Consider the following 144179-nt stretch of genomic DNA (forward strand, 5'->3'; position numbering starts at 1 on the left):
AATGTGAGTGCAGCTGGGTCCCTGAGTGCATATGAGGCAGTGAGCGGGTCGGGGGGCATGGTCAGGTGTGGGGTCAGAGGGCAGAATCGAGGGGGGGGAATCAGGTAGGCTGTAGGGGGCCCCTTGATTACTAACAGCAACACTGTCCCTGAGACTGTATGCTGCTACTATCCCTCCTGTACTACAGTAAGCGTTGCTCAAAGGGGACATGTTCATGGTGCCTCAGTATAGCTCAGCTCAATATTTGCTGCAAGCAAGGACTCTTCTCAGATTCTTAAGAGGAAGATTAGTGTCCTCAAGTTGCTGCTTAGAGTTGTTGGAGTATCCCACACTTACCCTATACCTTTCCAAGTTCAAGTTCTGCAATGAAGCATCAGAAAAGCATACCCCTAGACTGAATACTGAGACAAGAGAGTGATTGTGACTGTGTGCCTGGCTACAGGTGGAACTACTGGAAAAGAGCCTAGGGATGGATGGAAAAGGCAGGCTCCTACAGGGGTGAGCACTACATATGTTTGGCACACTGCATGTGCATCAGGTCTGGTTTATTGTGACTAGGTGACACATTTCTTAAAGAAGATAGGTAAAAAAAAATCACCAATTACTACACCCCCCTACACAAAACACTAAACAGTTATTAACATTTTGAAAATCCTTACCATTTAGGAGAAAAGTCTAACTGAATTCTCATGACCTCATCTCTGTAATTCAAAATATAACAGCATCTGCCCTGCCAATGAGGAGGTGTAATAGCAGGGATTACATCATATCCTCTCCTCTCTCTGCAGTAAAAGGAAACTACAGTTCCCATCAACCACAAGGAATTGTAGTGAATGTGGGATGTGCCAAGATCAGTGGCTGGGGAAATAGGAGGCATAGCAGCCATGGGTCTTACAAAAAGGAAACCAAAGAGAATAAATGGATTGATTTGAAAATGGATAGGCTATTTCAGAGCAACTACTGCACAAACAAGAAGATAGATGACATATTCAGTGAAGGTAGGAAATCAGTAACAAGGACATGTAAATAAGTATAGCACTAACCCCTTAGGAGTTGCTAGATATTTGGGTCCCCCTATAGTTCTGCACAGCCAGGCAACACACATTTTCTTCATACTTGCACTCCAGCTTGCAGAGACAGCAAACAGTCCTTAAACCTGTTTTTTTGGATTTTATTAGGGGATGATAACTTGGATGGGGATGAAGGATGCATGGGATGCCCAAGGAACTGTGAACTGAGCATAACTTCCTGGCAACTATATACAAGACTTTACACTGAAAAAATCTGCTGGTAGAGCTCTCTAGCCTCTCCTGGTGTACCACCCCAAACCCCAGATAGCCGTTCTCTATCCAGCAATCTGGGCAGGGCTTTCCCTGGACAAAGGGATCCGGTATCTGCCACCTTAAGAACACAGTCCAGCTGGGGTTAGTCAGGTTTCCCACCCAAATGCCATCTCCCTCCTTTCCAGGGGGGTGTAGAAGTACTCACTGTTTCTCTCCTGCTAGCTGTAGGTTGGTAGCTTCCTTCAGGTCTTCTGCTAGGCTGACTCCTTTCTTAGCTCCACAGATGGTCCTCTCTCAGGGGATCAGTGAGATTCAGGTCTCCTCCTGTCCATATCCCACCTGGAGGCAGGCCCCTTCCCACTGGACCCGCTCCAAGGTTCCACACTCGCCTCCTGCTCTCACATCTTCCACCTGAACTCTACTTCTATTGAGGCTCATTGACTTTTGAGGGCTGCCCTGACCCCATGCCAAGTCTCCTGCTTGTGGATTGGCCTGGATTCCTTAGGAGTGCAGACCAGCTCCTCCTCACCCCCACCCACTAAGTTCTAGAGATTTCTACAAGTCTCTAGATCAGGGGGAGGTATCAGAGCCTCTCATCCCTGACCCACCTTTGGCCCTCTGACTATTTCTCCCTGGCTGCTACCCGGCCTTCTGAGAAGAAAATCAGCTACCCCCCCCCCCCCTCTAGAAAACTAGGAGAGTGCTACATTCACCCCCCACTGAAGAACAGCCATATCCTCACTGGCTGTCGGACAAAACAGAAAGATCCCTGAGCCCAGGAATGGGACATCCCATACAGAAAAAAGGGAGGGGAAAAGGGAACACAACTGGGAAGGGGATATGTACTAATAAATACAGGTAGAAAAAAATAGAAAATACGTGCAATGTACATATTTACATAGCAAACAGATTCACATCCTGACTAGAGCTGTCTAAAGCTAACAGCAGGAAAGTGAATGAAAACACCACAAACATATTTATAGTTGCACTTAAATGGAGATGAAGCACCTCCTCCTCAAAGGAAGCCCTTCATCAGCAAAGATGGTTCTTCTTGTTCTTCCGCAGGAGGAGACAACTGTCTTTGCATACCTGCAGAACAGTGGAAGAAAGGAACAAACACAGGAACATCACATTCCTAACTCTGACTGGATAACTAGAAAGGCACTTTAACATATTCTCCATTTAATTAGCAAGAAACTTAAGGAGGAGCCCCTCCTGGTAGGATCATGAGGCCAGGCAGTCTCCCTTCAGCTTCCCCAGAACAGCACATCTGAGAAATGAAAAGACTGGAGACCAGTCTAGTCAATAAGAAAGAAGAGAACCTGTTGGGCTGAAATCCTGTGTCAGCCGTTAGGTCAAATGTACATGGCTCCATGTATAAGCAATAGGATAGGGTCCATTTTTCCAGTAACAAAGGTCTGGGGTCAGGGATCCTAACAAAAGTATTGTTTGACCCCAGATGTGGCTCACCACCCTTGTCAGTCCTCACCGGCTCACCTGAAAAGGAAGAGTCATCTAAATCTGGCTCCTCCCAAGTAGGGGTGACAGAGTTGTTTTGAACATCACTTTTTTTGTGAACGGGTAGTGCTACCATGTACCGCATATTCATTCACATAGTGGTGGGGGGGGGGGGGCGGGATCTGGGGGCCCCCTTTTAAAAGGGGCTTCCAGATTCTGATAAGCCCCCCATCCACAGATCCCCACAACCACTGGCCAGGGTTGTGGAGAAGAGGTGCTTCTCCCCTTCAACATGGGGAGTCAGTACTGGAATCATTATACTGACTGTATCAAGGAGGCTGGTAATGTTTCATGTGAGCTAAGAATTCACACGATCAAAGGGAGCTGAACACCTGTACTGTTCCTGCAGCTTGTAAGGTAATTGTTGTACAAGCACCATGTTGTGAGCCCATATCTTGGGCTTGTTCCCATGACTTAAATTGGTTTTAAAGGCTAAACATTTTTTAAATTTTCTGCATTGGGTTAAAAAATGTCTCGGTAATTGCATCCGCCACCTCACTTCCCAAAAATACTTACCTGAGCTCTATCTCAATCCTCCATTGTACCCCTCTGCTTTTTCTTCTCTGTCTGCTCACAAAGGGAGCAGTTGGAACCATTGGCTCCTGCTGCTGTCAATCAAATCCTGTGAGCAGGGGCAGGGCCAAGCTGTACTATGTGTGTCTACTGATGCACACAGCTTGGCTCAGGAGCAAGTCCGTAGGTGTGCCCCAATAGCAAGTGGCTTGCCTTGGGGGCACACAAAGTAAAGGAGAAGCCAAGAGTGTTGGCAGGGGACCCCAGAAGAGAAGGTTCAGGGTCGTTCTGTGTAATACCACTGCATAGAGCAGGTAGGTATAACATGTTATATAACATATGCAGTTCAGTTTTGGGCACCAGGTCACTAAAAGGATATCGGCAAACTAGAGAAAGTGCAGAGAAGGGCAACCAAACTGATAAGAGGCACGGAGGAGCTCAGCTATGAGGAAAGATTAGAGGAACTGAATGTATTCTCTCCTGAAAAGAGAAGATTAAGGGGGGATATGATCAACATGTATAAATACATCAGTGGTTCATATAGTGAACTCGGTGTAGAGTTATTCACCCTGAGGTCATCACAGAGGACAAGGGGGCACTTTTTGTGTCTTGAGAAAAAGAGAGGTAAGAGAAAAAGTTGTGAAAATGTGGAATAGACTCCCTCAAGAGTTGGTTCTGACCAGCTCAGTAGATTGTTTTTAAAAAAGCCTGGATTCTTTCCTAGATACACAAAATACAACTGTACACTAATATTTATAGATAAAGTTGATCCGGGGAATATCTGTTTGCCTCTTCAGGAAGTATTTTCCCCCCTGCAAGTGTTGGGATACTGAGGGTCCCATTCCGAAAGTACTCAGCCGGATTAAAGTGATACTAAAGGATAATTTTTTTTTAAAATAATAAACATGTCTATACTCACCTACTGTGTGTAGTGGTTTTGCACAGAGCAGCCTGGATCCTCCTGTTCTCGGGTCCCCCGCAGGGTCTCCTTGCTCCTCCTTTCTGTCGTGTGCCCCCACAGCAAGCAGCCATTTACACACGGAGCCCCTGCTTTGCTCCACCCCTTCTCTCTCCTGACTGGCTGTGATTGGCAGCAGCAAGAGCCAATGGCTCTCGCTTGCTGTCTCAGCCAATGAGGAGGCAGAGACTTGAGACAGCCAAGGCTGTTGTGCACATCAATGGATTGCGATGAGGCTCAGGTAAGTATTAAGGGGGCTGTGGGGAGCTGCTGTACACAGAAAGTTTTTTTACATTCATGGATAGACTGATTGAAGGTAAAAAACCTTCAGCCTTTACAACCGCTTTAAGGGAGTCCATCGTGGGCCTAGGCCGCAATGGATAAAAGAGCAAATGTGCTCCCCCACTACACAACAATGCTAGTTATTATTATGAATAAACTTAAAATAGGGTGCAGTGCTAGTAACAAATGAATATATAAAAGTGCTAAAATATTAATGAAGAATAATAGCTCATTCAGCTCCTAAACTTATAAAGTGCTGATAGTGAAATAAAATTCCAAATAGTGACATAGCTGTTTAAACATATGTAAATATATTGAATATAAATATAAAGTGCATAACACAGACCACATAAAGTGGTTAAAGTGATAGGTGAAAGTCCAATAGATTGAACGTGGGGATCATGGAGGTGTGACATGGCAAAACAAGCAGTAGTTTCTTCAGAAAGCAGAGAAACCGTCTTATAAAGAATACTTATCTGAAACTTGTAAGGAAGACCAACAATAAGTCAGCTGACCTGACGTTTGCTGGCACTAATTGGAGGACCCTGAAGGGAACAGGAACCTGACTATCACTATAGTGGATGATCTGGCTGACCTGATGAGACAGTTATATGTCAAATGCATGTTTAAATCTCGCATCTGGTGAGTGCGCAATTTACCTATTATCGGTCACACCATCTACCACTTTGGAATAAGCAATTGGAATACCTATTTGAGATCCTCCACGATCCCCACATTCAATCTATTGGACTTTCACCTATCACTTTAACCACTTTATGTGGTCTGTGTTCTGCACTTTATATTTATATTCAATCTATTTACATATGTTTAAACACCTATGTCACTATTTGGAATTTGTTTGCACTATCAACACTTTATAAGTTTAGGAGCTGAATGAGCTATTATTCTTCATTATTATTTTAGCACTTTTATATATTGATTTGTTACTAGCACTGCACCCTATTTTAAGATTATTTATTTCTAGGTGGTTTTTATGGTTACCTTTGGTGTTTCAGCAGCTTTGTGTTTGTAGCGCTCGCTTAGTCCTTTTATACAGTCATGGCCGAAATTGTTGGCACCCTTGATATTTCTCCAGGAAATCATGTATTTCTCACGAAACGTATTGCATTAACACATGTTTTGCTATACACATGTTTATTCCCTTTGTGTGTATTGGGACAAAACAAAAAAAGGGAGGAAAGAAAGCAAATTCGACATAATGTCACACAAACCTCCAAAAATGGGCTGGACAAAAGTATTGGCACCCTTTCACAACTGCGGATAAATAAGAATGTTACAAGCATGTGATGCTCCTGTAAACTCACCTGGGGCAAGTAACAGGTGTGGGCAATATAGAAATCACACCTGAAAGCAGATAAAAAGGAGAGACGTTCACTTAACCTTTGCATTGTGTGTCTGTCTGTGCCACACTAAGCATGGACAACAGAAAGAGGAGACGAGAACTGTCTGAGGACCTGAGAACCAAAATTGTGGCAAAATATCAACAATCTCAAGGTTACAAGTCCATCTCCAGAGAACTAGATTTGCCTTTGTCCACAGTGCGCAACATTATCAAGAAGTTTGCAACCCATGGCACTGTAGCTAATCTCCCTGGTCGTGGACGGATGAGGAAAATTGATGAAAGATTGCAACGCAGAATAGTCCGGATGGTGGATAAGCAGCCCCAAACATGTTCCAAAGACATTCAAGCTGTCCTGCAGGCTCAGGGAGCATCAGTGTCAGCGCGAACTATCCGTCGACATTTAAATGAAATGAAACGCTATGGCAGGAGACCCAGGAGGACCCCACTGCTGACACAGAGACATAAAAAAGCAAGACTACAGTTTGCCAAAATGTACTTGAGTAAGCCAAAAGCCTTCTGGGAAAACGTCTTGTGGACAGATGAGACCAAGATAGAGCTTTTCGGTAAAGCACATCATTCTACTGTTTACCGAAAACGGAATGAGGCCTACAAAGAACAAAACACAGTACCTACGGTAAAATATGGTGGAGGTTCAATGATGTTTTGGGGTTGTTTTGCTGCCTCTGGCACTGGGTGCCTTGACTGTGTGCAAGGCATCATGAAATCTGAGGATTACCAAAGGATTTTGGGTCGCACTGTAGGGCCCAGTGTCAGAAAGCTGGGTTTGCGTCCAAGATCCTGGGTCTTCCAGCAGGACAATGACCCCAAACATACGTCAAAAAGCACTCAGAAATGGATGGCAAAGAAGCGCTGGAGAGTTCTGAAGTGGCCAGCAATGAGCCCAGATCTAAATCCCATTGAACACCTGTGGAGAGATCTTAAAATTGCTGTTGGGAAAAGGTGTCCTTCCAATAAGAGAGACCTGGAGCTGTTTGCAAAGGAAGAGTGGTCCAAAATTCCGGGTGAGAGGTGTCAGAAGCTTATTGATGGTTATAGGAAGCGACTGATTTCAGTTATGTTTTCCAAAGGGTGTGCAACCAAATATTAAGTTAAGGGTGCCAATACTTTTGTCCAGCCCATTTTTGGGGTTTTGTGTGACATTATGTCATATTTGCTTTTCTGCCTCTGTTTTATATTTGTTCCAATACATACAAAGGGAATAAACATGTGTATAGCAAAACATGTGTTAATGCAATACCTTTTTTGTGTGAAATACTTGATTTTCAGGAAAAATATCAAGGGTGCCAACAATTTCGGCCATGACTGTATATAGTTATTATCATGAGTTTTGTTATTATTAGTAGTACACTATCTCTGTGTTCAAAAACAGAGCTTGAAGTACGCAAGAAATACTAAATGGCCATAAAGACAGTGTTTTAAAGAACCACTAGAGGGAGATCATGTAATACAAATATAATTTATCACCGCCCATAACACAAAATCTGAACTTTACAGCAAATTTACTGGAGACTTGTACATATAAAGCATTGAAATGTTTTGTATTGGTACATGGAACTGTATGTGTTCTAAAGCTAAGCTGGACAAACGCATGTCCATAAATTCAAGTAGGCTCTTCCGTTTTGATAGGACTTGTAGATTTTAGAGGGTTTTTTGTTAAGTTTAGGGAGCACTGATAAGTGGCAGCCAGGAGCGGACTGACCATTTGGAAACTCGGGCACTGTAGGGGGACCCATGAGATGCCCCTGGTACCTTTTTCATAGGCTTTTTTGAGTTTGGGCAAGGACACAGGGGCCCCATGATCCACTATTGCCTGGGGGCCCCATGAGTTGTCAGGCCGCCTCTGGTGGCAGCACACTATCACTGGGCGAGCCATCTTCACCATTGTCCTCTGACTCCTTCCTTTGGGCTTGACATATTCAAGCATGATACCTGTGAAGTTTTAGGCAATACCCACATGGAAGAAAATTATATTTGAAATATATATAAAAAATATTCTTCCCAAATATATGGCCATATATTTGAAATGCTACAATTTTGGCCATATTCAATATATTTCAATATATATATATATATATATATATATATATACTCTGTATGTTTAAATGCATTTTTATTACAAAATATATGAAAGATATTTGTAAAAATACATTTGAAATATACTGTATGTCTTTTAAAAATACAAATCTACATTTTTTAAATGCATTTACAAATATATGTAAAAATATGTTAAAATGACTTTTTTATGTGGTAAAAAAAATCTGAAGAATATATTTAAAAAATATATATTTTTAAAAATATATCATTTTAAATATATTCTTCAGATTTTTTTAACATATAAAAAAGTCATTTTAACATATATTTTCCATAGCCACAGCCGCCGCACGCCGCCACCCCTCCCTCTGGCAGACAGTACGGGGAGAAGTCAAATTTGGAAACAGTGCGGCCCTGCCCAAACGGCTGCATCATTCACGGACTTTTGTGAATTTATGAACTGTAAGTCCCGTCAGCTTTGGCAGCTGTGGGCTTGTAGTTTTCAATGAACTACTACGGCACTGTGGAGCACTGTGGTAGTTCATTGAAGCTTCCTATCAGAATATCTGCTTGCCCGTACATTCCATACGGCAAACAGATATTCTGACAGCTCAGCAGGAGACCTGCATGGCATCAGTGATCTACTGATCGCTGGCGCAATGCTTTCCAGGCTCCTGTAGACAAAAATAATAAATACATCTTTTTTTATCTGCGAAAAACATGCATTTATTTTTGTCTAAAAGGTGGACTTATCCTTTAATATATTGTTATAACACCTACAGTAAAGGAGTTATTTTCAAACTGCAACTCCAAAGTTTCTTCTTACTTAGGCTGCAATAACCCTTTGTACTCCAAAGATCCTGCACTGTCTGTAGTGCTGAATACTGAAAGAACATAGAACTGGAAATTGTGACATCAGCAAGTAAAGAACTAAGGTCCTATGCTGCTGCATGACAAACACAACAAAAACGTGGTAAAAAAAAGCGTTCTATCTCACAGGTGTAAATTCCGGCCTAACTACAGTATGAGTTGCTGGGGTGCCCAGATCACAAGACTGGCTTAACAGTTAGAAAGCCTTTGCAAAGTAAAACAGTCCACATATATTGATTTCAATCATGTGTCCAGCTGTTTATGAAGTTCCACTTTCATTTCATGCTATTAGCTTAAAGCAAAACTTCACCCAAATGAGGAAGTTCCACTTTTCAGCCCTTTTAACCTTTGAGAACATTTTTTTTTTAGTGCGGAAGGGTGAGAGGAGGTAACTTATTTTGAAAGGCAATCAGAGCCGAAGTTTGGCTCACCCCCACCCTTGCCTGCAGCCATTATGTGACATGTCACAGGACCGGGAGGCTCTAGGTCCCTTCACAACGCACAGCGGGAAGCTGGCTGTGAAGCCACAAAATGAAGTTTGTATAGCTGGGTCAGGCTGTGTCCTTCTGCAGTTCAAAGACATTTGCTGTACAGAATGAGGCTCCCGTTCTTTCCCTCTAGTGTTCAATGCAGAGTAATCATGTCATTTCCTGCTGACAGAGTGGGTAGAGTGTCTGAGATTAGAGGATATTGGGATTTGTAGTCTTACAGCCTAGTTATACTGTATTCCTCAGGATTATCTGGACTACAACTACAGTGAAGGAAATTCTTCCCTCAGCCAGGGCATTAAAAATGGGTCGTGGATGGGTGTTCCAGCATGACAATGACCCAAAACACACGGCCAAGGCAACAAAGTAGTGGCTGAAGAAGAAGCACATTAAGGTCCTGGAGTGGCCTAGCCAGTCTGCAGACCTTAGTCTGATTGAAAATCTGTGGAGGGAGCTGAAAGTTTGAGTTGCCAAACGTCAGCCACCAAACCTTTTAATGACTTGGAGAGGATCTGCCAAGAGGAGTGGGCCAAAATCCCTTCTGAGATGTGTGCAAACCTGGTGGCCATCTACAGGAAACGTCTGACCTCTGTGATTGCCAACAAGGGATTTGCCACCAAGTACTAATGCAGGCCATAGATGGGGGAAAAACCAGCCGATTTTTCTTTAAAAAAATGAAAAATCGGTCGTTCAAGCGGCCGACGTTACCAGGAATGGTAAAAAAAATCGGCCGATTTTCATCCTGTCTACAGCTGGCAAAAAGTGTCCCTGCAGAGAGCTCTGCTATTTCTTTGACAGTGCTTTGACATTTATAGTGGCTGCAACAATGTATCTATTTGTATCCATTTCGGATACAGATGTTTTTATTCGGAAACAAATAGATACATTGTTGCAACCACTATAAATATCAAAGCACTGTCAAAGAAATAGCGGAGCTCTCTGCAGGGACACTTTTTGCCGCACTGGAATTCTTCTTCTTCATCCTCTTCTTCTTTTTCTTCTTCTTCTTCATCTTCTTCTTCATCCTCTTCTTCTTCTTCTTCATCCTCTTCTTCTTCTTCATCCTCTTCTTCCTCTTCTTTATCCTCTTCTTCTTCCTCTTCTTCATCTTCTTCTTCTTCATCCTCTTCTTCATCCTCTTCTTCCTCTTCTTCATCCTCTTCTTCTTCCTCTTCTTCATCCTCTTCTTCTTCATCATCCTCTTCTTCTTCATCATCCTCTTCTTCATCCTCTTCTTCTTCCTCCTCTTCTTCTTCATCCTCTTCTTCTTCTTTTTCTTCTTCTTTTTGTCTTCCTCTTGCAGGTCACTGCTCATGTGCAGATTTTTTATCGGTAAAAAGATCGGCCGATTTGCCCATAAGTGCCGCGAAAACCGGCCAACTTTATTTTCGGCCGAAAAATCGGCCGATTTTCAACCCATCTATGGCCTGCATAAGTCATGTTTTGTGAAGGGGATCAAACACTTATTTCCCTCATGAACATGCAAATCAGTGCATCATTTCTTAGACATGCATTTCTTTTGAATTGTTTGTTGCTATTCTGTCTCTCAGTGTTACAATACACCTACCATTCGATTTTTAGACTGATCATTTCTTTGTGAGTGGGCAAACATTCAAAATCAGCAGGGGATCAAATACTTATTTCCTTCACTGTACCTGAAGTAAGGAAACCCCAAGGAATTCTGGGCAGAGATATATATATTTCCTTGCTGCGGCCATGTTAACTCTCTTGGGACGGGGACTTGAAGACTGACAGAGGGGAGTGTGAATTATTCCCAGGAGTTTCAGACCATGGTTCAGTGGTGCACCAAGTGAACCCTGCTCAGTCACTCTCTACCACATCAGAGCGGGGCAACCCTTAGAGTTCCAGGGACTGTGGCATTATTTGAAGATTCAATGGGAATTGCGCAGGCCTCTTCACCAGTGGGTTGACCAGTTGCCCAGAGGCCATCAAGCGGCATCCTGTACTGCCAAGAAGCAGACATCACGCAGCAGAGTTCGGTTGTGCCACTCTCCAGAGGTTTGGTGAGCGGTCATATGCCCAACTATCCTCCTTGTATAGACATTGTATGCAGACACCATTAACCTGTCCTATGTCAAATTGGGATCCACTGTGGAGGTGTGCTATCTGCCAGAACACCTGGCAGATAGCACACCTCCACAGTGATAGCACGCAGATAGAAAATTGGGATCCACTGTGGAGGTGTGCTATCTGCCAGAACACCTGTACTGTTCTCATTCTACGGCTGGTTGTTGTTGAACGGTGATAAATCCCAAGCAGACTGGAATTAAGGGGCACACTCACCGTTGGGACTCCCCTGTCCAAAGGGGCTCCATCTGTGTGGAGGCTGCTGACTGTATATTAATATTTTTGGAATACTACTTAGTCATTTAAAAGGGAAAGTCCTACTCAGCGTTAATATATTGTGTTGTTTATTGCCTGTGGCATCAGGGCCTAAAGGGAGGGTCCCCTCTTCTCTCTCTTCCCCTGGGATCATAGATCTACTGAATATTTGATGGTGTCTTGATATATATTTTTATAAAATAAGGTTTGATGGTGCTACTATTTCAGTACATATTGTTATAAATCTGTGGGAGACTGATCTCCGTAGCAAGAGAGTGTACTTGTTAATCCAGGGTCTGTTTCCTTATTGACCTAATATTTCCAGTAATGTATTTCCTAAAATTCTAATATCTGTGTTGGTGTCTGCAGTGATTCATCTAACCTGGTGTGCCACAGGGGTAGAGGTTGTTCTTAGAGTTGAGGCAAAGCAACAGGGGACCCAAATACAGGCCAGAAGGCACATACAATTCGACAGTCCCAGGCCATATGGTAGAATGTGCCACCTTTTCTGATCTTTGGCCCCTTGTGCTTTATATTAACATTTTATTTCTGTCTCTGCTGTAGCTCTGCCCCAGACTTAAGCCCAATTTATGGGTGCTCCTATGGATGAGCTACAGCACAGCACTAGGCATCACCCCCTCTCCATGTCTTTGTATACATTGTCTATTCAGAGCCCCAACAGCACTGTCCAATCATGCTGCTCAAAAACTACAGGGCAGATCGGAATAGGACCAATAGCTACATGCCTTTCTTCCCTCAGGGGATTTAAGGAAGATTTTTGGTGATACTTCTTCTTTAAGGTGGACCTAGCATCAAATATATTGTTTTATGAAATGTGAATCCATGCTTAGTAATTGACAAAATATATATTTTTCTACCCATAAGGACCATGTCATCTTTATTCAGGCATAATCACTTGCTACAGAGTTAAAATGTATATTCTGGTTACTTAGCGAGGAAATACTTTCTCTTACCTGCAGCAGACTGATATCATCATCTCGGCTTAGGCAAAGTAATGGGATTGGAGCTCAAGAGCTGCTTTTTAATAGAAAAAAAATATACTGTTATTCTATTTTGTGACATGGCTGGACATTATTTATGCAGATTTGTAAAGTTACTGAAAGGTGCACTTTAAACTGCAGATTTTTTATTCTCAGAACTGCATATGTAACTGATTTTTATGTTTTAGCTGTGATTCTTTGACACACTCGTCAGACAGGGGAAGGAGGCTTCTTTAATTGAGTGTAGGCAAACCAAATAAAAATGTATACAGAGAATTTATGGGTCATTTTTATCTCCTAAGGTTGTCTTAAGTCCAGGGAGCATGCACCCCAGGTGCTCTTATTCTTGAATTTGCTTCAAAGTGCCCAGTGCGTTCTTTTACGGTTGACCACAGCTTATGTAGGCAGTGCTAGATGACCTTCTGCCACCCCCTGAGCCTTCCTGTTGGTCTACAAATGTGATAGGTGTCCTCAGGAGGTGGAGGCTTTTTGGACCATAACCTGACAGGAGAAGCTGTGGTGGAATTACCTGCAATATAGTGCCTTGGTTTTTGTGAACTCTGGATGATAATCGAGAGATGGAAGCACCTGGAATAGACTCTATGGACCCAGAATCACTTAACAAGTTAAAGGCTCGCTATAAAACAGAACACCAGCTAAACAGTGAAAAGAGTAAATATTAACTGTACCTGCCAAAAATGTTTAATTCTGTTCAGCAAGTCCTGACATTTACACAGCCATACCATACTGACATGGTGCCCAAGCTGCGGCCCTTTTGGTATATGATGTGTGGCTCTCAGACCTCAGCATTCTGTAGTGCGAACATTGATTAGGATAACAGCATTGATCTCTACTAGACTTGTGTAACATGTTCCAAGTTTTGTATTGTCTTCTGCAGCTAATCCCTAACCAAAAATGTAGGTATCTATTTACTCGGCGTAACATCATCTTTTATATTTTAGCAATCTATTGAGTATTATATTGTGTTTTTGCGCATTAAAATTCATTAAAGTGTATTTTTTCCCATAAAAAATTGCGCTTAAAAAACCACTTCGCAAATGTCGTTTGACATAAAAAATTTCAACACCCACCATTTTATTCTCTGCTTACAAAAAAATATAGAATGTTTGTGGGGTTCTAAGTAATTTTCTAGAAAAAAAAACAAAACTGATTTTTACATTTATTTAAGAAGTGCAAGAATAGGCTTGGGAATCAAGTGGTTTTAATTATGACTCCTCATGTTCTTTCAGATCATATGCACCATGGTTTATGTTTCTGAGGAGATACTGCTCATTATCTCACCATGTGACTGCAGTGTACTTTGTGATTGCAGATTCCTAGTTATGCTTGTACAGATCTATGGCTGTATTGTACAATCCTTAAAAAATGTCTTAAAAAAAAATTAAGAGCATATTTATAAAGCAGTAAATGTGACAGTCACCAAAAGATTCACTATAAATGAATTTTAAATTAGAATTGTTTTAAATTAGAATTATTGTTTCAATTGCCATGAATGTCACACTCACTGCTTTATAAAAAATATTTTTTAGTTAATAACTGAATTGTTCTTTTTTCTGTATTTTTTATATTCTTTTAAGTCTTGGATGTATTACTAAGAAAAACCATGTTATTTAGTATAATGCAGCCATCAGTGCCCCGGTTGCTTGTTGCATCACATGACAACATGACCCCTTCTACAAAATTTGTGAGGCTCACTTCCCCAAAACAGGATGTTTCAAATTCCAACAGAAAACATCAAAGCATTGAAGGACCAAAGTTCTGTGACGTATTATTAGTACAATGAGCCACTACATGGTGCAGATCTCTAGTGAGCCTTAAAGTAAAATTAGCAGGTTCTGTATCCTGTAAGGAAGAATAACACAACCCAAAAATTGACACTGTCAAAGGTTTTTTCATCCTAGCAGTCATTGATAGGTCTAGTAATATCTTAGTTAAAAACAGAACTCAGCTTGACATTGACCAAAACAGGAAATTACACATGACGCCTAGTACAAAACATTGAACAGGAAGTGGTCAGCAAGTGCAAAGCAAGAATGAAATCGGAATCTATTTGACCTGTCTCTAAGATAAAGAAGTAAAGTCAATCCTATGAGTTCCCCAAACAACAGAAGATAATGATGGTAAGAAAAGGTGTTGGGCAAGCCACTTTCCTCCAAGGTTTTAGTTTCCCATGAGCATTGTGTGTGCTATTCCCATTAGCGCTACCTCATTACTCACTTTGCCACATTCGGTAGAACCTGCTAAGTGGTCTACTACATCTTTATGTAGTATATATGTATGTACACAGGGGTATGCAAAAGTTTGGTCCCCAATCAAAGCATACTCTCTATTGATGTTTTGTGATACCCACCATCCCCACATTCTACAATCACCATTCGCACTTGTGCAACTCCAGAGTCCTGAGATTTCCATTGGGACTTTGATGCAACTTTGGATGGGTGCAACTTGGATGCGACTTTGGCTTTGACTGTTGCTCAACTGTTGCATTGATAACATTAAGATGCAACTTGTGAGAGTTTACATTTCAGTCTATGGCACTCCAGTCACATCAAAGTAGTGCAGGAACCTATTTTAAAGTCGCTGTGACTTTAATTCGTATAGATTTGAATGGCTTCTATTGAACTACAAGGGCTGTGACTTGTCATGTGATTTTGTGTGTCCAAAGTCACACAAGTGTTACAGATGCCTTAGTCAGTGGGTGCATGTGACCTACTCTTCTTCCTTCCTGGATCAAGTGCTTGGGCCTAAGTGGCCAATAGCCAGGTGTGAACACTCACATGGGGGGGGGGGGGGAGCACATAGAAGGTAAGCTTTCTAGAATAGTGTTTTAGTTTGGATAGAGTGTGGATGGATAAAGAATCCCATCTGGTGTACACTGGCACCAGAACAGAAAAGTGAGGGAAAATCCAAAATTTGGCATGTTACTAGAACAGGAATACAAGGGGAATCTTTCAATGTAGACACTTGTTGCAATGATAACTGTCAGAGAGGATTTATCTAGCTTTGGAGAGATTTCCTCTCACTTTCTCTTGTGTCCATGTTACAGGAGTGATAAGTCTCCCCAATGGGACACATCTCTCCAAACCATTTCCAGGTTTGAGGTGTACTGGCATACACTTCCTGGCCTCATGCAATGTATTGTTATTTGCTTTAATGACCAATTGGCACAGCAGAGCGCTTCAGTGGTGGTTCGAGAAAGTGGGCAGTGCTATCAAAATCAGAGGAGACATCTGTCTGCAGTAGTAATGCTCAGACTATCACATCTACAGATCCTAATCACTGGTCTGCTCATGAAGGTTTTGGCTCCCCAAAAGTATAATAAATATTAATAGCAGTTTCTTCATAATCTAGCCAGCTTGTGATAAGTATTCCTGCAGTATCTTGAATCTCTTTGGTCAATGGGTCTTTGTTGGTTTCTGAACTGCTTCTCTTTCCATATAAGTCAATGAGAATACAAAAATCAATTTAAGCAGGTCAAATACAGGTCCAATTTCCTTGCAATAAATTCTGATCTCAGAAACATCTCAAACTGGCGTTAAAAGAACACTGCATTTGCTCATCGAAGTCCATTGACATGGACCCTCTCATTGTCTCCATAATTTAACACTTCCTCAAAATGTGCTCCATTGCCTTAGCCCTGAATCACACCTGAGCATTTTGTACCGTAAAACTTCAAGTTCCAAAATGCTCATCAACCAAAATCCCAGGATTTCAAATTGCACTTGTTCATATATGACTGCACAGGCACTGGTTGCTCAAAGTCTGAAGTTCAAAAAAGTACATGAGCTACTGTATTTTTAAAGCAGAATGTGGTGTTTTTGGCCATACAGTATATACTTCAGTGGAAATACCTGAAAAAAGCCTGGAAATTAGCATTTTTTTAAGCCACATCAACCATCTCATTCTAGTAACTAGCTTTTCATTGTCCAAAAATAAAAACACTCAAGCCTGAAAAAAAAGCAATAATTCATGGGAAAACATGAACCAGAATTGTATGTTAACTCTCACACGTGGGTAAAAATGCTCCTACCAAGTCACCCTAATGTTGACGTGGCTATCTTGTCTCCAGATTGTCCTGTGTGTAACCGGTCCTCCTCAGCCTCCTCTGCTAATAGCCATGCATTTTCCAAGATGACAGAGACTTCACCCACAAACCAGAGCTTCAGGAGAAGAGGACAACACCAGAGCCTGCTGGAGTGGGGAGTTCGGTAAGTAATGCAACCTCACGCTCTCCTCCTAGCCTAAAAGATTACACAATAGTGAACAGTGACTGTAAATTAGTAATGCCACTATATGGTGGCTCCAGGTGAAGAGAGTGAAAAACAGTCCAGTGAAGGAGTGCTCTTAAGATCCAGGGTGATCTTCAGACGTCCAATATACAGGACCATCAGGTGATAAAATATAAAGACTGCGCACTCACCAGATACGCAATCTTTATGCGCATTTGTGTAAAATTATCACTAGGCCTCCTGTATCATCATCCTGGTCTGGTCAGATCTGGTCAGCATATCCCTCATGGCCCGGTAACCGGATGGATGCAGCTGTTCCGTAGACTTGGCCGGTTCTCACCAGAACTCAAATAAATAGAAAGGGCCACATAGTGTAATATCCTCAGGTATCTTTATTGAAGGCACATGGTAGCAGAAAATCCAACTCACAAAAAATACTGACCCAGGTATAAATCAAAGATGGCCGCCGGGGCCCCTCGTGGCGCCGGCGGTGAAGCGTCCAACCTGCTGTAGCTATCCCTGACGCGTTTCGCTCGAAACGCGTCAGGGATAGCTACAGCAGGTTGGACGCTTCACCGCCGGCGCCACGAGGGGCCCCGGCGGCCATCTTTGATTTATACCTGGGTCAGTATTTTTTGTGAGTTGGATTTTCTGCTACCATGTGCCTTCAATAAAGATACCTGAGGATATTACACTATGTGGCCCTTTCTATTTATTTGAGTTCTGGTGAGAACCGGCCAAGTCTACGGAACAGCTGCATCCATCCGGTTACCGGGCCATGAGGGATATGCTGACCAGATCTGACCAGACCAGGATGATGATACAGGAGGCCTAGTGATAATTTTACACAAATGCGCATAAAGATTGCGTATCTGGTGAGTGCGCAGTCTTTATATTTTATCACCTGATGGTCCTGTATATTGGACGTCTGAAGATCACCCTGGATCTTAAGAGCACTCCTTCACTGGACTGTTTTTCACTCTCTTCACCTGGAGCCACCATATAGTGGCATTACTAATTTACAGTCACTGTTCACTATTGTGTAATTATTATTTGTTTGGTTATACAGCGCTGCACCTCCCTGTTCACATATATGCTATTGAAGGTTTGATACGGTGCCTTTTGGGTGTACAGCTGCTGCTTATTATACATTATATACTATCACATAAGCGCTCACTTATCCTCTGTTTTTCTAGCCTAAAAGATTGTTTAACCCTTGCAGGAATGGGGTCCCACTGTAGGGGTATTTTTTAAAAAAGTGGATGATATATGAAACTGATAGGTGCAGAGGAGAAAAGGGCGGCAGCTTCTTTCTTTCTGAATATTAATCCAGAACAGTTAAGTGAAACGTTCATGCCCACAACTGAGTATGTTGTATACTGTATATACATTACTATGAAAACGTTTTAGGCAGATGTCAAGAAATGCTGTGAGAATGAGAATGCTTCCAAAAAATATATATGTTAAGTGTTTATTTTTATCAACTTTCAAAATACAAAGTGAGCAAACAGAAGAAAAATAATATCAATATTTGGTGTGACTACCCTTGGGATTCAATCCAACATCAATTTTTACACTAGCACAAAGTCAGAGATTTTGTAAATTAGAGTCAGGTTTATGATTAACCAATAATACCAAGTAGGTGCTTGAGTGCTCCTTGAGCGCTTAGTCTACAATCGCCTAAGCTCCCACCTCACTGACAACAACCTCCTCGATCCACTACAGTCTGGCTTCCGTCCCCTACACTCCACCGAAACCGCCCTACTCAAAATCACTAATGACCTACTAACCGCCAAAGCTAATGGCCACTACTCAGTCCTCCTACTCCTCGACCTTTCCGCAGCCTTCGACACAGTTGACCACCCCTTCCTCCTTAATAAACTACACTCCCTTGGCATCAGAGATTCCGCTCTCTCCTGGCTCTCCTCCTATCTATCCCAACACTCCTTCAGTGTTACCTATAACGCTACCACCTCCCCCTCTCTCCCCCTTTCTGTTGGGGTTCCCCAAGGCTCTGTCCTTGGGCCCCTTCTCTTCTCCATCTACACCTCCTCCCTCAGCAAACTGATATACTCCCACCGCTTCAACTATCACCTCTACGCTGATGACACGCAAATTTACCTCTCCACCCCTCACCTCACCCCTTTCATTATCCGCCCGTATCGCCCACCTACTGAACGACATATCAGACTGGATGTCGTTCCATTTTCTCAAATTGAACCTTTCCAAAACCGAGCTCCTAATTTTCCCCCCAGCCCACGGCCCCCCCCCCCATCCTCTCCATCATGACCAACGCCACCATCAGTCCCACCCCACAAGCCCAAGTCCTAGGTGTCATTCTAGACTCAAACCTGTCCTTCCAACCCCATGTCCAATCTCTGGCAAACTCATGCAGGCTCCACCTCCGCAACATCTCCAAGATACATACGTTCCTAACCCCAGACACTACTAAACAACTCGTTCCCTCCCTTATTATCTCACGCCTGGACTACTGCAACTCCCTTCTCACCGGCCTACCCCAACACAGGCTATCCCGCTTCAGTCTATCCTGAACTCAGCGGCTAGACTCATCCACCTTACCAACCACTCCGCTTCTGCCACCCCCCTCTGTCATTCCCTCCACTGGCTTCCGATTGCCCAACGTATAAAATTCAAACTACTAACATTGACATACAAAGCCATTCATAACACTGCCCCAAACTACCTCACCGACCTGATACCCAAATACCACCCAACCCTTACTCTTCGCTCCTCACAAGACCTCCTACTTTCTAGCTCCCTGGTCTCCTCCTCCCACACCCGACTGCAGGACTTCTCCAGGACATCCCCCATCCTCTGGAACTCACCACCCCAATCCATCAGACTGTCACCTACCCTCCTCACCTTTAGGCGCACCCTGAAAACCCATCTCTTCAGGGAAGCCTACCCCACCCTCACCTAACAGCCGATCTCTTCCACTCCTCCTACCACTCCATCCCCCACAGCCACTTCCTCCTGTAACACTATCCCCTCCCTCCTAGATTGTAAGCTTGAAAGAGCAGGGCCCTCGAACCACTCGTGTATTGTTTTGTTACTGTATTGTCTCATGTTCTGTCCCCCACTATAATGTACAGCGCTGAGCAAACCTTCTGGTGCTATATAAATACTGTATAATAATAATAAAAGGTGCTATTGATCATCAATTTCATATGTAGGTTGAGGGTACTGCTTGGACTTTGAAGAAGAGGATACACCCCGAAAGCTTGTCCTGAAAATTTGGATGTTAGTGCAAATAAAAAATGTAGCACAGACAGTATTCAATTGTTCCAAATGTCGGTTGAAACACAGTTATTAACTGAAACAGAAACAGCTGTGTAAGAGGCTTAAAACTGGGTGAGGAATAGCCAAACTCTGCTACTAAGGTGAGGTTATGGAAGACTTGGGTTTCAAGATTTGCTGTTCAAGCTCTTTTGAAGAAGCACATAGAAACATTGAGGACTGTAGATGCAGTGGTCGGTCAGGGAAACTTATTGTAGCAGATGAAAGATACTTCATTCTTACTTCAATTCAACATGGGAAGATGTCCAGCACAGAACTGGCAGAAACCACTGGGACCCAGGTAAACCCATCTACTGACCAGCGCATTCTAGCCAGAAGTAGCCTTCATGCAAGTATTGAGGCAAAAAAAGTCATACCTCCAACGTGGAAACAAAACTAAGCAACTCATCTATGCACAAAAACATAGGAACTGGGGTGCAGAAACATGGCAGCAGGTAATTGGGATAGAGGAGTCAAAATTTGAAATATTTGGCTGTAGCAGGATGCAGTTTGTTCTCCAAAGGGCCAGAGGGTGGTACAATAATGAGTGTCTGCAGGCAACAGTGAAGTATGGTGGTTGCAAATATGAGGCTGCATTTCTGCAAATGGAGTTGGAGATTTCGTCAGGATCAACGGTGTCCTCAATGCTGAGAAATACTGCAGATACATATCCATCATGCCATACCATCAGGGAGGCATGTGACTGGCCCTAATTGTACCTGCAGCAGGACAATGACCCCAAACATACAGCCAATGACATTAAGAACTATCTTTAGAGTAAAGAAGAAACAAGGAGTCCTAGAAGTGGTAGTTTGCCTCCACAGAGCCCTGATCTCAACATCGAGTCTATCTGTGATTACCTGAAGAGACAGAAGGTTGTGAGGCAGCCTACGTCCACAGACTATCTGTGGTTCATTCTCCAAGATGTTTGGAACAACCTACCTGCCAAGTTCCTTCACAATCTGTGTGTAAGTGTACCTAGAAGAATTGTTGTTTTGAAGAAAAAGGGTGGTCACACCAAATATTGATTTAATTTGGATTTCTTTTCTGTTCATCTACTTTCTATATTTTAAAGCTTGTGTACAGTAATATAAACTGTTGGCATTATATAAATCCTGTATAATATATACCTACATACACACACACAGTCATGACCAAAAATATTGACACCCCTGCATCTTTGTCAGAAAATGCACTTCGACCAGAAATTTGTTGCAATTACAAATGTTTAGGCATTGTCATGTTTATTTCTTTTGTTTGTATTGGTATGACCAGGGCCATAGGTAATGATTTTTTCCTGGGTTTCACCGTTTCGCAATCAGAGCAAAATAATTAGGCAGCGTGCCTGCTAAGTTATGATAAATTGTGGGTGTGAAAAAAATCGGAAGGTGCTTAAAACTTGAATCTACTGTGTACACAGAATCATATGCCATAGTCCTTGCAACCCCCCCTTCATAAAAAGCGTGCTACAAGTCAATGTCTAACAGACAAACTTAATAACATGCACAAACCTCAGCAAATTTATTTAAAAATATGATACTCCTACCATTATAAATAGTTTTCTACACAACCTACCTAGAATAGCTTCATTACAGTGACCACTGAGCCACCAGCATCTATCACACAATAAATAATGGCATAAATATTGCAGAGGTTAGGAGTATGTCATATGGAGGGGTTGGAGCCTAACTCCATGTTTATGGTGACTTTACATAGTTTGCTTGGGCCAAATTAACAATATCCTTTGCTAATAGATATGCTGGTTAAATGTTACATATACAGCAGTGTGTTCCAGCAGAGGACAAAGATTTCCCATCTACTCCCAGAACAATATTGCATGCTGAAGTGCGCAGAAGTCGCCAACTGTCTGCAGAGTCAATAGCTAGAGACTTTCCAAACTTGGTGTGCCCTTCAGATTAGCACAACAGTGTGTAGAGAGCTTCATGGAATGGGTTTCCATGGTCCAGCAGCTGCATCCAAGCCTTACATCACCAAGTGCAATGTAAAGCATTGGATGCAGTGGTGTAAAGCACGCCACCACTGGACTCTAGAGCAGTGGAGACGTCTTCTATGGAGTGACACATCATGCTTCTCTGGCTGGCAATCCGATAGACATGTCTGGGTTTGGTGGTTGCCAGGAGAACAGTATTTGCCTAACTGCCAGGTGTAAAGTTTGGTGGAGGGGGGATTATTTTTCAGGGGTTAGGCTTGGCCCCTTAGTTCCAGTGAAGGGAACTCTTAAGGTAACATTTTGGACAATTTCATGCTCCCAACTTTGTGGGAAGAGTTTGGGGAAATCCCCTTCCTGTTCAAACATGACTGCCCATCAGTGCACAAAGCAAGATCCATAAAGACATGGATGAGTGAGTTTGGGGTGGAGGAACTTGACTGACCTGCACTTCAGTCTTGACTTCAACCCAACAGTACACCTTTGGGATGAATTAGTCCAACACCAATACAATTTTTTTTTTAAATCCTGACCTTTGACCCTGACCTAGATCAAACCTTGATCCTGGCATTTTTTATTTTTTAAATATTTTTTATATTTATTTATTCTTTATTATTATTAATGTATTCTTTATTTATGTGTTTTTTTTAACAAACATTTTTTTCCCTTTATGCCAGGAGTTAGAGATACAATGTATCTCTCTCCACCATTCATAGAGAGAAAAAAAAAAAACAAGGCGGCTGGGCTGTACAGTGACTGATCACTGTGATAGCCAATCAGGGGCCATCACCGTGATCATGTGACCCTGAATCTGGAGTCCCAGGTCCCGATCGTTAGAACGGGACCCGGGGCTCTCAGTGACACCCCAGTCTTTGTGCTGGGAGTGCGCTGTGCGGCGCGCTCCCAGCACAAAGACAGGTACACAAATATGCGGCCCCACGGAAAAAAGCCCAGTTCTGTGAGGCTGCATATTTGTGTTACGTCGGCGTCAAGGGGGTTAAGGAGCGACAAGATGCATTTTTAGCACCTTTTTGAGGCTTTATTGGCTTTTGATTAAAGGATAAAAAACTTGCCATGAGAGAAATATGGGGCTCCCGTTGCTGGCCTCTTTGTTAAAAAAAATGTGTTTGATGCCCAGCCTTTAATGCAGACACTATAGGGATGATTTACTAAAACTGGAGACTGCAAAATCTCGTGTAGCTCTGCAGAGACCAATCAGCTTCCAGTTTTTTTTTGTCAAAGATTAATTGAACAAGCTGAAGTTAGAAGCTGGCTGACTACCATGTACAGCTGTACTCTCCAGTTATAATACATCAACCCTGATTACTTCCAGAGTTACAAAAATAAGGAAAAGCCCACGATATGACAAAAAGGTCCTGATCTGCAAACTTGCTCTGGATCAGTGACTCTGTGAGATTGATTTACTACAGCTGGACAGTGCAAAAGCTCTGTGTAGAAACCAATCCGCTTCCAGTTTTTTTTTGTCAAAGCTTAATTGAACAAGCTGAAGTTAGAATCTGATTGGTTACCATGCACAGCTGCACCAGATTTTGCACTCTACAGTTTTAGAAAATCAACCCCAGTAAGAAAGCCCACCTGTCGACTAACATTTTCAGAATTTCGCAATGCAACCCCCACATTTCCTTTATGTATTTGAATTTTGTCAAATACCTCTTTTCACCATTGTTTATCTTTTTAATGCTGATCTCTGGCAGCCAATTTATATCTGCATGCAGTCCAGCAATGGCAGCCTGGCATTTCACAGGGAAGGTTTTCTGATGGTGACAACCATGTCTGCATAATGTGTTTTGAAACAGACATTTGTAGTCTCCCCTAGGAGCCAGTATGTCAGGGTGACAATGAAGGAGCACGATTAGAAGACAAGGACAGAGTGTTCATATCCTACACTCACCGGACATTTTATTAGGTACACCTGCTCAATTGCTTGGTAACACAAATTGCTAATCAGCCAATCACATGGCAGCAACACAATACATTTAGGCAACTGGATGTGTTGAAGACGACTTGTTGAAGTTCAAACCTAGCATCAGAATGGGGAAGAAAGGGGATTTAAGGGACTTTGAACTAGGCATGATTGTTGGTGCCAGACAGGCTGGTCTGAGTATTTAAAAAACTGATCTACTGGGATTTTCACGCACAGCCATCTCTAGGGTTTACAAAGAATGGTCTGAAAAAGAAAAAAATATCCAGTGAGGGGCAGTTATGTGGATGAAAATGACTTGATGTCAGAGGAGAATGGGCAGGTTGCTGAATGGTAGGGTCAGAATTTGGTATAAAGAACATGAAAGCATGGATCGATCCTGCCTTGTATCAGCGGTTCAGGCTGGTGCTGGTGGTGTAATGGTGTGGGGGATATTATCTTGGCCTGTAAGTGTATAACAAAGCAAGGACTCGTAGAAGGACCTTCATGGCAGGATCACTTGGTATAATTTTAATGAAAGCAGATCTAAAAATATCAAAAATGACTTTTCAAATTATATTAATGGATTAAAGATTTTAGTGACGGGGTTTTAAATTATTTTAATCAAAGCCTGTGTAGGCTCAAAAAGTTATTGAGTATGCAATCTATTGAATCAACGTCTTTGAAAATGTTTGAAGATGCACATTTTTTGTGTATTTATGCCTGCTGAGGAAAGGCAATTTTTTTGGTTACTGTTTCAGAGTGCTAACTACTTTTGTTCCATTATTGCACTGTATAGTAAATTCATGGTGAACAGTAAGCCTTTGAATACCTTTTTTGTAAGGCAAAGCTCTGCATACATATCTCTACATTTTGTTTTATATTGTTTTTATTATAACAAACATCCGTTTACAAAGCATATTAAAACAAAATACATTGTATTTGCAAACTACAACTTTGCAGGTAAATACATTTGTTTTTTTCCGCACTACAATCTAGAGTTTTATTTTTTGTCTTTATACAATATGACCCCTGGTCCTCCTGATACTTATCAACATATCACATCAGACGTGTAGAAGAGATCGCCATAGTACAACTGTTGCTAATATTTGCATTTGTACTTGTTGTCCCAAACTGTTCCGGTGTAAAAGACACAACTGAAGGTCTTGTCACAGTTTAAGTCCTAAAAAAGCATTTGCTGAAATTAGCATCTGATGGTTAAAAAGTCTTAGGGCTGGAGTAATGGTTTCAGGCATCCCCCCTTCTATCCAGAGGTGTTGGGCACATCCAACCAGATACGTGATATAAATCAGGACATTCACAAAGATTTTTTAAACAAAATCTAACATAGATATGTACAGAAATTCTCATGCCACAGGCTTGTACCAAAGACCACTTTGTCTTGTGTTTGTATTGCCGAGGCACCAGCCCCAATTGGAGGGACAAGAGCTTCGAGAAAATGATGTCAAACCTTTAGACACCCATCATAAAACAAATCAATGACTCACAAAAGGTGACAAACACAACCTGTTTCAGTCCTTCTTTCAAGTTGTGCTATCTTTGCTCTTTACAATTTACAATAAAATAAAAACAGAAAATGTATTTTGGCCACCAGACAAACTTGTCTGATGCAAATGTTATTTTTTTTTTTTTTTTTTTTACTTGGCAGCATGTCCAAAACGTAATCAGATAATTTTCATTTTTTTTGAGAACAACTTTTTCTGTATTTATAAAAAGGAGAAAAATATTTGAAATACATTCTAGTTTACTTAACAACCTGCCATAATACTGGAAAAGTTGATAAATATTCATAGGTAACACAATAGCCAAAGAAAACATGGTTACATTTTCTACAGTTTATAAACATGTACACTCTTTTCTATTATATATTTATTTATGTATATATGTCCAAGATATTGCTTTGTCATGTTGTGTTCGACTCATGGGAAAAAACACAAAATAAATAGCCATATTTTTATATCAGGAATCTTTGCTAAAATTTCTGCCCAGTAAAAAAAAAATAAAAAAAATCTAATTTCTATTTTTTTTTTTAAAAAACTTTAAGGCAAGTATATAATAAAACCCTAAAAATTGAAATAAAAAAAAAAAAGGTTAATTTTCTTTACAAAATTAAAAAAGAAAAATATATATAAATAAAATAGGGCAGTGTCACAAATAAAAAGAACACAAATAAATAAAAAGAAAAAAAGCTGCGACTGTTCAATTCTTTATATATAAAACTGTATAAAAATGTCCTTCAGTCTATCGCAGTGTCTTAAATTTGCCCAAGTAAAAAAACGAAAAAAACACACCTGTCTTTAAGGTTCTGGTCTATGCAGTTTATTTAAAAGCTTCTGGAATGTGATTATGTTGGGATTGAATATTTGTAGGCGGACTGGATATACCTTCTGACCAATCAGACATATTGGAATGAGGGGAGGAACTTGACCACTGGTCAGGTGATTCAGGAGATGGTGTCAAAAATGGGTGATCGGGCACCTGTAACTGGTGGTTTGGAGTGTTGTCCATTGGGGAGGAGTAACTGTGCTGAGATGGTGGCGTTAAGAACTGAGTGGTTGTCATAGACTGCGTAAGAGGCGCTGGCAGTGAGCCAGTTATTATTTGGGTGTCCTGGGGGATTATAGAATGTAAGCCATTGCCTGTCATCTGCTGCATTTCTGACTGGGCCATATCACCTCCACAAAAAGGAGCACCAATATGACTGCCAGACGCAGAGTTTGGATTGTGTTGCTGTTGTTGCATACTTTGTTGCTGCAGCTGCAAATTCTGTTGCTGAATTTGCTGTATCTGCTGAGCTTGGAGAAGGTGAGGCTGGTTTGTCATCCTTGTGTTCGGCATGGCTTGGTAGGTCAACATCTGCGTCAAAGCTGCCGGCAAACCATTATGTAAAGATGTCATCAGGCCATGCTGAAGAGCTGACGCTTGTTGGTGGCCGCCTTGTTGGAGGTTGCTCCTCATAGCATTGTACTGGTTTGCTACCATCCCATTCTGCAACCTCGTCAGCCAGTCACACTGCCCATTCATGGCAGGTGCACCGCCCACCGTAAACTGCATGGAACCACTGTTTAGAACAGCACTGGGACTGGACACCGAGAGATGCGTAAGACGGGGTGCCATAGCCTCAAAACCCATTCTGTTGGAACCAGCAGCCATTTCTTGCTTGGCAGTCAAATTTAGGTGATTGAGGCCAATATGAGAATCTGGCATGTTGGCGAGGTGGTTAAGAGGCATTGATGGAGACTGCTGAAATGGAGAAGTCATCAGAGGAGGCGAAGAAACATCTGACAAATACCCATGAGGTGACTCCAACGAGTCAACTGGAGATAACACCCCAGAGCTTCCTGAATCCAGAAGTCCATTTTTTCCATCCTGAGACTTTTTCCTCCTGGCCTTCATATCTTTGGAATCTTTGCATCCAGGAGCCTTGGTGCCAGGTTTTCGACTCTTCTTTCCTTGTACTGCTGGTTTCATATTCCCAACATAGCCATTTGGGGAACAGATGGGAGGAGACAAGTTTGGAGCACCCAGTGGACCGTTATGCATTTGAGGACTCCTCACCAGGTTGTGATCATTCAGCAACCGGACAATGTCATGATGCGTGCGTTCCAGTGCGATGTCACGGGGAAGCCTGTCCATATGGTCAGTGATGTCTCTATTCGCAAAGTGATCCAACAACACCTGAGCAGTTTGGTAACTTCCTTCTCTTGCAGCCAGGAACAACGGAGTCTCCTCCTGCAACAATGGAAAGTTCAAGTTAATAACATGGCTGCTGGATAGTTCTTTTCTTTAAATGTACTCAAACTTTTCAGTTTTACTACATAACTTTTTTTTTTTTTTTTGTTAGGCACCACTTTATCACAAGAAAACAAAAACAATTGCAATGTGTTAATAAATTGGATGACAATTAAAGGGCCAGTCCATCCTAAATACCTTATTGTTTTGCATGTCCTTGTTGGCACCGTTTTTCAGCAAGACTGTTGCAGCATCCACATTATTTACGGCTGCGGCCCAGTGCAAAGCAGATTTTCCTGAAACAAAAAATAATCAGATTTTAATATTTCTCAAAACGCACCAAAGCGAGCACTGCAGCATGTAAAGAGGACACAGATCACCAAATCCTTACCTAACTCATCAATTGCATTCACATCAGCATGAGAGTTGATAAGTTCTTCAACCATGCCTTCCACTGCCAGGCGAGCTGCCAGGATCAATGGCGTTGTACCATCACACATACGGGCATCTAGGTCTGTTGCTCTGTTCCGAATAAGAATCTGTTCAACAAAAAGGAAGATTAAAAAAATTAATGACTTGAGCATCAATGATTCCACAAGAGGGGTATGCAAATTGTTTGGCTGTTATGCTGACCTTCAGGCTTTAACACTGTAAGGAATCTGAAACAAGTATGCCCTTTTGGAAGTTCTAACTTCCCTTGCACCAATGCTTGCCCACCCATTCAAGGTATTAAAGTAAAGACAGCCAGGAAATTGGCTTTTCAGAAGGCACTTAGCAATGACAGATTTCATACGGCTCTCTCTACAGGTTTCCTTTAAGAAGAATACTAAACTTTTGAAAACCTATTAGACAAATTAGAAAATGTCTTACTGTAGTGAAAAAAAATTGTTTTCAGTTATTTGTGAACATGAGACAGCCATATTTATGCTTTATATATGCAGGTTCTGTTCCTACACAGAGCTACACAGTGATTTCACTTTACTATTTGTCACCCTGCAGGTCTACCAGTCTGATTAGAGTGACTGATGACAACAGGTCCTCCATATTTATGTTCGTTCATTCCCGATACACAGAGAGACTCTTCAGATCTCAACATGAAAAACATGGCCATGGGAAACAAAAATATCATATTAATGATTACTTTTAAGTAATCACAGTTAATTATGACAATTGCAGCTCAGATCATGTGCTCAGAAAAACACACTTATTTTTTTAAACCACTTTGCCCCTCACACCTGTTCACCTCCTATGGACCAGAGCAATTTTTACATTTCTGTTATGGACTTGTTTATTTAGCAGTATCTCTGTCATTACTAACGATTACAAGGTAATACATATATTGTTTTTAAGGGAAACAAGGCTGTTTTTCATGATATTGTCTTGCAACAATGATTTTTTTCATAATCGGTCAATAAAACACAACAAAACTAAACAAAATGCACTTTTTTGAGCAGTGTTATTTTGAAAATAGTGTTACTATAGATAAAAAGTACACATTTTATTCTCGAATTTGTCCTGTTTAAAATGACACCAAATTTAGGATTTTGGTTATTTACAAATGAAATGTCATGCTTTTTTTAAAATATGAAACAAGTAAATATAAGTTAAATGTGTAAAAATATTAACAAACAAAAAAGTTTAAATAATAATGGTTAATAAAAATAGAAACCAAAAGAATCAGCAGCAAAATATTAAATGGAGAATAAAGAGTTAATTAGGGCTTATTAGCATAAAGCAAGGGTTAATAACAGGTTACACCTCTGCAGATTGAAGTACATCCCTTTGATCTGTAGATGAGCGAACAAAATGATACAGAAGTAACATTATGTTACTTTGTATCTTTCTATATTCTTGTGTAGAGCAGTGTTGTTGAACAGGATGCAGACTGCTTTTTAGACAGCTGCAGCTGCTGACACCTTCTTTGAGTATACAGTGATCCCGACTTTAATGAAACAAAGCTGACAATTGCTGTATACTAGGAGGGGGTGTCTCAGCTACAGGGCAGAGACATTGGACATGCTATACACATCCTGTGTACAATGATAAAGTGTTTCTGGACGTGTGCAGCATGCTCACCTAACATCAATCCTAACATCAAACCTGCCATTATGAAATACAAAATATCATACCTGGAATACACCTTGGGCATCTGCAGCTACAGCGGCATGAAGAGGAGTTCTCCCCATGTAATCCTGGACATTGGCATCTGCACTGGATTCCAGTAATCGTTTGGCAGCGTCAGCTCGAGCATATCGGGCGGCCAGGTGGAGTGCGGTCTCTCCGGTGCGGTCAGTTTGGCTATGTAGGTTGGCACCCTGACCAATGAAGTCTGATATCATTTGACCAGAGGCATCTTCATCCTCCTCACTGTTGCCAGTTTCCAAGCCTCCTCCACTGCATGCTGCTATCATGAGTGGTGTGAAACCATCTGAAATGGGTTAACAAACACAGTTACCTATAGATTGCTGCCAGAGCTTTTATCTTCGCATTTCACCCTAAGATTGTTACATAAACTATATGCCATGCAATGGACCAGTAGGACTAGCCAAAAAACCAAGTGACAACCAAATCCAATAGTTACTTTGGACTGGAATCCCTTATACTATAAAGAGGAAAGACTTCATCTGAATGGTCATCATACCTGGTCCCCGCACATTAACGTCCATACAGTCAGCATCGATTTCTCCCTGTGGTGGTGTGGGTGCCATGGAAGGTGCTCGGAGGTCAGCTGCATCTAAATGTTGTTGGGTCCATTGTCTGTGATCAGTTTGATCACCAAGGTCTGGAAGCATCACCTGATCTTCAAACTTAGCAGAACAAAAACACAGATTAACAGGACATCACATTTCCAGAATGCTAGCATTTATTTAAAAGGCCAACTACACTCAAAACTGGCTTTTTAAGTGGAAACTGCTGTGTTGAAGCTCCAGTTTACTCTGGCTCTTAAGAACTCCAATGACAATATTTCCTTGTGGCAGTTTGTGTCTCTGGCTCTGCCTTAATGGTGAGACTTGAGAATTCCCTACAGTAGTTTGAATCTTTTCCCCTCCCACAATGGTGAGATTTCCCCACAGTATTTTGTGTTTGTGCCACTCTTAAAATGTCAGCATTTCTCTGCAGTAGTTTGTGAGTCTGCCCCTCCAATGATGGTAAGATTCCCCTTTAGTAGTTTGTGTTTGCCCCTCCCACAATGGGGAGATTTTCCTGCAGTAGTTTATGCCTCTGCCCCTCCCATAAGGAAAATATAGCTCTTACACTACTGTATTCCCCACTTATAAGCTTGTTCTATATTTCAGAGAATACTTCAGGAGATGGTGAAACCATAATTTGCATTTGTGATGGCCACGGTGATTGAGAAGATGTATGGCAAGAAAACCTTACCGTGATGATTACAGCCAATATGTGATTTAACTAGCCAGCAATCATGCAAAGACTGAACACACCAGCAAAACAATGCAAAATGAATATAATCAAACACACAAACTTCCTCTAACAAACATCATATTGACTCTGATATCTATATCTGTATATTGTAATGTCCCCGTAAACAAAAATCACTTAGGACCATCTGCAGAGGTCTAAGGAAACACTTACTCTGAACCTCTTGTTGTCCAACGTTTCTTCATCACCCCACTCATTTTGATTGTCATCCATCAGTGAACCATCTGCACCGTTCTTCAAAGGCCTTTAATGTTCAAGGGAACAAAAATTAGACAACATGCTGTAGTCATATTAACAGATTAAAGTGACAAAATAAACAGATTCTAAATGACAAGAAACAATTGTTCCCACCAATATCACCCCTCCCCACCCTTTATTAAAAAAATGTTCTCACTTACTTTAAACCCACAGAATCTTCCCCAAGGGGCTCTCTGCGTTTCTTTGTCTTGTTTGACTCCTTCACTGTGTAACCCTCTGGGAACCAGAGATGTCCGTGCTCTCGCCGTCTCTTCTTGTTCACGATGACCCCAGCCACAAGGAAGATCAGCAGGAGGGCGACGGCTCCAACAACCAAACCAGGATACAGTGGAGAGCTGGGTGGCGGAGGTGCAGTCTCACCTGAAGGAAAACAGGACAAACTTGGTAAGACAGACATTAAAGCTGCATTTCATGCCGCAGACACAAGAAAAATGAAGGGGAATTTGTTAATAAAAGAAAAAAAAAAAAGCAGTACTCTTCAGAAGAAAAAAAAAACCAAAAATAATGTTATTTTCTCTTACTCATCAGAATTGCAAATTACTGTTAAAATTCTCTTTTGCCCCAGCAGGCAGTATCAAGAGACAGGTTTGCTTTACTCCTTTAAGAAAACGGATTAATGAACTTCATATCACTGCGCTCTCATTGAGCTGTTAAGTCGGAGGATTTAAGTGGGATTTTAGAGATACCGTTTCCACCACCTCATGTATGCGATTGATCAATTTTTCTCTTCTCCTCCCCCCCACCCTTAAAGCATTAATGATCCTGATATAAATCTAGGGAAGCCAAAAAAAAAAAAAAAAAAGGAAACATAAAAAGGTATACTATTTACTCAGTTGGGAGAAAGAAAAAGGAAAGTTTTAGTATTTTAGGTCACCAGACTTATACTTAGAGTATGGAATACGTCCTTATCTATTTTGGTATCCCACTTACTTTTTACAGCTTCAATCTTATAAGGGATGTCTAGGTTCCCAAGAGAAGCCAGGGCCCCAAGAAAAGCTGCTACGTCTGTTGCGCTGTTAAAGCACTGAGATGAAGCCTGAAAACATTGCCGATTATCTATTTCCAAGTATACAATTGACCTGTCAGATAAAAGGAAAAATGTTAGTCATACATAGCAGTTTCCAATTCTAAGACATACCTTTCTACATAGTTTTGGATAGAATGTAGAAGGGTAAAAACCTCCATCAGTAATCCCAGTCCTCCCCAACTCCACTGTTATGCTATGAAATTTTAGCATTCTAGGAGGATCAAAGACAAATTGCTGTGAGAAAATCTCTCTATTGTGGGAAGGGCAGAGACAGACTACTGCAGGAGAAGCAGGGAGTCAACTCTGCACAACTATGGCAGGGAAATCTCACCATTGTGGAGGGAGTGGAGCAGACAAGCAGAGAAATCTCATGTTGTAGGAGTAGAGACACAAACTACTGGGAATCTCACCACTGTGTGGGGAGCACAGACCCAAACTACTGCAGGAAAATGTCATTACTGTTGGAGGGTCAGAGGCATGGACTACTGCAGGGACATCCCATACTTTTGAGAGGGGTGGATGCACAAGCTACTGTGGGAGATTCCATAATTGTAGGACAGGTTCTAGTAAACTACTCCACTATGTAGGGGCAGGGACAAATCATTTTAGGGAAATCTCACTACTGTGGAAGTTATTAGTGGATACATCGGTACTGGATATTTGGTTGATAAGTAAATAAAAACTTTGCTTACCCTTTTACTTCTAGCTGGTCCAATTCCCTCCGATACCGTCCAGGGATCAATGAATCCTTCAAACTGCTGAATATGGCACTGGGGGCCTCAGACCACTCTGGCACAGATCGTTTAATATGATGTTTCTTAAGCTCCTCCTTGTTTCCATAGTATGGGAAGATCATATAGTCGCTGTTTTCATTCTTCTTAAAGACAACATTGGTGTGCAGAATCCGACTCAGCTCTCTGAGGAAATTAAAGGAATTGTTTTTCAGCTCCTCTGGAGACATCAGGACCACCACCACCAAGGTGCCATCTGCAAGTTTTTCAGGCATGTTGTTGGCGCAATCCAAACCATCCCATTCACACTCAGCATTGTTGCAGCCTTGATCACAGTGCCCGTCCTGGAAATGGTCTTTGCAGTACTGGTCATAAAGAGGACTGGAAGAGAGAAAAAGGAAACAATAAGAAAGTCTGCAAAATCAAGGGAAATACAAGTTTCCAAAATCAGGACAATTTTTTTTTTTTTTAAATGTGAGATAAATGTTAATCTTTGCTTATCTGAATTTTACCTATGGAGTTCTACTTTAATACATTGTACTATTATCACAATTACTATGTGGCTAGAGCCTGTTTTAAAATTTCTAAGCATAACTTTTTCTTTTACAACAGATTATCATTTATGTTTATAATCAACTTACTTGCACTGGACTTCAATTTTCTGGCAATCAAAGCCATCATAGAGGCAGCCTGCATTGTTGCACTGTGAGTCGCATTTGTCATCGTTGAAGTACTTCCAGCACTGCAGTGCCTGCGAGCAGTTCTTCCATGGGTCATTGAATTCAAGTGAGCAGTCTCCTCCGTCCCATCCACAGGCATTACTGTTGCACTGAGCATTGCAGATCTTGTTCCCAGCTTGTGCAGCACACCAGTCGCTCTCGCACTTCTCATTGATTTTGGGTGGAATAATGTCCTGGCCTGGACCGCCTTCAAATTCGTAGTTCAGGATGTGGCAAAAGAGACCGTTAAAATGCCTGGGACAGATACACTGATAAAACGGCTCCTGGGGAAGGGACTTGCATGTGCCACCGTTATAGCAAGAGTTTGGATTACAAGAACTGCTGACTGCATGTTGGCACCCCAGACCAGTGAATCCATCAGCACACAAACATTTGGGGCTCTTTATAGTAGATATACAGGTGCCACCATTCAGACACTGCAGGTTTCCGCACATGCGAGTATCATATTCACAAGTAGCGCCATCAAATCCCTGCAACAAAGATATTCAATAATTCATTCCATTCATTTAAAAAGGAAGGTGCAGACTACACACACACACACGTGAAAGATATCAGCTTAATGTAAATAATCTTATCACTACCAATATTGTTTCGAAAACCTTGTTTTAACCTATCATATGGAGGATCTGCTTGCAAGGGTATGAATTGGCCAACACCCCAAAAATACTGCGCTCCTAGTTGAGTTATTTGGGGGTTTTTTTAGAATACATTTTTAACATTAAATCTACGTTCACTGTTAAATTGCACAATTATCCACATCATTGAAAAAAATGTAAACAAGATTGACAAATTTAGGTAAAGAGATCAAAACCTTTAAACATAAAGCGAAACTAAAGAATTAAGCCTCAAATTAGAGTGAGGTTAAGGAGGTGTTCTTCATATGCAGTAAACAATTACAAAAGGAGAACCAGCCTTCTCACTTCTACATGAATGCCTTTATGATCTAGCAAAACTCATTTGAGATAGTAAGAATGTTGCGGGCAATGCAGTTTGATTTTAGAGGATGTGGAAGATTGCTCACAAGAACTGAAACATGATACAACCTCTGGCCTCATATGCCAGCTGGGTTAATTTTACCTTTACAGATAAATGACTGCAATTAACATAAGCTGGGTATGCATGCAACGACCGCATGGCTTGTGGTATGTGTGTGCCGCTGCTGAACGACAGCCACTGTCCCCGCTGTCATAATACAAAGACACAGCAGGAGAAATTCCTGTATCCACATCACTTGTGTTGATGTGGGAATCTGAGTTTTTTTTTTTTGTTCAACCCATTGGCTGAATGAGAAAAAAAAAAAAACCAGAGTGTATACCCCACTTTAGATTTAAAACAAATATGTGAAAAAATTAAATAGGGTTTCCCGTTTTGCTTGCTTGACCATGGCAAATGAAACAGTTTGTATACTTTGATGGACAATATTCCCCAAGTAGACAAGGGGTAAAAGAAGAAGAAATGGTTCCTATGTGACTATAAAGTTAGATAATGGGCTACATGATTTAACAAATGATAATTAATTAATCCCCGCACATATTTACCCCGTTTATAGTTTTCACACACTAAACCTATTTATACTTACTGATGGACACTTGCAGATAAAACCACGTTCCGTATTACTGGCGATAGAACAGGTTCCTCCGTTTCTACAAGGTTTCGCTTTGCAACCATCAAGCAGTGACTCACAGCGTCTCCCTGGGAGAAAAGTAACAAAATGTAAGCTCAAAAGCTCAAATAAACTGCACAAAAAAGGGTCACAAACACACAAGGGTTGTGTCTTACCTGTGAACCCCTGCCTGCATTCACATCGGTAATCATTAATGAGCTGCACGCAGTTCTGCGTTCCACGGACATCACAAGGGTTAGACAGACACTCATTTACATCTCCTTCACAGCGTTCTCCAACAAAACCTGGCAGGCAGTTACAGTGGTAGCCACCTACCCGGTCAACGCATTTGCCCCCATTGAAACATTTAGGCTCATGGTTTGGTCCTTCATAAAATGGATTGCAGTCATCTATGTTAATTTCACAATGAACACCTGAAATATGAAAACAATAACAAAAATACTTTATGGATGTGGAAGTACATCTGTGTAGTTTTCATTTTTAATAATTCAGAATGACTGGTCCTCTTTGAAAGCAAACATTTTTTTCTTCTATTAGCAAGACAACACTCCTATATGCAGTTTTCACTAAAGGTATAAGAAAGTAAAAATTCTACTGACATCCAAAAAGAAATATATTAATCAGAGAGAATTTCAAAGGGATCTTTTTCTGACTCACTCTGTGTTCCTCTGGGACAGGAGCACTTGTAAGTGTTGATAAGATCAATACAAGTTCCTCCATTCTGGCAAGGGTGAGAGTGGCATTCATTGATCTCTTCTGAGCAGTTAACGCCATGATATCCAGCTACACACTGGAAGAGGCAAAAAATATGTAATCAGCATCATTCTATACACTCCAATGACCTCTGACTTGTCAGGAACCAAGTTTTGTATCACTGGTAAGATATCAAGGAGATGGCACACCTCGCAAGAGTAGCCTCCTAGGTAGTCCGTACATGTAGCTCCATTCTGGCATGGATTGGGAGAGCATTCGTCCACCTGCTCCTCACAGTAACTTCCTGTATAACCAGGCTGGCACAAACAGTAATGAGTATTCCCAGTGTCCCTACATGACCCCGAATTGCGGCACAGATTGTTAACATCCACATCTAAAAGAAACAAAAATGTTCAAATTAGTGGGAATCCAGCAGAAAAAGGCAGCTTGTACAGAAACCTTCCTGAGCCCAAATTCATTATTAAAGCCCAATTCAAGCCCTAACTTTGTTTTCATTTTTGATAAAGTAGAGAAGAGTCAGAACCTCTCTCAATTTTACTGCTGTGTCCTCACTTGGAGGATTTCCATTTGCTTCTAGTCTGGGTGACACCATTACAAGAAATGAGAAAATGTGGATGTCACCTGAACAGAAAGACACATACAACAAAACAAAAAGATCTTATCCCTGCCCACTCTACTAAATAAATGTTTTTTGTTGCTTTTGATGCTTTATCTAACCCAGCCTTTCTCAACCTTTTCAACACAGTGGTACCCATGCAATGTTCCCACTATATCTACAACTCCGAATAGAGTACATTAGTGGGTTGGTCATTGGGAAGAATGCTCTTTACACTTGTGGTCATTGGAAGGAACTACCCCTTTACAGATAGATAAAAGATAAATGGTGTCAGTGGAAACTTATTTAAGAGGCAGAAATTGCTTACCGCTTAAGGAACCCCCTAACAAACTCTGGAGGAACCTCAGATTCTATGGAACCCTGGTTGAGAAACCCTGATCTAACCCCATCAGCGAGATATCCCATTCAATTCTTTGTGGCATCCCACCACCTGACCCAAACTGAGGAAATATCTCCCCAAAGGAGACACACACCAATACAAACAACAGAGGTTCTATTCTTGCCGCACGCTATAGAAAAATTAACAAAACCAGTTATTCCTGGAGTTGGGCTTTTAATCTTATGCAGAGGTATTGTCCCCATTAGGTTCTTGACTCACTTCGCTGTAGGGCAGCCACCTCACATGAGACATTTGGCACATCGCAATACAGTCCAGTCCAGCCACTGTTGCATTCACATCGATACAGATTATTTGTCTGCCAGCATTTTCCTCCATTTTTACAGGGGGAGGAGTCACACCAACGAACCAAATTCTGTTCAAAGTTAAAATGAAACCTATTACTGTTGGTGCACATAACTGAAAAACTCACAAGTTGATAACTTGTCTGGGTTCAGACTCTTTGTTCATAGAGTTAAACAAGGGATTCCATACGTACCTGACAATTTACTCCAGTATACCCCTGAGGGCAGGTGCACTTGTAGGTGCCATAGCTGTCCTGGCATGTTCCCCCATTCATGCAGGGTTTGGAGTCACACTCATTGATATCATGTTGGCAGTAGCTCCCTGTAAAGCCAGGCGGACAGCGGCAGGTGAATGTGTTGATGCCATCAATGCAAGTCCCACCATTGAAGCAAGAGCTGGAAATAGGAAGCAAAGTTTTATTGCATACTTTTATCAGTAAGTTATTTAAAAGGTTACACCCAACAAATCTGTTATTTCTGTGTTTGGTGGATGATGGGGAGCTAAAACCTTGAAAGCACCTGAGTTCCTGGGTCTGCATAGATGTTGTGACCATTATGGGGGTGTTTCACCATTCCTGATGGATTTGTTAAAATATTTAATATGAAAAATGTAGGAGGATCTGCGACAAACACAGGAAGATGGGAACACCCAAACCTCCAGGAAGACAAAAGTGTTGGGAATTATGGCAGGGAGATCTCATTTCTGGGTATCCATGCCTTATAAGAAGCCAGGAGCTAACTTGGCAAAGCAATCCCTGTCTATAATGAAAATATAAATTTTAGGTGGATTAACCCTATTGAAGGTAAATTTTAGTTTTCTGCCATTTGCAGTTTCTGCAGGCAACAACCATTACCCTTCCTCCTGCTCACACAATTCCTCCTCTCCTACGATGCCCCCGCCCCAAGAACAATTTATTAAATTAGCTGAAATGCTCTCCCTCTGCCTGCCTATCACAGCTCCTGGAGTTAGGGACTGGAACATGTTACAAGCCAAAAACGATTCAATGTTGTAAAATATATATTATATATAAACTAATTGTGCCTGCCAAAACGGAATTTGTGATCTGTTCTCACTCTTACCTGACCACTCAGCTGTTAACCATTATTGTGCTGTAAGCCCACCCACAGGGCAGCACAAGCTAAATACAAGGCCTGTTCATAACTCTTTGAACCTGACTGGCAGATAATAAAAATTCTGGAAATGATGATCCTTCCTGCCTTAGAATAAGCACCCTTTCGCTAGTAGAGTACAAATTATTTATACAATAAAAAAAATAAAAGACAGTTGTGATGCTTATCTTGTTGGCCAAATTTGAAGCATCCTAGAGAATGACCACTAAAATAATTAATTTCTAGTGAAAACTCACAACCAATAATAACGTCAAAGACAGTAGTACCTTTCAGTGCAATCAGGTGTATTGATTTCACAGTGGATGCCACTAAATCCAGATGGACAAGTGCAAGTGTAGCTGTTGACGCAGTCGGTGCAGTTGGCACCATTTTTGCATGGGTTGCTAGCGCATTCATTAATGTCCTCGTTACATTTTGGCCCACGGAAGCCCGGCAAACAGTTGCAGAAAAAATCATTAACACCATCAGTGCAGGAACCTCCGTTGTGGCAGGGATCTAAAAATGGGATAAATAAATAATGACGATGAGACACAAAATGCCACAAAAGCAAATAATTAGTCTGCCAGAGCGCAACAACAAATTCAGATATTTAATACATATCTGCAAAACATGCACACTCCCTCATGCCTCAGTGAAAACACTACAAGTACAGAAAAATATGGCTTGATCTGCCAGAAATTCAGTGTGCTATCAATTTAATGTTTGCACTTACAATACTGTGCACTGTAATCCCAACCAATGCTGTTAGCACTACCTGATGGACTACAGAACTTCATTTATCTCCCACCCCTCATGTCCTTCTCCATATGCATACATTGAATGCTTTGTCAGAAAAAAAACCCCAACCCCCCCCCCCCAAAAAAAAGCAATGCTGCTGTCTTGTCTGCCAAGAGTCTGCCTATGCACTGTGTAGGGAACAAGTTCTTTGGAAATGTAGCTCTCTACTATTAGGGACTGGGCACCCAGCAGATGCCCCAGCCAGGATTTTACAAACCCAGTAATGATGTCACAGGAAGTAATAGGAGCTGTTTCTTCCTAGAGAAACAAGTTAAAAGAAAAAAAAAATAACCCAGGGACATGCTCAAATTTATTTTTGAACTGATCAATTGACACTCACTGGGCAGACAGTCGTTGATATCCGTCTCGCAGTTCCTGCCGGTGTAACCAGGTTTACAGTTGCACTTGTAGCTTCCATTAGTGTTCTGGCACAAAGCACTGTTTCGGCAAGGGTTTTTCACACATTCATTGATGTCAATCTCACAGGTTTGCCCTTTGTGAAAAGATGTACCAATTTACAAAGAGGGGTAAAGTAGTTAAGTACATTTAGATTTTAGCATTCAAGAATTTCTATTTTTTAGAAGAACGTTTGAGTTGCAGGTGGAAGATCAATCATACTTAAAAGAGCTGCAAGACTTTCCATCCAAATATCAAAGCTTATGAACAATAACTATCCTCTAAAGGACAATATGCATACTTTAAGTGATCTCTTGTTGTTGAGGTCAGCCATTTTGCTTTATATTGAGAAGGCATGAGCTTAGGTTGTTTTAATATTTGAACAGTATTGTGACAGATGCAAGTGATTTAGTAGATGGATTTATATACAAACCTTGCCATCCCATAGGACAAATGCAGGAGAAGCTTTCATAGTCTTCAGACTCCTGACATCTGCCTCCATTCTTACATGGGCTGTTACCACATGGTGCCAGAACATCTCCACATGTTTCCCCTGGCAAGAAAGCAAGCTTTAGCTCAGTATGCTGAGAAATTAATGAAAGCTACAGTACATAGCAAACAGAAAAGCAGAACATTAACATAGAGCTTTTTGGGGCCTTGTTTTATGGCGTAAGTAGGGAAAAATATGCATCCCTGTCTAGGTTTTATTGCTGTGTCATTTCCTGTCCTGGTACATGACAGAGGAGATTTTAACAATCACATCTGTCCCAGGAAAGGTGGGAGATTTGCTCCTACTCCCCGTTTCAGTAACAACTGTCATTAAGACAGAAAATTTGTAAAAATCCCTCTAACAAACAAATACAGATAGCAGTAAAGCCAAACAGAAGATAACACTTTTATATCACATTTATATGGGGAAATAAAGTTAGGGTTTAGAGCTCCAGACTGATATTAGTGTTTCAGGCATTCCTGTTACATTCTTCACAATGAAAAATAAATGAAAACCTGAGAGAGCTGGAGGGAGACCATAATAAATTAAAACAGCAGGCATGCATCCCTGAGAACTTAGAATATAGATTTCACCAAAGGAGTCACCAAGAGATTTCCAGGGTGTTGCTCTCTCCAGCAACTTCTATGCTGGAGAGTGATAAGTGTAGTGCTATCAATATACAGATAACAAAGACTGGTAAACATATAACCCCACCAAAAAAGTATGAAAGAGTGCATACCACACAGGTATGAAAAAGTGCAAACACATAGGGACAAATCAATAACATAAGTCCATGAAATTGCTCATAGATCTCATAGATCCGTAGGTGCTAGTGCTTAGAAGTGAGAAAAACCCCCCCGAAGAATCCTCCACCGTCACCCTAACCATACAGCCTCTTACCAAAAGGGATGTGACCACCCTGCAGAATGCTCAAATAGCGACATTTTAAACCTCCAGATAAGAATCAATTCAGTCACTGTATAAGCACTCTCCGAGTCCAGTGTCCGATAATCCAGATCTCTTCTCAAGATGACATACATTTAAGACTCCTGGGTGGAGTCACGGTATGTGACATCATTGCACACTGGCACAGACTGTGGCCATCTTGTTGGTTTGAAACATCTTTGTGAAATGCTGGTTTTTATACTGATTACTGTAAGTGCAATACTTTGAATAAACTACTTTTTTCGGTTTTACTACACTATGAGATGGCCTTGCTCTCTCTTTATTGTATGTTATCTTGAGAAAAGATCTGGTTTATCTGACACCGGACTTGGAAGAAGAGTGCTTATACAGTGAACAGATTGATGATTCTTATCTGGAGGTTTAAAACTGCACTATTTGAGCATTCTGTATGGTGGTCAAATCCCTTTGATAAGAGGATGTATGATTGGGGTGACGGTGGAGGACTTCTGTTTTTTGTCTCACCTTACAAGCACCAGCAACTACAGATCTAAGAGCAATTGTATGGAGTTATGTTATTGATTTGTCCCTATGTGTTTGCACTCTTTTTCATACCTGTGTGGTATGCACTCTTCCATACCTTTGTGGTGGGGTTATATGCTTACCAGTTTTGGTTATCTGTAAATTGATAGCACTGCATGTTTTACTCTAGATTATATCAGGGGTCTCCAAACTCTCTAAACAAAGGACCAATTTACTGTCCTTCGAACTTTAGGGTGGGCAGACTTTGGCTATTTTGAGTAGAATAGGTCCTGACATCAGTGGGAATAGACCGTGCGCCATCTTTGGTGTCAGTGGGAGGAATTGTGACCCATTGTGGTGTCATTGAGGGAAATAGTGCACCATCATTGGTTTCATTGGAAGGAACTGTGCCCCTTCATTGGTGTCAGTGCAGGAATTATTCCCATTGTTGGTATCAGTGGATGATATGGTGCCCCAAGGGCCAGATAAAAGCAAGCAAAGGGCCGCAGTTTGGAGACCACTGGTTTTATATGATGTGTTTATCCACATGTACTAGCTGCTTTTTTTTTATAGGTTTTTAAATTAATCTTTTTGAAGCCAAGCACAAGTGTTTTATTTGTAATTTTTAGTTAACTTCTATGCACTAAAATATAATTTTTGCATGGATTGGCCCATTAACTGTTCCGCCTGCAATAATACATGACACTATAGTAAGGTCTAACTGCAAGCACATGTAGTTATATACATAGCATGTAACTTATTTTTTTGCTAGCTACTCTCTCTATTTGGCAGTGGCCGCTTTCCAAAACCTCCATGATCCCTTTAGTTGCTGTGGAGACCAGGATCAGTCAGGAAATTCACTGCAGCTTCCTGCGATTGTCCATACAGCCATTTTAATGGAAGGGGAAGCAGGAAGCGAACACGCAGGATCTGACTGGGACCAGTTCCCAGCCATTGCATATCTGTCAAAATAACCCTTATCCGCCCCATGGAGGCCAGAATGGGTACTGTGGTTGTTGGCCTCTGTCAAAAGAGCAGAACAAAATATGCGTAGAGGCGATTTTTCCACCCAGAGGCCCCTGAAAGCATCTCGGAAGGATTTCCAGAGAGGATTTCAGCCTGTTTTCATGAAAAACAATGTAAAAAATGTTGCTGGAAAAAGAGCACGAGGCTCGTCGTCTTTTTCCAAGCAAAATATTTTCCTCTTATTTCGTAAGGGCAGAACAATGAACGGTGCCGGAAAAACAAGGCTTGGCTTTTTTTCTTTTAAGGGATGATTTTGTCTCTTTTCATCTCATGGATAAAGCCCATGATCAATGAGATTCAAAGCGGACTTGTTATGGAACTTATTTCACCATCACAATATTGCTGTGACTACATGTCCCACACTTATCCCAGGATGTAAAATCAATACAGTTTTGATAGTAAACAAGGGCATACAATACTGTGAGGCGACAACTGGCTGTTGGGGAAGGAGTCGCACATGAACCATTCTTTTGAACATGGCTTCCCAACTCAAGCTGTGACTTCCTAATATCCTAGTTATTATTGTCTTTTGCAGTAATGTAATAACATAAGCAGCGAATGCCTGATCATAGTTTCTTGTATACAAACAGCATGTAATTACTGGAGGTCAAAACACAGGGAAATCATATTGGCAGGGATGAGGGTACTTTTTCACTGGAGAAAATGCTATCTACTCAGGAAAAGAATAGCATGCCCACAAGTGACAAAGTAAAAGAAGATGGTGTCATCCCAGTTCCAATTTCTGCAACAGGGAGGCAGCAATGAATGACTTTACCATTGCATTTAACATAGCAAGGTTTTTAGTTTCTGCTTTGCTACTTAAGTTTGCTGTAATGTTACTTTAAAAGATGAAGGATCTATCCTGGATTGGTGGCTTACCAGTGTAGGGCAGTGGGCAAATGCACTTGTATCCAGCAACCCCGTCTATGCATGTGCCTTGGTTCAGGCAAGGATTTGATGCACATTCATTAATGTTGGTCTGACAGTTTACTCCTGTGAGAAGACAAAATTGTACATAAATAAATCACTGAAATAAAAAAGGCACCTGTCTGTTGAGTAATTCTGCAAAAAAAATCTAAACCCACAGTTGTTTGCAGAAAATCTAGGAAACACTTATAAAGTGTGTCCAAATTCTCTTAAATTCCTAATGGCCAAAAGATATTTGGATAAATTGTTCTGCAGTGTCATTTCCTTTGCAAATATTAGTAGCCTTTGATATTTTGTGCATTTAGAAACACATCCAAGCCTTTCATGAAGCTACTGAGTTTGCAAGAACCATTTCCAGTGGTAACTATTCTACATTTTCACAGCTGTTACCGTAAAGAACCCTTTCAATATACAACTGCATTCCTTTTGTGAACAATTTTCCACTGAGCTTACTACATGGACCATTATATGCATACACTGCCCACTGATTAATCCAGTAACACAAAATGTATGCATTTCACATGTACATTTCCCTCATGTTTGTACTACAAAACTGCCTTGAGCCATTGGTGACGTTCTCATACCCACCAGTGAATCCTTCTCTACAAGAACAGATGTAGCCACTAGTCATGTCCTTGCAGGTGCCTTGGTTCATACAGGGATTGGAATCACATTCATTGTTGTTAATGTCACAGTTGGTGCCACTCCAACCCGAGCCACAATCACACTTGTACCTAAAAAGCAGACAGTAAAGAGTCACTGCTGAAACCTAAAATACAGTAGAAGACACTGTGCACCTATTTCCAGGTTACCATTCATATATACACTTTAATTGATGAGAGAGAAATCTTTGCTGTAAATGGCTGTCATGGGTCAAAAATTGATTTTCCTGCACCCACTGCTGTGGGTACAGCCACAGGTCAATATTTGTAATGAAAAAAAAAATGAAATTTCACACCAACAAACTGGCTCTACACAGCCGTATAGGATTGTCAAATTACCCGTTGACCCCATCGCGGCATGTCCCGTGGATGCAAGGGTTGCTGCGGCACTCATCTACTTCGGACATACACGTATGTCCCTGGAAGCCCTCAGGACAGGTGCACTTGAAGCCATTGACAAGGTCTTCACAGGTCCCTCCGTGGCTGCACGGGTTGCTGGCACATTCATCGATGTTGATGTTGCACATTTTTCCTGTAGAAGACGTATTGAATTAGACTAAAAAACATTTTAGTGATTAGATAAAGTATAACCTGGAAACTATTTTATATCTATTTGTGAATAAGGGAGGTAATATGCATACTAGCTTGTCAGTTAAACCTGCCAAGCTGAATCATGTCTGTGCCCACCCGCCACAGATGGGCAAGATGTGCTGGGGTGGGGGTGTGGTTCCTATATTCTCGGTTTGTAACTGCTGAAAATTACACAATTCTGCCGCAGGCACATTTTTGTCCCTATGTTGGGGTTATGTCTTGCAGTCATTCAGAAAAGCTAAATTACAAAAGAAGCAATGCAGTATTTCACAGAATGAACTTGTTTTGCATTAGGCTTGTCCTCTCTGTTCCTTGAGTTACCTTTTGCTCCTACTCTCCTGTTACAGAGGCCTTGGATGGGACATACACACCGAAATAAAAGCGTCTATTGATCACGGGACAGATGAGGGACAGTGAGGAGAGTTTTATATATTTAGGCTCTGCACAGGTGATCAGTGAGCCATAGAAAGGGGTCTTGCTTAATTAAGGAATCTTATTAGCTTCCCCTAACTGCACACCAGTCAGACAAGCTTAGAAACCTGATCCTTTAACTGAGCTGAATAGTCTGGAATCACTAATGGCAAACGTTGGTCCCTACAGCGGTCCTCCATCCCACTGGGTTCACACACCACTTCCTGGGACTGAGGCCTCAAAACTAGAAACGAAGCAGAAAAATGATATGAGCTTTCCCCTCTCTGTTTAAATAAGAGAGATAAAGAAAAAAAAAAAAGAAAAACACTTTCTGTCCACCCGCTTTCTCAACGAGACGACACATTACTGGGTAAGATTTACTAATACAGCCTCCTACGCTTACAATCAGATTGTACAATCAGCTTTAGATCTTTAGACTTGGTGCTTACCAGATTACATAAAAATAGGGTGTATAGATATGTCTTCATATTTATGTATTTACATATGGTAAATCTAATATCATGTATGGCCAGGCCAGTTTAAATGCTCAATTTAACATTACCTGTGTATCCAGGTTCACAGGCACACTCATAGCCGTCAATTTTATCAATGCATTTGCCAGAGTCACATGGGTTACTGGCACAGTCGTCCAAATTGATCTCACAGTTTGTACCTTTAAAAAAACAGAAAAAAAAAATCCATTGGTCAGAGGAATCCCATTTTTTTTTTATTTAACAAATTCACTAGTCATCACTGGGACCTAGGGAATATGTGAAGTTTTAGCAAAAACTGCTGTACCCCAAAGCAACCACTTTTCAGTCTCCTGTAGATGCACATTTAAACAATTTTAAGAGGTCGACAAGGAATTCTCCCTGTAAAGAAAACCCTTTCTCGCACCACCAAACTCTGCTGTGTTGAAGGAAGAAGCATACTGAAAAATCTTCTGCATTCATGCTTCTGGGAGTGTCAGATACCTGTGTCACCTACTGTACTCTACTGTGGTTTTATCTTCCAGCCTCTACTTTACAGAATTGACATAAAGACCTGCCAAAGGAAACAACGGGGCACAGGGGAGACAACAGGGATTCAACATTACTGCGAGGGAGGCTGAAGAGTTCAGTGGTGCAGGTAATGGGACAATAATTGTGTGCTTCACAGGGAGCATTTTACAACAGTTACAGAGTCACTTTTGGGTTGCTGTGGGTTACTGAACACTCCTGCTGCATTTGCACTTTACAAAGAAGAAGAATCTGCACCAACTAGATAAGTAAATGGACAACAAATGTTGCAGTTACTAAAAGACAAATGGTCTAAAAGATAAAACATGTAACTGCGTTGTGTGACCTAAAAAAAAATCACAAATTTCATGCAACTGAATAAATAAATATTACGTTCTATGATCAAGGTGTTGTGAACTCAAACATTCGTCAATAATAGTGCATCAATAAATGTGTGAACAAACAATATTTTATTTACTTATTCACACATTTATAGATGTTTGAGTCCACAACACCTTGATCATAGGATGTAATATTTATTTATTCAGTTGCATGAAATTTTGGATTTTTTAGAGATATTTATACGGTCACACATAGCATGGCGGTTACACGTTGTAAATGCATTTGCACCTTGTTGCTTAAAAAAAAAAAAGTCTGGAATTTCTCATATTTGGACAAATGCTACTGATCTATCATATGACATACATGGACAGTTTTGCCCAAAATGTAATTTACTGTTTGCCGCATTTACAGATTGAAGCTCTTCACTGTTGAGATGAAACCTACCATTACCCATGTATCCACACACTTGCTTTATTATGCATCTTCTCATGGTATTCTCTGAATATATGCACAACGCATATGTATAACCTCAGTTGTACAGCTGTCAAGGTAGCTGTGAACCAAACATTAAGAACCCAGAAGGAGAAACAAACCCTACTGGGCTTCACCCACTACGATAGGTTTTTTTTTTTTTTTTTTAAGTGAAGTTGCTTTTCCTTTAAATATTAATATCAGCTAAATTTCAGATTTCACTAGTGCTCTGTCTCTCGGTCTTTATAAGTCAGCCATGATACAATATAATAAATGGAAAAGTGAACAGTGGCAGATAGATGAGGGCACTTACCTGAGGTCCCCTTTAGGCACTGACACATGTAGCCGTTAACCTTATCCACACATTCCCCTCCATTCTGACAAGGCATGCTTTGGCATTCGTAAATATCAGTGTCACACAGCCGCCCGGTAAACCCAGGTCTACACTGGCAGGTGAAAGTGGCAATGCCATCAACGCAGGTACCATAGTGGCAGGGGTCTGGGAGGCAGTCATTTATGTCAGTCTCGCAGTGCGTCCCAGTAAAACCTGGAAACCAGAAGTAGAACACATCAGACATGTATCTCTATGTTACACTTTGTTCCTAGATTTTTTTTTGTTTTACTTCCAAGCACTTGTAATTTCTGCCTAGTGAAGCAAGTATTCCCTGCCTTCTAATGAAGTTTGCTCCTATAGCCTGCCTGGATGACTCCTGAACTCTACAATGGAAAAAAAAAAAAAAAAAAAAATCAACCATTTTTTTTGTAACATAGAAATGAGGATTCTTTAAAACAAAGCAGTCAAGCTAGTATATTCCATAGATACGTTTATACTACAAAAGAAGTAAAATAAATAATCTACATAGTTTCATAGACAGACTGCAGAACTCAGATGTTTCCAAGTTTAACTTTAACTTAAAAAAAAAAAATATGTGAAAGTTAAAAAGTTAGAGCTCATGTGGACAGGTGTCAAACGCTGCACTTGCTTTTCAAAGTCTATAGGATTTTGATAACTTGCATTTGATGTGCGCCACAAACGAACGTCAAACACAGGAAAATAATGCTTATTGTCATGGGCCAAATTGTTGCAGTTACATGTAAACAAGTAAAATGATAAATACATAAATAGAACATTTTGATGGTTTACAAAATACTTTAGAAAGCTTTTTGCACTCACAGAGGACAAGGTAAAATCGTGAGTGGTGTGAGAGGATAGAGCAGCTTTCATAGCTCACTTGCTGGCATTCATATGAGCCTGATTAGAAGTTATTCAGCTGTGAGCCATCTCCAGCATGAGCTGCACAACAAAAGCACCATTATCCCCCTTTCTCGGCTCATGCCATTGAGGCAGCTCCGCCTGCAGCCCTGAAAGGCCCTTGCTGTTTTCTAAAGCTGCCTCAAACTTTTTCCCGCGTCTTTTTTTGTCTGTGCATGGAAAAAGCTCACAGCTCCAGGGAGAAAAAGGATGAGGCACAAAAGCAGAATAGAATAGGAGGCCTCTTTGCTGGCGACACCTTTGCCCTGCACTCCACTTGGAAAGCTGTCTGCTTTGGCTCTAATTGTGACACTAGAGCCGGAGACATCTGCTGCAATAGATCCCTTTCCAAAAGTGCTACTTGGCTTATATTCTCCTGCCTATTACTGCATAGAACAGGGTTTTCTGCAATCTGGCTGTTTAAGGTATCAAACTTGAAACCTCACTTTTTTTTTTGTTAAGAAATGGGTTGTAGATTAAATGATTTATCAATTGCTGATTTATATTGTCATACCCATTTGTCTTTGCCCCCGAGGACTGCCAAGCCAAAACCTTTTTTAATGGACATAAAAGAAAGTGGATTAAACTACTGTCTGTTTCAAGTTGGGGAGATTTTCACTTCCAGAGATCCAACAGGAAGGTAGAGGGTGTCACTCAAAAACAAGGGCAAGTCCTTTTTTTTCTTTTTTCAGATCAATATCACCAGAACAGGTGTCCCCATTGAAAGATTTGCCTTCTCTTCCAGTTCCAATGGCCACTAAAATGTTCACTTTTTATTTAAGTGACAACGGCGACCAGAACAATAGAGACTGAAACCCCATCAGTGACACAGACAGTAATAAAAGCAAATATATCTAACCCTTAAACACATCAACCAAATCTGAAAAGCACAAAAGGATTTGGCTTTAGATGTACTTTAAAAGAAATATACACCCAGGACCAGTGCTACCACTAGGTGAACTAGGCACTGCCACCTAGGGCGCAGCCACAGCCGCTGGTTTTCCTACTCTCCACCATGGCCGGATCTAGGGGAGGTGCTGGGGTGGGTGGGAGGGATTTGGGGGAATTTGTTTTAGGTGGGGGGGACTGAAGAGGATTGGTGCTGGGAGGAGGGATTGGGGGGAATTTGTATTAGGAGAGAGGATGGGGGGGGGGATTTGTGTTAGAAGGGGGGATTTGGGGGAATTTGTTCTAGGAAAGGGGATGAGGGAAATTGTGCTAGGAGGGGGGATTGGGAGGAGTTGTGCTAGGAGGGGGTGATTTGTGCTAGGAGGGGGGAGTTAGGTGGGGAGAAAGGATTGGTGCTGGGAAGGGTAATTTGGAGTGGGTTTTCGCTAGGAGGAGGGATTTAGGGGGATTTGTGTGAGGAGGCAGGACTGGGGGATTTATGCTAGGAGGGGGGATTTGGGGAAGAGGATTTGTGCTAGGGTGGAAAATTTGAGGGGAAAAAGGATGTGTGCTTAGAGGGGTGAAGCAGAAGTACAGGTGAATTTTTTTTTTGGGGGGAGTTGCAAGTAGCTGGTCTCGCCTAGGGCGCAAAATAGTCTAGCACTTTCATAGTTGCCTGGCTGTCATGCTGATCCATATAACCCAGTACCCTCTGAGTTACTGATCTGGAATAATAAGGAAACCAGAATTCCGACTTCACTCTGACTGTTAGCTGTATGCTTGTTTCTGGTCAGTGACACAGTACAACAGATGCATTTCTTTTAAATCCAGCCAGTTAAACAATTAGTGTGATTGAAGGAAGCATCCCACAGAAACACAGGAGAACATACAAACTCCATGCAGACTGCTCAAAGATGGCACCCATAGCTGAAAATGCATATTGATAATTGCCAAGTCATCATAGTAAGACTTTACCTTCGTTAAAAAACCAAAAAAAACAAACCAAAACCAGGAAAAAAAAAAACCCCACACAGAAATTGCTATATTTAAGGGTAGCTGCCAAACTGGTGTGTTACCTTCAGCACACTTGCAGGTGTAGGCATTTGGCCCATCCAAACACTTGGCGCCATTCTTGCATGGTGTACTGGCACATTCGTCTATATCATATTGACACTGGGGCCCATTAAAACCTACAGGAAGAAAGAAATAATTGGTGCAACCTTCCATACAATACTGATCAACAGCTAAAAGCTAGTATAACTGGGGATGACAAGGCTGGAGTAAAGTCTTCCACCTTTTCACTACTTTTTTTTTGTATCATACCACAGTTTGTAAGCCGTTAAACTGCCTCCTGGCCTGGGGTCTGCCTCTCAATAAAAGCTTTGCAACCACAATCCCACTATGAATGCTCTCAATGGCTTCTCTGGGATTTCAGCTTTGCTGATCCTCTCAGACCAGACAGGGCAAAGTGTGCTCTTTATTCAGAAATTTTGAAACTTGCTGTGCGTTACCATGGTGATGACCACGCGGGGAAATGATAGGTATAAACATCTGACCGCACATTCTCAACATCTTATTTAAATCCTTCCTGAAGCATTATCCCTTCCAAAGATTAGCTGGCTATAACATTCCAACCAAGGCAGCAGTTTTGTTCAGGAAAATCCACGGGAAACTGGATGCCTCCTAACTGCAGACCAGTGCCATCTTTCAAGCACATGACTTGAACCAACAATGAGTAATGTGGAGTCAATTTATTCACTGGGAAAAAGCAATGTCAGTAAGACTTAATAATACTATTAAGCAAATGCAAATTATAACTGCATTTGTTGTAACAAAAGACAATTAATGAATAACTGTGATGGGACTGTGGGGTCCATGTCGAAATACATCAATTTATTGCATAAAATCCATGGACTTAATACTAAGGATATGGCACTGCAAACATCTGATGCCAAAAATTAATCCATCACACTTATTTCATGAAAAAAGAAACACTTTAATGGTATAAAACAGGGGTAAGCAAGCTTTGGGAGGTGAAGATCAACCTGAACAACATGGAAGAGATCAAAGATCCCAGGATGTGGGGTAAATTTTTCAAACCACCCAATAAAAAGATGGCATGAAGAACACAGTGTGTCATGATAGTGTCTTCTGGCCCCCTTCCCCACATCACCAACCACAGTAATGTCCTCTGCCCCCTCCCACAATAGTGTCCTCCTCTCCAACATCACCCCCACATTAGAGTCCTCTGCCCCCCTTCACATTGCCCCCCCCCACAGTAGTGTCCTCTGCCCCCAACCCACACAGTAGTGTCCTCTGCCTCCCGCATCATCCCTACAGTAGTGTCCTCTGCCCCCCTTCACATTATCCCCCCCACAGTATTGTCCTCTGTCCCCATTCCTCCCCCCCACAGTAGTGTCCTCTGCCCCCCCCCCAAATCACCCCCCACAGTAGTGTCCTCTGCCCCCCCCCCCCAAATAACCCCCCACAGTAGTGTCCTCTGCCCCTCCCCCCACATCACCTCCTGCTGTAGTGTCCTCTACCCCCCCCCTTCCCAACCAGTAGTGTTCTCTACTCCTCCACAATACTGTCCCCTACGCCCTATAACAGTTTCCTCTGCTCCACCCTTCCTTCTGTCCTTAGCGTCACCCACCCACACAGACACACAACAGTGTCAGGTTCAGGTGTACAGCAGAGCAAGAAGCAGCACCTGTCTGGATAGTGACCAGAAGCAGGAGCTGCTGGAGTTAACTTTTCATATTAACAAGCTGGTGATTGGTTGCTAGGACAGCCTTGCACCCAGCAACCAATCACCTGTTGGTTAACTTGCAAGGGTAACTGGGGCAGCTCCAGCCAATCATCCAGAATGGTGCGGCCTCCCATTCTCTGCTCTGCTGGAAGGATGAAAGTAGCAGAGGCTGGGGAAAAGGAGCGGCACTATGTTGCCACCCGTCTGGACTGATTGCGATCTACCTGTCACCTGCTGGCAGTTGACGGGTATATGAGAGATTGATGGGTTGCCAACGCCTGGTATAAAATGATGACAAGAATAATAATAGTATTAATATGCCTACTCAGATTTCTATAACATGGCTTTGTGTATCTTCTGGTGCCAACCCCGGATAATCCATTGACCTGGCACACCAGGCTGATTCATTCCTAATCATACGATTTCAGAATCATCTTAGTGTTGCGTTAAATAGAAAATGTACTAAAAGTGGTACAGACCCCATCACAAAATTTTCTCAGTACAGATTTCCATTAAATTGTCATGAGATATTAAATGCAAAGAGAAGCAAGATAAAACCCAGAAAGTAATATTTCCCTTTGCAGCCTGACAGAACTCAAAGCAGTTCCAGAATACACTTTACACAGGGAATACAGACCACATGAGGTCCTCAAGCTGGAGGTTAAAAGTAATCATAATGCAATCTGACTTCATGTCAGCCAGCAGAAAAACCCACTATCTTACTAATCAAGCATAAGCAGAACAGAGGGGGGGAAAAAACAGATGAGAAGAGAGATTCTCCTATTGAGAACTGATAAACTGCCCAAGGCTGAAGATTAACTGCAACCTTGCAAAGAAAAGCCACTTTATTGATCTCTTCTCTCACCTGTAGGGCATTCACAGTGAAACTCGTTGATTTTATCGATGCATTTGCCATTGTGTAAGCAGGGGTTGCTAGAGCATTCATCTGTATTGATTTCACAGTATGTGCCTTCATAGCCTGAAAATCAGAAGACATTAAAGACTGAGTACTGAAACACAGAAGCATTACTGCATAGTTAGGACTTCTGACAATTTATTTTTTTAATGCTTTTACCTGGCATACAGATACACTGGAATCCACCAATCTGGTCAAGGCATGTGGCATCATTCTGACAAGGGTTTGAAAGACATTCATTGACATCAATTTCACATCGTGGCCCAGCGTAGCCTGGGAGACAGTTGCATTGGAAAGAACCCTGAGTGTTGATACATTTTCCTGCATGTTCACATGGATTGGCACCTGAACAAGAAAGGTAAATTAATAATATTTTACTGCTTTAGTAAACCAGACAAAAAAAAATAACCAAGCACACGTTAATCTGTTACTTGTATGCCAATGTTGACCAGAACTTCAGATTTGAAGCTTATGCCTTACCTAGCGAGCACTCATCCACATCGTGATTGCAGGCAGGACCGCTGTAGCCAGATGGACAAGTGCAAATAGCTTTGCCATTGACAGGGTTGGTATCACAGTTGGAGCCTTCATTGCATGGGTTGCTGATACAAGCATCTTCAAGGTGACAGAGAAGACCTAAAGGGAGTGGACATTCATTTTTAGATGTAAAATTTAGCCAGTTACTCTCATTTGCTCAGAGCTTTTGCTGAAACAAAAGACTTCTCCTTGGTACTTATTGTAGTAAAATTCTTGTTGATAAAGTAATAGTCAACCAACAATTATAGTGTAGTAATTGCAAACTTTTGGTCAGAAGTTTTTGCAAGTTGGCTACTGCACCTTCCAGTGTATGGGTCACCTCGTGTACTTGCACTACATTCTTGGCCTTTACACACTAGTTTTACTTTGCTATGCGCAATTACTTTTTTTTTTTTTACTTTTGTAAAATTGGTAACTTAGGCTAAATATGAGCACCTTTGTGACACAAATATTAACATTGATTAGGCTGCTAGTCATACATTGTTGATTTAATTTCCTCAATACCAGCAGCCGCAAAGTAGAGATTTCTACACAGTACAACTGAAAATCTTATCTCTGATAAACACTATTTGCCAGTGTAAAGGCAAAGACCAAGAACTTACACAGACCATTATAACAACCATCTGTAGCAACCATCTTTTTCATTAATTAGGATGGTTCTATTTATCTGATCAAACAGAAACATTGTTTATTGGGTGTGATGTGTTCGAGTTCAGTTATGACATGAAAACAAAATAATAAATGTAATAATGAAGCCTCATGTTCTAGGCCTCTGGCATGATACATGACAACTTGTTCTCACCTGTGCGTCCATGTGGACATTCGCAGTAGAAAGATGCAACCCTATCATGACATGTTGCTCCATTGTTGCAAGCAGCATTGGCGCAATCGTCAATGTTTACACTGCAATCCTCTCCTGTCCAGCCGTTGACACAGACGCAGTTATATCCACCATGGGTGTTGTGGCATGTTCCCCCATTCTGACAAGCATTTGGCATCAACTGACATTCATCGACATCTTCAGTGCAGTATTGGCCTTTTTGGAAAAACAATGAAAATTGTTCTTACTACCATTTAGAACATCTCAATTTTACAGTGGCCTAATATGCAGCTATTTGTGATTAATGGCCTATGGAAAGAAGGCATATCAAATTTCTTCTGCGGCTTGTCATTAAAATAATCTGCCCAAAGAAAAAAAAAAAAAAAAAAAAAAAAAAAAAAAACTTTACCAGCAGCAATGAATTTCCTGCCCTGAAAAACGCATACATGTAAAAAAAAAAATGTTACTAAAACTAAGTGTTACATAGTTAGTCTGGCCAAAAAAAGACAAAAGTCCATCCAGTTCAACCATGGAAAAAAAAAAAAAGTTGATCCAGAGGAAGGCAAAAAAACCGAGCAAAGCATGATCCAATTTGCTCCTGCAGGGAAAACAAATTCCTTCCTGATCCCCCAAGAAGCAATCGGATATTCCCTGGATCAACTTTACCTATAAATGTTAGTATCCAGTTATATTCTGTGTATCTAGGAAATAATTCAGGCCTTTTTCTAAAGCAATCCACTGAGCTGGCCAGAACCAACTCTTGAGGGAGTCTATTCCACAATTTCACAGCTCTCACTGTGGAGAAACCTTTCTGTGTTTGGAGATTAAATTTCTTTTCCCCCAGATGTAAAGAGTGCCCCCCTGTCCTCTGTGATGACCTCAGGGTGAATAACTCTACACCAAGTTCACTATATGAACCACTGATGTATTTATACATGTTGATCATATCCCCTCCTTAATTTTCTCTTCTCAAGAGAGAACACATTCAGTTCCTCTAATCTTTCCTCATAGCTGAGCTCCTCCATGCCTCTTATCAGTTTGGTTGCCCTTCTCTGTACTTTCTCCAGTTCCCCAATGTTCTTTTTGTGAATTGGTGCCCAAAACTGAACTGCATATTCTAGATGAGGTCTTACTAATGGATTTGTACAGGGGTAATATGATATCTCCCTCTCTGGAGTCTATACCTCTTTTAATACAAGAGAGGATTTTGCTTGCATTAGAAACTGCAGCTTGGCATTGCATGCCATTATTAAGCTTGTGATCTACCAGAACTCCCAGATCCTTCTCCACCATTGATTCCCCCAGTTGTACCCCCCCTAGTATGTATAATGCATGCATATTTTTAGCCCCCAAGTGCATACCTTACATTTATCAACATTAAACCTCATTTCCCACATAGTTGCCCAATTAAACAGTGCATTGAGGTTGGCTTGTAAATTGGAGACATCCTGTAAGGATGTTATTCCACTGCACAGCTTGGTGTCATCTGCAAAGACTGAAATGGGATTTTTAATCCCAGACCCTATATCGTTTATAAATATACAGATATATAGTTACAGTTTATAGATGACATGTTCAAGGCCTCAATGGAAGTCACATCTGTGTAGCTTTTGTTGAGGCACAATTCCCTGGCAGGTTGGGACAAGTGCAAAATACTTTATAAGGAAAAGACGGTCTGTGATACTTTTTCCTAAAGACAACCGAGTTGCATGATGCTATGCATGAATACTTGGAATCTCACTACACCATGTTGTGTTTGAGGAAAGAACAAACAGAGGGCGCACAGGCCTAGTGCATTACCATAAAAAATGTTTAATAAGAAATGAAGTAGGTGTTGTACTCACAAACGACAATAAAGTCAAGGCACATCATAAAGGAACAGCTGGGTCAACACCGCGCTGAGTAACAGTCCGCAATAGGGAGTGTAGACATCATATAGGCTGATGCGTTTTGAGGACTTGTCTCTTCCTCAGAGCCCTGGCCTCGAAACGCGTCAGCCTATTGGATGTCTACACTCCCTATTGCGGACTGTTACTCAGCGCGGTGTTGACCCAGCTGTTCCTTTATGACGTGCCTTGACTTTATTGTCGTTTGTGAGTACAACACCTACTTCATTTCTTATTAAACATTTTTTATGGTAATGCACTAGGCCTGTGCGCCCTCTCTTTGTTCTTTCCTCATTCAGTATATTTGGATTTCCCCGGTCCATTTGAGGGCAGCAAGGTGTGCATGTTCCAGGACATTCTTAATGTGGTTGTAGCCTGCATCAAGTCCTTCCCCAAGCGCAGGAGCATTTGTGTTTGCTGGTACCAAGTTGTGTTTGATTTGCCTCACTGAAGACCTAACGACCAAGCTGAGTTTTAGGAAAAAAATTGAAAGGATAAAAAGTAACTGTAGCTGAGCTTAGATGTTCCTTTTATGTGACTTACCAGTCCAGTCAGGGGGACACTGGCAATTATAAGTGTTCACGCCATCCACACAGGTGCCTCCATTCTTGCAGCTGTGTCCAGGACAATCGTCAATGTTCTCCTCACAGTTCTGACCTGCAAATCCTATCAAAGCAGAAGATCATAGTCATTTTTAGAATTTGTTCTAGAAGTCTGTTTGCTACAATATGGTTTAATAATGCAATTCACAAGAAAGTCATTTCTTGACAGGGATGAATTTGTGTTTGTGTTTTGTATATGCAGGTTGTAATGGACAGCCCTCTTTATGCTATTAGGGGCAAGGCAATGGAGTCCTATGAAAGAATGGTGTCTCTTGGGGCAGACATAAGCCAAGTTTTTGCTCAATGATTTAGAACTGGTGTGTTTATAAGATGAATGGTTCGTATTTGGCAGCAGTTTTCTGTAAACATTGGAGAAGGAAAGGTTACTTTATACGATGAGGGAAAGGACAGTAACAACAATGGTTAATCCTTCAAAATAGCTGCATTAAGTGGTCAGCTGCATTATCAAAGTTCTGTATTGCCCAACCACTTTGGCTCCTGTTGAGATTAAATTACAACAGAAACACTATTTGTTACTCCAGTTCAGACTGTAACCACCACAGGTAGAGTTCAGGGCTATGTAAGGAAGACACAAGGAGTTGATTCTTTTCTGTTTACAGCAAACATACGAAAGGCAACCTGTTTATGCTATTACATTGCTTGCCCTCGGCAATAGTCCCAATGTAAGGGGAAGAGTGTGCTGGCTCAACCATGGAACCTGCAATCAGATAAAGCCATTAAGCTGCAATCACAGGGAGAGGCCCCATAATATAACTGCAATGATGGCGGTTGTAAAAGGGACTTGTGATAGCTGCCTTCAGTCACTACCGCTGGCCCGATTATGGAAATCTTGTCCACAAGACCAACATGTGGCGGGTTACTGATTAAACACGCTGCTACTACAGGACAGCAGAAGAGTGTGGCCTGTAAAGAAAATCAAGGCCTGGCTCCCCACAGCTTATTATTTCTCATTGAGTGCAGCATAACACTGGACTGATGAATTAAAAGACATCCACACTCTACGTATTGCCTACTTCTGCCAGTAATGCCTGTCTGTGGCCCTTGCTGGGGAAATCTCCCTCTCTCTCTCCCTCCTGTTTGAATCTAATCTCCTACGGTGGCAATTTTCCCCAATCTTTGAGAGATCGCCTCAAACTTCTTGTTGTGTCTCTGGGACAAAAACCAAAAGGGAAATCTCCCCAGTACAACAAGAACAGCAAAAAAAACAAACAAAAACTTGTGTTTTAACCTTTCCCAACTCCATGCAAAACTAAAAAAAAACCCCAAAAAACCTTGTCTCCTCCTCCCATGCTCGTTTCCAGGACTTCTCCAGAGCTTCCCCTATCCTCTGGAACTCTCTATCCCAATTTATCAGACTATGGCCTACTCTACTCACTTTTAGACGATCTCTGAAAACCTCTCTTTATCCTGCCCTCAGCTAATAATGGAATCTTCTATTCCTCCTACCAGTCCATCCCACACAGTTATTACCTTTTGTACCACTAGCCCCTCCCTCTTAGATTGTAAGCTCCAAGGGCCCTCCTATCCCTCTTGTATTGAACTGTGTTGTTGCTGTATTGTCTCCTGTTATATTGTAAAGCTCTGAGCAAACTGTTGGCGCTATATAAATCCTGTTAAATAATAATGTAAAAAATAAAACAAAAACAAACAAAAAAAAGCTATCCCCCAAAAAAAAAAATATTGCAGCTTACCAGCTCTTGTGGTGGATGTTTTAGGGCCCGTTCACACTTGACTTTATTTCTAACTCTTGCCAAACACCCCTATAGCGTGTGACAGGCATTAGGCGTTTGGGAAGCGTTTTAACGCTCCTCCATTGCACCCCAAACGCCGCATGCGCGTTTTTGAGGTGGTTGATAGGAGTTTGCCAAGCGTTAAAACCGCACCACAAACGCCTATAAAAAAGTTAAATTGTATTAACGCTCCGCAATCACCTCGCAACCATGTCGCAACCGCACCGCAAACACCTGCCAGGCGTTTGCAGAGCGGCACCATAGACTTGAATGGGAGGCTTCAACTCCTCCTGACTCGACAGGAGGCGTCAGTTTTACTGCGAGGCTGCTCTCCTGATTTTTCTCTTCATGTCTATTGCCTTACCTTGGGGGTATTTATGGTTTACAGAAGATATTTTGGAACAAAGATAACATTGTGATTTTAGTTCAGTGCACAGGAACTTGCAAGGACATTACATTTCCAGCAAGATCAGCAGGTAATTGCTGTACTTGCTGAAAATGTTCGTAGCTTGAAAAATGAAAACTAATGCAACCACCATATCCAAAGATTTGTAAGCTGCATTATGTACATTTCTGTTCTTGGGTTTGGATATCCTTTAGGGTCCAAGCACATTGGGCTGAAAAATGTTGCTTCTACAGGAGTTTTATGTTTCGCCTGTAGAAGGAGCTCATTGTTATCTTATGTGGCCATTTACATTGGGACCTTTAAAGGCATATTTTAAGCTCAGCATTTAGAGACAGAAATAAACCTTTTGGAGGCATTTCTGGCAGAAAAAAAAATGCTAAATGCACCTAAACGCATGTACAAAATGATCTATATGACCATTTTTTCTCTGCCAAGGGAAATGGCTTTTTTTTTTTTTTTTTTAAACCCAGTGTACATGGACCCTTAAGGATAGCCTGAACTCTAGAAATGTTAGTATATGCGAAGTCAAATAAGATGCAGTGAGGGCCAGTTCACACTATAGAAACGCAATACAAATGCATTCCGGATGCGTTTTTGCATGCACATTTTTTATGCGTTTGGGTGCGTTTTTTATGCATTCTAGTTCATTTTTTCCTTTTTCTTCAATTTAAATAGAGACGTGCATTCCAGTGCCTTTTTGATGCATTTTAGCATGTTTTAGTACAGTTCTGTGCAGGAAAAAATGCAGCATGTTCTACTTTTTTTTTGTGCATCTGGAACGCACTGGAACTGCAAGCGCTGATGTGAACTATGACATTGACAATCATGTAACCTACTTTCTGTGCGTTATGGATGCAGAAAAAATGCATTTGAAACACACGTAGTGTGAACTGGCCCTCAGTACATAAAAACTGCATGAAGTTGTTGAAAACTGCAAAGAAACATGCAATCAAATGTTCTCATGTGAAAAATAAACATCTTTTCATTACAAGGAAATTCACACACTGTAACCAAGATAAACTGGCGGAAGACAATTTGTCAGGCTAAATTTCAAAACTGTGAGGGATGGTTGGGACTGAAGGTGGACAGGGACACTCCTCCTATTCACAAATCACTGTACTCCAAACAGTACATTCAGGCAGTGCCATATTTAGCAGTCTTATCTGATAAAGGCCGGATTTATACAGCAAACATGCTTTCAACCTGTCAATTTCCACAAGGCACGAGTGTCAATTTTTCATTTTTGGCCTGACCTGGCAGGTGTAGGAGGTGCGCGATGAGGATCGAACACCAGGCCGCCTTCTTGGTTTTGGGTTCACCTCTGCCGTGTTTACTGTAAACACACAGCAAATTCTTTGAGCCTGAAATGAATCGCTCTTTGCCAGGTTAGGAGGAGGAAAGGGTTGCCTTACAGCCTTGTTCCACCAGCAGGTGTAATCTGATCTGTACATGTTTATACCACAACAAAAAACAAGTCTTTCTGAAAGTGTTTCTAAATCAGTTGGCTGGGACTGCTGACTCTAATTCTCCATAATAAAGAAACTGGTTAAAACCGACTTTCCACATGTACAGCCACGGCTACAAAAGCCGAGAAACAAAACGCTATAGAAAAATGAATAGTGTACAAATAAATGTAACGAGTGGCAAAAAGGTCACAGATGATGATCCTGTACAAGTGATAGCTTGGTAGTGCTGTCTAGTTAAGGAGGCAGCAGTCACCTTACGGTTATAATGTGAAGGGCAGATCCCCTGATGTTACAGCCTTGGGTGGGCTCTGACACCTGGACGCAGACTGCCTGCATGCAGGGCCGAAGACTTGCATGTGATCGCTGCAGGAGGGATTACATGTGAGTGGCCATGATTAGCTGCAGATCCCCTGATGTTACAGCCTTGGGTGGGCTCTGCCACCTGGACACAGACTGCCTGCATGCAGGGCTGAACACTTGCATGTGATCGCTCCATGAGGGATTACATGTGAGTGGCCATTATTAACTGCAGATCCCCTGATGTTACAGCCTTGGGTGGGCTCTGCCACCTGGACACAGAGGGGTTTATTTACTAAAGCTGGAGAGTCCAAAATCAGACTCCCTTCTGCATAGAAACCAATCAGCTTCTAACCTCAGCTTGTTCAATGAAGCTTTGGCAATGAAACCTGGAAGCTGATTGGTTTCTATGCAGAAGGGAGTCTGATTTTGGACTCTCCAGCTTTAGTAAATAAACCCCAGACTGACTGCATGCAGGGCCGAACACTCGCATGTGATCGCTGCAGGAGGGATTAAATGTGAGTGGCCATTAGCTGCGGGAGTCGGCAGCTTCCTATTGCTTTCACTGGGTCTGCCTCTCACAGATAGTTCTCGCATTTAATTGACAAGCAGGTGCATTTGCAAGTGTGAATACACCCTCACTTACAGGCACCTCTGATGAAATATACTTGTGGTGTCTCTGTCCTTTCTGCAAATAAGCAATGATCTCTTACAACTGGACACCTCAATTACCGTATTTTTCACTCCATAAGACACACCTGACCATAAGACGCACCTAGTTTTTAGAGGAGGAAAACAAGAAAAAAAATATTCCGAACCAATGGACTGCAGACATAGTGAAGGAAATGACCAGAGACTGCGGATGTACTACAGGAGATGACCAGAGACTGCGGATGTACTACAGGAGATGACCAGAGACTGCAGACATAGTATAGGAGATGACCAGAGACTGCAGATGTACTACAGGAGATGACCAGAGACTGCGGACATAGTACAAGAGATGACCAGAAACTGCGGACATAGTACAGGAGATGACCAGAGACTGCGGACATAGTACAGGAGATGACCAGAGACTGCGGACATAGTACAGGAGATGACCAGAGACTGCGGACATAGTACAGGAGATGACCAGAGACTGCGGACATAGTACAGGAGATGACCAGAGACTGCGGACATAGTACAGGAGATGACCAGAGACTGCGGACATAGTACAGGAGATGACCAGAGACTGCGGACATAGTACAGGAGATGACCAGAGACTGCGGACATAGTACAGGAGATGACCAGAGACTGCGGACATAGTACAGGAGATGACCAGAAACTGCGGACATAGTACAGGAGATGACCAGAGACTTCGGACATACAGTCAGGTCCATAAATATTTGGACATCGACACAATTCTACCATTTTTGGCTCTATACACCACCACAATGGATTTGAAATGAAACGAACAAGATGTGCTTTAACTGCAGACTGTCAGCTTTAATTTGAGGGTATTTACATCCAAATCAGGTGAACGGTGTAGGAATTACAACAGTTTGCATATGTGCCTCCCACTTGTTAAGGGACCAAAAGTAATCGGACAATTGGCTTCTCAGCTGTTCCATGGCCAGGTGTGTGTTATTCCCTTATTATCCCAATTACAATGAGCAGATGAAAGGTCCAGAGTTCATTTCAAGTGTGCTATTTGCATTTGGAATCTGTTGCTGTCAACTCTCAAGATGAGATCCAAAGAGCGGTCACTATCAGTGAAGCAAGCCATCATTAGGCTAAAAAAACAAAACAAACCCATCAGAGAGATAGCAAAAACATTAGGCGTGGCCAAAACAACTGTTTGGAACATTCTTAAAAAGAAGGAACGTACCGGTGAGCTCAGCAACACCAAAAGACCTGGAAGACCACGGAAAACAACTGTGGTGGATAACCGAAGAATTCTTTCCCTGGTGAAGAAAACACCCTTCACAACAGTTGGCCAGATCAAGAACACTCTCCAGGAGGTAGGTGTATGTGTGTCAAAGTCAATCAAGAGAAGACTTCACCAGAGTGAATACAGAGGGTTCACCACAAGATGTAAACCACTGGTGAGCCTCAAAAACAGGAAGGCCAGATTAGAGTTTACCAAACAACATCTAAAAAAGCCTTCACAGTTCTGGAACAACATCATATGGACAGATGAGACCGAGATCAACTTGTACCAGAGTGATGGGAAGAGAGAAGAGTATGGAGAAGGAAAGGAACTGCTCATGATCCTAAGCATACCACCCCATCAGTGAAGCATGGTGGTGGTAGTGTCATGGCGTGGGCATGTATGACTGTCAATGGAACTGGTTCTCTTGTATTTATTGATGATGTGACTGCTGACAAAAGCAGCAGGATGAATTCTGAAGTGTTTCAGGCAATATTATCTGCTCATATTCAGCCAAATGCTTCAGAGCTCATTGGACGCCGCTTCACAGTGCAGATGGACAATGACCCAAAGCATACTGCAAAAGCAACCAAAGAGTTTTTTAAGGGAAAGAAGTGGAATGTTATGCAATGGCCAAGTCAATCACCTGACCTGAATCCGATTGAGCATGCATTTCACTTGCTGAAGACAAAACTGAAGGGAAAATGCCCCAAGAATAAGCAGGAACTGAAGACAGTTGCAGTAGAGGCCTGGCAGAGCATCACCAGGGATGAAACCCAGCGTCTGGTGATGTCTATGCATTCCAGACTTCAGGCTGTAATTGACTGCAAAGGATTTGCAACCAAGTATTAAAAAGTGAAAGTTTGATTTATGATTATTATTCTGTCCCATTACTTTTGGTCCCTTAACAAGTGGAAGGCATATATGCAAACTGTTGTAATTCCTACACTGTTCACCTGATTTGGATGTAAATTACCCTCAAATTAAAGCTGACAGTCTGCAGAACATCTTGTTTGTTTCATTTCAAATCCATTGTGGTGGTGTATAGAGCCAAAAATGTTAGAATTGTGTCGATGTCCCAATATTTATGGACCTGACTGTAGTACAGGAGATGACCAGAGACTGCAGACCTTTGGGGAGCGGGGAGGGGCAGGTACCCGAATTTGACAGGTAGCTGCTCCCACTTCCACTGCGATCACAAGATGTCCTCCCTCCCTCCCCGTAGTCTTCTGGGACATGTGACAGGTTCCAGAAGACTACGGGGCCATTCACAAAGCTCAGCACTTCTCGCACATGCGCAGTAAAGCCGCAGGCTGTCACAGCCGGGTGCCCACACTGAAGATACTGGGGACAGAAGACGGCATGGGGCATATTTTGGGCATAATTTCTCCCACTCATATAAACAGAGCACTATTTCTCCCACTGACACCAATGATGGGGCATTGTTCTTCCAACTAATAGCAATGACAAGCCACTATTCCTCCTTGTACAGACCACAGGTGCTAATTCTTTTACTCCCACTGACCACCAAGCCTGACACAATGTCTACTTCCACTGGCAACAGTCCGCTCCCCCTAAAGTCTGAAGGACAGTGAACTGGCCCTTTATTAGAAAGTTTGGAGACCCCTGGCCTAGTTCAATGGTGGAGGGCAACACTACCATTCATTGAACCTTGCAGACAAGGAAATATCACGTTTGAGGTGGACACGGCCTTTATGCTTTCTACAGATACCAATGAGCTGGATCCCCTGCTAGTTTTTATATCTCTTGCAGAATCTCTCAATTAGTTGAGTTCCCAGCTACTGCTACGTGCCACAAGTGTCTCAAAGGGGTCTGAATCTCCCTGCTGGGTCTGCAGTGTGCAGATCAGGATACTAGAGGCCTGGAGACATAAAAAGACCCTTGGGTTATTTGGACCATAAGCATTCACCCATAACCAAAAATATGAGTTTTAAGTGAAGTGATCCCATAAAAGCACAGCTGGGGAATTTGTAGATCCTTTGCTTTACCCTAAAGTTGCTTGCCTTTCAGAAGGCCCAGGATGTCTGTAGCAGAAAAATAAACTGTGCAGGTATTCAGCGTCATTCGCTCTTTGATCTTTTCAAGTGTATGTAGGCGTTTTTTCTTTTTCCTTTCTTTGATAATGTATCTCAGGCTGCCTGTGCTATATGAGACACCTGCCAGGCAAGCCCATAAAAACTCCAGCTACTATTGTTTGAAAAGGCTTCAAAGTACCATTGAGGTTAATGTTTGCCCAGTTATAACATGCCTGGCCACAAGCCTCAAAAGTGGAGGGAAAAAAAAATTGATGATTCAAACGCATCCCATAAAGGGATTTTGAATATCCGCAAAGTAAAAAGACGCTTGTAAACAGAAATTACAAGATTCCGCCCAGCAAGAGATTAAATGCCGGCAGCTTGTGTAGAGAGTTTGCACAACAATCCCTGCAAGTATATTAATGAACAGTTGTCACTTATGGGATCTCAATATTGAAAATCTGCTGACTTTGAAGGAAAGTTTGCTAGCATGCTGGAAAATGCACATGGTGGTAAAATTTAGACACATAATGGACCCAGCCAATGAAGAAAACAGTGGATAATGAGTAAAAATCTAAAGATTTTAAAGAAAAATTAAAGATTTTTTTTTTTTTTTTTTTTTTTAACATTAGCTGGTGCACTCAGAATCTGGTGCAGCTGTGCATGGTAGCCAGTCAGCGTCTAATTCAGCTTGTTCAATTGAGCTTTGACAAAAAAAAACCTGGAAGCTGATTGGTTTCTATGCAGGGATGCACCAGATTTTGCACGTTCCAATTTTAGTAAATAACCCCCCCTTAAGTCTCATAAAAGTAGCATTAAATTCTAAGTTCACCTTTAAGAAAAAATAAATAAATGCATGTTTTTTGCAGAAAAAAAATGTGCATTTATTATTTTTTCAAATTGAATTTTGTAACAAAAAAACAGTATACAGTAGTAAAGCATGACATAGAATAAAGTATTTATCACCGTCACAATGAGAGTACAAAGTAAAATCAACAGAGTCACATGTTTTCAGTATTCATTGCATGTAGTGATGATATATACAGGTTGCACAACAGAGCATTAACCACATGTCACATGAGGAATCTGAATCGCAGTGAGAAGAGAAGGAAAGGAAGACTAGAAAAAGAGTAAGGTTAGGGAGTGAGGAGAGGAGGAGGGGGTACGTTTCAGTGAGGCAGGGGTCAGCGAGAAGGGTAAACATAGGGGATGAGTCAGGCCAGGGAGGGTTCGGGGCCGTGCTTTAATTATTTTTTCTGATGAGCCTACAGAGCATTGGACCCCTGATCAGAAGATTGTGGGTGCAGTGTCAGGCTCCTGCAGACACGTCCTCTAACTTGCCTGTCTGTACCTTTATACAGGCAAATCATTACAAAGCTGGAGGAAGTGTCAATGAACTACTCTCATCAGTGCCCTTGAAAGTTCATTGAGAACTACAAGCCATCTGCTGCTGTGGCAGATGGGACTTGTAGTTTATTCATTCACAGATGTTGTTAATTTTTCTCTATATTACATGGTAGATCAGCTTGTGCCACCAAATACAAGTTAAAAAAAAACAACAAAGTGCTTGTCTACATATTCCTAACCTTTAACCTATCATAAATCCTTACCATGAGCCCATCGCCCTCCCCCTACCCAATACTTATCAGGCTGGTAGCACCTCCCTGGTGGAAGAATTACTAAGGTGCACACGCCAATCAACACAACACAAGCCGCACCCTTGATAGCTGAAACATTGCAGAATTTTGATCTCTGGCAATGGAGTGATATCTTGCTGGTTTGGCAAGCCAGGGAGTGACACCATAAGAAAGAACTGCAGTCATTCACCAATCCTATCACTGGCAAATTTTCACCATCTACAGATCTGCCAGTCTGACATGGGCCTTTGGCTAATGCCGACACTGAATCTTCTCCAACTTCTTTTAGTCAATTCCCTTCTACATGTCCTTGCTGCAGCATTTCATTGCTCTGTTCAATCACCCTGATTAGAACAACAGTGGACCATGTATGCAAAGTGTGTAGTGAAAAAGCCCCTATAGTCTCTACCAAGGGTGTGTTTGATAGAGAGATAACACAGAAGCACAACTGGGAGACTGGGACAAAGTGTTGTCACCCTTAAACAGGCAATGGATAAACAAGGGCCTTCATATTAGGGTCACCAGTTATTTTCCTGAACGTTGCATATTTAAAAAGTACTACTATTGAAATTCCATTAAACCACTGTCTTATCACAGTTATGTGATAATTTACATTTCTGAGGTTTTTTGAGATGTGCAAAGAGAAATGACACAAACACTTGTAGGAATAACCCAGCCATGTCTCTTGGTTCAGCTCCAGGCTGGCTAGTAAGACAAGAATCCCCCCGCCAGCAAGGAAAGGGAGCAGGTGTCACAGAGCAATTCCCTGTATAGCTGATTTATGTTAAAAAGTAAAAAAAAAAAAAAAAAAAAAAAAAAAAGAAAGAAAGAAAAGGTATTTCTGCTTCTTTTAAATCTGCGAGTTGTGGCTGGGTTATAAGAGATAAAGGTGGACTCCACCGACCCCAGGAGTTAGATGCTGAGTGGTGGCCATGCATGTGTCTGACTCCTGGGGTCGGTGGAGCGGAGTCCGCTTTTATCTCTTATAACCCAGCCATAACTCGCAGATTTAAAAGAAGCAGAAATACCTTTTTTTTTTTACGTTATTGATCCAGGTCATGTGATCCATTTTCTTCTCCCCACTGCATGGCCCTGGTCTGTGTGCAGGGCAAAGCCACAGTGCATCACCTGTCCTGGTGACATTTTGGCTGTTTTTTTACCCTCCATCTTCCACCCCTGGCTGTGCAGAGCAGAGTTGCCACAAATGTGATCACATGACCTGTTCTCCCTAGTATGACAGCAAGGCTCATTGGAGGAGTGGCTGTCAATCACCTAGCTGCAGCCCCTGACACGGCTTTTCTAGAGAAAGAACCAGAATATGTGTACACAGGTGTCAATGCCAGAGAGGCAAGATCAACCTGTGGAGTGTTGCCATCACATTTACGAAAGCACAAAATAACCGGCAAGATCAGCAGGAATATTTTTATTTACTACAATGATATAAGAATTACCAAACAGCACACAGACAGTTTCGTTTGGGAGCCTCTAATTAAAGCGGAGTTCCACTCACCCTGTCAACAAATAAAAATCAGCAGCTACTAAAACTGTAGCTGCTGACTTTTAAAAAACAGCCACTTACCTGACCCTCGGTCCCGCGGTGTGTCCCCCGCAGCCCGTTTCACCGGCCATCCTGTATTCCAGGAGGCCAGCATCTTCAGTGTGGGCACCCAGCTGTGATAGCTTGTGGCTTCACAGCCGGGTACCCACTGCGCATGCGCGAGTAGTGCTGCACTTCATGAATGGTCCTGTAGTCTTCTGGGACCTGCCTAATGTCCTAAAAATCTACAGGGTGGGAGGGAGGGAGGACACCTTCTGCGTCCGATCGCCTAGACAGTCGCAGCAGAAGTGGGAGCGGGTACCTGTCAAATTCGGGTACCCGCTCCCCTGCCCCCCAAAGGTGCCAATCCTTAATGGGGAGCAGTCCTTAAAGCGGAACTTCCCCTTTAAGAGATACGTTTTGAGTTTACCGACACTTTAACATGTTGAAGCTTACACAAGACTTTAGTGATTGGATTATTTACTTCAATCCTCAACCTGACCCAAACCTTAAAATGTCATTAAAGCCAATTTTTTTAATAAGTTTTAGATACAGTGGAGAGAGATTAGAACCCCTGTCAGTTTTTATTGCTGTCTGTGGCCTCCTTAGGGAGAATCAACCTCTCTATTTGTCCTGTTTACTGTTGTTGTGACGGTAAAAGAAAATCCAAGTTTTGGGTTGACAACAGAACATTAATAGAGGGGAAATCTTCCAATGGGGAGTTCTGGTGACCCCATAGGACTACCTCACTTTGGAGGGATTTCCTTTCGCTCCCTGTTTTGACAATGGGAAAGGAAGTGAAGGGAAATCTTCCCAATGGGACACAGATGGCAAAAAAAAAAAAATGATGAGAGGGTTCAAAACCTCCCTTAGTCTTTCCAAAATGGAAAAAAAAAAACAAACCCTATAGTCATAGTAAACCTGTACTTATTAGGTCAGATGCCAAAACTATTGTTGCTTGCAGTAACCAACATTGCGATCTTGGCATAACATATGGGACAGCACTTTACACTTCAGAAGCTTTATAAACCAACAGTGTACTCCTAAATAATGTAAATGTGCCTAAAATGTTGAATAGTTACTGCTCCCGATTAAAACACCACAGTAAGAACATTTCAAAAGAATGCCGAAATCACCGACTTTTCGCCCAAAGTTAGTCATTTAACAGAATTCATGAAATTCTTTGCAACTTCGAGTTTGGGAGTGTTAGGTCACAGAAAAAAGTATCAGGTGAATTGTTACTTATTAAAGCTCCACAGATGCTTCAGACGTGTCTCAACATGCAGCAAACAACATTTGTACAAGGGTCCACTGACGGCATGGAAGAACATGGGGATTACAAAACATTGCAGACGGAAAAAGATACTTTCTTTTTCTGCATGGTGTGACAAAAGGACATTTTTTTTTACATTTTACTGCTTATTGTGAGTTGAAGAGGAAGGAATACATCCGTTTTGTGCAGACCTAACGTTTCCTGTTCAAGGGGTTTTTTTTTTTCTTTTTAGTGCATGGCTCGCAGTGTCATGATCTCTCTTCTCAGAAATTCAGACTTGCTTAGCAAAATCTTCCTCGACTAATGACGTTTTTTGAAGAAAAAAAAATGCTGCCTCGCAATTCAGGAAAATAAAGCTTTCTTCTTATAGAAACTGACAAGAAAAAGGAGTGATTTATCCATTTTAATGCAGGCTCAATGAAGCACTGACCTCTCCAAACACCCAATCAGGTTCTGAAGAAATTTCCTTCTTCCCCTGACCCCCACGCCAATGATCATGGCCTATACGATTATTTTGGGGCACCTTATACGATAAGTATGTTTTTGCCAAACATTAGCTCTGTAAAGTTACCAGACAAAAAAAGAAGAAACTTTCCAAAGAAAAAAACAAACAAAAAAACACACAAACAGGACTCCACCAGTTCACTTTTGCTCTTGTTTAAAGACATAGTTCTACAGATCTCTTTTGAGATATGCTTTCTTCCAAACGGCTGATGTGGAAATAGGCTGTCCTATGCGAACTATGTGCATGGGATTCCTTTCTGAAGCTTCTGCAATGGACATGCTCTCTTTTTACACATGCTCTCTGAGACTACACTTAAGGCACGTGCCATACAGAAACAATTTATTTATTACAGGTACTTGTACAGCACGGTCATTTTACGCAGTACTTTAAAGCAGTAGTAAACCGCAGGAAAGGGAAAAGAAAAAAAAAAGTCCCCTGCAAGGTAATGTCATAATGTGATAGTATGCACTGCATACTATCAAATTATGTAAAACTTACATTAAAACAAAGCCCTCCAGCTGTGCGCTGTCACTGCTGTAGAGGCTTCCATCTTCACCTGTCTTCCTTCCGGGTTCTTGAGTTCCGGACGTCTGACAGGCTGGACCATGATGACATCCCGGGCCACGGCACACAGCTCTGAAGGAGCGGCAAGGATATGCCGTTCCTTTAGAGCATATGAGCCAGCTTAAAAAAAAAAAAAAAAAAAAAAAGGAGAATATCTCCTAAATGGTGCAAGTTTAGGAGATTCATTTTACCTACAGGTAAGCTTATAATAAAGCTAGGTAGGTAAAATGAATATCTCCTAAACTTTCACATAAGTCCCTTCCCTCAAGGAGGTTACAATTGAAGGTCCTTAACTTACATTCATACATACACATACTAGGGCCAATGAACCTACCAGCATGTCTTTGGAGTGTGGAAAGAAACTGGAGTACCCAATGGAAATCCACGCAGGCACAGGGAGAACATGCAAGCTCCATGCAGGTAGTGCCGTGGTTGGGATTCAGACAACCCTAGTACTGCTATTCATGGCTCATGGGACTGAATTAACTAAATCAAATGATTCTTCATTTCATTTCCACTTCACAAAAGGTATACTAAAGAATGACTGCCTGCAACTGTTGACAATGTACACTGTTCAGCTCTTTTGCCAGCTCTAGATTCAGTTACTTAAGAACAACAAACCCCATGAAATTCCAAGACCAATAAAAGAAACGCAGAAGAAACTTTGTTAAATCCAACACCAGCTTAAAAACTCCCAAGGTTAAAAACTACCTTCAGGTTAATAATAAAACTAGCAGTTTAAAATTCCCTTAACCAGAAACCTACCCTCATAGCAATAGGCAGTGAAGGGTACTCTTTTCTGAGAAATCTGGGATCTATTAGACTCCAGGTCTCTCCTCTGCCCTTAAATCACTACAGAGGCCTGTAGGCCACACACAACTCCAATGATTTGTCATTTTTCCAGCGGACAATCTGGTACTCCAGGCCAAAAGTTCAAAGTGAATGGGTATATCCTCCTATTGTGGAGAAAGGTAGCGAGTAATTGTTGTCTTGAATAAACAACTCGCTTCCTGTTGCAAACACAAGAGCATAATCTAGGGGTTTTAAACCCAGAACACACAAGTAGTTGTACGACTCAACAAGACCTGTCTTCTTGTTAGGCCTCATGCACACTGCTGCTCCTAAATGCAAAGCCCTTGAACTCAGCCCAATAAAAGCCTATGTTTCCATACACACATAGGCTTTTACCAAAGTTTAGGAGCAGTGGAGTTTCTAGGCAGTTAAACATTCCTCTCTTGAATGCAGAAGAATCGCATTCAGGGGAGGAACATTTTGGCAAAAAAAGCCAAAACGCGGCAAAAAAAAGTGTAAATGCGCCATAGCACTAGCTGCGTTTAGATATCAGGCAGTCGCACTGCCTGTGTACAGCTCTGTCTCATGCTTACCATTTGGTTTGGAAATTCAATAGACAGGATGGCCAAAGCCAGCCAAAACAGTTTTCTAATTTTTAAGCCTTTGTCAGAATTTATTTCTGTGTGTCGCCATTCAGGAATGATAACCTCCTGTCCTACCCTGGCCTCAGGGTGTCACAAAGAAAGGAAATTATTTTCCTCTGATAGGGACAGAGACGGCAATAAAAGCACAGTGATTTTGTAAAATAGGAAAGGGTTAGGTCACTTCTCAGATTATCCTCTGTATCTCTATGCCCTGTTCAAACCAATTCCCTGCATGTTCCTTTGGTGTCACTAGGAAAGGAAGTGAGGGTAAATCTCCCCAACTGGTCACAGACAGTAATAAAAACATTTTTGACCCTTTCCTACTCTACTCTGGAGGTGAGCTTTGAAAAATTATTTAAATGTGATGACTGTGTGATACAAGTGCAATATCAAATCATTACAAAGGCTGCACAATATAATCATCCAAAATACCAGCAACAGTACACTTTAGAGCAACTGCGCAAGGCAGAAGTTCAAAAATGAGAAAATAAAAAAAAAAAACTCTCAAAGACTATGGAGATCAATACCTGGCAAGCAGGTGCATTCATAGGAGGTGTCATCGGTCTGCCGGCAGGTGCCCCCATTTTGGCACGGCGATGGATTGCATGGCACATATGGGTTCTCGCAGAAATTACCAGTAAAACGACTCTTGCACAGACACGAGAAAGATCCAAAGCCATTAACACAGGTTCCGCCATTTTTGCATGGATTCTGTTTGCATTCATTGACGTCCTGCTTGCAGGTCTCTCCGTGAAAACCTTCCAGGCATTTGCACACATACTGTGATTCAAATGGGACACAGGTTCCACCGTTCCCGCATGGGTTGGAGGCACATGGGTCGGCCTGCTGGCAAGTGTCACCTGCAATGTGAACACACATTTTAGAATACAGGATTATAAAAGTAAAAAATGCTGGACATTCACATCACATATATTTGGGTGCTTTTTGTTTACGGCATCCTGAACACATGTACAGTAAAATCGCTACTTTATAATCACCCTAATACACACCATTGTGCTCAGTATCAATGCTTTCACATTGGGAACATGAACAAACCCATGTAAAAGCAATAAAACACAGATTAACGCGAGGGGATGTTTCATTTTTGTATTGAAAGACAAAAAAAAGAAAAAGATATGCAGAAAAAAGCACCACAAACGAATGTAATATGTGGAACTGCACACTGAATGCAGGATTGCAGTATGAATAAGAACTTAATGTTCCAATCTACTGGGCTGAATCAGCACAGATAAATATTTTACAACTTAGTTAAGTGGTGGATTCACACACAAGGGGGAACAATTTACATTGGCAGCTCAATGTGCTGATACTCTCAATTATATAGTGAAAAGTTTGGACAAAAGACCATATTTTTTCCATAGTACAAGGTGGTACCTGTCTTCACTCCCAACCTCTCCCAACAGTTGTATTCTGCACAATTCTTATATAAAGTCCAACTTTCTGTAACACATCAATTGCCTAGGCACCTCCCCCCACCCATGGTGAGAGGGACTGCCTTATGGTTGGAGGCACTGGGAAGAAAACTTCTGGAGATTAAGAGGTAAACCCTGAGCACAAAAAAACCCCCTCATCAGTACTACAGAAGGTATACATTCTGTTGACTGAAAATAACCGCCCCACAATCTTTATGAATTCTACAGCGGTCAAATCTGTTCTTTTAAATATAGCAGGTGGTAGCACAGCTCCTACTGTACGTCCATGCATACTAAGATGTAAGCACCACAGGTCTCAGACCTCAGCACTACTTTCACATCCATGCTTCCCTCTCATTCAGGACTTTCAAGACGAAGCCTGGAGCTGTGCATATTTGTGAATGTATAACTGCTGTAATGATCTAACCCCTCGTGATGTCTTTGAAGACTAACTCCAGCCAAAACTTTTCTAGTTTTGGATAGAGTAGGGAGGAGTTACAGCCTCTGTCTGTCTGGTCTAATGGCTACTTCTATACCTATTGGGCAGGTTTCCCTTCTTTGCAGTCAGTGTAGGAAAAACTGAACATCTCTACATCAAGGACAGAAAAAAAATAACATTTAGTTGAGGGAAGGTTTAGAACTTCTGAAAACGTCTTCCCGCATCTTCAATTTCTTGTACATGTATCAAAGTGAAAGGAAGAAAAGGAAAATGGTAGGGAAAAAAAAAAAAAAAAACACAGAAAAAAACCCCCTACATCTTTCCCACTCACTTTTGCCCCCTTATTGAGAACCCAGTTTCTAACTACAAGTAACTGAAGGCAGGGTATTTGAATCAACATTTTTTCTTCTTTCCATACCTGTCCACCCTGGAGGGCATCTGCACCTATAATTCTTCTCATTGATGACCAGCTCACAGGTTCCACCATTGCGACAAGGGCTGCTGAGGCATGCATTGTCCTTGCGGGTAAGGCAGCGTGCGTCTTGGTATCCCAGTGGGCAGTTGCAGGTGAAATGGGCAAAGCCACCTTGGATTTCAGCATTGCAGGTTCCTCCATTCAGACAAGGACTGCTAGAGCAGGGATTGGGGAATTGGCAGCGATCTCCAATGAAGGAACTGAGGCATCTATAAAAAAAAGATGACAAAGAGAATTAGACTTTCAGCACTGTATACATTTAAAAACACAATAATTAAAGGAGACCTGCCATGACAGAAACATCCCATACTTCCCTTTGACAGCTAATGATCATAAAGCAGAACTATTTTTTGTTTCTGGCTTCAGAGATGATCTAATGTGCATATTATGAGCCCCTCCCATCTGGAGAAGAATTGATAAAACAAATTGACTTTATTTGTAGATCTATATAGCACTGCCTTAATTTTGTATATCCTGGAGGTCCTCTTTAACATATTACCTTAGCGCAGTGATAAAGCACAGTAACCACAGATACCAGATTCCAGTTACCTGCAGTCTGATAAGTCAATGATGACTTCCGCATTTTGCAAACTGTTTTGCTTTACAACATAAGCCCATTTTACTTCCTCCAATTCAACTGAGGCTAGAATTCCTTCTAGATGTAAAATCTGGGTTTAGTGCATTATTTAGGAAGGACATTTCCCTAAGCGACTGAACGCTTACAGCTGCTAATCCTGTAATGTAATTTCAGAGTTTGACCTAAAAGGCATGAAATGGCTTCTCAAAACTCTTTATGCCTTTTGTAAGCGGACGGGGGTGTGGGGGGCCCTTGGTGGGATGCAGAAGTGTGACCCGATGTTGCCACCTGTTTCCTGCACGTTGCCCAGCACAGCAAAAGACAGGACCTTGCAAATTATCGCATTAAAGGGAGACTTTCTAGGAGTGTGCTGCCCCCACAAGACGCCCAAATAATTCTTATCTGGATCACTGCTTGCAGTGCTTTACAAAAATGAAAAGTCAACAAAATCAAAACCAAGCAAAACACAGAATGACATCCCACTCTCAGGCAATTAGGGTAAAGGGGCCCAGCGATGTCTCTTTGACCTTAAGAGGTCAAATAGGGTCTCCAATAAACGTAGCCAAAGATTTGGTGGTTGATAAGATTTAAGGGTCTGCTGTGTGGAAAAACCTGTCTAAAAATATGGTATTTAGAACATCAACAGCTAAATGAATGCTAGCCTTTTATAAAAAAACACTTTATAAATTTCACACTTTATATAAATACATGTACAAATTGTTTGTATGACGTCTATGTTGGTACACTCTCAAGAGCATCAAGATTTCATCAACTTATTCCCCAAAATCTGACAATCTAACTAAGACATGTCTAACCTGCAAAATGTCACCACTTCTTCACCTATAAAAATCCTTAGGTCACAGGAGGCAAAGTAATAAGAAAATTAACTCTGACATAACAAAGACAAAAATGAAATTTAGCATACAAATTTCAGCTACCATCTGCTTGTCTTAAGCCAAATGGTCTCAACCATTTGGTGTGCCACCAGCAGGGTGAGCAAACCAGCCTGGGAATGTTTGTGAAGAGTCGATGGGTTCTTAGGCTCCACAACAGCCTCACAAAGAAGAGAAAAAAAACCATAAGGAGAGAGGAGGAGGCCGACATTTTGGGGAGAATCCTGTCTTTGTCAGCGCATGAAGTGGATCTTGGTGATCCCATCTGCTTGCATATATGTACTAATAGTCCAGAGGGCAGAACTCTTAGAGAATTTATGCCTCATTTGTCCTCACACCTTTTCCACATGACTCGTGGAAAACACAAGTTGCAGTCGCTTAGAGCGAAGGTGGCTCTTTATCCCCACAGAGCTGTAAAATTGCTTATAAAGAAGTTTAGAGGAGCCCATCTGTCACTGCTCTTGTGCAGTTAAAACAACTAAAAAAGGCAGACTGTTACAACCTCTGTTTTGAAATCATTACTTTTGTTAAATACATACAGATTAAAAAGCCGCAAGCCTAATCTGATCATTTATATGATGACATTTATTTAAAGTGGATCTGTGCTTAAACAGTAACCATTAAATGCGCTAATGGCAAATGAGGCCGCAGATAAAGATTACTTTCTTGCACAAAACAGACTAGTGATCTCTGTCACACAGGAGGCTAGTGCAAGGCAGTGCTACCAATGGTTAAACGACTGACTACCCAACTGCAGGACATGCATTTTACAACCTCTATTACCACCGAAAAATGTAATGTCACAGGTCTATCTGGAAAGAGGGTTGGTATAAAGGCAAAGGAGCTTGTCATTTATTGACTCCATCAGTCAGAGAAAATCCATGCTGGGTAAAAACAGATCAAACATGCATCAAATGTATCAGTTGTGGGAGGGAATGGAATTTCACTCTAGAGGGTACTGGATTGAATCTAAACCCAAGACCTTTGCACTGCAAGGCTACAGTGGTAAACATTGATCTAACATTCAAACAACATTGTTACAAATAAAACAGAATGCAAAAACACACACAAACATACAGTATATAATCACACTAATTCAAGATGATTAGGAAAGATGTGCACAGTACAATTAAGTACAATTAAAGTGGTTGTAAACCTCAGACAACATGAAATCTTGAAATGAAATATGAACAAAACATATCCCTCTACAGGGTGTACTTGTCTCAATCAAGAGCATTAAGTGGCATTTCTGTCTGCGGTCTCTTTCCTCTGCTATCAGCATGAGTCACTTCTGCCAAGTTTTCCTGACACCAAGGGAAAAATGGTGACAGCAGATTGACAGCCTCAGCTCTGTTCCTGGGAGCTGTGTGAAGGGGTTGTGCCTCTTCCCTCCAATCAGTTCTCAGAGCTCTCCTCACTGAGCTCTGCAGTGCACAGTTTCAGCTCTCTGCCCTCTTTTTCTGACAGCTCAGACAGGCTTTATAAATTCAGCACTTTGAAAGGATGGTAGGTGAACAGGTACAGCTTGTGTAGGAGGATTTGTTTCAGCTGAGTATCAGCTGAGGCCAGTCATTTCACTGGGTATATGTAATGGTTTGCAACCACTTTAAGAGAAACAAGGCAACATTCAGATTTAGTATAGTTAGATCTTTTAAGATATACAGGTCAAACTCGAAAAATTAGAATATCGTGCAAAAGTTCATTTATTTCAGTAATGCAACTTAAAAAGGTGAAACTAATATATGAGATAGACTCATTACATGCAAAGCAAGATAGTTCAAGCCGTGATTTGTCATAATTGTGATGATTATGGCTTACAGCTCATGAAAACCCCAAATCCACAATCTCAGAAAATTTGAATATTCCATGCAATCAATAAAACAAGGATTGTACATAAAACAATATCGGACCTCTGAAAAGTATAAGCATGCATATGTACTCAGTACTTGGTTTGGGCCCCTTTTGCAGCAATTACTGCCTCAATGTGGCGTGGCATGGAAGCTATTGGCCTGTGGCACTACTGAGGTATTATGGAAGACCAGGATGCTTCAATAGCGGCCTTCAGCTCTTCTGTATTGTTCGGTCTCATGTCTCTCATCTTTCTCTTGGCAATGCCCCATAGATTCTCTATGGGGTTCAGGTCAGGCGAGTTTGCTGGCCAATCAAGCACAGTAATCCCACGATCATTGAACCAGGTTTTGGTGCTTTTGGCAGTGTGGGCAGGTGCCAAGTCCTGCTGGAAAATGAAGTGAGCATCTCCATAAAGCTCGGCTGCGGAAGGAAGCATGAAGTGCTCCAAAATCTCCTGGTAGACAGCTGCATTGACCCTGGACCTAATGAAGCACAGTGGACCAAACACCAGCAGATGACATGGCTCCCCAAATCAAAACAGACTGTGGAAACGTCACACTGGACTTCAAGCATCTTACAGTGTGTGCCTCTCCATTCTTCCTCCATACTCTGGGTCCTTGGTTTCCAAATGAGATGCAAAGTTGCTCTCATCAGAAAAGAGGACTTTGGACCACTGAGCAACAGACCAGGTCTGTTTTTCTTTAGCCCAGGTAAGACGCTTCTGACGTTATTTGTTGTTCAGGAGCGGCTTGCCAAGAGGAATACGACATTTGAAGCCCATGTCCAGGATCTGTCTGTGTGTGGTGGCTCTTGATGCACTGACTTCAGCCTCAGTCCACTTCTTGTGAAAGTCCCCAACACTTTTGAATGGTGTTTTCCTGACAATCCTCTGCAGGCTGCGGTCATCCCTGCTGCTTGTGCACCTTTTTCTTCCACACTTTTCCCTTCCACATAACTTTCTATTAATGTGCTTTGATACAGCACTTTGGGAACATCCAAACTCTTTTGCAATTACCTTTTGAGGCTTTCCCTCCTTATGGAGGGTGTCAATGATGGTTTTCTGCACACCTGTCAGGTCAGCAGTCTTTCCCATGATTGTGATTCCTACTATACCAGACTGAGAGACCATTTAAAGGCTCAGGAACCCTTTGCAGGTGTTATGGCTTAATTAGCTGATTAGAGTGGGAAACTTTGAGCCGAGAATATTGCACCTTTTCACAATATTCTAATTTTCTGAGATTGTGATGATTATGGCTTACAGCTCATGAAAACCCCAAATCCACAATTATGACAAATCACAGCTTGAACTATCTTGCTTTGCATGTAATGAGTCTATCTCATATATTAGTTTCACCTTTTACGTTGCATTACTGAAATAAATGAACTTTTGCACGATATTCTAATTTTTCGAGTTTCACCTGTAAACACATCTTAATCTAGCCATACACAGCCAGGAAAATAATTGCTGGCCATTTGTAGTAATGGTATCTGCCTCTCATGTTTAAATAATAGTAGGAAAACACCAAATCCATAAAGTTCAGAGTAGCCAACAGGTCCTATATATTTTGATAAATACTGTTTTATATACTGTATATGTAGCACTTATACAAACAAAACAGAACTTTTTTCTCAGTGGTATTACTATCTGTGTCCTCACAAAGGAAATTCACTCTATTTGTCTTGGTGACAGTTTTCTCCAGTACACTAAGTGATGAAATATCCAGAATTTTGAGATGTCAACTTCTTCTGGGGACACCTTCCTTAAAGGGGAATTTCTCCCTACTTTCAAGAGATCTCCCCCTACTTCTTGTTGCGTGTGTCTGGACAAGAAGTAAAGGGAAATCTTCTCTCTTGACAGGGAATAGACAGGGGGGAAAAAAATGGAAAGAGGACAGGGGTCTTTACAATTCCCTACTCTACTGTAAATTTTGGCTTTACATTCACTTTAAGTGCATCTCTTCTATAGCAGCAATTAAACCCAGTGAAAGAAAACAGTACTACTTTTTGTTTTTATTATATTGCAGAAACCATTCATAAAAATAGGAAAAAATATATACATATGCACTTTTCAAGCCAAAAAAGTATGGCTGCAATGTTATTTATCAGGAAAGGGGGGAAAAAAAAAACTCCCTCCAATTTAGTCTGCTCAGGGTTGCTTTGTTGGGGGATTGTGAGAGAATTTGTTGGGTATCGAAGACATTTTGAGTTAATGAGAATGCATTATCCCGGCCAGAGAAAGAGTAAAAAGAAAGCACAGAATTAATCGGGGCATCTGCCGTTCCTCACAAAAGGCCCAGAGAGAGAGCAGGTGTGCATAGTAATGAGGCGCGCAGCTGCCTCTTGCACTTGGCGACCAATCAGAGATGGCATATAGGGAAAGAGGAGGTTAGAATAGGTTTGGGGGCTTCTGGGTGGCTGGTTTTTACTGCTCCCAGTCAGAGAATGCACCAAGCTGGGCTGTGGGGACCTGCTGCTTTCATGAGAGAGGCCTTTGTTCCATCCAGAGCGCCAGTGATGGCATGTCAGCCTCTGAAGTGTCCATTCATGTGTTAAGTCCACGCTTTTAGGACTTTTGCAGTGGCGTGCGAGTAATAAAATGCTGCCAGCCACCTCCTGTGCTTGCTCTCTCACCCATGTCAACACGCTGTCCACTTCCAAGGCCAGTCTTGGAATTGGCCTACCTGCCAATGTTCGGATAATCTGTCGGCTGTCCAGCTGTCTGCTGGCCGTGTGACCAAGTGGCTCAACAAGGCCTTAAATGAGAAAGCTCTAGCTGAAGAATAAGAAAGATCTGGGACAGCCAATTTAAATCAAAACCAATATTTAGTTCAGGACAGTATGCAGGACAGTATGTCATCACTGAGCCTGAAGGTGCAAGGTGGCACACATTCCTAATCAACTAAGGGTTGCAGCATATTCTAGTTAAATCCAAAACTGTGGCAGAAATACAGATTACAAAAAGGATGATGTACATATCATTAAGAACTGTGGGGAACTTTTGTTTTTATATGCTGCCCTGTTCTAAATAAATTTATGAATCACCTGGGTGATTCTGTTTCACGTTTTACTTAATTTGTATGGAAACATAAGCAACAAAAACAAAACAAAAAAACTAAAGATTGAATAAATGAGTAGCACAAATTGCTATACGTCTCATTTGGTGAATATACCACTGAACTTTACTAATGTGGTATAAAACAAGACCTGATTATGAACAATGTAACACAGCAAAGGTTTGCTTTCGAATGGTAATTGTGTTTAAAAGTAAACTTATTTTCTAAAAATAGGATCTATTACGGGATTACAATTGGTAGGGTAAATGGCTCAAGCTTTTTGTATCTATTACATACACCATTGCTTATTCCACATTACACAGAATCCAATAGATGAAGGTTATATTATCATATGTCAGAGTGCCTTGTCTGTAGTGGGTGCACCAATGTGAGTATTGATATATCTTTCCAGTATGGGATTTTTTTTGGGATAGAGCGGGGAAAGGTTAGAACCCTTATCAACCTTTTACGGCTGTGTCCCCGGCGGGGACAACTGTCACTAACAGAAATCGATGATAAATGTAAATTTATAGGTTTCTCTGGATTAGGAAATGATGGTAGTGAAATGTTCTGATGACTTCTAAGAAAGAATTTTCCTCTACTTGGAAAATTCCTCTTACTTCCTATTGTGGTTTCACAAAAGGAAAAGACTGTTCAAAATGGGAAAAAAATGTGGAATTAAAAAAAATACTTTGAGTTAGTAGTCATTTTATTCATTTAACTCACCCATTGGTGCAGATAGTGTCTGCTGAATGAAGACTATAACTATAAAACTATAGATTCTAATTTCAAAATAAAATCGTGTGGACGTTTTGTTAGCTTTGCTAAGTTATGCTGGGACTTACAATCCTACAATTGCTCAGCAGTCTCTGCTTATGTGAGCCTGTCTTTTACACACAGCCCACATATCTTCTGGGCCCTTACCACCACCCAAGTGCATGGGTACAGACCATCACACCCTTAAGCCATTTACAAACAGGACACATGACTTGTCTTGTGAGGGCACAAGACCAGCTCAGTGACGCCTGGAATGGTACAAGCTTCGAAGTTTTAATTCTACCAAAGTGCAAATCAAGTAATTTCAAAACTCAAACCACCTAAAGGGACAAAGCTATTCTTGTTTGTCAGTCCAATCTGCTTTCATTTCAAAAATATCACAAATAAAACAGGAAAAACAACAAACAGGAAAATGCTAAATTTAGACTATGACCTCGCCCTTAAAAGATGGATTTCTTGGCTATAAAAGATAACGATTGCAAAACGCAGAGCCCAATATACCACGGATATAAAAAGCAAACATTTGATCTGTAAAGTAACAGGGGTTTTCCACATCTGGGGCATTCTGTATTCTTAGCAAATCGATTCCAGAAAGGCCAGGATACAGAGCAGAAGTGATACAATGAATTCCATGCTGGAGTTTTCTCTTTGATCTGTTGAATTATTTTCTGGAGACCAAGACAGTAAAAAGCCATCCACTATTCGGCATCTAAAAGGCATAGTGAAATGCACAGTCCTAACAATAATAGCAAGTTCCAACAACCTCCCATCGTTCCATGCCAAACCTGTTCAACTATAGACAACCTGAGAGTAGCCAAAGATATAAAATAATCAATGCCCAGTCTGGTCAATTTTGGCAAAAATCAGGTAACAATCCTCACTTCACTGGATGCCACCAATATTCATAAGAAATTCCTATAGGGCCAGTCAAAGTTAAAATAGAATTTGGATGTACTGGAAATTTTCAGCTGGTCAATACTGTTAGTCTGGTAGAAGCATAGGCTAGGTGTCCTGCAGCATCAACATAGCATATAGACAGATGATGGTTAGATACTAAAATGCCTTGCCTCCCTCAAACTGAATAATAACATAGAAAAGCAGGCCTAGAATTGTCACAAGCTGCAAAGGGTTCATTTTCCTCCATGTCAAGGATTACCTGATTGGATGGTATGCTCGTGTAAAAATAACCTTGTCCTTCAAAAACAGTATAAATCAGCTGAGCTGCAGTTTGGGGCAGGCGGCTGTGAAATGTATAGACATAATACCTAATGTTTCAAAGACATGCTAAATACATAGACAGGAGGACTCATATGTGCCTGCGAATACAGAAGCATACCATTGCTGGCTTCTGTGAAATTCTTCTCTCAGACTTAAAAATGACTTTCAGGGAGCGGAGTTAATGAGAAATGGAAAATATAAGTTAATTGTACCTGGCGCTTTACTAGATTCCTAGCACACTTGAGTGAGAGCTTTAACCAAAGATCAGGTCTACTGGAAAACCAACAGCTACAATCAATAGTAGTAGCTGCTGGTCTTGTGAAGACCGTATGCTGAAGAATTAACCCATTGAAACCAGCCCAGACAGATACAAGAAGATAGCTTCAAGCCAATTCCTGTTTTTCTAAAAATCTGTAAGCGAAAAATGTTTTCAGATTGTGGAAAGACAGCTGCAATCTTACTCTGTGGGTTATTTCAGAAAAAATGGTAAAAAAGGCACTGAAATATTTGCAGTCATTGTAAACATTTAGTATTACAACCTCATAAATGGTAGTGATGGGTTTTCAAAAACTGCAAAATAAAGAAGTTCCAGAATACTTCAGCAATGTACTACATACAATGGTGAAAGCAAAATGAAAAAGTTGTTCATATAAAACATTATCCAATCTGAGTATCGCCAAGCAATGTGCAGCAAATAGCTTCATAAGTTCCAGAAACTGAAATCTGCTAATGTGACTGATCAGACCCCTCAAAAATGTTTCCCTGCTCTGCATTGCACAACAGCAGATGTTTCATGGTGACCTCTCAATTCAGCCTCCTAAAATTCCTCTTGTCCTTAGCTGCCATCTGCCATCTTAAAAGCAACAATGCCAGAATAAGCCTTAGAAACACGTAGTAATCAATACAGACAATAGGCAGTCCGGACCTTATTTGCATTGGGATGGAGGTCTGTCATGGGCCCTAAGGCACTGCGTGATAAAACCAATACAGATGGAAGTGGGTTGCCTTTTAAATTACTGGTAAACTTCACTCATACAGTAGCTATAACAAAGATGATATTTTAGAGCATAAGAACCAAAAGACAATAAAAGAGTCAAAATTAAATTGATCCATTGATGACATGTACTGGTAGGCAGCCATTTTGGTGTGAGCGGGGCTAACATCTAAGCTATGAATGAACCAAGAGCTAGTGGCACCTCAGTTGGTGGTTGCCACTTTTGGAAGCAAACCAATATCTAGCTTGACTGACTATCTCAACATTTAAATGGACTAGAGTAATATATTAGGCTTGATGCATTGTTATAGGTGGAAACTGGTTTGCACAGGGAACCAATATTCATTCATTTTTTTCAGGTGAACAATATCTAGTCAAATTTCTATAAACTAAAGCCTAGTACACATGGGCTGAATGTTGGGTGGTATCAGCTGGTTCAATAGAAACCGGCCAACATTCGGCCGTGTGTACAGCAGCCGAGACGGCTTCTGTCGAATGGACATGACTAAAAAAAAAGGCCTGCCAATCGGCTCTCAATCAGCGCCCTCAGCCAATGGCTTAGGGCAGTGACCAGAGTTTTCTCGTGGGTGGCTGTCCCCCCTCCCCCCCCGTCAGAACATTATACAGCAGGGAGGCCCATGACACTAGCAGAGACATACAGGGAGGCCCATGACACTAGCAGAGACATACAGGGAGGCCCATGACACTAGCAGAGACATACAGGGAGGCCCATGACACTAGCAGAGACATACAGGGAGGCCCATGACACTAGCAGAGACATACAGGGAGGCCCATGACACTAGCAGAGACATACAGGGAGGCCCATGACACTAGCAGAGACATACAGGGAGGCTCATGACACTAGCAGAGACATACAGGGAGGCCCATGACACTACTGAAGCCTATAGGAAGGCCCATGACACTGCACAGGGCAACAGGGAGGCCAAAGACACCATGGAGGCCTACAGGTGACAGTAATTTTCTGAGAGGACAGGGTGCTTTGGAGCCAGGTTTCCTGTTCAGTTCAGTTCTCAAAAAAAGAGTCTAAAAAATAAAAAAGAATTACAGCATTTTAACACTACCATAACAATTTGCCTTTTTATTTATTTATTTTTTTTTACAAATGTTTACTATATGTATATATTTATCTATAAATCCTGACATCCCATAATCTACAAGGTAAAATTCACTCTCCATATGTCGCAAATCCTGAAAGCAACATCAACTCCCCTCCCCCCCAAATGTATTTTAAAAGCCGTTTTACCATTGTCCTATGGTGCCTGCTTCCTCTAACTTGTTACACTGCAAGTAATATTTACCGTGGGAAAGGAGCATTAAAAAGTAAGAGGGTCATGACTTTAATTAGCTTCACCTCCTTTGTCTCCAAGATTAATTGTAAAGTATTCAAGAGCTTGTCTTCACTGTAAATGCTTCCAGGTGCTGCTGATGGACAACAAGGCAAAAAACAATCCGAACTCGGAGACCATTTTCTAAGCAGCCTGTCCAGGTGTCAAGTGAAACTACAAGTCTTAGATGAAATACATAGCAATAAAAAAAAAACCTCTTACTCTCCATAAAAACTGATTTTAGTTGTTTTAGGTTAGTGGGCCACTTCAGTAAAAAGGAAAATAAATTAACATTCAATTCAGTTATAGTATAGCTGAAACAAAACTAGACACTGATAGACGTGCTACTTCATGCAACATAACTGACCCAAAGTATGCAAAACAATTTCCACTTCTGTTTGGAGATGATGGACAATCACTAGAATGAGCACTTCTCGAGGAGGAAAGAAGTACAGTACACTTTGAAAATCACATTATTTATAGATCTGAACAAATCAACACTGTCTTTCTAGTTAATCAGTCGGCAGGGATAAGAAATAATGCACAACTATAAAAAAGGGATGCTGTCTTTCCATTTACTAAAAGACTAAAACAGAACAGGGAAAACACCCCAGCCTCTCGTCTTCACTAGTATATTTCTTTTCATACAGACTTCCAGATACTTTACAGTAGGAATGTCCAAGTGACGCTTTTAGGGCCACTGGCATAGGTTCAACCAGTTAAAGCAGTATTAAACCCAAAAGCAAACATTTATCATATAGCAGTTTCCCATTTTTACATGTGATCGCTACAATAATTTCCTTTTTTAGGCTTTCTTTCTTATTTCACCTGGTGAACTGGCCAGTAAGTCTGTTTTTCACAAAAACAAGCTCTCCAGCAAATGCATCAGTTACAGAGATGAGACAAACCATTTAACATGGGCAGGAGTGCTTACAATGATCTTCTTTTATTTATTCTTGTAAAACCTTTATCACAAATGGAAAATCTGTTTGCTGTAACTGGTTTTAAAGTATCAGCTGCAGTTTGGCTTCAATTTGTTATTGTATTTGAATCTGCTAGTACATCTAACAGTCCCCTCCCCCCAGACTGACAGTGCTGCTGTTCAAAGGGTGCCCACTGTTTTCTTTCTTCCAGTGTGGGGGAACTCTAAGGGCTCGTTCACACTTGACTGTTTTACCAACGCTTGCCAAACGCCCCTATAGTGTTTGGAAAGCGTTGGTCCGGTGTTTAAGGAGCGTTTTTAACGCTCGGCAAACGCCGCATGCGTGGTTTAGCGGCGGTTGCTAGGCGTTTGCCAAGCGTTAAAAATGCCCCACAAATGCATATAATGAAGTTTAAATGGTGTTACCACTCCACAAACGCCCTGGAACCATGTCGCAACCGCGCTGCAAACGCCGGCCAGGGGTTTGCTGAGCGGCACCATAGACTAGAATAGGAGGCTTCAACGCCTTCTGACTCGACCAGAGGTGTCCATTTTTCCGCGATGCTAATGCTCCCATTAGAACAGCACCATGTGCTGCAATGTGCAGAATTGTCTGAGGCGTTTGGGAAGCGGTAAAAACGCTTCCCAAATGCCTCTCTGCCACCTGCACACAACGCTACTGTGAACGTAGCCTAATACAGGAGGTGTGTTACTGGCCAGATCACTAGGTGAAAACAGAGGCAAAGAAAAGCTTATTAAAATGTAGCCTCCAAATCTAATAATTGGTAATCTGCAATAAAATACACTTTTATATAGTTAGTCTGGCTGAAAAAAGACAAAAGTCCATCCAGTTCAACCATATTAAAAAAAAAAAAAAAAAGTTATAACCCCACACCCACAGTTTATTCAGAGGAATGCAAAAAAAACAAAAAACAAAAAAACAAAACAAAACACAACAGCAAAGCATGATCCAATTTGTTCCTGCAGGGAAAAAAAATTCCTTCTTGATCCCCTGAGAGGCAAAATCGGATATTCCCTGGATCAACTTTACCTATAAATGTTAGTATACAGTTATATTCTGTGTATCCAAGAAAGAATCCAGGCCTTTTTTAAAGCAATCCACTGAGCTGGCCAGAACCAACTCTTGAGGGAGTCTATTCCACATTTGCACAGCTCTTACTGTGAAGAAACCTTTCCTTGTTTGAAGATTACTCCTCCAGACGTAAAGAGTGCCCCCTTGTCCTCTGTGATGACCTCAGGGCGAATAGCACCATACCGAGTTCACTATAAGAACCACTGATGTATTTATACATGTTGATCATATCCCCCCTTAATCTCCTCTTCTCAAGAGAATACATTCAGTTCCTCTAATCTTTCCTCATAGCTGAGCTCCTCGTTTTGGTTTGGAGTTTAATACTACTTTAAGAGAAGCAACGCAATCACTAATTTTTATCTTTTTTAAATTTGTCACAAAGTTGCACTTATTCTTTAAGTTAACTGGTTTAAATATTTCTAGCAGAGGAAGTCATCTCTGCATCCTTCCAAACAACTGCTTATCACTGCCTTCCATCTGCCAGAGAGATGTGGGACACAATTCTGCAGATGTGACCATGGTCCTGCAAAGTTGTCACAAAGCCCTTTTCCAGAACACCTGCTTCCATAAAACCACAGGCTCTCCGTTTAACCCACATAACGCCCCAACAATCAGCCCTTTCCCTGTAACCAATCACAAGTGGGTCTCGGGACTTTTCACCTAGAAAATCCACCTGGAGGGGAGTATTTTGTGGTTTCTGAACATCTGTTTCAGCAACTGGAAGGCAGCAATCAAACAGGCGCAGCAGGGAGGTTGGGTAACATAAGAGGGTTAATTAGGCTCAAATAGGAGAAGTAGGCAGCCCAAGGGACTGAATATTACTGCTAATATGCCTAATAACTACTGGTTATGGCCAGTATTAAACACGCATGAAGAAAAAAGAGACTTTGTAAAATGTAATTAGAGGGTGAGCTGGATAAAATGGATCAGTGGGAAATAAATTTTGACAATTCAAATCATTCTTGCAAAATTAACCTTTGTATGCTCACCATGGCTAGCTGTATTGCGTGTTTAATTGCCCATTAAAGTCACAGGTTTTTGCAGTAAAATAAAAGGTTGGTGTGAACTTTTATTAATTGAAGGGGTCAGATATCTGCTCTTAAATTCCTAAGACTGCACATCTGCTGTGGCCATTATAAAGGGTTCTCACAATCCCTGATGGATTTGTATTTATTATATATTATGAAGAATGCTAGAACACCAGAAACTCAGAAGTGGACAGGAAGGGAACCAGAGATCTTGACCTACTCAGCCCACCAGATGCCACTGGTTACTAAAATGTTACTTTTGACTTTTGGGTGAAATTACCCCTAGACTAACCCTAAACATTTTTTTTTTGTTTATGTGAAAGAAACCCATAAAATGGCTAAAGGGACAGCCATTCTGTACTACAGCCCCCACCTGACAGGATAAGAGCTCCCATTCCCACACAAACTACCTTTTTGTTTTTGAGAATGGACAAAAGGTCATCAGTTTCATGTCAAGACACACTACATTTCTGTCATGTCCCATGACCAGAAGTAGATGCCAAGGTCACCAAACCAAGATAAATCTCATGCAGAGAGATATGTGCCAACAGGGCAACTGCAGCTCTGAATGAAAGGACTTGAAGATACAGCTCTGGCTTGTTGAGGGAGTAGGCCTTAGCCTTAGGGACATTCCTGGTGGTTCTTGACCCAGGAGATAGGAATGATGGATGAAGTCCTTGGAATTCAGCATACTGACCCACAGTCAGGTCAGCATCAACAAGGTTCAAGTGGTTGATTGTGGACAATAGATGTGAATTTACACTAAAATTATGAGATCACATTCTTTCTCTGGCTGCTGGGACACCAGGCAAAAAGAAAACTGTTGCAGAGGGTCCTAGACTGTTAAAAACAGGAAAAATAAAAAGACAAAAACCACTCAAAGGAATATGATGAATTGGTTACAAGTTCCAAACTTGTCCACAGGCTACATCATGCTATATTTTAGAACATCCTTCAAAAGACAACAACAGCCTGAGGTAGAAGTTGAGTAATGATAACTGAAAGAGATTGTTACTGGTCACAAGACAAACATTCAGCTGGAGGTGGTCAGATCTCGCCTTTGGAGTTTATTAGGGAACTTCTCCCTATGAAAATGCTAATAGCCTGGCTGCCTTAATGAATCAATAGCTTCAGTTCTTTCTCAGTAGCTAACTGAACAGAAATGTAGACCTGGAGTCCAAACATTGCCTGTACGGCTCCGATTATGTGTTTACTTCATCCCGCTGCCAACAACTGCCAACAGCAGAAAATGTATTTATTTCTTTTATTTTTTATTTTTTAATTTTTACTTTTAATGAGAAACATAGGGATTGCTATAGCTGAACACTCCTTCCAAAAATGCATGTTGCCTGGCTGTTATGTTGATTCAACAATGTCAATACTTTATAGCACTGACCAAGAATAAGCACAACATATTATTATAATACAGGACTTCTATAACGCCAACACAGCGCTTTCCAAAATGAAGGCAGACTTTTCAGTTACAATACAATTTGGTACGAGAGGAATCAAGAGGGCTCTGCTCGTTACAGCCTACATGTGCTTATTTCTGGTCAGAATACCATGAAAGCCTGCCAGGCAACTAGCATTTTTATAAAAAGCTCAAAAATGACCACCCCTGTATTGCTCTCAGAACATGATTCTCTTAAAAGGTGTCAGTGGCCTAACTCTTGACATTTCTCAAGCCCTGCTTGACCTCCAAAGCGCCATATCAAAAAATGCCTAGTTTTATTGTACATGTCCCAACACCTGTTGAACACAAAATGTGCAAATGAAGTGCGCAATTAACCATCCTAGAAGACACTTTAAATGTATGAGGCTTTTTAATAAATAGCTTAGACCGAAACATTAGTTACTTCCTCTACAGCCTGCAGTGCCCTGGGGGTGCCTGGCTTGCTCGAGCCACTGAACAAACCATTAGTGACCCATGGCCTGTGAATAATCCCACCTCTTTTTGATCATTAAATTCCAACAGACAGCAGGGCACTAATGGGGGGGATGGGCTGGCCAAGGAAACACTCCGCTGAATGCCAGGAATGACCCTCCACACAGGTTAGGCATTTCTGAACTTCAGCAGAGCTTAGCCCTGACCTCAGAATATGTTAAGACTTGCAGTTTATTCATGTTTCTATCGAGCACAGGGCAAATTTTCACCCCCCAAGCCCTTAAGGAACTACAAGTTTTAGCATGTTCAGTCAACTGCCTTCACAGATGAAGGAGATTTACTTCCAAACAAATCAATTTTTTTGTAATACAATCAGAGTTATATTTAAAACTGAAGGTGAAAATGTGGCATTTAAGCCGACTTAAGTGACATCATGTGATTGTCCCATATGATCATTCTAGCATTTATCTTGTGCAGCTGGCTATGATTTTATGGCTTTCAGCCATAAGAAGGAAGGAAGAGGAACTTCACCCAAATTTAAAAAGGCACTGGTAAAAATGTATTATCAAGGCCATGTTAAAAGACAAAGTTGCTTATGTAATGAATGCTAAAGTTAACTAACATAGTGTGGAACTTTCAAATCAGCTGTTTCAGCCTTGCCACCATTATCATTTAGGACCAAAGGATTTTCTGTCTGTCCATTTCAAACGTTTATTCTCCATCACATCCTTCCATGCTCTTGTTGGGAAACCAATCCCAGATGTGTGACTGCAGTAGAGGCTACATCATTCTGGCCTAGACATATTATATACTGTATGAATATACAGTATATGAAATTCTGACAAAGTGGTAAGTAGCAATACAGAGGTATGTTGAAAATGAGGGCAAGGGTCTGCTTTAATTTCAGAATGCCTTCTACCCTCAATTTGGTCATTTAGTCCAGTGGTCTCCAAACTTTCTAAACAAAGGGCCAGTTTACTATCCTTCAGACTTTATGGGGTCAGATTGTGGCCAATGAGAGTAGAAAATTCCCCAGCATCAGTGGGAGTAAACAATGCCCATCATTTAAGTGGAAGTAATAGTGCCCCATTGTTGATATCAGTGGTAGGTATATTACCAAATCATTGGTGTCTGTGGGAGGAATAGTGACTCACCACTGGTGTCAGTGGGAGGAATGGCGCCCCATTATTGGTGTCACTTGTGGATGGAATAGTGCCCTAAAGGGCCATATTAGGAAAGCAAATGGCCATATTTGGCCCCAGTGACGCAGTATGGAGACTACTGATCTAGTCCAAGCAATACCCTTTGTCATTCCAAGGCGGACAGGCTGCTTTAAGAACAATCATTTTTCCTGGGGCTTAAGATTAATCAAATGGACTTTCTTCCTTAAAGGATAAGTTCACCTTTGGAACATGTTACATGTTCCACACGATTTTAGGGTGGAACATGTAACATGTTCCCATAGCTGCAGCCTGATCACTGCCCTCCCTCCCTCTGACAGATAGTACAGGGAAACTTCTCCCTGTACTATCTGTCAGATTTGAAAACAGCACGGCCATGTGGGGCTCCACCCACACGACTGCATCACTCATTCATGGACTTCCGTGAATGAATGAACTGCAAGCCCCGACAGCCTTAGCGGCTGTGGTCTTGTCATTTTCAATGAACTACTACAACACTGTGGAGCGCTGTGGTAGTTCATTGAAGCTTCCGGTCAATAAATCTGCTTGCCCGTACATCCCATACGGCAAGCAGATATCCTGACAGGTCTGCAGGAGGCTTGCATGGCATCAGTGATCTACTGATCGCTGGTTCAATGCTTTCCAGACTCCTTTGGACAAAAATAATAAATGCACATTTTTTTTTTACCTGTGCATTTATTATTCTTGTGCAAAAGGTGAACTTATCCTTTAACCAGTTCCTGCTCGGCCAATAGGAAAATGACGGCCGGGCGGGACTTTGATCGATCCGGGTGGGCATCACTTGACATCTTTCCTGGATCGTGCCTTGCTCGTACCCGTAGGGCTGCGCTGTGGCGAGATCTGTCACCGGCTGTGTACCTCGGACACAGCCGATGACAGATCTGTGTACCGGCCCGTTGCCAGCACCAAGTGACCTGCTGTGACCAATCACAGCAGGTCACATGACAGTTGTAAACAATGGATGCCTTCCTTTCATGCCATCCACTGTATACAATTGTGTCACTAGCTGTGATTGGTCACAGTGATCACATGCGCAGACTAGGCCAATCACAACCCATCTGTGTCATGTGATTAGCCGTGGCCAATCACAACAAAAAAACCCTGAATGAATCGATTTCATTCAGTTAAATGCTAGTTTATAGCAAAGAAATTCTTTGCTATAAGCAATCATATTGTGTAAAAAAACTAAACAAAATACAAATATTGATCACTTCCCCAAAGTAGTACAATGTTACTATGGTAACATTATACTACTTTGGTTATAGCGTAATATGAAATGAAAATAGTAAAAAAAAACAGAAAAAAATGTAATAAAAAATAAAATAAAAATTTAAAAAAATTATCAATTTTTTTTTTCGTACTGTCAACAGTCAGTGTCCCTGATCACCACCACACTAGTTATATGATGATGATGTACTGCACTGGTGACAGTATGTAAAAAAAAAAATAATTGTGAAAATATTTCTAATTTCTTCATTTTCCAAAAACTTATGACAAAAACATTTAAAACTTAAAAAAAAAACTCTCCATGCTGCTTATGAAATACTGCGGACTTTCTACTTTGCAAAAAGGGGTCATTTATAATAATAAATAATAATAATAATTTGGGGGATATCTGTACTGTTCTGACATTTTTGGGCCTGAAGAAATTAGATTGGCCATCAGTACTTCAGGATTGATTGATTTCCAGATACTGTATATCCCATAGTTTGTGAACTCTATAACTTTCCTACAGACTAAGCAATAAATACTGATTTGGGTTATTTTCACCAAAGAAATGTAGCAGAATACATCTTGGCCTAAATTTATGAAGAACAATTATTTATTTGCAAATTTTTATAACAGAAACAAATAAAAATTTGTTCTTTCAAAATTTTCGGTCTTTTTTTGTTAATTTATAAGAAAACAAAAAAACAGTGGTGATTAAATACCACCAAAAGAAAACTCTAGTTGTGTGAACAAAATGTTAATTTAGTTTGGGTACAGTGTTGCATGACCGCGCAATTGTCATTCAAAGTGTGAGAGAGCTGAAACCTGAAAATTGGGCTGGGCAGGAAGGAGGTAAAAGTTCCCGGTATTGAAGTGGTTAAGTGGTGCTGCAGTGTTCGCTCGATATCCATTAAAAGATCTTTCTTGCTGCTAACAATTTTTTTAAAGGCAACATACAACTGGCTATCTTGTGTGCTGGGTTTACAATCAGGAAAAAATGCTTGCCGATTGGTTACTGCTCTGGGGTAAGGCACATTACAGACCGTCTCATCCCACTGAAGTGCCTCAGAGAATACAACAGAGAGCAGTGCAGAAGACTTTCCCGGAATCTGTCTCCACTTAAAATAGGTTCTTGTAAACTGGGCAGATGGCAAATAATAAAAGGAAAAAAAGTCCCATTTATCATTGTGCTCTTAATAGATAAAACCAGAAACTAAACCAAATTAAAATAAATAAATAAATAAATAAAAGGATGTGGTCCCAAAGGAAATATCCACATTGTCCAGCAATATCCTACAGGGTTACTGCAGACTGGTCAACCAAAATAGCGAATAAGCATTCTGAACATTGACTTCGAGATGTGTGTGTTGAAACTAGTAATAGAACTTGGGGTTGACCGTATATCATGGGTCTTTTCAGGGGAAAGGACACAGGTACAGCAGGTAAATTGCAAGGGTTGAACAAACAGACACACCAGCCAAACATTCCCGTCAGATTCATATGAAGATACAGCACAATGTGAAGAAGACATGGGGGGTTCTATTAGGCTATTATACCACTCTTGTTGACAGCAGCTGTCAAACAAAGAAGGTGGAAAGGATTGGGTTGTCCAAACATCTGCTGCATCCAGAAATGGCAAGACAGATGGACAGAGCTAAGTTGCGCCTCTGTAAGGTCACCATTTGGAAATTCACTGAAGAGGCAGCACAGAGTATTTCAGGAGAGGAGAGTGCAATAGAATCAGCATAAAGAATTTTAAGGAGAATATTTAAGGAATGGAAAAGATTCCAAAAATTCCATAAGCAGTGCAGAGTATTTCAGGAAATGAGTTAAAGACAGGAAGAGCAGAGTGCTTCAGCAGCAGAGGATATTTCAAAAGAAGAGAGTTAACCAGATAGCCTTTAAGGCTGCTAGTTACTACTTCCTACTTTGTGTTAAAGTTCATTGTCTTTCAGTTGTGTCTCATCAGTCTCTGCCATAACGGTGAAGCTGGAATCTTCGTTCCCAAGTCTGGTATGTATTTCACTTGAATTTCTAATTGGATTTGCTGTTAAAATAATAGAACCTTTGTGGCCAAACCAAAAAGCAACAGGTGACCTGGAGTTATGGCTACCGGCCAGCGTGGTGCGCTTTATCTAGCCCAGCTCAGATGCCACGCTATCAGCTCTGCCGCTTATCAAAGCCTGGCGCTGCGATGACAGAGACGCCAAAACTACAAATCAGGAAGGGAGACCTTCTGTCCCGAGAATTCAGAATGCCAGAAATATTCTTTTATCCTCTGCTGTGAACCTTCTCCTCATGATCCCCGTCATCATCTACTCAACATTAACAAATGATATGCTTGTTTAATTGGTGCAATTAGTGCCACCGGTCTCCCGCTAAAGAGACGGCTTGCAGGGGAAATGGCGGTGATATGCAGAAACATAGGGTGATAATTACACTTTTAAAAATTTTTTTCCTCCGGTGGCCCCCTGAGGAAAAAAAAAAAAAATCACTAGAAGAAAAATTGCTCTGCTAGTTAGCATCACACAGTCCCGTACACTTGTGAGGACTCCTAGGAAAACATGAATCGGAACAGTTGTGTCATTCACATGCCTCTGGGGAGCTAGGAACCATCTGCCTGCAGATTATGGGGCACATGCTCATTTTGTCTTGGCGGGTTTGTTTTATTTTGTGCAGCTTGCCATGGTTGCCTGGCTTATCTAGTACCTAGCGACAAATTACAGTCAAAAAGTACACAAAAAATAAAAAGCCTCAAGATTGGGCCAGAATTGGCTCATTTGGGTACAGCTGTCCCCAGCCTCCTGCTGCCTATTTTACTGAGGACACTCAAGTCTTTTCTCTCATTTTACTGCCTTCTAGCACTAGAAGCCCATTCAGGGTATTGACCGACCAACCAACCAATTAATACAACTCTATAGAAAGTTCCCAAAGTTCTGAAGTTAGCGTTACTCTCCTTTGTAGAAAGCAGACATTCTTTGTGTTGGCCGGAATGTACAGAAGAGAGCCAACAGGGTCAGCAGAGGAGCTGCTAGAAGGTAGTGTTAGTTTCTACTGAGCTGGTAAACTGGAATTTGGCAAAAACCTCTATGTTGGCTCTTAAACAGGAATGTTATAATAAAGATCTAAACTTAAAAAGCAAAGGCACAGTAGGATTGTCAGTGAAGTAATACAAAGAGGGATAAATGGCAGATTTGCTGACTGAACAATATCCAAGATCTAAATCTAATCTAAAATGCCCAAACACACTTCAGTGAGCTCCTTTATCCTCCTGATATTGGAACCAACTTCCAAAATGCCCAATGCCATTCACTCCTTAATGGAGCCCTCCTAATAAAACATCAAAAAGACCAGAAAAATCCAAAATGAAAAGCTATTTGCTGCTTCTGTCTGCTCCTGAGTGTGCATCCTGAAAAAAGAAACTCATGCTGTATATGTAGTTCATGTATGCAGTAGTTTATTCCTGCCATCTATAACGCTCTGGAAGAGTTTTTTTGTAAAAAAGTATTTCTCCTGGAAAGGAACAAGACAGACCAAAGCCAAATGAAAAATTCTTGCCTATTTTTTTAAAGAAAAACTACAGCGTGGCGATAAATGTTGGCACCATTGCATTCTGGGATATCCCCCATGATTAGTCACATAGCGTTAATCTGTCTTGCCAAACAAAAGAGGCCAAATTTTCACCAAACCCCAGCTGTCTCTCTTTCAATGAAAGAAGGCGAGATTTACAGCGTCCCTGCAGCAGGAGTGTTATAAAAAAAAAAAAAAAAAAAAAATACACACACACAACAAGCTGCCTGAATTCATTAAGTGCACACAAAAGAGGTGCCGGGCTCTGTATGCCTCACTCCTTGCAGCCCTGAATAACTTACCATTGTTCAATAGGACAGGCATGGAGGCAAGCTGCCGAAACCACAGGAAACTTCAAGGGAGCCCCCTCCCCCCACCCGCTAAGATACTCAGCCACTTGTACTGTTCTGATGACTTACAAAAATACATGGCTAGACTTACAAAGTCTAGCCATACATGGCCAGATCTGGTATGGATTTTGAATCTAGCAACATTTCCCACCTTCTCCCAACTTTTTTTAAGAAATAGACATTTTCAGTTTTCCGTGGATCAGGAGTAACCCTAATTTGTTGTACACAATTCCCACATATTTTTTGTGTAATTATAATGCTTGCTCTGGTTTTAGTCAAACACAAGTCAATAAATTACAACTGATCTGAGCACCCTGAATAAACTAGCACCAAGATGGAAGATCCCAAAATTCTATTCTATGTACAGAGATGGTGAAGGTCCACAGTCTACATCGGTTGCGCAACCACCACCTGTTTTCCAAACCCGGCAACACTTGGGCCAACAAGTATAGGCATGGTACCAGAATTTCTACTATGCCTTCCTACATCAGGAAAAGGCTAGCATTTACCTCTTATACTGAACTAGAGACACACAAGCACCACAAAGACATTGTACTACTGTATGATTACTTCTTACATTTTTTTATTTTTACACGTTCAAAATAAACTAAACTGAACAGCGCTTGTATGTGCTAATCTATTTGGCTTAAAAAGCATCATCCAGGTCAAAATGTTTTTTTCAAACCACCGCCAAATCCACCTGGGAATAACATGACAAAAAATGACATCGACCAACCTGCATTCTGTCCCGCTGGAGTCACACTTTCCATTATTCAAACAAGTTTCGCCAGGCTGTGTACACCTTAAACCTGGAAAAAAAAAGCAAAAATCGAAATTAGAAACAATTTTTGTCATGTATGCATTTTAGTTTTCATCAGCTCACGGTCAAGTGTTCTCTAATCAGCTGCCACTTGTAAGATTTTCGTTATTGCCATGTCTAAAAATGTGGCTTTTTTCCTCTTTTAATCTTGCCGTCAGCGGTTTTATCATCTTCAGTCAAATACGGCGGCCTGTTCAGGAACTGAATGAATACTGCTACAATAAAAATGAAAGTTTATATCTGGAATTGTTTTCAGACAATGCTAAATCTGCAGCTCGGTCATCCTTGCTACATTTCTTTGTGCAGTGTTTGTAAATGTATGCAAGGTCAGATTAATATGGGGAGATTTAGTATGCTACAGCTGAGGCTTTGAGGTTTTCCACTCTAGGCAAGGACCCAAGGTGTGAACACAGCTCTGCCAAATTTGCATAGAGTTTGAGGATTGTAAGAGCCTCAGGTGTAAATGGACTAGTAAATGGAGGTGGACTTTTATCACTCTGAAACTTCTCACTAATGTGCCAAGTGTATGCTACTTCCTGGAATGGCAAAACAAAACAGCAAAGATAAAAAGAAGAGGAAGTGAATAACATTGACCACCAGGCAGCCATGTTTTGGTTTGCCACCGTGAAAATTTGTATATTTGTCCATCTTTTTAGGCTTTTCCCATCAACTACTCTAATGTTCCACCCCATTAATTTCCAAACAGATGTTAGCTCTTGAAGTCTACCTCACCTTCTCATGTCCGAAAAGGAAAAAAAAAATATCTAGGTTTATCTTCACAATTTAGCTGTTAGAACCCCCCAGCAGTTTGACCACAACAATAAATTCTTAAATCAGCTTTCATTTTTGTGAAACCACTACGGCTAAGTGTTCATCATACACACAAATCTGAGCAGATGTTGGATTTTTATCAAATACCCTTCTTGTGCACCAAACAAAACTCAACCAAAGATGAAGCTGCTCAGATATATGAAGAACACCTTCATACAGCATGTGTCATAAAATATGGGGGCTGAACACAACCATCAGAAAAGATGTTATATTTGTAGAAAGTCCTAATGTGCGTTGACCTGCCATGCTGAAACTTGAAGATCTGCAAGATCTGGTCAGGTTACAAACAACCCATCTGTTCTTCAAAAGGCCATTAAAGCATAACCCAATAGATACTACAAATGACAGATCACCCAATAACCACAGCTAGCTGTACACAACTAAATCCCCCATTGATGCAAGGAGGCAGAACTTTGCTCATTCATTAGGGCTGAAGTCGATAGTCATTGTGTTCCTTCATTTAATGTGCATTTGATACACACATAAAAAACGGTTAGCAAAATACCATTGCATTCCACCAATCATTACACATGGCAGTTCAAAGGCTGGGTTTGTCCTCCTTTACGTTGTTCTGCAATTCTTTTTGATGCAGCATGTGTCAAGGTGTTTTTGAACTGCAGGAAAAGCAGGTCAAATGCTGCATTTTTTCCATATGAATGGAAAATGCAATATTTGACTAGATTGCCATCATCATGACCCTTACACTTTTGTTCATCTGACATGTGTTGTGTACATTAGGCATTGAATATGACTGTGGTCAGTTCTTCCCCTTTTGATGCGTGATCTAGATATTATAATCAATACCCAATCTTGCACGTGTGGTCACTCAGGTATAACTGCATCATACAGATAGTAAAAATGCCATCCCTTCCCTCTTCTTATGCATGTTAGGTGCAGAGTGCTTCCGAAAACTTGCAGAACTATTTCAAACAACACTGCTCATGGCTGACACTCATAAAAGTGATGTAGGGCAGCACAGTGGCTAAATGGTCAGCACTTCCGCCTGGCAGCATTAGGGTCATTGGTTCAAATCCCAACCACAGCACCACATGCCTGGAGTTTGCATGTTCTCCCTGTGCGGGTTTCCTCCAGGTAATCCGGTTTCCTCCCACACTCCGAAGACATGCTGGTAGGTTAATTGGATCCGGTCTAAATTGGCCCTTGTATATGAATGTGAGTTAGGGACCTTAGATTGTACGCCCCTTGAGGGTTAGGGACTGATGTGAATGTACAATATATATGTAAAATGCTGCGTAAATGGACGGTGTTATACAAATACCTATAATAAATAAATGTGACAGCACTAAGAGGATGTACAGGCATCCTACTAGCTACTTCAATTCCAATAACAAATACCGGTACATGAACCAACCACATTGTTCTCAGGGAACTGCAACAAAGTTGGGTTGAATTTTTTTTTTGTAATTTTCTATTATTAGGCCAACCTCTACCAGATTTTCATCTGTCAGATCAAAAATATCTACTAAAACTGTGCAGTTTAAGAGAATACCTAAGCAATCCATTTTGATTATATGCAAGCTGGTAGATGCTTACAAACTATAGAGCCATAGGAAATTTTGTTTTCTATCTGACAGATAAAAATCTGTATATAACTCCTTTAGGACTACTTACAGACAGACACAAGCATGCCTAATGATATGACCATGACTGGTGTTTTTGAGGGAATTTAGTATGGGGTCTGTAGGTACATCTATCCCTGAGATAAGGCTTGGAGTTGTTCAATTCTTTTGAGATGCATAATTGGGCTACACAAAAAAGCATATTAACGTAGCAAAGATTGAAAAAAGAAAAAGCACCTTGCATTCAGATTGTCCACTAAAGGTCTGTGGCTACTTTTAGAAGATAAGGGTTATCTCTTTGGTGACTTGACAATCTGTCCCAAAGTGCCCATCACAAGGGGGTGGGGGAGGGGGCAGGGCACGAGCAGCCACCCCCCCATTTCCCTCTAGGCTACTCCTGAGAAAATGCAACAGCTGCACAGCGAGTCCCATTCTTCACCACCAACAAAGAAGAGGAATCAGAGCTGGTCATTGTGAACTGTGAAACACACCTCTCTGGCATATTGTTCTGCACAGGGCAAGTATCCACGTCCACCTCCCCTGTCACTTAATACCTGCCACTGTGAGAGGAGGGGGGTTGTGTAATGACCCCCTGCTATGTGAACACACTGCCTCCTATGTCTGCCTTCTGGGCAAGGGGGGGCATCAAAGAGAGAACTTGGGCAAAACTAAATCCCGCCATTAAAACTTTTACTTGCTGGCTGATAATTTTTATGCTTTGGAATCATTAAAAAGCATCTTTACTCAAGAGGCATTCATAAAAAAAATAAACAAACAACACAGCTCTTACGCCTAGTACACACGATCAGAAAGTCATATGACAAATACAGCTTTCAAAGCCATTGTATGATAATCTGATCGTTCATACACAGGCTTCATCTGAAATTATTTGAAGGGACAAGCATGAAAATTTATCTTGTACGACACTGGATCATACGATTTTCATTTAATCAGCACAATTTTCGTCCAAAAATGCAATACAAATACAATACATGACATCACTTTTTAATTGTAATTCTGTCATACAAGGATTTTCGTAACTTAAAGCAGAACTCCACCCAATAGGGGAAGTTTTGCTTTAAGGACTGGTCCTCCGCTCCCGTTAACCACAAGCCTACAGGGTACTTATACCCCCTTCCTGCCCAGGCCAATTTCCAGCTTTCAGCACTGTTGCACTTTGAATGACAATTGCGCAGTCATGCAACACTGTACCCATATGAACTTATTATAATTTTTTTGTGACAGATAGAGCTTTATTTTGGTGGTATTTAATCACCTCTGGGTTTTTTATTTTTTCTTAAACAAACCAAAAAGCACTGAAAATTTTGAAAAAAAAAATGTTTTTTCTTGGTTTTTGTTATAAAATTTTCTAAATAAGTGATTTTTCTCCTTCACTGCTGTGCGCTAATGAGGCTGCACTGATGGACACTGATAGGTGGCACTGACAGACATCACTGATGGGCACTGAAAGGCAGCACTGATACATGGCACTGATAGGCAGCACTGATAGGCACGGATATGTGGCATTGATGTGCACTGGTAGGCACTGATATGTGGCATTGATGTGGCACTGATGAGCACTGACACAAGGCACTGATGGACACCGACAGGTGGCACTGCTGGGGCTACATTGATCATCAGGGCACACTAATCATCAGTGCCCTGATGATCAGTGTACATGTCCCCTCCGCGGAAAGCTGATTACCAGCTCTCCTCTCAAGCTGTCAGCGTGACAGCTCGAGAGGAGAGAAATGCTGATAACCGGCATTTCCCTGATTACATGTGATCAGCTGTGATTGGACACAGCTGATCACATGACCGAGCCAACATCTTCGGCTCTTTCCATGATCGGTGATCCGCTGTGTCCGAGGGACACAGCGCACCGCCGATCGCCCGCGCTCCCTGAACCGTGCATGCGCGGTGAGAATGGGAAGACGTCATATGATGTCCTCCTAGAACGAAAGAACCACCTTGCATCCGTCATATCACTATATGGCGGGCAGGAGGTGGTTAAGGATCGGCACCTTTGGGAAGCGGGTACCCGAAATTGACAGGTACCTGTTCCCACTTCTGCTGCGATCACCTAGACGAGCGGAAGCAGAAGTTTTCCTCCCCCTCCCTTCCCGTAGTTTTCTGGGACACGAGACAGGTCCCTGAAGACTACAGGGCCATTCACGAAGCTCAGCGCTACACGCGCATGCACTGGGAGCACCCGGCTGTCACAAGCTGTGACAGCTAGGTGCCCACACTGAAAATACTGGCGCTGGGAACACAGGGTGGCCGCTGCAATGGGCTGTGCGGGGGGGGGCACCGTGGGATTGAAGGACAGGTAAGTGTTTTTTTAAAAGTCAGCAACTACAGTTTTTGCAGCTTCTGACTTTTTTTTTCTTATTTTCACTGGAACTCCGCTTTAAGTAACCTCTTCAATTTCAATATGAGACTAGCATGCAAACCCCCCCCAAAAAAAACAGGATGACCATTCATCCAATATTCTCATCGTGTATACTGGGCTTTAGATTGTAAGGTCTGCAGGGCCCTCTGATTCCTACTGTATTAAATTGTATTGTAATTGTGTTGTAAAGCACTGTGTAAACTGTTGGCACTATATAAATCCTGTATAATAAAAATTGCAAGCTACCTTTTGTGCAGGGGAGGGAATGCAAGCTACCACAGAGGAATTTCAAGGCTTGGTCCTGTATAATATAATAACAGGTGCAGAACAATTTGGGTCTAATAAAAAAGAGGCCAGTGATGGTAATGATGAGATTAGCAGCTGATGACCTGACACCCTAACACCCCGTCACATCAAACACTACTTTGAAATCATGCTACTTACAGTGAAGTCACACAATTTCAAAGTCGGGTGAGATGCCGATTTCAGGTGTGATTTGCAAGACATCTGATATAGATATTTATGCAAATCGCACCAAAAGTACTGCATATACTACTTTAGAAATCGGTGTGGCTCCAATCTAGTCAGAACAGCACCGATATGTACCAGTAGCCCCTCCCTCCTAGATTGTAAGCTCCAAGGAGCAGGGCCCTCCTATCCCTCTTGTATTGAACTGTATTGTCTCCCATTATATTGTAAAGTGCTGAGCAAACTGTTGGCGCTATATAAATCCTGTATTATAACAATAATAATATGACCGCTGTAATTGCGGACAATAGGCTGCAATCGCATGCCAATTGTCATCCAGTGTGACCGGGGTGTTACTATGTGCATGCGTCCATCCAACGTCCACTACAGCATGTAGCCTGCATGGTCTCACAACAGCAGACTTTTCTTTACCCAATTTAGAAAGGGTAGGGCAGAAATAGGATGTTGACTTTAGATTTAGAATTTGGGGATCAAACTTTTTTAATCCAAAAAAGCATTGCTTGCATCCAGATGATATGTCAGTAGCGTTTAACCCAAACATTTTTTTTTTGTGTTTTGTAAGATAAAAAATTTGCATTGACAAAATGAATATAAAAATTCTGTCAACAAAGTGATTTCTGTTCAAACTTTTTAAAAGTACCGGTATGTAAAATCTGACATGACTTGCTAATATGGCCAGACCTGCTTGGATCTGTGCGTGTAGAAGGTCGGTCAGTCATTTTGAAACAGTAGTTAACCGTCAACAGTCAGAAAACATAAAAAAAAAAAAAAAAAAAAAAGGAGAACACAGCTGTTTTTTGCCAGCTTGCAGATTACAGATCTTAAAGGAACAGATAAAAAAAGGAAGGAAGGTACAGATGCTTCATTTCACTTCTCTCCTTGTGAAAGAGGCCAAAAAAAGACCAGAGTAAATAGTGACCAAAGGTGAAGTGATGTGGCCGACCACTGGCAGGGGCCGCAGGTGTTAGGCACACCACAGACAGAGGTGGCAGCTAGCTGGGCACAGAGTAACAGTGGGCAGGAAACAGTTGGGCAAACACTGCAACATATCCATGTGCCACAAATTCAGCCTTTACTTTCAATAATTCCCCTCCTCACCCCTATTGTTCTGAAAGAGGATTATAGATGCTATTCAACTTGATGAAAAATCTGACCAATGTAGACATTTGATGCTTTGGAAAGCCAATCCCCTCACATTTCAATAGATTATCACTACCTAATTAAGAAATGATCAGTTAATGCACTGCTCATGAATACTGCCAACATACAGACCTGTCCTTTATCAATTTAGCTTCACCTGCCCTTTGACCAGTCTTTGTGTGAACACTTTAAAGGAAACCTGTGAAACCCTTCCCTGAGTCAGCTATGGAGCCCATCCAGCAGGCAGTGATGGTCACTGCAGGCAGTACACAGTAGGAAGCATCACGCACGGCAACATGCCTGACCTCAGCTAGAAATGTTTGGAGTACTCTGGCAATGATGTCCTCCAATGCTGAATGAAATCCTTGGCTAAATCTCATTAGTAAAGTTATGACAGTTTCCCCTGAGGCAGTGGTCTTCAAACTGCGGCCCGGGGCCAGATGTGGACCTTTGCTTGCCTTTATCTGGCCCTTGGAGCACATTTCCCCTTACTTACACCATCAATGGGGCACTATTCATCTCACTGATACCAACAATGGGGCACAATTCCTCCCAATAAAACCAATGATGGGGCACAGATACCGGGGCATTTTCTACTTCCACTGGCCACAGTCCAGCCCCCCTAAACCCTTAAGGACAGTAAACTGGCCCTTTGCTTGGAGAATTTGAAGACCCCTGCACTAAATATTCAATCTGCAAAGCTTCTTGCAGTTGTTATTATTATTATTATACAGGATTTATATAGTGCCAACAGTTTGCTCAGCACTTCACAATATAACGGGAGAAAATACAGCAACAATACAGTTCAATACAAGAGGGTTAGGAGGGCCTGATCCTGGGAGCTTACAATCTAAGAGTCATGGAAATGGACATGCTTAAATGCCGTAAAATGAAACTTGATGGAGGTAACTTGTGTCTGTCACAATTTCTGCTTGCCCAGTAAATCCAAGCAATGATAGAAAATCCTTCTTCTCAACACCCTAAACAGGGCGTAAATCACCTCTAAAACAACAACCTTTTCTGCCAGTGGAACATAACTGTTGTGTTTCTCATTTGTGTATGCCGTTTCTGTGCTGTTTACACTTTACACAAGACTTGTAGCAAGGCTGTTGTTACTAGAACCAGTCTGAAATTCTTTTTAAACTGCTAAAACAACTGCTCGATTAACCCCCACTCTGCTAGATGGATACAGAGATAAGATACATCTACTATGTTCAGGGCTAGGTGGCCTGCTACACTCTAACCATGGAGGAGCTACAGGTCCCTCCCTACATGTGGCGACTTGTAGTTCTTCCAACATTGAAGAATACCGGCAAGGCACTTATACGTTCTTAGATGCGAAAGGAAATCCAGCCAAAAATGGCCAAGGAAAGCCCAAGACTTTCTTCTTCATCCTCACTGATTTTCTAAACTTTCCTTGGACTTTCCTATGGCACTATACCTGCCCGAACAGCAAGAAAAAAAAAATCATATGTATTGCAGAGAAAGTGTCTTGTGGTCAACTCTAAAACACGAGATACTACATTGTCCCCTTACCTTACCTACCTATTGTTCAAACCTGTATGATACTTTAAAACTTGTGGCCTGACCACTAGGGGAGCCGTTCCATTAGGAATCACAAGACTAGAAAATTCAGCCTAGAAGCTTCACATCTCTCTATTAATAATATATTAAGGAATATGGAGCTGCATTGGATTGAGTTCAGATAAGTGTGCTACAGGATGCATGCAGAAAAGTGTCAGCAAAACTGCTCGTTAGGTGCTAATGAGTATATTCTCAGTTTCGGTTTTGTCTACAGTCACCATGACTAGAAGTGAAAGCCTCTGAATGTCAGTACAAGGGGGGCCAGGCGATTTCTCGTCACCAGACAAAAAACAGAAGTATCGCTGTCCCCTAGTCTCAGTGTAGGTCAGACAGTACAGGAAACCATCATGATGGAGCAGACAGCAAAACCAAGGCTCCTCCCATCTGTGCTCATACAGTCACAAGGCCAAGTGATATGAAGCAATAATTACCTGTCCAAAACCAGCCAATGACAACCTTTTGCTTTGATATCAAGTTAACTAGTTTATGTGTCACTGACATATTCTGAAGCACTGGACAGAGAACAATAAGCCATTTAAATTCTGAGCGGTGCTCATGTATCAATATGTGAGTGCTGCTAAGTCCAGCTGTACTTCTGAGCTCCTGAAGGGGTGTGTCCTCGACAGCCTGGGCTTACAGGAAGTGGGCTGTATGCAACTGGCTGTCATTTAACCTAAAAGTGGACTGGCAGACAGATCTAGAATTAGCAAATATATGGGGGACAGTGCAGGAGAGGAGGTGAGAAATGCAGCAAAAACAATAAAAAAAAACAACACAAAATGTATCCAATGCTGGGCAATACTTTAAAAAAAAGTTCAGGTTTAAACAGCTCTGCTATAATCCGCAGTACTGTACAGGGAACACTGAACCATTGACATCAGTCTTTGCACTGGTTTGCATATCCCTACCACAGTCACACACTACATTTATATAGTTGACATTCTACAGTTCTGTACAGACAGCACCGAACCATTCATATCAGTCTCTGTTAGCCCAACATCTGATTAAGGATCATGGCCAAAAGACTGACCAAAAGGACCAGCATACACAGAAACAAAAATTCTTGAACACATTCTGGGCCTTCTAATAAATTGCCTGAATACAGAACTGTCTCCAATACTGCTGCCAGACAAATCCACCTTGCCAACCACTTAGTGTCCTCCACCCCTCTCTGCCAATCTCTCACTGGCCTCTGCTCATCCAATGAATAAAATTCAAAATACTAACAACTTACAAAGCCATCCACAACGCTACCCCCAGCTACATCACTAAGTCCTAAAATACCAACCAAATCGTTCTCTTCATTTCTCCCAAGACCTCCTGCTCTCTATCTCCCTTTTCACCTTCAGGGCTTCTCCTGAGCCTCTCCCATCCTCTGGAACTCCCTACACCAATCTGTCTATCTCCTACTTGGTACAATTTTAGGTGATCCGTGAAAACCCTTTTCTTTAACGAAGCCTATCCTGCCTCCAGCTAACAACTGTACTTTTATTTTCTCCATCAGCTCATGCCTCAAAGTTATTACCTTTTGTATCACTTGACCCTCTCTTTTAGATTGTAAGCTCTATGAAGCAGGGCCCTCCGATTCCTCCTGTATTGAACTGTATTGTAACTGAACAGTCTGCCCTCATGTTGTAAAGCAATGCACAAACTGTCGCTATATAAATTCTGTATTACAACAATGGCCCAAACTAAGTGCATTCTTTTTATCATGTGTCTAGTACAAGTTATAGAATGAATTGGGGACACGACCACTTGCTATAACCCAAAGAGACAATTTTGTGCACCAGCCCCACTGTGCGATCTTACATTAGATGAAAAACTCAGCACTGCATTCACAATGAAGAATCCTCCAAAGTTTCCAAGCTGACTTTATTTTATGTGCTGGTTTCTTGACCTCATACTCTAGCCAATGGCCCTTTGTCACAATCACTAGTATTTGTTAATGAGTGATCAACAAGTACAGCTACCTTACGTCGGCCAATCCAGTATTAGCTGTGTTTAATAATACATAGCACCAACATAAGCCACAGTGCCGTAAACACACAGCCAGAGCCTCAACAATCAGAAATATCACCCTCTAGTCCGTTATCAAAGTTAATGCAAAGATTAACAAATACTACAGTGTGTTATAGAGACAAGTTACACAACATTACAATGGAGGCCCACAAATGCCATCGGTTAACCGAGAAAAACAGGGGGGGGGGGGGGGGTGCGGCAGGGCAAGTGGTTGTAAACCTTGGCACCACACCAACTCCAACTACTACTGTGGACAAAAGTAACAGACTCAAGAGTGGCTTTTTAGTGTTTACACAACTAATAAAGACGTGCAGAACAAGTCAATATTTCAAAGTTTGAAGACAAGAGACAGACAACGTGAGGGATACATGCACCTGCTCACAAAAGGGGGTACAACCAGCCTACTGACAATTACAAGTCCATTCATGCTCTGCTAAAGCCTGGCAGGCATGCATGAGCTTGTAGTTCTCCAGCAGATTGCTTATATAAGACATACAGTAAGCATTTTGAAAAGTCGTTTGTGTGCTTCAGCTAGTCAATGATAGCTACAGGCCACAATGGTGCTTTTTGTTCCTAGAAGCTGCTTAGAGTAGATCAGGGCCATTCACATCCTACAGGCCAGGCTGCAGAGATATGAGACACCTGACTTATGTTTTCTTCACTTTATCGTAGCCAAAAAAAACTTTCCAAAGGGCCAGTTTACTGTCCTTCAGAATTTGGGGGGGGGGGGGCTGGACTGTGGCCAGAGGGAGTAGGAAATGCCCTGTGAGTAAACAATGCCCCATCACTGGTATTATTGGGTGGACTGGAGCTCCTTTGTTGGTATCAGGGTAATAGTACCCCATCATTGGCATCAGTGGGAGGAATAGTGCCTATTATTGGTATCAGGGTAATAGTACCCCATCATTGGCATTAATGGGAGGAATAGTGCCCCATTGTTGGTATCAGGGTAATAGTACCCCATCATTGGCATCAGTAGGAAGAATAGTGCCCCATTGTTGATATCAGGGTAATAGTAACCCATCATTGCCATCAGTAGGAGGAATAGTGCCCCATTGTTGGTATCAGGGTAATAGTACCCCATCATTAGCATTAATGGGAGGAATAGTGCCCCACTGTTGGTGAGGAATAGCGCCTCAAGGGCTGGATAAAGGCAAGCAAAGGGCATTATTTGGCCCCCATGTCACAGTTTGGAGACCACTGGCTAAAACAATTTCACCCTAGACTACACTGACTTCAGGCTCCTGTAATTTATATAACTGTGTCCACTCCTAACAGGCCAGTTCACCCAAATCTAGTATTTCAGTTATGGAGGGGGATATGGGGAGATTGGATCATCACCAATCTTGATTTTTTTAGCAGCTGCACCACCTACAGAATCCTCCTCCATAACAAATAAGGTACATGAAGATGTCAGGTACACGGGAGGTGGAAAGTCAGGTGAAGGGATCTTACTGCAAGAGTTCTGAAGAGACAGAAGATTGCTCAACCAGTGCACACACTTAGGTTTTGGTTAACCAATTTTCAATCACTGGGAAAAACCAACAGAGTGTGTCTATAAGCCTCATCTCTGTACAAATGATCCACCTGAATGCTGGGTCTTGTGGCCACTTCTGTGCCTATTCATGCAGGGCTCCTGGACAGCTCAGAGTGACACCATGCACAGTCTAAGCAGAAAGTGTGCCACCAGCACACCAAGGATCTCCAGAACACATCCAAAGCTTTATTCAGCAATCACACCATAGTTACAGAAGCAACGTATGGAGCCTCGCAGGAGTCCTTCATCAGACATGTGAGAAAGTGCATTGCAGAACAGAAAAGATTTGACCATGCACAGCCTGACACCCCCAATCTCAGTTTCACAGACTATGTCAGCGACATACGGGAAACACAATGAAAGCAGCACACAGTGCACCCACAAGTCCCCTTCCCAGAGCTGTACTTTCCACTCCATCTCAGTCAGTCCTGAAAGTCACAACACCCCCAACATGAGACGTAGGGCAGCTAAGCAGAGACAGACCTGAAAAGTTTACCAACCACATCGAAAAGTCTCCTAACAATCTAAAGGGAAGAATTCTGCCAACAGTAGAGGACACAGGGAGCTTGCTGGATGCTACACGGGTCCTCAGACCAGCAGCATTGCAGTGAGTAGTAGATATGGAGAAGGAGTTCCCAGCAAAGGTAAAATGTGCATTGAGGTGGAACAGTCTACAGGAGACCAAATCTGGCCACACACTATACAATCTGATTGAATGATCTATTTTTAGATTTGAAAAAAGCTTTGTAGGAGGGCACCTAATAACCCATTGATTGTATCCAATCAGACAGATCCTTGTATTACATAGTTGATGGATCCAATCAGATTATGTAGGGGATGATCAGCTCCGGATGGACCACCTGGACCTATATAGGCTACTTAGATGTCTACCCACAGGTAACCAGTCAGACTAGGAGTAATCAGGGGAGGAGACACCGATATCCACATGAATACACACACATGGACCTGGACTGCACCCCTCACCATCTCCTGCACAGTGCTGGCTGACATCTTCACACATTATAACTAATATTTAGAAACATCTCTACAGTGTTTACAAATCATACACCAAGTTGTAGAAAGTTGCTGATCCTCCTCTGCTCAGTTCATGTCCCACAGACATCAGCACACCGGTCACCCATCCCTTGCTCCCACACAGCATCAGATTGCTAGCTCTTGGGTCCAGGCTCCTTAGCCATACCTTGTGTGTGGACAGTCAGTGACAGCAGCAACAGCAGTGATCCTACAATGTGACCCATTCCTCCTCCTGGCAGCATTAAGGTGACATAGGTCCAGAGGGTGTCCAGCAGGGCCCCCGATCCCCCACCATCCACAGAGAATCCAGCCCAGGCTTCCACTCTTCTCACTACTTCCAATGTATCCAGCCACAGTCCAAATCCCTCCGCCTCGCTCGCTCTCTCTGTCTCTCGTCCAGCGCTCAGCGGGTGAATGGCGAGGCAGGCAGCTGTGCGGGGCAGGCTGTGTGCGCGCTGCGTCCTGTCTGCTTCCGCCAGCAGGAGGAGGGGGGGAGGGACTACTTCCCCCGAAAGTTCACAAAAACTTTTGGTGTGCTGTGTGCCGGCGGAGGGATCCGGAGGGCTCATTAGCATGTGAATGGGAGTGTGGAGGGCAGTCGCCAGGCAGCTGCTTGTGGGCATCTTGGTGGCTTTTGTCTTGGAGGAGAGGGGGGGAGGGGTGCACAGCTTCTGGGGGCACAGGGTGGGCTGAGGACAGCTGACCTTCTCCCCTCATGGCCTCAGCCAGCTCTGGGGACACAGATAAAGGTCTCCGAGATCTGTATTTCTATTGATTACATGTATTTGTATAGCTCCATCACGTTGCTCAGCGCTCTCCATATATATAATACATAAACCTTGTCCTTGCCCTGAAGGAGTGTGTTTTTATATCACTTTACCATGTATACACACCCAATTGTACAGCGTCACCCTCCACACATTCCATTCAAATCAATGCATGCACAACGCACAGAAACGCATCATGTGGAAGGACGCAGACCTGCGTTTCCCTTCATGTCAGTACATCAGGGTCTCCGTTCACAGTATAGCAGGTCCAGGAACGAATAAAAGTCTCACTTTCCCCAACCTGGAGGCAAAACACACTGCTGTTCCACAAACTCACGGCCGTGCTATAGGCTGCATTCACATTTGAGCGACAAAGGAGCGTTTTGTTTTCTTTTGCGTGTTTCTGGCACAACGTAGGACAGCCCATTCACTTCAACGAGGTGTCCTACGCTCCAAAAACATACAAAAGCAGCTCCTGTACCCTTTTTTTGGAGCCGACTGTGGCACATATTTCAATAGTCCATTTTTGCTTTTTTTTCACTTTTTGTTGCGTGACTAAACACCCGTTTCTTTCGTTCATTTGAGGTGTCATTAACAATAAATGGCAGCCAAATGCGCAGAGTGCGTTGCAAGGCAGAATCCCAAGATTCTGATATGCTCAGATATTATGAATGGAGGCTAATTCTTAATGGGCCCCCCCATGCATCAGAAAACATGGCGTGTTTTCAGGTGCATGAAACCATATACAGTAGTGCCACAACGGTTCCCATGACAAAACACCTGTTTATTGCATTTGGGGTACCATTAACAATAAATGGCACCCAAATGCGCAGTGCACATTCCAGACGATCATGATGCGGTGGGGAAATCGCAGAGAAACCGGTGCAAATTCCGCATCAGTGTGAACCCAGGCTTGTTTAGGTTCACACCTATGCATTTTCCGCAGTGTTTTTCAAATATGCACAGCAGTCCATTTAACATGATTTCCTATGAGGCAGGTTCACATCTCCACGTTTTCACCCAGTGCATGCACTCTACCCAGAAATGCAAAGTTACGTATATATATGTGATTTTGCGCACCGCTGTCACCCCGTAACCAAAACTCATTGTGGGTTCCGCCACCTTTAAATAAAATGTATAAAACTCTATAACTTAGTGAGTTTACTGGCAGAATCTTGTGTTCCTGATATTCTCGAATGTAAACGGGCCTAATCCTTAATGGTACCCCCATCAGGGGTGTATTTACCACAAGGCAAACAAGGCATTTGCCTAGGGCGGCATTTTTTAGTGGGGCAGCACTGCCCCCCAGAAGAAGGGAAATATGTGGCATGGGGATCAGGTGGGATCCGAGAAAGGCTGTATGATGTATGCAGAGCTGAACTGGTGTTCCTGGGGATGGCCAGATCTGTGAAGGTGAGGGGGGGGGGGGTTAATGGAAAGCTCTCTTTGGTGGGGGGGATGGGGCAGGGGTGTTGTTGGTCACTGTCAGGCTCTCTCTGCAGGGGGGGAGTTGGTCCATGTCTCAGGCTCTCTCCATTGAGGAGGGGGGGGGTCCAATTTTTTGTGTTGCCTAGGGCACCACAAAGCCCAAATACACCACTGACCCCCATGCTTTGGAAAATGCAGCACATTTCCGGGTGCATGAAACCACGTGGTGCCCCAGCACCATACAGTTCCAAGTGGCCAAATTTCCAAATTTTAAAAACTGGTCAGGGACATTTTCCTTGCATTTCCCACAGGTACAGTAAATGAACTGGCTGCTGTGTCTGCACCACCCACAATAGTGTGAGCCTGTCCTTCCTGCTGCCTGAGGGATGAGATTTCCTGTCATTTCACATGCATAGCTCATCAAGGAGCAAAAAAAAAGCAAGATAAAGGTGACTTAAAGCAGAGCTCCAGTCAAACAAAAAAAGAAATAAAAGAAAGCAGCTACAAAAACAGCCAATCACCTGTCCCACGATCCAGCAGTGTACGCACCGTAGCCGTTTTCACCACCCATCCTCACTCCCCGGCGCTGGCATCTTAAGTGTGAGCACCTGGTTGTGGTTGTGGCATCACAGCTGGGTGACCACTGCGCATGCGCAAGTCGAGCTGTGCCTTGTGAATGGTCGAATTGTCTTCTGAAACTTGTCACATGTCCCTGAAGATGGGGGGGGGGGGATAACTTCCACTTCAGATTGCCTAGGTGATCATAGCATAAGTGGAAGAGGGTACCTGTCAAAACCGGGTACCTGCTTCCCAAAGATGCCAATTCCTCATGGCAGCGGGGGACCAGTCCTTACAGCAGAACTCCCCTTTTTGGTGGAGCTCCACTTTAAAGTATAACTAAAGGCAAAGCGTTTTGTTTTGGATAAAATGGAGAGGGATTAGACCCCCTGTCAGTTTTTATTGCTGTCTGCACCCCTATTAGGGAGATTCAATCTCTCTATTTGTCCTGTTTACCATTATCATCAAAGTGAAAGTAAAAGAAACTCAAATTTGGGGTTTTTCCCAGAACACAAATATAAGGGAAATCTTCCAATGGGGACTCCAGGTCTGGTGACTCTGGTGACACCTTGGGATTCTCTCACTTTGGAGGGTTTTCCTTTCACTTCCTGTTTCGACTGTGGGATGGGAAGGTTAGAGAACGTTCCCCAATGATATTCAGATATTAAAAAACTGACAGGGGTTATAACCCCCCCCCCTTACTCTATCTAAAATAAAAAAAACAAGTTTTGCTTTTGGTTCTGCTTTAAAGTACAACTAAAGGCGTTTTTTTTTAGTTTTGGATAGAAGGGAGAGGGATTAGAACACCTGTCAGGTTTTTATTGCAGGGTAAGGGGGAGATTTTCTTCTCTAATTGTCCTGGTGAACATTATCACTGATTGTGAAAGATAATTCCAAATTTTGAGTGGTCATTAGTAGGGATGAGCTCAGGCGAGCCATATGAGCTATCCAGCCACCTGACAGCCAAGCATAGGCATTCCCCACCCTGCAGCCACACGTACGCAAGGGGTGTGTATACAGTAAGTGTGGCTGCAGGGCAGGGAATGCCTCTGCCACCTATGATTGGCTGTCAGCTTCGACAGCTTCCCAATGGGATACCTCAGGTGGGTTTGGACCTGAGTCTATCACTGGTCACTATTACAGGAATAGAAGTGAAACTTCCAAAAACTTCCAGCTGTTCTGCTGACTACCAGGAATTTCCCTTACTTCCTGTTTTGGCTATGGGACAGAAAATGAAGGGAAATCTCTCCAATGGAACACAGATGGGGCTTATAACCCTCCATAATGCCATCCAGAATGGAAAAAAAAAACCTAAAAGAAAACCACAAAATGTAGAAATGCCATGTAACGATGTGCTGGCTTTGATCCTGGCATGCTCATGTACTCATGTTCATATGCAGCTGTTGGATTGGAGGTCTCAGTGATACAAACCCTTATGTCTTTCTGTGCTCCAACAGCACAGCGTACATGCGTTTGGCAGCTGCTCTTTTGCTTGGCACATGCGCTGTTTATAACATAATGAGCGCTCAAGGTGCTTGTCGCATTTCAATGTATTGTGTTTTTAGGTGCAATGTTGAAATGTTAGTGCACCTGATTGGATTGGAAGGCACCAAATCTTCAATGTTTAGAACCACACCATACACAATAAGTATCAGAGTATGCTTTGCTAGGTTAAAATGCCTCTAAATCCACTTTTGTTCATTTTGAACAGAGTAGGGAAAGGTGGAGGGGTTAGAACCTCTGCCAGGTTTGTAGCACTGTCTTTGCCTCTGTTGGGGACATTCATCTTCTTTATTTGTTTTGATGACCATGATCACCAGGACTAAAAGGAATGAACATCCAACATTTTGAGTGGTCAACAGAGCAAGAACAAGGAGCAGGGCCCTCCTATCCCTCTTGTATTGAACTGTATTGTTGCTGTATTGTCTCCCGGTATATTGTAAAGCGCTGAGCAAACTGTTGCCGCTATATAAATCCTGTATAATAATAATAATAAGAAGAAGAAGAACAGAAGAGAGATTTTCCAATGGGGATACCAGTTCTGGTGACAATTGTCCTTCCACCTTCAACAGGAAATGAATGCAAATGGGGAAATAAATTACATGTGTTTGAAGAGGATGTCACCTGATTTAATATCCAGGTTCCAGCGTCTACAACCAAAGCATGGTGGGGTGTGCAAAGAAGCACAAAGCAGGTCATCAAAATTACAATACAGAAACAGGAATTGAAACTGCAGACTTATAGGCACCCTTCAAACAGAAGTCCAATGCAAAAAAACAAAGTCCACCTGTATGATCCATTCAATGCGTTGTGTTTTTGAAGGGACCCAATTTAGATGCCTCAAATGGCAGAACTTTTGATGGACTTCAGAAGAACGCATTGCTCTAACCAGGATCTATCACTGCTTTGTAGATGACCAATAACTATGGAACAAGTTGAGTGACTTCCAAACTAATAGCAAGCAACACCACAGATTTCAAATGTATCTTTCCTTCTAGAGGGCGATCTTGAGCGTTAGAGGAACCAAACATGTTATATGTCCCAACATGCTGGAAAATGACTTATCCAGTAGGGTTCATTTTTTTAATTAAACTTAATTAAACTCAGGAGGAGTAGAAGGTGCATACTGCACATGTGCAATTGTCCCCATGGGCCAAGAATTGGTTCAGTACATCTATGGGTCCATTTAATATTACTTGCAACACATAGTGCTGTGCTGTCTGTAGAGCAATGTGGAAAGTGATCATTAATCTTGGAATATTTGTAGAATTTTAAAGTGTTACTAAACCCACAACAGTAAAATCAGTCTATATATGCAGTAAAGCATACTTGTATTAGGGGCGGACTGACTATTTGGAAACTCGGGCACTGCCCGAGGGCCCGGGGTCAGTAGGGGGCCCCATGAGATGCCCCTGGTACCTTTTTCATAGGCTTTTTTGAGTTTGGGCAAGGACACAGGGGCCCCATGATCCCCTATTGCCCGGGGGCCCCATGAGTTGTCAGTCCGCCCCTGCTTGTTATACTCACGGAGGAACCTAAGGGGTTAATCCTCTGCGTTGTATAATAAGGATGTTTGATCCTGTCTTCTCTAAACCTCCCCTTCCTCTACTGTCCCCAATCCATCTGCTGATAGAACAGAGCCTGGGGTGGGCACACGGCACATGCTCAGTTTGGTGTGTATTGCTAGAGAGTTTTTTTTTTCTTGGGAGAGTGCATGTGATCAGCACAGGGCCAGATAGAATTCAGGGGTTATGCAGCCTCATAGGAGAGAATGAAAACTCCTCCTACAAGCTTTAACCAGTGCTCTGTTAGACACTGATAGAAGTCACAAGACTGCTCTAACTGCTGATGAGAAAAGATACAGTATTTAGCAGTTTATATTTACTACAATAATTGCATTTCCATGTTCTGTGTACTGTGGGAGACCAGATATATTGAATGCAGGGTAACACTTTAAGCTGTCTGTACATACTGGTACTTTTGTTCTATCTGCAGATTTTAGCACAATAAAGCTGAACTCTATTGTTTGTCATGTGCACTGTAAATGTAAATGCACATTTCTAAAGTGTGTCCCCTGTGTCTAGGCTGCAGTGTTAAGTACAACTCCGACTTTCACTTATTCCTGCACAGTGCCTGGCGCTAAGAGTTAGGGCTCAGTCAGATGTGCAGCTATCATTGTCGTCCATCTAGAAAGCGATCTGCAGTGGTTCACTTTTTAGAAGGCATTTCACAGGCAGTGAGGAGGGGATATGTTGCCTCCTCACCTCCTCTTTTAACCCTGAAAATGCTGACCCACTGCTCAGCAATCACATTCATTGCACAGGTTTGCATGGTGGTTGTGGGCAGTGGTGTATTTAGGTTTCGTGCTGCCCTAGGCGACACAAAAATCGGCTCCCCCCCACCACCACCCCCATGGAGAGACCCTGACACCGACCAACACCCCCCTCCCCCATGAAGATGAAGAGAGCCTGACATTGACCAACAACACCACAGCCCCCAAACCCACCCCCACCCGAGTGAGCCTTCCACTACCACCGTCCCCCCATACACTGGCAACCCCCCACCCCGGCGAGAGACACTCACCTTCACAGCTCCGGACATCCTCGGGAACAAGAGTCAGGCTCTGCATACACCATCAAGAAGCCCGCAGCCTCTCTCAGATCCCACCTGGTCCCCATCCTGCGTGGGTCTCTTCTTCCATCCCTTCTTTTGGGGGCGGCACTGCCCCCTGAAAAATGCTGCTGCCCCCTCTGAAAAGTGACGCCCTAGGCAAATGCCTTGTTTGCCTTGTGGTAAATACGCCCCTGGTTGTGGGGAGGCCCCATTCACATGAATGGGTCACATTAATATTTTCAGTGGCTGCAATGCCAAGCATTGTGGCCACATCATGTGTACAGCTCTAAATGGCTGCATCTCCTTGTTCAGGTGGGCTCAACTGCCTACTCTTACATCATCATGGCCACCCGTGTGAACAAGCCTTTACAGTTCTGGCTGAAGTACTCAGATCATAGTGGGTCACTTACAATGAACTCTTCACTCAGTAAACATCTCACTTTTTTTTCCAAGAAATGTAAAGAGCTCTGTGATTGGAGGAGAGGCAGATGAAGGTCACACTCTCCCCTCCTCCAATCATGAAGTGAAAAGAATGCAAGAGATTCACTGATTGGAGAAGCTGGAGTGTGAGCAACCCACTGTGATCAGAGTAGTCCAGCCATAAATGTAACTCTCAGCACAGGTCATTCAGTGCACTGTACAGGGTGAATGAAAGATTGTACATTATATCACAGAGTTAAAGACTATGTAAACCCAACATTTCATATTTCTGATATGTGCCTGCTGTACTTGTATGAAAAGGTATCCGGTTATCTTTGTATTGCTTCCTTTGTGTGAAATCCCTGGTGTTACTGCCAGTCCCGCTGCTCTCCTATTAAAAACTGACCACACTAGGCATGAGAACAAAGTGTGGTCTGTTCTCTAGCTATGCTAAGAACTCAGTCTGCTCTCCTCCAATGATCTGGCTTCTGCTGATAACCCCCCCCCCCCTTCCCTGCACTGTCTTTGACTGGGAAGATCAATTTGCTGCTTATTTTCTTCCACTGGCTCTTATGCAGCTGAAAACAGAGGGTATGTATTAACTTAAAAAAGGGAAAAAGGGTGTATATAATGTTTTTTTTAAAAAACCTATACTCAAATGTTTTGCCATTCATTTCTATTTTAAACTGAATGGATTGTTTTACAAGGAGAGGGTTTACAATCACTTTAAGCTTAAGGTGATACTAAAGGTTTTTTGTTTTTTAAGTAACACACGTTATACTTGCCTGCTGTGTGCAGTGGTTTTGCACAGAGCAGCCTGGATCCTTTTCCCTCCTCTTCTCGGGTCCCCCACCAGCGCTCCTGGCCTCTCCCTCCAGTTGCTTGCCCTCACAGCAAGCAGCAGCCTGCTATGGGGGGACCCTATCCTGCTTGGCTCACCGGCTGTGACTGATGTCAGCGGGAGCCAATTGCTCCCGCTGCTGTCTCAGCCAATCAGGAGTGAGAGTCCCTGGAGAATCGAGGCTCTTGTGGACATCACTGGATCAGGATGGGGCTCAGGCAAGTGCTGGGGGGGCTGCTATACACTGAAGGTTTTTTACCGTCATGCATAGAATGCATGAAGGTAAAAAACCTGGAGCCTTTGGAACCATTTACATGTGTACGTAAAACCAAAACAATTAATTAGCCTTTTATTGCTAACTCTGTCCTAGCTGAGGAGATTCTCTCTCTGTCCGGGAGAATTTTGTCACCAAGACAGAAAGTGATAGGAAGTGCAACATGTCAGAGGAAGTGCAACATGTCAGAGCTGTCACCAAAACATTGGGTCAGAGTAAATCTTTCAATGGGGACACTTATTACAGTGACAACTGTCTAAAAGGAGAATTCCCCTCAGTTTGTATAGGTTTCCTCTGACTTCCTGTTTCGTCTACAGAACAGGAAATAAAGGGAAATTTCCCCAATGGAACACAGGCAGCAAATTTATACTTTTAACCCTTACACACTCTGTCTAAAAAGAAACATTTTGGCTGCACATATATTTTTTTCCCAAAGCAACTGTGATATATTATCACCACATACAGTAGTAGTTTAACAGTGAAGGCTCTCATTTATTGGGTATTTTTTTTTATTTTATTTTTAGAATTCATCATCTTTTATATAAAAGGCTCAAATATTACAACAAGATCATGCAATGGAAAAAAGTGACACATCACTGCAGCTTTATTGTATTACTCAGAGCATGTAAATCTTACAAGAAAGGAAACCAAATTTCAGTTCTCAATTTCAAGGGGAAGAAAGTGACTGGCAGGTCTGTCAGCTGATGTGATCTTTGCGTGTTGCTCATACAATTATGCAGTGAATATATACAAGAGGGACCCCCAGGGAGGGCTGTTAAAATTCAGTGAAGCACAGTGACTAAAGCTAGCCATATAAGTAGGACCCCAATAATTCAATTTCAGTTCAACTTTTCATTAAAAAAAGGCCCAACAAATAATCTTCTATTTTTGATCAACCACTGGGCAATCAAATTGCAGTTGAAGAACCCCCAATTAACACTGCATTCTATCAGACTACTTGATGGATTTCTGTTTTTTGATCAGTTTCTATGTGATCATTCTTATTCTTTCAGTGTATAAAATGTATTTTGGTTCCTAAAAGTTTGCCAGTCGATCAAATTAGTTAATACCCGGGACAGCACAGCACAGCACTTCAGCCTGGCAGCACTGGGGTCATCAGTTCTAATCCCAACCATGGCATTACCTGCCTAGAGTTTGTATGTTCGCCATGTGCCTGCATGGGTTTCCCCCGGGTATGTCGGTTTCCTCCCACACACCAAAGACATACTGGTAGGTTAATTGGCTCCTGTCTAAATTGGCCCTGGTGTGTGTATGTATGAATGTGATTTAGGGAACTTATATTGTAAGCTAACTGAGGGCAGGGACTGATGTGAATGTACAGTATATGTGGAAAGTGCTGCATACATTTTTGTACCTGTAATAAATATATACATGAAAATAATGGTACCATGCCCTCTTTCAATCAACTTTGATTGTGCTGACTATCAAAAGCTGGTTTGCAATTGCCTGAAAATTGCCTATATGGGCATTATTAGTGCTGTGCTTTATTTGCTTGTAGCACTGGGGTCCTGAGCTAGAATTTCAGTTTCCATCCGCTGTACAAAAGCATGCTGGCTTGCACCTAAATCTGACACTAGTGGGAATACTTGTGTGACCACAGTTGGCATACTAAAGTGTAAGATATGAAGATATCACTTTCCAGAGATCATTTGTGAGCAAACTAAAGTCCTGCTTAAAGAAATAATTGACTGGAAAAATGAAAACTCCTGTTCAGTACATCACTGAACCACTTTTGCGACTGTTCGACACATGTTATAGCGGTGAGACCATAAAGGGAAAGGGTTGTATTCTGGTGTCAAAGCCAACTATCATCAGACAGCAGTGCATTGCGCAAGCTCTTCAGGGCAATGGGTGGACCTTCCTTTCTTGAGAAGATTAAGTTTTCCAGCAGTAGATGAGAAGATCTTGTATGTAAATGCTTTATATAGGGGGCTCTGTACTCTGTTCAATTGCATACATCCAGAAGGTAGAGTGACGTACAGCCCCCATGCTGTCACCCTATGAATAGGAGGGTTGGGAATACCATCTGCCACGCCATACACACTGTTCCATCCCCCTCTACACTGCCTTATGTCAGGTCACCACTGTGAATCCCCATCAGGAATGAATGGGAAGAGGCAGAATGTTCCTCCAGTACCAACACCTGACATGCGATCCCTTCCTGATGCCAGCCATACATGTGGAGACATTGTGACAGTTTAGAAGCTTTCCATGAGCTTTAAATAAAGAAGTCACATGGAATCGAACAGTCCAAAACAACACGGTTGGAAATGTTTACCTGTTCTAAGAGATCAAAACAGATATGGAACAAAAGTTAAAAGAAACAGTCCAATTTTGAGTTATTTGGTTTTCAAAACTGGGAATGAACTGAAGCCTTGAGAGGCAAATTGCTGTGGAGGGTTTAGTTGCAGAGTTTTTTTTTGGACAGCATTAGGAAATCACAAATTAATACATTTTCCAGAGAGCCCATTTACAACACATGCTTTGGGCTGCATTGCTCAGCGTCATCCAAAAGCAATGACAAGCTAAACACCATTGTTTCCAATAGGCCTAGTTTACACCAATGCGCTGCAGTGGTGTGCACTGGTGGAAGATGGTACATGCTGCATTTCACTTCAATGCATTACAATGAAACGTGCTACACTGTAACATGCGTTAAATTAATAACTAAAGGCAAAACTTTTTTTCAAAGTTTTGGATAGAGTGGAGAGGGATTAGAACACCTGTCAGGTTATATAGCTGTCTTTGGCCCCATTAGGGAGATTCACCCTCTCTCTTTGTCCTGTTCACCCTTATAACCAAAAGTGACAGTTAATGAAAATCCCAAGTTTTGGGTTGTCCCCAGAAAAGTAATAGAGGGGAAATCTTCCAATGGGGGCACTAGTTCTGGTGACCTGGGGGGCCCCAAGGGATTCCCTTCATTTGCAGGGATTTCTTATAATTTCCTGTTTTGGCTATGGGACCAATAAATAATCTATTTTTACTTTATCTGAAATTAAAAAAAAAGTTTTGCCTATAGTTCTACTTTAAGGAAAGAAAAATAAAATATTTCGGCTCCAGCTGTGGACCAAACAGAGCAAAAAACACACATCAACCCAACGCGTTAAAAAAAGCAAGTCAACACAAGTCAACTCAAATGCATTTATCATACATCAACGTGCACTAAATACAACGCAAATGGGGTGAATCCAGCCAAAGAGAACAAAAGGAGGTAAGAAGTCAGTCTTGCAATGTGTGTTTTCTCCTCTTCATACAAAGCAGGATGGTCCATTTATTGTGCAAAGATTATCCTACATGCTGGAAACGCTCGGCCCAAGGTCAGCAGTTCTAGTCTCCAGTATTTTTAGGCCATCTCCATCCTAGTCTATTTCCTTTGTGGGTGTCTTAAATATTTTACTATTTTTACATTGCAGACAGAAGGACAGGAACATGAGGGACTCGCAGCCTTTCTGAAGGAAGTTCATTCATTCTATTCTGATCATGTATCAGCTTTGATCCTGGATCTGTCAATTTCCTCCTCAGCAATAGTCATAGTTGATAGACTGTGTGGTATAACTATAATATAAAGTTTACACAAAGCAGTGCAAATCATCCAGCCTGCCTCACAAATCTTCTCATTTCCTCCAAAGATTTTATGGAGAGTTATTACAAGGGGGCTTTGTGTGCTTTAGGGATAGTTTGTCTAAAACAGCAAATCTTTCTGCATTGAAAATAGGACTATCTTTAGATTCCTAATATTCCACCCAATTATCTCCAGTGATGTGGCAAATCTCAGCATGGCCGCTGAAAGATCTCTTCTGTGCATTCTTCAGTTATTCCCTTGGAAAAGCCAATTATCTCCAAGCTCTCCAGCCACCATGAAGCAGCTATGAAGCAGCTATAAAGCTGTACTAAAACAACTCAGCAGTGGGGATCTGTAGGGGATGCCACCGATAGTTGAAGGGGCTTCATACTTTATAAAAAGGGAACATCCATTAAAACAGAAAGTGTTTATATAATCAAGTCGATCACAGGTCCAGAGAAGCAATGAAGTATGTCTAAAGCCCAAACTCCTTTTTGCTGTTTAGTTTTGGATGGAAAATGAAAAAATAAAACAAACCAGGATTCCCGTAGCATTGGGCTATATGGAAAATACAGACCAAACGTAATGGTCAAATAGTAACCCCAATATCCTCCAGCGGCCCAAAGTATTTGAAGAATGGAGAGTAAGATAGTGGAAGTGTAGAGTCCTTCAGCAGCCCAGAGTATTTTAGGACTGGAGAATAAGATAGTGGAAGAAGTACAGCTTTACAGCAGTGCAGAGTATCTTAAGACTGAGAGTAAGGCAAGCCATAGATCAGGGATCTAGAATTAAAATTCACCGGGGTCCTGTTGGTAAAAATGTCTTCTGGCAGAGGTCTCATGTGTGAGCTATAACACATCACAGCCCCCCCCCCCTGTATATCACTGTCCTCAGGCCTCCCTTTACATCACAGCTCCCCCTCTACATCAGTGTCCAAAGGCACCCTGTCCAACAGCAGTCCAACAGTGCCCTCAGTGCCCCCTCTACACATTGCAGTGCCCCCTTTACACATCACATTGCCCCTTTAGAAAACAGAATGCCACCTTTACACATCATAGTGCCCCCTTTACACATCACAATGCCCCCTTGACACATCACAGTGCCCCCTTTACACATCACATTACCTCTTTACACAGTGTCCCCTTTACACATCATAGTGCCCCTTTACACGGTGCGCTCTTTACTCATCACATTGCCCCTTTACACATTGCAGTGCCCCCTTTACAAATCACATTGCCTCTTTACACATCACAAAGCCCCCTTTACACATCGCAGTGCCCCCTTTACACATCACATTGCTTCTTTACACATCGCAGTGCCCCCTTTACACATCACATTGCTTCTTTACACATCACAGTGCCCCCTTTACACATCACATTGCTTCTTTACACATCGCAAAGCCCTCTTTACACATCGCAGTGCCCCCTTTACACATTACATTGCCTCTGTACACATCACAAAGGCCCCTTTACACATCACAAAGCCCCCTTTATACATCGCAGTGCCCCTTTACACATCGCAGTGCCCCCTTTATACATCACATTGCCTCTTTACACATCACAAAGCCCCCTGTACACATCGCAGTGCCCCCTTTACACATCACAGTGCCCCCTTTACACATCACGTTGCCTCTTTACACATCACAAAGCCCCCTTTACACATCACAGTGCCCCCTTTACACATCACCTTGCCTCTTTACACATCACAAAGCCCCCTTTACACATTGCAGTGCCCCCTTTACACATCACAGTAGCCCTTGTTGACATAGCCCTCTCCTCCTTTACATCACAGTCCCCCTTCCATCATTCAGCCTCCCCTGCACAGTCCTACCAGGGCAGAGGCACATAGCAGCAGGGTGTTTTCTCACTCATGTCTCCTGCCCAGCCACCACTATCATCCTCAGGGCGGGCAGGAGGCAGGAAGTGCTCGGGAGACAGGGCAGGAGTTGCCCAACTTATTACATTAACAAGCAGGTGATTAGCGGCTTTGGTAATATGAAAATAATCCTGCCCTCTGTCCTGATATGCAGCACCTCTCGCCTGCTGTGGGGATGATAGCAGTGGCAGAGTGGGAGAACTGAGAGAGAACACCCAGGCTAATAAGTGGCACGGTCGCAGTCTGGACAGGACCAGGGGCAGACTGACCATTTGGAAACTCGGGCACTGCCCGAGGGCCCGGGGTCAGTAGGGGGCCCCATGAGATGCCCCTGGTACCTTTTTCATAGACTTTTTTGAGTTTGGGCAAGGACACAGGGGCCCCATGATCCCCTATTGTCCGGGGGCCCCATGAGTTGTCAGTCCACCCCTGGACAGGACTGTTGCTTGGTTCGTGTTCAGGACCGTGGTCTGCCATTTACTGCACCCTGCCATAGATGAATTGATTTTCTTTCCTATCTCCAATGGGTAGAAGGAAGGAAAATCGCTTGATTTCCCCTTCAACACAGTGTTGATAGAGGAATTCCTCCCAAAGTGCTATTGTGTTTTGTCATTCTCGGGGAGCCTTCCTCGATGGGGAAACACAATGATTACTGCTAGCGGCTATAGTTGCTGGTAGTAATTGCATCGCAAAAATCCAACAGCCTGCTGATTCCCAAATCAATTGATGGATTGACTTGGGTTCAGTTAGCCTACATATAGATAGAATGAATTTCGGCTGGTCCCTGCTGAACCAGCCAAGATTTGATCCATCTATGGCCACTAAGGTAGTGGAAGGAGTATAGTCCTTCAGCATTGCAGAGTATTTTGGCAGAACGGAGTTAGATAAAGGAGGGAGCAGAGTCTTCCAGCAGTAGAGTGTTTCTGGAATTGAACATCAGTAAGAGGAATGGAGTTTGCAGAGTATTTCAGGAGAGGATAGTAAGGTAGAAGAAGAAGAAACAAAGCTCTCCATCAGCACAGATTGTTTCAGGAAAGAAGAGCTGAGCCTGCCAGGGATGGTTTGAATCTGAGGGTATAAGGAGGATATATATGTAAATGGTTTGAATCTGGTTCAGTAGTGATTGGCTTGGATTCAAACCATCTATGAACAGGCTGATTGTACCAATTGTTGTACGATTTGGGTACAACCAGCATGACAGACTGCTAATATAGCCATTAGCAATAATCAATGTTCTCCCAACTGGGGGGGGAACCATTCCAGCCGGAGAACACAGTGATTACTGCTACACAATAGCTTCCTGGGAGGAATTCCCCCATTAACACTGACTGTAGATGGAGCAATCAAGATATTTTTTTTCCTGAAATCCATGTTGGAAAGAAAGAAAATCACATCATGTATGGCCTGTCTTATACAAAGGGGAAGCAGCACAGGGTTTGTCAGGAGAGGAGAATTAAGCTGGCCATGTGTACACTGATTAATAGTGTATTGCCCTGCAGGCACCTCTCCATTCAATAAAATTTGAATGTTCAATCAGTTTTTATATCAGGAGCATGTTGGAAAACTGTTAGTCGGACAGCCCCTGGATCCAATCAGATGCAGGCAATCGTTCAGTTGTTCTTCCTGCTGGTGGTGCAGGATGTCAATACAATAGCCGGGCAGTGAGGATTTTTTGATCCCATCTGTTAGTGTGAATGGAAGAATCTGTAAGATTGCTTTCATTCAGTCCGCAGGTTGAATGAAAGAAGTCTATATGTAAATGGCCAGCTGGTTGAATGAAAAAAATGCATCATCTGTGGCCTACCTTGGTGGAAGGAAGAAAGTTACCCAGCAGCACAGAGTATTTCAGGAGACGAGAGTTGGTGGAAGAGGCAGAGTTACCCAGCAGAACAGAGCATTTCAGGAGACGAGAGTTGGTAGAAGAGGCAGAGTTACCCAGCAGCACAGAGCATTTCAAGAGGCGAGAGTTAGTGGAAGAGGCAGAGTTACCCAGCAGCACAGAGCATTTCAAGAGACGAGAGTTAGTGGAAGAGGCAAAGTTACCCAGCAGAACAGAGCATTTCAGGAGACGAGAGTTGGTAGAAGAGGCAGAGTTACCCAGCAGCACAGAGCATTTCAAGAGGCGAGAGTTAGTGGAAGAGGCAGAGTTACCCAGCAGCACAGAGCATTTCAAGAGACGAGAGTTAGTGGAAGAGGCAAAGTTACCCAGCAGCACAGAGCATTTCAGGAGACGAGAGTTAGTGGAAGAGGCAGAGTTACCCAGCAGCACAGAGCATTTCAAGAGACGAGAGTTAGTGGAAGAGGCAAAGTTACCCAGCAGCACAGAGCATTTCAAGAGGCGAGAGTTAGTGGAAGAGGCAGAGTTACCCAGCAGCACAGAGCATTTCAAGAGATGAGAGTTAGTGGAAGAGGCAAAGTTACCCAGCAGCACAGAGCATTTCAGGAGACGAGAGTTAGTGGAACAGGCAGAGTTACCCAGCAGCACAGAGCATTTCAGGAGACGAGAGTTATTGGAAGAGGCAAAGTTACCCAGCAGCACAGAGCAATTCAGGAGACGAGAGTTGGTGGAAGAGGCAAAGTTACCCAGCAGCACAGAGCAATTCAGGAGACGAGAGTTGGTGGAAGAGGCAAAGTTACCCAGCAGCACAGAGCATTTCAGGAGACGAGAGTTGGTGGAAGAGGGAAAGTTACCCAGCAGCACAGAGCATTTCAGGAGAGGAGAGTTAGTGGAAGAGGCAAAGTTACCCAGCAGCACAGAGCAATTCAGGAGACGAGAGTTAGTGGAAGAGGCAAAGTTACCCAGCAGCACAGAGCATTTCAGGAGACGAGAGTTAGTGGAAGAGGCAGAGTTACCCAGCAGCACAGAGCATTTCAGGAGACGAGAGTTGGCGGAAGAGGCAGAGTTACCCAGCAGCACAGAGCATTTCAGGAGACGAGAGTTGGCGGAAGATGCAGAGTTACCCAGCAGCACAGAGCATTTCAGGAGACGAGAGTTAGCGGAAGAGGCAGAGTTACCCAGCAGCACAAAGCATTTAAGGAGACGAGAGTTAGCGGAAGAGGCAGAGTTACCCAGCAGCACAGAGCATTTCAGGAGACGAGAGTTAGCGGAAGAGGCAGAGTTACCCAGCAGCACAGAGCATTTCAGGAGACGAGAGTTAGCGGAAGAGGCAAAGTTACCCAGCAGCACAGAGCATTTCAGGAGACGAGAGTTGGTGGAAGAGGGAAAGTACCCAGCAGCACAGAGCACTTTAGATGACGAGAGTTGGTGGAAGAGGCAAAGTTACCCAGCAGCACACAGCATTTCAGGAGACAAGAGTTAGTGAAAGAGGCAAAGTTACCCAGCAGAACAGAGCATTTCAAGAGACGAGAGTTAGTGGAAGAGGCAAAGTTACCTAGCAACACAGAGTATTTCAGGCTATGGAAGGAGAAAAGTGATCTAGCAGAAGAATGTCCCCCGTTACAGTATTGACAGTCTTGCAGCTTTTTTGACTTACTCGATATAATGTCAATATTAAAGGCTAGCAGTATCTGTATGATACACAATAACAATGAAAACATCTAAAACACACAAGAAAGCAGACATATGTTTCTAAACACTGAATCCTCTTTTCTTTGAATAAATGTTCTTGCTGAAACGTATTAATTTGATATAATACACAGATGTTGTCCGTGGTTGTATCCGGTGTCTTCCCATGGCTGGGGGATAGAACATCATTCTCTGATGAATCACTAGGAAATACTTCATGAGTAATGGTACATTGCCCTGGAAGAATAAACAGATTTTTTCTTGTCCTGCCAAAGAAGAACTCTTTTGATTTCAGGATACAATCAGAAAGTGAGGGAAAACATTCCACTGTTGTCCCAATCAGTGATAAAACCATGAAAAAGATTCTAATCCAATCACAAACTAAAAATCATTTTTGGCTAGAGTTCCACTTTAGTTTTTATCCTGCTAGTGTCTATCTGTACGCTGAGGCCTGGTATTTTTGTCTTCCAGTGGAAAAACATATTGTTTTTGTCTTGGGATCTTGCACAAATCTGCTTTCCCCGAGCAATGCAGAGAAACATCTTGCATTGTATAATTCTAGATTCAAGATCATGCATTTTCACTGCGTTTTTGTAGCACATTTGCACATGCATTTTTGATGCAATTCCATGTTTCATGTGTTTCTTGGGGGAGGAGAAATCCATGCCAGAAACATGGCAGAAACACATGTACATGCGTTTGTCATGCACCCCACTGACGTCTAAGACCAAAAACACAGTATCCTACTCCAAAAGAAGCATCTGCACCATTTCAAAAATCCATGTTGAATTGATGTGAACAGGCACTAGAGAGCATAATACCCTGGTCACACTGGGTGCAACTTGGCATGTGATTTGCATGCCATGCGACTTGCAAATCGTATGCCAAGTCGCACCCTATTGTCCACAATTACTGCGGTCAAATTGGTGTGGTTCCGACTTGTTCAGATCCACACCCATTTCTAAAGTAGTACATGCACTACTTTTCGTGCGATTTGCATAAACATCTGTGTCAGATGTCTTGCAAATCACACTTGAAATTGGCATGTCCCCCAACTTTGAAATCGTGCGACTTCACTGAAAGTTGCACGATTTCAAAGTCGGGCTTGATGTGACTGGGGTGTAATGTGATTTCCAGTGTAGTCCATTGCAGACACAGATGAAATCGCACTAGTGGACCCTAATGTAAATGGAAGACACAAATAAAATGTATGCAAAGAGCAGCCTACAACCCAGTTCATACAGTGCCACAAAAAACTAGCTTTTATTTACACAGCACAGTTGTAAAATGTTGTGTGAAAGCTCCACAGACAGGACAATTGTAAGGCTAGTTCACACCATGCTGGCATCTGAACCACACAGGTATGTGCTATGCATTCCTGTGCAATTCAAACCTCATTTAAAGCACACTACAGATGTGATCTGTAGCAGGTGTCAATAAAAAGGTAAAGGTAATTGACACCCCAAACACAGGTCACAAACAGTGGGTTTTCCTGCACCTGCCAACACAGGATGGTTTGGTACTTCTGTACCATACGATCCGATTGCAGTGCACTTTACTCTTGGACGGTGCGGTGCGATTTTGGTCAATTCAAAATTAATGAACGGAGAACCGAATGTGAATCGCATATGAACGCACAGCACGTTCCTGTGTGATTCAGATGCGGACATGGTGTGAACCTCCCCTTAAAGCGGAGTTCCACCTGAAAAAAAAAGCAGCTACAAACACTGCAGCTGCTGACTTTTAAAATACAGCCACTTACCTGTCCCTCGGTCCAGCGGTGTCCTCATCACGGCTGGTTTCACCAGTCATCTTCTCTCCCTGGCGCCGGCATCTTTAGTGTGGGCACCAGGCTGTGACAGCTTGCAGCTTCACAGCCAGGAGCCTACTGCACATGCGCAAGAAGCACTGCGCTTTGTGAATGGGCCCATAGTCTTCTGGGACCTGTCATGTGTCCCAGAAGACTACGGGGAGGGAGGGGGGAGGACAACTTCCGCTTCCGATCGCCCAAGTGATCGCAGTGGAAGTGGCAGCAGGTACCTGTCCAATTCAGATATCTGCTCCCCCTCCGCTCCCCAAAGGTGCTAATCCTTAATGAGAAGCGGGGAACAAAGGCTTAAAGCGGAACTTCCCCTTTTGGGTGGAGCTCCACTTTAAGGTCTTACTAAACCCAGCACCCTGCATTCACTATATCTGGTCTCCCACAGTACACACTATGTGAAAGTGCAATTATTTTAGTAAATATAAACTGCTAAATACCTTTTCTCATCAGCAGTATATAACAGTCTTGTGACTTCTATCAGCGCCAAGCAGAGCACTGGTTAAAGCTTGTAGGAGGAGTTTTCATTCTCCCCTGATTTTCCTATGAGCTGCAGAACCCCTGACCCTCTGTCTGAACAGTGCTGATTGGCCCTGTGCTGATCACATGCACCCTCCCAAGAAAAAATAAAACTCCAGCAATACACGCCAAAGTGAGCATGTGTAGCTTGCCCCCAAGGCTCTGCTCTGTCATCAGATGGATTGGGGACAGTAGAGGAAGGGGAGGATTAGAGAAGACAGGATCAAACAGCCTTTTTACACAATGCGGAGAATTAACCTCTTAAGTTCCTCAACGAGTCTAACCAGCATGTTTTACTGCATATACAGACTGATTTTACTGTTGTGGTAACACTTTAGGGTGTAATATAACCTTTACGGTCCATGTATATCTGCCTGCATGTTATGCTCCATATAGGCACACACACTTGTAGTGTGTAGGGATAGTGCGATGGATTTGTACAATACATAGCACTGTTTACTTTTTTCTTAAACGTTATTCACCACATTGCATTGAGACACCCTGCATTGCACTTACATGAGCTGCTCAAAAATGCAGACCACTGCCCATGTATTGTGTGAACAGAGCACATAGATAACAGTTGTTTTTATGTGCCCTTGTGCTGAACCTGTGTTGATCAATGCAACTCATTGTAGCTCAATGCACCTGGTGTGAACAAGCCTATAGCCTGGCCAGCTGCGTGACATTGCTATTCACTATTACAGCTCTGCAGGCTCTATACCAGGCTCTTCTCCTGGGCTCTGCCTAATCACTGAATCTTCCAGCCTTCTCCTGAATACATCTAAATCTGGCTATACACACATTCACAAAATTCTAACAGATTCCTCCATCCATGCTGAACAGCGCCCATGGACAAATCCTTCTACAGCTGTTGTATTTTGACAGCCAGCGTTATCAGCTGTCAAAATACCTGAACAATGCCTGCATCTGATTGGATGAAGGTACTGTTCAGCTGTCAATTTTCCACCTGACTTCGTGAAAGGATGCTGAGCAGAAGGGTGCCGACAGGACCACACCATAAGTAAATTGTGTCCAGTTCATCAGGAACTCGCGGAAATTCGCTCTATGTACGGCCAGCTTACGTATGACAGCACTAGGCAATGAAGCCTGATTTCCTCACAGAACTTCCAATGTTTGGTCTGATTTTAGCTGCTAATATACATAGATGTCATTCAGCTAACGTAGCATGATTTTATTATACAATCATTGTTTTTCTATCTATGCAGCACTGGACGGATGGGTGTTTTTTGGGGTCATTTAGGACACTACAACTGCTGGTATGCAGGGATGCAGCTGCGTTGCTCTTGATGTAGAAAGCAGCATGTTTTGGATTGGTAACATGTCTGGGCAAAGTACGCAGAAGCACGTTGGAGCTGGATAGTTTTGTAGTGATAGTTATGAATTGAAGGAGATGTTTTCTTTTTAAAAAATGCAGGTATTGCAATGCGGTTCATACCAGATTCCCAGCCAATGGCTGCTGACATATTAGCTAGTTTCAGGGGCTTGCCTCATTGGCTGATCACTTTACAAACAAACTGTCTACCCACGGATTGGAAGACCACGGTTTAAACTTTTTATAAGCTAGGACTTGTCTGATCAATGTGATTGTTTGAAATTTTAGCTGCATCTTCCAGCTGTTGAATAATGACAGGGAATTGCTAAAGTAAAGAGCACAATGGCATGCAGCAGTTCAGAACTAAGATACGTTTCTACAGTAAGTGCTCAGAATGAAAGAAAGATTTGCCAATCGCTACTTCTCATTCTGCAACTGATTTCAGCTTTCTGATTTACCCTCTTTCACTCATATTGAAGAAGTATAGAAAAAAGGATGTCTGACTGTAATCTGCTTTTACTGGTATTCATATTGCTCTGGGTCAGCAACTCAAAGTTTGTTGAACCCAGAGGGTCAGGATAATATCCAGACAACGAGCATCTTCAGATGGGGATTGGCAGTGGCAGCCCCCATGTGTCTCTTGGGAAAGCAAATGTGTCAACCAAATGGCTCATATACAGTTGAAATTCCTATATTTGAAATAGTTTATCCACCAAAATACTTGTAGTTCATTTCAGTCACTACGGTAATTTGCATACCTCTGCCAATATATATATATATATATATATATATATATATATATATATATATATAGGGGTTAGATGAAAAAATGGAAATACTACCTGATTTAGAGGTGTGAAAGTGACAACATGTTTCGTGTTGAAATCGGAAGTGATGTAACATTCTTTTGCGTCCACTGTGTGATGAGACACCTAGTGGTGTCTGAGATTGAGCTCTGCAGTCACTTTTGCAGCAGTTGTTTTCTTATTCTGGGTCACAATCCTGCACAATGTAATTTTGTCTCTTTCTGTCAGTTGACCATGTCGACCGTGCGTATGCTTATCAGACGACGTTATCCTGGAAACTGTATATGCTGTCATAACCTTTGATACTGTACTTCGTGATGCCGCAAATAAATTATTATTATTATTATATTATTATTATACAGTATTTATAAAGCGCCAATAGTTCGCTCAGCGCTTTACATTACAAAGGGGGACAGAACATGTGACAGAACAACAACAATACAATGCAAAACATGAGGGGATCGAGGGCCCTGCTCTTTCGAGCTTACAATCTAGGAGGGAGGGAATGGTGGCACAGGAGGAGATAGCTGTGGGGGATGGGGTGGCAGGAAGAGTGGAGGAGGTTGGCAAGTTAGCAGGGGGTGGGGTAGGCTTCCCTGAAGAGATGGGTTTTCAGGGTGCGCTTAAAGGAGAAGAGAGTAGGTGATAATCTGATGGGTTGGGGCAGGGAGTTCCAGAGGATGGGTGACATCCTGGAGAAGTCCTGGAGGCGGGCATGGGAGGAGGAGACCAGGGAACTAGAGAGAAGGAGGTCTTGTGAGGAGCAGAGTGTGCGTGCTGGGCGGTACTTGGATATTAGGTCAGTGATGTAGTTCAGGGCAGTGGTGGACGGCTTTGTATGTCAATGTTAGGATTTTGAATTTGATCCGTTGCGCAATCGGAAGCCAGTGGAGGGATTGGCAGAGGGGGGTGGCGGAGATGGAGCAGTTGGAAAGGTGAATGAGTCTGGAAGCCGTATTCAGGATCGACTGAAGCGGGGATAGCCAGTGGCGAGGCAGGCCAGTAAGGAGGGAGTTGCAGTAATCGAGTCGTGATATGATGAGGGAGTGGATGAGCTGTTTAGTGGTTTCTGGGGTTAGGAACGTGCGGATTTTGGCGATGTTGCGGAGGTGGAGTCTGCACGAGCTTGTTAAAGATTGGACTTGGGGCTGGAAGGATAGGTTGGAGTCCAGAATGACACCAAGTACTCTGGCCTGCGGGGCGGGTTTGATGGTGGCGTTGTTGGACATGATGGAGAAGTCAATGGGGGGTGGTGTCCGGGCTGGGGGGAAGACAAGAAACTCGGTTTTGGAGAGGTTCAGTTTAAGGAAGTGGAGCGACATCCAGTCTGATATGTCGCTCAGTAGGTGTGTAATTCGGGCGGAGACTGAGGGGGTGAGGTGGGGGGTTGAGAGATAGATTTGTGTGTCGTCGGCATATAGGTGGTAGTTGAAGCCGTGAGAGTGTATGAGTTGGCCAAGGGGGGCCCGAGGACAGAGCCTTGAGGGACCCCAACAGAGAAATAAATCAACAACTTCAGTCAGATAGGCACCAGCTAAGCAGGCACCAACAATTTGAGTAAGCTCTGATACGACCATACGTATTACTAGAAGCAAATGCAGTGAATGACGAAAGTGAGGCTTTCCTAGCTAGGTGTCTCATCACACAGCGGAAGCAAAATAATGCAGCAATTTGTTAAAACGTTGGATGTGCATGTGGCCGCTTTCTCTCCTCAAATCTGGACCTGGAAAAAAAATCAGGCCAACAAAAGCTTCTCCAAAGCTGTTTGTAAGCTATGCAAATAAGTCCACCTTTCATTGGTGGCTTCCGAGTATATTTGACATCATAAAGTATGCAGCATTGGCTTTTCCTTGGCCATAGTTTTCATTGTAGGTCAGAACTCTTATGCAGAGATCCTTCCACTAGACAGAGAAACATTTATCCATTTTAAAAATAGAAAATACGATTTGTGGAAACTGATAATAATGATTTAACCTGCACAGAGGGAATTTTCGAGGACAAAATCTTGTTGAGACAAAACTCTGTTAAGACCACCCAAGTAAAAATAATACTGCTTATTTGGAGGACGGAAAGTATCTACACCTCAAGTAAAATGAAGATTAGAGGACTTGCCAAAGCATTTTTTTTCCAGCTATATCACTTGGACGATGCCAAATTTTTAAATTGCTTTCCGCCTCTCTGAGTGGTTCCTTCCGTTGTGTGGAAGGGGGATTTCCACAAACAGCAGTACAGAGATAATTAAATAAGTGAATTTCAAATGATTCCAGGCTTTTAATCTGCAAAATGTCAATGTGGGTGTGGACTTGCCTAGTGCTAGTTTTATAGGAGTATCGTTTGGCTCTGGGTGCCCGTCTGCTGCAGAATGAAGCGTTAGCAGCGTAGGAGCCGCTCACCACAACGCCTCTACAAATTCCCCAGGTAATTCTAAAGAATCAGGACCAACTTCTGAAAAAAATCCAGTTGGTCTTTTAAACATAAAACATAACACCGCAAGAAAACGCATATTACAGACAAATGTTAAAGGACCAGTCTACCCATAATATTTAATTGGCTAGTGGGTGGTGGAACATTCAGGTTTTTTTTAACACTTTAATACCTATCAGGGACTCTGTTGATGAGATCTCTGCACTCAGTTCCTGAATCTACACATCTTCTGTGGCCATTTGTAGAATTTTAATTATGCAATAGTTATATGACTCAAGAAGTGCAAACTCGCCGAGCTCTTTCACTTTCTAGGTTTATGGAGAATGGCAGCCATCCGACTTTGATGAATAGTTCTGGCCCCAGAACTGTGATCTGCCAACTGACTTCACCCAGGTAAGTGACCACTGATACCAACCTCTGACCACCAAATCATTTTCTGTTTTGTTCCACTCAAGTCTATAGATGGCAACCAATAAAAGAGGCCTCACTAAGAACAGTTTGTGATAAATCTTTTCATATTTGCTCAAACCATGTGCCCCTGACAAATGCAAATTTTTCCAACATTGGCAAAATTTCTATTGCAGTACACACCCAGTGGACAAATCATTACATTTTCCAAGGTGTAAAGGGAAAACCTGACAACTGGCTGTAGATACTATACTGCAAGTTGAAAAGTCTGTCTGCAAGTACGTCACCCCTGTTTGCATGCACTTTTATTGCTTTACACAGCCCCGTTGTTATTTTGAGCATTGTGCAATCTGTGGCATGGTTTTCAATCCACAGCCTTATATATTATTCAACTTCTGCTTCTGTTTTCAATCCCTGACATGGATGGAGCAGGACCTGTTATCTGCACTGGTCACTCACATCATCAGCACCTACTTAAAACACTTTCAGATAAGAAGCCAGGGATGGAGCCTAGTCAGGACATGGTGTGACCTGCCACTTAAAGGGGGTCAGAGATTAATCCCTCTGAATCACAGTAATGTATGGGAACCACAAGCCACACACATGCCCACTTTGTTACTTGATACTTAGTTCCACTGGCCAGCAAAAGGACCCAATTTAATATCTGATTTGAAAATCTTAGTAGAAGCAGAGATTTTGCATGACTTCATAAGCACACATATGAGGAAGCTACTTGCTATTATTGGATCCTGGGACCTGTGAAAGTTCCCAGGAGATTGCGGGAGCAAGGAGGGGGCAGAACTTCTGGGTCACTTCACTGCGGCAAACTGAGCCGGAAGTGGGAGCAGGTACCTGTCAAAACCAGGTACCCGCTCCCCCCCAAAAGGTGTCAAATATGGCAGCGGAAGGGGGGAACGAGGCAAATAAGCAGAGCTTCCGCTTTTGAGTGGAACTCCGCTATAAGGCTTAGGGTAGAAATACACTGAAAACTGAGCATGTGCACTGCTCTGCAAAATCCCCAACTGCAACTGCAGAAGGGGGAGATGAAGAACAGCAACCAGGTTTTGTGCAGAATACAAAAGGCGAATTCCAGAGTGACTGAGTGAGTATGAACAGCATTTAATACAGCACTTATTGGCAATTTTAATGATGTGGGTTTAATGAGTTTTCAAGATTATATACGTTGTGTGATTATGTACTGTATTTGGATTAAAACAGCCTTTCCCAACCTTTTACACAGAGGAACCATTGACATAAGTTTCCAGTCATAGGGAACACAAGCTGATAATTAGTATAGCTACAGCTCATGATACATTCACGTAAGGGCACTTTCACACTGCTGTTTGGCTGCAGCACAGAGCAGCTGCAGTCTTTGTGCTTTCCTATAGACTTCTATTAGATTTCAGAAAATGCACCAAAAATGTCCAGTCTAATAGAAGTCTATGGGAAAGCGCAGGTAATCTGCATGAAAACCATGGGTAAACTGCGTAGTCAGTGTTGGGAAAGATGTCAGTGGCAGGTGAGAAGACTTCATCCTTCTGGTGTGAGGTTAAATGCAGCAGCATGGCCTCTGGCCATAATTCACAATAGGGATTGAGCAATACCATCAGACTAAATGCAGGCCATAGACGGGTCGAAAATCAGCTGATTTTTCGGCCGAAAAAAAGAAATCGGCCGATTTTCGCACCGTTAATGGGTTAATTGGTCGGCCGTTTTTCGGGGTTTTGGTATATTTTATTTATCGGTAAAGTTGGAAAAAAATCGGCAGATTTTCCCAGCAATGATGGGCAAATCGGCCAATTGTTTTACTGATAAAAAATCTGCGCATGAGTCGTGACCTGCAAGAAGAAGAAATAGAAGAAGAAGAAGAAAAAAAAGAAGAAGAATTCCAGTCCGCTATTATATTTGACATGAAAAAGTCTTGCGGTTGCAACAATGTATCTATTTGTATCCAAATAAAACATCTGCATCCGAAATGGATACAAATAGATACATTGTTGCAACTGCAATACTTTTTCATGTCAAATATAATAGCAGAGCTCTCTGCAAGTGACAGAAGTAATTAAATGCCGGCCGTAGACGGGACGAAAATCGGCTGATTTTTTTTTTTTTTTTTACCGTTGGTGGTAACGTTGGCCTATTGAACGACCGATTTTTTTTTGTGTTTTTTTTTTTAAAACGGCCGGTTTTCGACCCATCTATGGCCTGCATTACACTTGGTGAAAGTAACTATATAAAGTTGGTGGTGGCATACGGTTCCCCCAATGCACCATCCAACAAGGTAGTCGGGAAAACCTCTCCCGAAAGGCAAAGCAGCCCATGAGAGGACTTGACCTTGCTTGGGCAAACTTGACTTACTTGTTTTACTATGTACACTTCTTCACAGCTACATGGTAAAAAAATTTTGATTGGCCCTCTTGGCTAGACCATGCAGAAGAGAGAATTTTCTATTTTGCTCACATGTAGTGAATTTTCCCCTCCAAGTTGCTTGAAATAAGTTGAAGAGCTGCATGTCACGTTCTGTCTTTACAGAATACTGCATTTACCTTCACTACAGCCTGCGTGAGAAAGTGGCAGAGGCAGGATTCAGTCATCTCTTAGCCCTGGTTCACATATGTGTGGCCGTGCGGGCAATTTGCATGGGTACGAGAGCCCATTCATTTGAATGGACTCCCGTCTCCCTAGACACACAGGGAAAAGTCCCTGCACTACTTGGGAAATCGCAACCTGCACAGGAACTGAGGTTCCCAGTATGGTTGCGATTTCCAGTGCGGGCGGCGTACCATAAGAATTAATGGCACCCGCCAGCGAGTCCCGCATTCCTCTGTGTGGGTGATGCGGGTGCAGGTATTTGTGCGAGTCCCGCAGTGGCACCACCCGCACAGATCTGAACCAATCCTAAAGGTGTGCAGCAACCTGGGTGGCCGGTAGTCTCTCGACCCTGGCTCAGTTGGCATTCTGTGGTTTTGCACCAGCTGCCTGGCAGGATTTCAGCCACAGCGCCTGTGAGAAAAAACTTTCTTACTATAAATTCTTTCTGCATTTTTTTTTAGCAATAACAAAAATAAAAGTTAAGCCGAATCTTGTTTCCGCCAAGGCAGACGGGAAGGTTTTGTAAAGTTGTGTAAACATGGCACAAATATGTACAGACTCTTCACATCTGCCAAGTGTTGTTGTAATGTCTCTGGAGATCAGGGAAAGTGAGGGGGGGGATCAGGCTGCGCAGAGTTATCACCGCCACAGTTTTGGCGCAGTGCGGGCCCTGTGTGGCGTGTCAGCGTGGGAATGTTGACTTAGCCGTGAGGTTGCCTTGGGCAGGGCTGGGGATGCAGTGTGTGTGTGTTAGGGCAGAATGTCACTCTGGCCTTGAAATAAATGATTCAGTTCTGTAAAGGGTATCAGAAACGATGGAAGAGTTTATTTAACTGTGATTTAGGCTTGTGGTCAGCGGCTTTTCACACCCTATAATTATCACCCATTAGGGGATTTCCTCAGAGTGCGCTCGGATTTGAACTCTCTCGCTGTTACTAATATTATCATTAATTGTGTCTCATGGACTGAGAAAAAGATTTTTAGTGATTGAGCTGATAACGGTCATTCCGGAATAAAATGGCATTTTTCAGTGCTGAAGTCTTTGCTTTATTTTTAACATCACTATAGACTAAAATTATGTAGAAAAGTAAAACATTGTTTAATATTAAACCTGAATTATTTTTTATTAGTTTTATTATTCGATCCATAGTATCGACATTACCATTTTTTTTCCAGACAAAACTCTATATTTTGACTGATGTGAATATACAATATATGTATGTTAAGTGCTGCGTAAATTGACAGCGCTATAAAAGTACCTGTAATAATAATAATTTTGTGTAGCACCCTCCTAGTCAGGGGCTAGGATTTGTATAGTTGGGTTGAGCATAGCTGTGTTTCTCTGCTTACCAGAGAGGTGGTCAGGTAAATTCAGTGTGGTATTCTACTTAACAGAGTGCTGTGATTGATTAGTTAGGTCTGCTAACGATGCTCTGGTGTTGCTTCGGTTTGTCGAGTTCTGCCTGCCTTTGGGAAGCTATGAGAGCTTTTCAGAACATGGGTAGGAGCTAGGCAAATGAACAGCATGAATATGGATACAGCCCTCGCCAATTGCAGGGGAGGGCAGCCCCATTGAATGCTGGGAGTGGCACATGGGTTCAGTGTCTTTCCCGGGAGTGGATTGCACCAAGCCAGGCTGGAGGCAGTGTCAAGGTCCTACCTTTTCCCTGAGGTTATGTTACTCCATGTGCTGGCGTCCATCTTGGATTTCTGCTGTGCATGGTGGGAATCCTTTTATGCCTTCAGGTCTCTGAGGTCCATCCCCCAGAGGGGTGTGGCTGATGACATATAAGCCTGTGGTCCGCACATGCTCTTTGCACTTGTGTCTTGTGTCTTTGTGTTGCTATTACTCTGTTCTGACTCTCGTGACTCTCCTGGTATCTGATTCGGCTTGTGACTCGACTATTCTTTGTATTCTCCTTTGATCTGACCCTCTGTTGCTGAACCCGGCTTGTGACCTGTGATTCTCGTCTGCTGTCCTGTACTGTTTTGTCCTGTTGTTGTTGACCCGGCCTGTCTGACTACTCTTTTGTCTCTTCCACCAGCTACACGCCATTGGCGGCGGCCATTACCGCAGCTGAGGTGTCTCGGGGGCCGTGACCTGGTTCCTGGCTGCGTCAAGTCCATCCCCACTATCAGGGGCCCTGGTGAAGGGCAGCCTGGGACTTAGACTCTGCGCCCTGAGGGACTTCGGTCTGTGGGTGGTGGTTGTCGTCAGCCAGTGCGTTACATTGTTAGGCCTGCCTGTCCGTTCCTCGGCCCCTGCCCTGACAGGCAGGCTGCCTCGCCTGGCACTTTCTGCCATACGGCCTCAGGTGGGTTGACCTGAGGGCCTGAAGTTAGAGAGAGTGACCCTGGTTCTTCAGTGAGCTGTCCACTAAAGATCTGTCTGGTATCACTGGAGAGAGTTGTTTGGAAGATTGAAAGGAGGCAACCATTCTGTTCTTGGACTTGTGAGTACAGACGCTGAGAGATCTTGGGGACTCTGTGTGCTTGCTGCCCTTCATGTGCTTGATAGTCAGAATGGGTCTGAGAAAGGGAACACTGGCTAGTGTTCTGAACAGCTTGTCTGAGTGTTGCTACTGCAAAGGACTTTGCTCAGCTATGTTACCTTTGGGCTGTCACAGTCTGTTGTAACTGGCTTATACCTGAGGACCTCAGCCCTGTAACTACTACCGCTGCAAAAAGGGACTTTGCTCACTCCTAAACTACTTGCTGCTACAAAGTACAAGGAAGTCTGCTATCTGCTTCAGCCAAGACTTCATAAGTGCTCAACTAAGAGGTCAGCTAGGTGTCCTCAGTGTGAATAGTTCTGATTTTGGAATATCCTTCTACAATTCCCCATCCCTATCTCCAGTTCTACAATAAACTCCAAAACATCCCCTAGACTAGTCATTGAAGACAATGAGCAGAAGTGTGTGTGAGTATACTTGGCTGTAGAAATACACTGTGCCTGGCTGCGAGGTGAAGCAAGGGGAGCTCGTGGAAAACATACAAGCGGCTCTTTTGGGGGTAGCACTACATTTGTTTTGGATGGGGCTGGGAAGGGTTAACACCTCTGTAAGGTTTTACTGCCATCTTTGCTCTTATTGAAGTGTTTTGCGTATAACGTCCTGTCAGGACAGGAAGTGATGGAAAATGACAAAAACACCTTTTTAGCAGAATGGGGAAGGGTTTTAATTACTGCCTATGCCTTCCTGTCCCAGTGACAACTGCTCTCGCCATTTCTTGTCCTGGTGTCACAGGGACAGGAAGTGCAGGAAAATCTGCATAATTGGGCCACACACAGGAAAACAATCTGATAACAATTATAACTGTTTCCTACTTTACCCTATTTACTGGATAGTGATTCAGTTAAAAATGCATTTTATAAAAGCTCCAAGGAGAGGGGCACCTAACGCGTTTCTCTGATTAATGAGTGATTAGTATGGGGTGAAGTGTGCATATTGTCAGAAATGTAGATGTTGTATACTGCAATTACACAAAAAAATTTGTTTTTCATTGAATTGGAATCCTATTTCTTTTACTTTTAAAATCCTAAAGTAAGGTTTTACACTTTTACAGAATTTTTACCCTAAAGTAAACCTCCAGACAAGCTGGGTAACATCAGCTCCCACCTATAGCCCCAGGATCTGCTGCCGACCTGGGGTGTGTTGCCCCATAGACTGTAGTGAGGCACGTTGTTAAACCTTTCTTCCCTCTTCTTTTTTGGGAGATGAAAGGATTGTTCTGGACAACTGAAGATTTTGCAGCAACAGTCAATATCTTACCCTACTGCCTACAGGGTAGCCCTGAATATCCATAGTGGCATCCTATTGAGTGTTAAATTGGATTGGGGAAAAAGGGGGTTCCAGCTGTGTATAGTCAGTGCTGGTTCAATGTCTGACTCCATGTGAACTCTTCTCCTGGGTTGTCCCCCCATCTGATCTGTTTTAAATTATCTCTCCAGATAAAAACCTGTTAAATTGCAGATCTGATGCAGATTTTGCAGTACTTTTCTCATCTGGCAATTGTTTTCCTGAAATAAGGAACCAATAAAAATATTGTGTATTTCCTTCCTTCATGTCGGGGAAAGCAGCTGTTGTGCAGTTGGCGTTCCTTAACTGTGTGATCCCGCTCGGTGTGGGAAACTCTACTTTTTACCAGTAAAAACAAGGTAACAGTCATTTCTCAGTAAACTGAGGAGGCTCCCACCTCGCTATGCAAACTGAGACTTATAGTATTTATACTGTATAAAAAGTGCAGCGGCTGGTTAAAACTGAAGATGAATTAAAGAGTCCCTAGCAAATACCAATACTTATATTTTATTACAAATTTACTGTATTCAATAAAATATTTTAAACCACGCTTTTTATATTGCTATGTACAGTGTATACACGAGGGTAGTTATATTTGTTTGGTACATAAGCATGCTCTGTTTCCTGCTTCATAATGCTGCACAATGGTTGTGCCTCGTCCATCCTCTCATCTCATTGTAAGTCTACCAGACAGAATCTGTCTCACTGAAAACATCAGATACCCTGCAGTCTTTAATTACATAAATCCACCACAATGCTTCAGAGACCTTGTGGTCTTTTGCCTAGACAGCATCATTTTATACAATGTACATGAGGGTAGCCATATATATGCAGGCTCTGATTCCTGCTTCGTAATGCGGCACAATGGTTTTGTCTTGTTCATCTGCTTACCTCAACAGACTGAAGAGGTAAATCTTACATGCGGGGTTTAATAAGTATGGAAACCCTAAGGCTAGGTTCACACCTATGCAGTTTGCGTTTGATCCGTTTCTGCAGTGTGTTTTGCGGTTTTGCACTTATGTGTTTGCCGCGTTTTTGATGCATTTTGCATTTTTTTTCTTGTTGCTAGGCAGACTTAAAACGCAGCAAAAATGCAGCAAAAACGCGCTACATGCTTTTCTGCAGCATTTCCATTGCAGTCTATAGAACCAAAAACGCAACTTTTTGTGTTCAAAAAATGTCCCTGACCCTTTCTAAAAAACGCACCGGGTGAAAACGCGGAGATGTGAACGTGTCCCATAGGAAATCATGTTAAACGGACTGTAGTGCTTTCTGCAAAACGCTGTGGAAAACGCTTAGGTGTGAACCTAGGATAAGACTTGGTTCATACTTGGTGTCTATATTTTCATGAGGTTTTGATGAGATTCCATGCGCTCCCAGTGAAATCTATGAGGCCAAAACACACCACATCACAATCACATGTACAATATATAATTTTTTATGCTTGGTGAACTGCACGGTTATTATCTCGTATCACAGCACTAGAAGAAGTACCAGTGGCACGGACTTATTAAGGACATGTTTGCAGCAGCAATATAATTGCAGTGATATTGTGACATTTTTTTTATGCTTCACTTCTATTTATTCAATATATATTCACTCATAAATTTTGCAATTTATAGTGGAGCACAACACTATTTTTGATTTGATTTTATATGACACAATGGTATGAGTATGTGTAGAGTGTACGCAAACCACATTTTTTACAGTTTTATACATAATTTTATTTTTATATTACAATTTTAGTATCATTTGAATATTTAAGTATTTATTAGCACTTTACCTACACCATAGTAGCTCACAAGACCCAACACCACACCAAAGGAAGCACCTGCACCTTTTCCCAAGTCATATTGAAGGTGCATAAGTGTGAACAGGTCCCATTGACAATATCAGGGTCCCTCTTGTCGTACATTGTTGCTGCTATATTTGTTCAATACACATGCAGGTTTCTCATTAGAAATGCTGCAAGGTAGTTGTGCCTTGTTTTTCTTTATATCTCACTGTAATTCTGCCAGACACTATCTGAAAACAACAGATACTTGGCAGTCTCTAAATAAACAATTCCATCACAATGCTCCAGAGAGACCAGGTGATCTCTGCCTAGACGTTGGATCACATGAGTAAAGTAAGGAATTTTCTAATGCTGTCTATACGCTAGTAGGATTTAGTTTAAAAACAGTTTTTGGAAGGTACATTTGATTTTCTGATTGTCAGGCTAGGTTCACACTAATGAGGTGCACCGCATTCCTGTGCAAATTACATGTGATTTGTGTGTGGTGCAATTGGAGACATACATTCTGTATGGCTCAAATCGCACCGCAGCTGCACCAAAAAGGTGCAGGACCCTTTTTTGGCTCCTCACTAGAATGGGTATTCACACCTATGCAATCCGATTCTGAACATTGCACCACGTTTTGCGAACTGATTTCAGGGTGTTGTTAACATACACACCCTCATCGGTTCACATGAACGGGGTGCGATTCTGATGCGGTGCGGAATTCGTATAGAAAACGCTGCGAATTACGCACCGCATCAGTGTGAACCCAGCCTTAATGGGCTCAAATTGACATTCATTTTTGTTTCAAGAAACTTCGAAGGTGTAGGATGGAAGAATTTTATTGAGCAAACAAATTGCTGACAATGCATGTGGTTCAGGAAAATGATATTCACCCCAAAACGGAATGGTAAATGCAAAAAAAATGTTTAAGTACTTTCAAGCGACCTTTGTCAAGTCTTTTTAGGCATAGTCAAATATACTGATGATATTTTTTTGTACCAACGTTCATATGAAAATCTACCAATGTATGGCTAGTTTTTTTTTTAATTGAAGAATAATGCTGTGATTTGGTAATACTAAAATAGTACAGATCCATGTGAAGTGCGATTAAAGAAATGATTTGCACAATGATTCATATTTCTCTGGTTCCGGACCAATTATTATTATTATTATTACTACGAGTTTATATAGCGCCAAAGGGTTTGCTCAGCGCTGTACAATAGGGGGGACAAAACATGGCACAGTACAACAACAACAAACAATGTACGAGGGGTAAGAGGGCCCTACTCTTACGAGCTTACAATCTAGGACCAATGAAGTGGAGTAGAAGATTGTCTATCAGCGGGCTCATCAGGCGGAGTTGAAGTCGGACAATGACAAAGCAGGAAACTGACTATCTGAATATATGCTGAGCAACCGGCTCCATTCTTAGGAGAAGCATGCCTGCAATGGTCAGACAGGGGTGGACTGACAACTCATGGGGCCCCCGGGCAATACGGGATCATGGGGCCCCTGTGTCCTTGCCCAAACTCAAAAAATCCTATGGAAAAGGTACCAGCTGCATCTCATGGGGCCCCCTACTGACCCCGGGCCCTCTGGCAGTGCCCGAGTTTCCAAATGGTCAGTCTACCCCTGGACTGAACCTAAGGTTCCCATGAGAAAATCTCTGGTTATGATCACTATTGTTGGAAGGATGGATGGAGGCCACTGGCTGCCTCTCTGCCACACATCAGGAAGTTGTAAGTCACCACAGTCTGTGTTATGTCACATTTTCATCTGATAAAAAACACT

At 42.3% G+C, this 144179-nt stretch overlaps 1 protein-coding gene across 1 annotated transcript; it reads right to left on the reverse strand.

The window, feature by feature from the left end:
* Positions 1 to 24958: 24958 nt before the first annotated feature.
* NOTCH1 (notch receptor 1) lies at positions 24959 to 109946 on the reverse strand. Its single transcript, XM_089684667.1, has 34 exons — positions 109692 to 109946; positions 96835 to 96907; positions 74074 to 74339; positions 72311 to 72643; positions 56911 to 57033; positions 54464 to 54697; positions 53605 to 53760; positions 53284 to 53469; positions 53074 to 53187; positions 50536 to 50649; positions 47633 to 47866; positions 46071 to 46181; positions 44846 to 45038; positions 44433 to 44578; positions 43797 to 43910; positions 40410 to 40529; positions 39921 to 40073; positions 39070 to 39298; positions 37867 to 38068; positions 37590 to 37743; positions 36564 to 36748; positions 36319 to 36451; positions 35817 to 36074; positions 35617 to 35729; positions 33939 to 34507; positions 33259 to 33678; positions 32470 to 32618; positions 31680 to 31899; positions 31435 to 31525; positions 30482 to 30647; positions 29970 to 30268; positions 28232 to 28379; positions 28039 to 28136; positions 24959 to 27840 (listed from the first exon to the last, which is right to left on the reverse strand). Exons 1-34 carry the CDS (start codon positions 109765 to 109767, stop codon positions 26428 to 26430), a joined length of 7593 nt encoding a protein of 2530 aa, XP_089540793.1. The 5' UTR covers positions 109768 to 109946; the 3' UTR covers positions 24959 to 26427.
* Positions 109947 to 144179: the final 34233 nt, after the last annotated feature.

Source organism: Staurois parvus, unplaced genomic scaffold (genome assembly GCF_062004578.1).
Source record: "Staurois parvus isolate SC_StPar_1 unplaced genomic scaffold, SC_StPar_1.0 ptg000352l, whole genome shotgun sequence".
Lineage (NCBI taxonomy): Eukaryota > Metazoa > Chordata > Amphibia > Anura > Ranidae > Staurois > Staurois parvus.

Coding starts and splice junctions, on each gene's coding strand:
- NOTCH1 (XM_089684667.1), bottom strand. CDS start 109,767: ATGCTGCCAGGAGGAGGAATGGGTCACATTGTAGGATCACTGCTGTTG. Junction 53,470..53,604: donor TGTGGATGAGTGCTCGCTAG/GTAAGGCATAAG, acceptor TTTCTTGTTCAG/GTGCCAATCCATGTGAACAT. Junction 30,269..30,481: donor CGTTAATGTGCGGGGACCAG/GTATGATGACCA, acceptor AACCCATTTCAG/ATGGTTTCACACCACTCATG.